Consider the following 144,179-nt stretch of genomic DNA (forward strand, 5'->3'; position numbering starts at 1 on the left):
TACTTGACTTGACTCAGTGTCATGTCGACTGATATTAGTCAGGTGTCCTTGACCTTTATGAATGAGCCTATGGACTCTTTTCCCAGTCAAATGACTGGGTTTTCCACACAAACTGTCATACATGCAGTATCAAGATACATATCGTATTGTGGCTTCCGTATTGAGAAAAGTAGCGTATCGTGTGACACTTGTATGGCGACATCCCTATTTTAATCTAATCGGCTTAAGACACCATTGCTAGGACCAACCATGTCAACATTTAGCTTCATGGTCCTGAGGTATCTGACAGAAAACATGAATGTCTGCATCCACTGCTGGGATTTGTTTTACAATGTTCCATCTTCCTGCAGTAACCCTTGGATTCCCCTAAGACGCAGACCAATCTCATTAGAATCCGATCTAAGTTCTTGCTGCCGCTAAACAAAGATCTGAGGACATCCCATTACGGTTCATGTCAGAACGACATTTCGCAAACTTTGACCGACCACTGAAATAGCTAACAAGAAGTCGACATCAACCAATTTGACCGACCACCGAAATGACTAACAAGAAGTCGACATCAACCAATTAGAAAGCAGCTTTCTCAACCTTGCGACTTCCATTTCAGACTACACTTGAAAAATATGTTGACACAGTTCTCGATTAAAATTTTGAAAACTGAACAAACAAACATTCCGGAATGTCTAATATATGGTTGAGATTGTACGGCAGTGCTTCCCATGTACTGTGCAACGCCTCCTCCGTTCAACCATCTATCGCACAGAAGTGAAAGTTAATTTTGACGGAATCAGTCGTACCGGCCGTAACTGTCGTTCAGAATACCCCATATTAACGTTTTCGTGGTTGCATAATCAGAAAACACATTCATGATCTGGTAAGCGACGCTTTGATTGGTCGGATGAAAGGTCGTTCTGACGTGACACGTAATGGGATGCCCTCAGATCTTTGTTTAGCGATAGCGAGAACTAAGATCTGATTTGAATGAGATACGATGCAGACTAACCTCGGATTTTAAAATTTTCAATGTTACAAATTTCAATCTTTACTCTTGTCACCCTTGGAACCCCTTCACAATTATAATGTAAGCTTTTATTAAAATATTTACAATTATTCATCTCCACCATATTCCCCCTCAGCCCCTCTTTGCAATCTTCAGGTAAGCTTTGATCTAAAAATGATTAATTTACAAATTTTTATCTTAGGCTAAAAAAAAGAAAAGAATTGGTTCTCAAACAATGGCTTTTGAAAATATAGTGCGGGCTGGTAGGGGGTGGGGGTGGGTAGTGTGGTGTATGTCAGCAAATAAACACTTGTGTAAACAGTGGTAAAATGTGTGTGTGTGTGTGTGTGTGCGCGCGTGCGCATTTGCAAATAGACAGTTGTCTAACCAAATAAACAGTTGTGTCCAATCAACCTGTGAAAGGGCCTCCCTACAAAAATGTATTCCTTGATGAATAACATACTGGAATACAGTATTTGACTACCGCTGGAGTTGGAATATTTAAGGATTTGTTTTTTGTTTAAAAATGAAAAATGTGCGATGTACATTATAATGATGCGGGCGGTGCCTGTGAACCAAGACAATTATACGATACAGGAACGTCACGATACGATACGTATAGTGATACACATTTTTTTGTCAAATCTTGTGGAAACTTTTTGACTATAAATATTTCAGAACAGGTTCAAAAGGAAAGGCTAGCTGTAGACACATGTTTGTAGGGCTATTATTAGAAGGGAACTTGAAACACTTAAACACATGAAAACACGATGTACCGGAGCACTGATGTATCTTTTCATCCCAGATATGGGTACAGTGATAAGCTGAGATATAGCTGGAGTATTGCTAACATGGCTAAAACCAGTGTAAAACCAAACACACTCACTCATGCTATAAATCAAAGAGCTAAGGGTTCCCCAGACTAATATACTAGATCAGCAAACCTTAACAACCCCAGGACCCTCATAACTTCAAACACTCCACGTCGTGGGCGCGTGAGACGGCTTTGACTCACTGTGAACAGTATTTTCAGTTACGTCACAGTGAGAGAGTGATGGAAAGTCCAAAGGGATAGTGGGTAGGTCTTGGATGTCGACCACCTTTGTTTCTCGGGCTTGGTATGGTGCTTACAAATCAAAGATCGGAATGAAGGTAGCCTAGATTCAAACCCCAATCAACAGATCCTTCTATGAGCAAGGGACGCAACTCTACACTGTTATTACAGTGTTAAAATTATTACTATTATAAACATATTATAAAACAACTCTTTATAACCAACTGTGCATAATTAAAACTAGTGAATTAGGAAGTTACAGAAACTAATACGGCTAAATAATTGACATCCTCTGTATCTTCCGAGCTTGCAGTTCGGTAAACCTACACAAACCCCTGGACTCATCCCTGTGGTTCTCAAATTACCTGCCCTTGATTGTCATAAACATTTTACCCACCAATCAAACGTCAAGATCAGGAAAAAGAAAATGGGTAAGGGAGGTAACTCATATTGCCTAGAAACCAAAGCCACTGCCAGTTTTGATTGACATGAAGACATCCTTTCCTTCAAAAATGTTTTTTAGGTCTATTTTTTGCGTACCAGTCAGTTTGTCAACGTTGAATTTCACAACCACTATCGTAATCAGTGATTGGCTGCTATGTTGTTGATATCGCCAACTCAACATTGAGGTTGGTTTGTAACTGATTTGGATTGGTACGTTAGACCTAGTGGTATAGCTATCATATTGGCTGAAGGAAATCAAGGGCGGGTAATTTGAGATCGCAAGAAACACAGGGATGGGTCTGTGGGTAGTGGGTTTACCGAAATATGAGCCCTGGATTGAGTGAGTATGGTTTTGCGCCGCTTTTAGCAACATTCCAGCAATATTACGGCGGGAGACACCAGAAATGAGCTTCACACATTGTACCCATGTGGGGAATCGAACCCAGGTCTTCGGCTTCGCTTGAACCACTAGGCTACCCCACCGCCCTGGAGATATAGAGGATGCATTATTTAAACAACAATAAAACATAGACATTATTATTGGATCATCTTGTACAAAAGGTGACAAAGTAGCACTTGATACACCGAAACATGAGTGTTCAACATAGATTGCCATTTTGTAGGTAGTCACTGCCCCAGTCTATATCTGTTTGTCCCGGGTGACACTGATACGACTCTTGAGGTATTTTTTACTGAGATGCATCTTCGCCAGTGCCACTTCCGCCTTCTTTGAGGGCATCGGCATTGAGTCAAGGGTGTAGCCAGCGTTGGCTGAGTCCGGAAAGCGGATGATATGTATTGAATCCGACATTGTTCTGTTATCATCACTGGTGCTTGTCCCCTCTCCCTCCTCGTACCCCCCCACTAAGTACAAGTTGCCCTCGTGTTGAAACACACTGAAGTGAGTGAGCTCAGGGAGGTTGATAGTCTGGATGAGGTTGACGTGTACCAGATTACACACGTCCATGCTGCTATTGTCCAGTTTGAACAGCTGTAGGCCCTCTGATTGGCTGGATATGACGTACACATCATCATCGATAGTCACAGCCTTTAAGTGTTCACTGAGAGGAGAGGGGAGGTAACCAACCTGACAAGCGGTTTTCTTGGACACATCGAAGTACTGAATCGCACTGCTGAAGTTGCCATCTTTGTCCAGCCCCCCGAAACAGAAGATCTTTTCGTGAAGGACGGCCATTCCTGCTTGGTGTACGGGGACTGCGAGAGTACCGGCCTGATGCCATCTCTCCCCCGAGATGTGGTATTCATCTATACAAGCCACAAGATCACTTTCTGAGTCAAGCGAGTCTTTCATTCCTCCGATATTGTACAAGCGGTCGCCCACGGCGACAGTGACATGATGCCACCGGCCGTGTGGCATGGCCTCTCCCTTTATCCAACGACTTTTCTCGTATCGGTACATCACTTTCACATTTTTGGATCCCCCAGTGAGAAAGAGGCTGGATCCGTGCACACACGCTGCGGAACCTTTCCCGATGTCACACGGCAGGTTAGTCAAACTGTACCACTCGTCACAAGTAAAACTATAACAGTAGACACTTGTCTGATTCTCGTTTGCACGATCTGTTGCACCACCTATGATAAACACAACCTCTTCCGTATCGGCAGACTTCCGCGGTGTCGTCCTGGGACTGCTAAAATCTTGTCGTCGTGCAGGCATCATCTGGAAATTCTTTGCTTCTTCGACAAGATCTTGAGCTTCCTTACTCTTCCGGACAAGATCATTCTGCTCCACTTTGTGTCGAAGGTACTCAGGGGTCGTCAAGGGCAAACGCACAACCTCCAACAAATACGAGAGCTGAGTTTTCCGCCATTTGTTGTTGCCGTGGTCCGCCTCGACCCAGCTCAACACAGCATCAGCCACAGCCTCTTCTCCACAAATGATGAGCTGGTCACTTTCAATGATGATCTTCAGTTCATCGGGCGTCAAGTCATTAAAGGACTCAGACGACACAAGCTCCTGGAATGATCGACAAATGGTTTCGAACGCTGTGGTGTTCATTTTCTGGAAGTTATGCATCTTTGACATCCTCCAGAGGGAGATGCAGTTGTTGACTCCGATCTTCTTAGACAGGAACTTCTCACAGTAGTCCTGGAGACACTTGATCTGGAGACGGGACGCCACCAGGAGGACGTCCTGGGCCGTGTCCATGTCCACGATGTCCTCACACTGGTACATGAACAGAAGGATCCTGTAGAACACATCGGCGTTCACATCCGGTAGATTCACACGATTCTCAATACTTTCTCGCATCCCTGATGTGAACATTGCCTCGAAGTAACATGAGAACAGAGACAAAATGAATTTGTGGCATTTGAACTCTCGGCCTGCAACTGTAACGATGACATCCGAAAATTTCTCGTTATTGAGTAGGCCGCTAAGTCCTCGCCTGATAGTCTTTGTGTGCTCGTCTTCAGGGAAGCCCATCTTGTCTCACAGTGGCAGTATGGCTGAAACAGTCATTGGGGTTGAGACATGATAAAATACATAAAAGCAAAAAACATTCTTATTTGAAATAAAGCTGTTTGGTCAGTTGGTTTAGCATCCTCAGTATCTCCAGAGCTAGCATTTCCATAAACCTCCACTAACCCCTGGATCCAATCCTGTGGTTCTTGTGATCGCAAATTACCCGCCCTTGATTTTCATTAACATTTTACCGACCAATCAAATGTTGACATAAGGGTAAGGGAGGTAACTCTTATTACCTGAAAACCAGAAACACCAGCAGTTTTAATGGACATGAAGATTTCCTTTCCATCCAAAACATTTTTGAGCCCATGGAGGGTTTTCTCTTGCATGCCAGTCAGTTTTTTGATGATGAATTTGCGAGAACCACGGAAATGGATTCAGGGTTAGTGTGGGTTTACCGAAATGCTAGCCCTGGACATAGAGGATGTTGGTTTAGTACAAAAAACTAAATGGTCATTGTTTTAATTACAAACTAAGAGGTAATTGTTTTAATAAAAACTAAAGGCTAATTGTCTTAAATACAAAGCACTTTTTAATTATTCTAATTATAAACTAAATGGTAATTATTCTAATTACAAACTAAATAGTAATTGTTTTAATTACAAACCAAATGGTCATGTCTTAACTACAAACTAAATGGTAATTGTTTTAAATTCAAACTAATTGGTAATTGTTTAATTAAAAACAAAATGGTTCTCATTAGGTGTTCACAGTGTTCTTACAAGGTGTTTACAGGGTGTCCTCTATAGGTGTTCACAGTGTTCTTGCAAGGTGTTTACAGGGTGTCCTCATAATAAGGTGTTCACAGTGTTCTTACAAGGTGTTTACAGGGTGTCCTCTATAGGTGTTCACAGTGTTCTTGCAAGGTGTTTACAGGGTGTCCTCATAATTAGGTGTTCACAGTGTTCTTGCAAGGTGTTTACAGGGTGTCCTCTATAGGTGTTCACAGTGTTCTTGCAAGGTGTTTACAGGGTGTCCTCTATAGGTGTTCACAGTGTTCTTGCAAGGTGTTTACAGGGTGTCCTCTATAGGTGTTCACAGTGTTCTTGCAAGGTGTTAACAGGGTGTCCTCTATAGGTGTTCACAGTGTTCTTGCAAGGTGTTTACAGGGTGTCCTCTATAGGTGTTCACAGTGTTCTTGCAAGGTGTTTACAGGGTGTCCTCATAATAAGGTGTTCACAGTGTTCTTACAAGGTGTTTACAGGGTGTCCTCTATAGGTGTTCACAGTGTTCTTGCAAGGTGTTTACAGGGTGTCCTCATAATTAGGTGTTCACAGTGTTCTTACAAGGTGTTTACAAGGTGTCCTCATAATTAGGTGTTCATGTGGTGTTCGCATAATAGGCATTGATGGGGATAACAGAAAAGCCGCCGTTAATTTGATCGATTATTTAAAAAGTAACTGTCATGTTTCATGTCTTTAGTTTTCATTTTCTTATCGAAGCCCCAAAACAAATAGAAACTATTTAAAAAAAATATTTTCTGATTGTTCCATTTGGCTTTGGTTGTTAAATAAGTAAACTGAAGTTAAGTGTCTCCAAACATTTCAGAAGCTTGAACTATGCTCAAATGCAAAATTAACTGTGACCAGGTTCGTATTTGTCATACTGTAATTTGTTCTGTTTGTTTGTTGTTTAACGCCGCACTCAGCAATATTCCAGCTATATGACAGAAGTCTGTAAATAATCGAGTCTCGACCAGACAATCCAGTGATTGACATCATGAGTATCGATCCACGCAATTGGGATATGATGACATGCATCAACCAGCTCAGTGAGTCTGACCACTCGATCCCGTTAGTCGCCTCTTATGACAAGCATAGTCGCCTGTTACGGCAAGCATGGGTTGTTGAAGACCTATTCTACCCCGGATCTTCATGGGTCTGTCCATATGTACTTCCAGTTGATATGTGTATGAATATCATTGCTTGACATGTACATATGTTCATAATAGTGCTGGCTATCGATATAGATGATAGAGATTGATAATCGCTAACTAAATATTGATCAATTATCGATAAATATTGGAGAAGAAACTTTTAGCAAATGTGCAAGAAAGTCCTGAAAGAAATCAACACATTGAGCAGTGACACATATATGCATGGAAATACCTTGTGGACATTTGAGATATAAGAAAAACAGTTGCTTTCCGTCTTAGACAATTAGTGACAATAACACGGCTGTTTTGGTCAATCTAAACTTTATTTCATCACAATAGGTTTTATCAAAGACGTATTGTATATACGTCTGTGGTTTTATCGATGACAACAATTCCATATTGATAATCGTTAATTTTTCTTCCCGTTGACGATAATACTCATTATCAATCTTTTTAGCTAGCCCCAGTTCTTCCGATGATAAGGTGTCTGTGCAAGGGAAAGCTTTGTCTCTTTCAAAGACATTACGTCCTGGCCATCTGAAATGGAAGATAGAGGCGCCATTAGCAAAACATAGGCATTAGGATATTATACAGCATCATTGTATTGTATCTTTACATGTCTTTTGTAGATGAGTCCAAGTTTCAGCCATAATCTGTAGTGCTGAGGTAAACATCAGTACTGAATGGGATTACAGGTGTACTGCAATACGCTTTTCAAACGATGATGTAAGCAATAAAACAAATGTTTGTTTGTTTGTTTGTTGTTTAACGCCACACTCAGCAATATTCCAGATATATGACAGCGGTCTGTAAATAATCGAGTCTTGACCAGACAATCCAGTGATTGACACCATGAGCATCAATCCACCATGTCAGCGAGCCTGACCACCCGATCCCGTTAGTCACCTCTTACGACAAGCATAGTCGCCTTTTACGGGAAGCATGGGTTTCTGAAGACCTATTCTATCCCGGATCTTCACGGGTCGGCATTATTATTAGTTTGGGAGGCTTCCTACATCTAGTTGTTTCTGAGCGCTGTCAAGGGAGTACCATTGAAGAAATATTTCTGTTCTGTGTGAGTTTTATTGGTACAAATTGAAATTTACAAATCAAGGTGGTGAAAAATTGAAGCTGAATCATTTTGGAAAGGATTTTAACCATGTTGTTAACAATGACATAATGAAGAGATTATCATTGATTATTGCTCTTGTGTGTTTCTGCAACGTGAATATCATATCAGGAATAAACAAGGGAAAAAGTGAGCAGGCCTCACTAATATTACCCCTGACCTCGACTCCAACATATTTTCAAGTACATGAGAAAAAGCAATATTTTCTCAGAAAATCCACTTCTTGAAATCAAACTTTGCACTGTACCTCTCCAATAGGAATAAAACTGTACCCACAATTGGAAAAGAATGAATGAATTGGTTTTAAGTTATAGGTCACACAAATTTTAAGTAAAAAATATACTTTTTCAAAACATGAAAAAAATCATATCTTTTCAGAAAATACACATATTGAAATTAAACTTTGCACTGCACATCTCCTATCATGCCTATAAGTATAGAAACTGTTTCCTAAATGTGAAAATTTTCAGTTATCATGGTTATAGGTCACACAAATGATTGAGTAAAAAAGTCCAAAAAATGAAAACTAGCTGTATTTTTTTCAGAAAATCCAAATATTAAAATCAAACTTCGCACTGAGTCTCTCCTACCAGTATAGAAAGTGTTCACCAAGTTTGAAAAGAATCTAGGAGGTAGTCTTCAAGTTACAGGTTTGCACAAAAAAATGTCCTCGGAAGAACAGACAGCCCTTTCAGGTGGGGAGTACAAAAATTATGTATCGTGCGCACCAAAAGTTGGCATATACAAGTTATATTCCTAATAATATTTTTACAATATGGAAAAACACTTGGCTAATTATCTATTTATGAACTAACGATCGAGATGTAAATATAATCTCCTATCGGTCTTCAATCTGATCTGACCATGGGGAAAACAACATCTCAGTTTTGACAGAATGTTCAAAGTAATTAACATGATTAAAGACAATTCTTACCTTTTCTGGCATCAACAGAGATGAATCTGATCTGCAGCCCTCTGGATGTGACACATAGCGTACATCCAACACAACTGCAATGAGGCAAGTGGCCACTCCCTCATATATACCATTGTATACACCAATATCAGAACAGTGATGTACTGGCACCAGGCCATGGAAAAATTACTGTGCGTCGATAGTTTGATATGATATCCAGAAACTTCCAGGGATTCATCTAGACCTGCTCAGTGACTGATATTTAGCCCTGAGTTTGAAGCAAATTTTAGGGAAAAATCCTCAAGCTGGAAATAAAAATTTGCCAAGAATTGTTACTATAAATGTTGAGATGGCTAGTATTTCCCTGACAACAGGCTCCATACACAAGAAGAAGAAACTTTAATGTGTAGTTTAACATTTTTGCATTGATTAATTATTAAAACACAACATTATTCAAGACATTTCTGACTTTGAACAACATTACATTTTCTCCCAGTTTGTCCTGGGCGTATACTGCATACACCACCGTTAAGATGAGTTTCTCTGTAAGATGTGTGTTTGACCTTGACTCTGTCAGACGAGACTTCCATAAAGCATGGCTGATAGGTTAACTCTCGGTTGGTTTACCATAGAAATATACCCTGGGTACAAAACAATATACAGAAACTGTGAGCTAAACTCAGATTTATGTTGTCATATTTTCTCGTACACCTGTCCAAACACGGTTCTTAGCATCATTTTCAGTAAATGTTAGTGTTATCAAGTGGTGTTTTATTTTATTAGCTCATGTTACTAGACCAATCAGGATTTTACTAGACTCAGGCTTCAGACCATACCTGGACCAGTTGCTTGAGCCGTGCACTGGTCTGGTAAGATTAATTGGGCAGTTTCATACACTGATCCCTAGTTCCAAAATGATTTATCTAAGTACACCAATATCCTGACATACCCTATTTTCGAACATTTTATTTAGCGACTAATCACTATCAAACACTTTTGTTCAAAAATAGGTGTCGTTCGAAAATAGGATATTTAACAATATATGCTCAAATTGAAAATGTATTTTGTCAAAAGCTATCAACATACAAACATGAAGTGGATCAATTTTCTCAGTGTTGCTGCATCCTTAAACAGAAACGGCAGCCGAAGCAAAAAACTTGACATGTTTAAAAAAAAAGAACTGGTTCACATTCGTAATTGAAATATTTGGTGTACTTAAATAGTTTGGGAGCATGGGGCATAAACATATCACTGAAAATCTGATGTGCACTCTGGTCCATGCAAAATAAGATTCAGATCTTCTTAGAATGTTACGAATGAGTGAAACCCAGTTAGGCCTATCCAGAATCCGGAAAGTAAAAACAGAGCAGTAGCCATAACAATGATTTATGTGTAACACCAACATTTATATAAATAGGGATAGGGATTAGATCTAATAAAAAGGAATCATCATTCCAAAACATATGGGACACATATTCCCCCAGGTGAATTGGGTAATATTCAAGAAAACATATAAGGGTAATTTTGTTTGGGGGCCATTTTTCATTCTCGAGGAGTACGTATGACAACAGATCGGTTTATGTCAATGACCCAATAACTCGGTAAAATTCGGTGAATAAATAACTCGCTGCTGGCCAATGTAGCAAGTCCAACAATCTTCCCTATTGTCCCGGTACAATAATCACGCACAACACATACTGTTATAATTAACCCGTTGTTACAGGCCTATCGCTCTTGACCCACACGGCATTCTGACAAATGTGACGTGACAAAGCGTGGACCTGGTGGATATGAATTTTACGGAAATATAACAGTTCCCATAACCCACATTCACACGTGTGTGATCTACTTACCATAAGCAGAACAAGTCAATGTATCTCCAATCTATACAATTCACAAAAACAAACGTAGTTTCTCACTGTTTGATCGATCCTGGTTATAACCGTGCAAGTTACTTCCGGGGTTGGGTAAGTAAAAACGTTACAATCAAAAGGAAACGGAAAAGGAATCCTTGATAATATGATGCCTTTCTCGAAGTGTCTGTCCACAATCTACTGGCATCTCAGGCGTATTTATATTATTGGACTAATGGAGGTTGCATTAACTGGTGATTGTTACAGCTTAATCGCTTTTTAAATCAATTTCACGGAGGAACTATTGTACTGTTTGGAACCGTTCGTATTTATATTTGTAGAGGAAGGAGGTGTTTATGGGTTGGGGGACCATCCTTCCTGCTGACCATTACTGGTCGATGTTTTGACTTTGTTAGTGACCCGCGTGAATTGAGACATCGTCCCTGTATTAAGAGCAATCATTAACGGCTTGATCGATCTATCTACCGCGACTGACAAACACTGCCGGTAACCTAGTCCCGTAAGCGTCAGGAAGAGGCATGTCATCTCCGGGAACTGGACAATCCGTCCCCACGGGCATCCGTATACCCAGACGTTCTTGGCGGACTCGTACATATATGTTGGATAACCTGTACCCACTCGTACCTCATAAACTGGATGACTCGTACCCACTCGTACCTCATAAACTGGATGACTCGTACCCACTCGTACCTCATAAACTGGTTAACCCGTACCAACTCGTACCTCTTAAACTGGATGACTCGTACCCAAATGTTGAATAACCCGTACCCCCATGTACCTCATAAACTGGATAACCCGTACCCACTCGTACCTCATAATCTGGATAATCCGTGCCCACTCGTACCTCATAAACTGGATAATCCGTACCCACTCGTACCTCATAAACTGGATAACCTGTACCCACTCGTACCTCATAAGCTGGATAATCCGTACCCACTCGTACCTCATTAACTGGATAATCCGTACCCACTCGTACCTCATAAACTGTATAACCTGTACCCACTCGTACCTCATAAACTGGATAATCCGTACCCACTCGTACCTCATAAACTGGATAACCCGTACCCACTCGTACCTCATAAACCGTATGACCCGTACCCACTCGTACCTCATAAACTGGATAACCCGTACCCACTCGTACCTCATAAACTGGATGACCCGTACCCACTCGTACCTCATAAACTGGATAACCCGTACCCACTCGTACCTCATAAACTGGATGACTCGTACCCAAATGTTGAATAACCCGTACCCACTCGTACCTCATAAACTGGATAACCCGTACCCATTCGTACCTCATAAACTGGATTACTCGTACCCAAGTATTGGCCTTGTTGTGGGAAACAATAATGAATGATGCGCACATAAAATATTCCCGGTCCTGTGCCGCCAATATCTCATCACACATTGACGATTTTCGTGCAAATGAGTTTCTATGACGCACATTTCCAAAGTTCATTGAGTCTTTTCTTACTGTAAGTGAGTGAGCGAATGAGTATGGTTTTACGCCGCTTTTAGCAATATTCCAGCAATATCACGGCGGGGGACACCAGAAATGGGCTTCACACATTTCTTACTGTAAGAAGAGTTGGTGTCCGGAACACAAGTGGAGACACAAGTTCAGTTAATGTATTGTGGAAACGACGCGATATAGTACCGTCTGAGGCGACATAAAGAGGCGCTTGGGTTGTCTAGTGGTTAAAGCGTTCGCTCGTCACGCCAAAGACTCAGTTCGATTCCCCACATGGTTGCACTGTGTGAATCTCAGTTCTGGTTTATCCGCCGTAATTTTGCAGGAATATCGCTAAAAGCGGCGTAAAACCATACTCACTCACCCAATGCTTTCAGTTCCTGTCGGGGTCCGTGCAGAGTTGGGAAAACTTGACAGCACTAGATTCGTCCAAACGGCACCAGAGCCTCGTCCTGAACACGAACATCAGTTGGAAGGAACAGGGACGACACAAGGCGCTCATCCCAACCCTTATACTACCTCCACGATGGTGCGTCATGTCCCTCGCAGTGATATTGCTGGAATATTGCTAAAAGCGGCGTAAAACCATACTCACTCGCTAAGACGTCATGACCAATGAATGTGTCATTTGTAATTATTTGCGACAGTGCGTTGACGCTTTGGGCTGCTCCCTAAACAATGAAAACAATGGCACAACTGAGGTGAGCTAGCTCCGCAACATGACGTGAGAAACATTAACCTCAGTGAGAAGTACCGACAATAATTGCACTGATATCCTTGCTCCTATGGAGACTACTGATTTTCCTTTACAAATAAAAGAGAGTGCGCTGAGAAAGGTGCATTTTCTTATTTATGCCAAATATTTTATGAGACGAGATGAAATTGTTATTTGCTGAGAAAAGCCAAACGATCTATTTAGAGCGTATTTTCTCACACCATGGTGTTAATCAGGCAGACAGAAAAAAATCCGACACGAACGAATTATCGATTTTATAGTGATAAATAGAGGTTATTACGTGAGTGAGTATTTGGGATGGTTAATAAATTGTATTAGGAATTAATATTGCATTTAGCATTTAACTCTGGGTAGGAGGATGCTCCGCTACCAGTGCCGAGTGATCCATTGTCTTCAGCAGCAAACACGATGCTCTACAGTCCGACTCCGTTTATTACACTCATAGTAGGTGAGGTGAGGTGAAATGGGGTTTAACGTCGCGTCCAAAATTATTGCACTTATATAGCGACGTGCATGTATGTGTGTGTGGCTGTTTGTACTAGTCCGGACTGATGCCGATTTATAGTGCTAGCCCACTGAGATACCATGCCGCAGTTTAACATGAATACCCACTCAGACACAGTATACTGACTCCGAGCCGACCAGTCCTTGTTCTAGCCCCTTAATGCCGAGCGCCAGACAGGGTAACAACGAGTACCATCTTTTAACGTCTTTTGGTATGACGCGGTCGGGGATCGAACCCCGGACCTTCCGCTCTCCGGGCGGACGCTCTACCACTAGACCACGGAGGCGGTCCCACACACTTATAGTGTGTGTGTGTGTGTGTGTGTGTGTGTGTGTGTGTGTGTGTGTGTGTGTGTGTGTGTGTGTGTGTGTGTGTGTGTGTGTGTGGTTGCATGTCCGTACAAATGACGGTATGTCTGCATTCCCATTGACATACCATCCGGCAGTTTTAACACCACTCAGACATGTTTTGACCCCGAGCCGGCAAGTCCTTGCTTCATCCCCATATCACCAGGCAGGGAAACATCAAGTGCCATCGTTTATCGACGTTTGGTTTGACGGTTCTCCGGGTAGACGAGTTAGCAGGGAACGATACCACCACGATTAAAAGCGTTGCAATGAGTTGAACAAATCACGTGAGAACTGTGCGTTAACATCCTTTAATGTGAATCAGTGAATTATGTTTAACGTCATTTTAAACAGTATTACAGTTATATGACGGCGTGTCAGCTTAATGCGGGAGGAACGCCCGAAGTGATGCTTTTCTTGGACGTTTACCGCGTTTCTTATACCCACTTGCACGAGTACGGTGCTGACAAACCTAGAAACATAATCGGGGCGGACCGGTTTAGAATCCATAATCAAAGGTTTCTGGCGTGCCCAAGGGACGCAAATCTGCACAGCGCTATGTAGCACATTAAATGACCGGGTCATCTTTTTCCCCACATCCTTAAAACAGTCTCCGTCTTTTTCAAATGATGCATACTCACATAGGACGAAACACAACGGAGAAAAAAATGTAGGTTAAACCCGTTTTCAACCCAGTCGCAGGAATTCCGTGGAAGTGGTCCTGTGATGTTTTCCATCTTGCAGATCCTGATTATGTCCGGCTTGGACACTGTCACAGCATGAAAACACATATCAATAGATGCATCACAGGTGTGGATGCAGCTGATGTCGTGCATGGAGATGCAGGTCCAGGTCTTTCTGTAGCGTCAACCGCATAGATCATCACAAAACATCCCATGATGTAGAAATATTTGTTTCCTTTTAGCCTTTCTGCGTTATAATAACGGCATGACCACGAGGTGCAAGTAAAGGTGTCATACAGTAGCATTCATGAGCCTGCTTTGTGCAGCTGTGGTCATTACCAAACAGACCAGGCCAGCACCCAGCAAGACCCATCTGGGATACATGTTGGCAGGAGACTGAGGCGACTCAGGAACACGAACAGAGTCAGCAACTCAGGAACACGAACTGTGTCAACAACTCAGGGACACGATCAGTGTCAGGAACACGAACTGTGTCAACAACTCAGGGACACGAACAGTGTCAGAAACTCAGGGACACGAACAGTATCAACAACTCAGGGACACGACCAGTGTCAGGAACACGAACTGTGTCAGAAACTCAGGGACACGAACTGTGTCAGAAACTCAGGGACACGAACAGCTTCAACAATTCAGGAACACGAACAGTGTCAGAAACTCAGGAACACGATCAGTGTCTGCAACTCAGGAACACGATCAGTGTCTGCAACTCAGGGACACGATCAGTGTCAGGAACACGAACTGTGTCAGAAACTCAGGGACACGAACTGTGTCAACAATTCAGGAACACGAACTGTGTCAGAAACTCAGGAACACGAACTGTGTCAGAAACTCCGGGACACGAACAGTGTCAACAATTCAGGAACACGAACAGTGTCAGAAACTCAAGGACACGAACAGTGTCAACAACTCAGGGACACGATCAGTGTCAGGAACACGAACTGTGTCAGAAACTCAGGAACACGAACAGTTTCAACAATTCAGGGACACGATCTGTGTCTGCAACTCAGGGACACGAACAGTGTCAGCAACTCAGGGACACGAACAGTGTCATTAACTGAGGGACACGAACAGTGTCAGAAACTCAGGGACACCAACAGTGTCAACAACTCAGGGACACGATCAGTGTCTGCAACTCAGGAACACGAACAGTGTCTGCAACTCAGGAACACGAACAGTGTCAACAACTCAGGGACACGACCAGTGTCAGAAACTCAGGAACACGAACTGTGTCAACAACTCAGGGACACGATCAGTGTCAACAACTCAGGAACACGATCAGTGTCTGCAACTCAGGAACACGAACAGTGTCAACAACTCAGGGACACGATCAGTGTCAGGAACACGAACTGTGTCAGAAACTCAGGGACACGAACTGTGTCAACAATTCAGGAACACGAACTGTGTCAGAAACTCAGGAACACGAACTGTGTCATTAACTCAGGAACACGAACAGTGTCTGCAACTCAGGGACACCAACAGTGTCAACAACTCAGGAACACGATCAGTGTCAACAACTCAGGAACACGATCAGTGTCTGCAACTCAGGAACACGATCAGTGTAAGCAACTCAGGGACACGAACAGTGTCACAAACTCAGGAACACCAACAGTGTCAGCATCTCAGGAACACGAACAGTGTCAGCAACTCCGGGACACGAACAGTGTCAACAACTCAGGAACACGATCAGTGTCAGCAACTCAGGAACACGATCAGTGTAAGCAACTCAGGGACACGAACAGTGTCACAAACTCAGGAACACCAACAGTGTCAGCATCTCAGGAACACGAACAGTGTCAGCAACTCCGGGACACGAACAGTGTCAACAACTCAGGAACACGATCAGTGTCAGCAACTCAGGAACACGATCAGTGTCAGCAACTCAAGGACACGAACAGTGTCAACAACTAAGGGACACAACAGACAGACAGACAGACAGCGGAAAGACACAGACACAGACACACACACACACACACACACCACTTGTCGACCACTCGGAGGCGACTAACGGGATCGGATGATAAGGCTCGCTGACTTGGTTGAAGCAAGCCATCGATCCCAATTACTTGGATCGATGTTCATGATCTCTATCACTAAACTGTCTGGCCATGACTCGATTATTTACAGTCCGCCGCCATATAGCTGGAATATTGCTGAGTGCGGCGTAAAACAACAAACATACCACGAGGCTACCCCTCCCCACTTAGTCATAGATAGAATGGCATTATTTTATTGGAATATAAAGGTACAGCTGCGAGAACAACGGGAGCGGCTAATCCCAGCTTTATTGTTCTCGTAACAGTTCCGTATAATCCTAACAAAATACTTTCACGAGTCCCCGGTCTGTCTTAGAGCAAAGCCCAACTATTCTAGTTCCACGAATAACAAGGCGTGTAGTGAACAACGTTACTTTGCTCGTGACAAAAATATTTCACCGATGCATCTTTGTTGGCGACAAATATATTTTACTTATGCATCTTTGCTCGTGTCAAAAATATTTGACCGATGCGTCATTGCTTGTGATAAAGATGTTTGAGCGATGTATCTTTTCTCGTGACAAAGATATTTGACCAATGTATGCTGACCGAAATATTGTTCTTTATTGTTCTCGTAACAGTTCCGTATAATCCTAACAAAATACTTTCACGAGTCCCCGGTCTGTGTTAGAGCAAAGCCCAACTATTCTAGTTCCACGAATAACAAGGCGTGTAGTGAACAACGTTACTTTGCTCGTGACAAAAATATTTCACCGATGCATCTTTGTTGGCGACAAATATATTTCACTTATGCATCTTTGCTCGTGTCAAAAATATTTGACCGATGCGTCATTGCTTGTGATAAAGATGTTTGAGCGATGTATCTTTTCTCGTGACAAAGATATTTGACCAATGTATGCTGACCGAAATAGAAACGAATAAATGTAACGAAAACAGCCCAGTAATGAAAGGGTTAACCTCAAATACACATTGTAGTGTAAATCAATTCCTATCATTGCATCCAAACTGCTTAAGGTGTTAAATGAAAGCTATATTCAAACATATTGTTTTGTTAATGGCGGTTCTGGGGCAATAAACGTTTTATGAAAGGATGTTTTTCGCCAGTCGTCCTTCCGCCCATCTTATTACCTCGCTTCATTTCATTGAAAGGCCAATAATAAAGCACCAAAATGCAGTAACTTCATACAAAGATACAATTTTGATTAACAATAGGGCAATGATTGCCACACAGATCTCGGCTTTGAAATATTCATTTCAAGGGATAGTCCTGCTGGGAGAGTCTTGAATCACGATGCCTCGAACGTCCCTTGTTGTCTTGTGTGGACTACTTGCCGTCACGGCGAGCCGAGGTACGTAGACTGCATGAGTTAATGAGAGGTTGTTTGTTTGTTTGTTGTTTAACGCCGCTCTCAGCAATATTCCAGCTTTAGGATGGCGGCCTGTAAATAATCGAGTCATGGCCTGACAATTTAGTGATGGAGATCATGAGCATCGATCTACGCAATTGGGATACGATGAGATTCGTCAAGCCTGACCACCCGATCCCCTTAGTCGCCTCTCAAGCTTAGTCGCCTGTGACGCTTTCTGAAGACCTATTCTAAGCGGGATCTTCACGGGTTAGTGAGTGCGTTTGGTTTAATACCGCTTTGAACAGTACTTCTGTTACATAGCAAGTCAGCTTGATGTTGAAGGAAAGCCAAGATAGATGCAGATCTCAGACTTTTACTACTTTGGGTAAAGTCACGGGTATGATGCGGACAGACCTCGAAACAAATTCGATCTGGGATTCCAAACCTCGAACATAATTCCTGTCACGTCGAAAGGATACATCTCTTCCTCAGATGATTTGATCTGCAGTGGTTCTGTGAAAAGAGTAATGCTACTTGCGTTTCAAATAAGTCTTCAAAAGCGGTAATTTTGTTTTGTTTGTTTGTCTGTTTGTTGTTTATCGCCGCACTCAGCAATATTCCAGCTATATGACGGCGGTTTGTAAATAATCGAGTCTGGACCAGACAATCCAGTGATTGACATCATGAGCATCGATCCACGCAATTGGGATACGATGACATGCATCAACCAAGTCAGCGAGCCTGACCACCCGATCTCGTTAGTCGCCCCTAACACAAGCATAGTCGCAATTTACGGCAAGCATGGGTTGCCGAAGACCTATTCTACCCCGGATCTTAACGGGTCGGTTATTTGGTAAAATATATATAGTATATATATGTTAAGGGACGCAAGGAAGACGAGGTATGATCTAAATTTTCTCATGTACATTGTGATAATTCAAGAGTCTCAACTGATAGCATGAGACAGCTTGGAGGATTGTAACCTGTGACATCACCCTGTGGAAGTGTGTTATCCAACATACCCCTCATGGCCTCTCGGACAGATCCAGTAAAAAAACCCTGTCTCTTCACAGATCATAACAGCGCTGACGGAGGGAGGGACAGGGGGTCGAGGTCCATGGTCATGTGTCCCCCGGACTGGGAGTCGGGCACGTTCATGTGTTACAAGGTCGTCCTGCTCAAGGTCAACTGGATCAACGCTCTGGTAGGTGTAAACGTTGTTTTGTGGACGTTAGTTTAACGCTGTAAAATTTTAGCGATATGACGATGACCTGTAAATAGTTGTGTCTGTACCTGACAAGCCAGTGATTGATATTACGAGCAACAATTCGCCCCTTTGGGATACGGGCCTAAACACCCGATCCATTAAGTCGCATCGTATGACAAGGGTCGGTTGCTAGGGACCATTTCTAACCCAGAATCCCCAAGAGGGGATGGGTGTAGGGGGGTTGGGGGTAGTGGTTTAATGTGTCTCAAGGTGCAATTGTTGGTGCATCTGTGGGTGTATATGCGGGTGTACAGTACGTAGGTGAACCCATGTATCTGTAGGAGTCCATACATCTATATCTGTAGGTGTACCTATGTATCTGTAGGAGTCCATACATCTATATATGTAGGTGTACCTATGTATCTGTAGGAGTCCATACATCTATATCTGTAGGTGTACCGTATTGATGACAATCACATTGTACATGCTTTATGTGCAGGTGTGCACGTGGAAAGGGTTGTGTTTGTCCAAAGTTTATATCTGGAACAGTCATATCTGTTTCAATTGTAAAGAACCTGGGACCACACCGAGGTGGACACACAACACAAGCACTGAGTACGATTGCGTGCAGGCCGCCGTCAAATGGCGGGAGTTCTGCTCTGCGTCGTAGGGCACCAAACACATACTTTAATGGCACTTCCGTGAGTGGCGGGTGCTACCAGCAGGCCAGGACAAGCTTTACCCTTATCGGGGGCACGGTTGGCCCAGTCGTCTAAGGCTCCGCGATTCGCTGTGCAGAGTTGCGTCCCTTGGGCACACCAGAAACCTATAATTGTGGGTTCGAATCCCGGTTCGCCCCGATTATGTTTCTAGGTTTGTCAGCACCATACCCGTGCTCGTGGGTTTCAACGAAGTGGTAAACGTCTGAGACCTGCATCACTTCGGGCTTTCCTCCCACATTAAGCCGGCACGCCGTGATATAACTGGAATACTGTTAAGAGCGGCGTTAAACCCAACTCACTCACTCACTCACTCACTTTACCCTATTCACGAACACCTGGTGTCATCACAGGTTCTCAGTGAACCAGTCCTATAACTATCACCACTATTGTGCAGCTTACGCCCGGAGGAATCTGACATCTTATTCTCTGGCGTTGACGTCCTAATAGCTTGATGCTTTACTTGATCTACACATTTGTTTGCACCGAACCTAGTGTGTACCAGTATGTCCGTGTAACGGTGCTTGTGGTGGCCGATAGTTGTAGCCGATATACTATCTAAATAATCACAAACAGCTGTGGGGGTGAGGCTGATGACGTGTATTTTTATATTGTAGGTAAGCGTGTATACGTAGGTCAGTCTTAAATAATGAGTGAGTGAGTGAGTATGGATTTACGCCGCTTTTAGCAATATTACCGTAATATCACGGCGGGGGACACCAGAAATGGGCTTCGCACATTGTACCCATGTGGGGAAACGAACCCGGGCCTTCGGCGAACGCTTTAACCACTAGGCTACCCCATCGCCCCCTGCAACAATGAAATAATATATATATATATATATATATAGCCTGCAACCTCGGGGTATCGCGGTATTTGTCATGAATGCGGAACGGAACAAAATGCACTCACTAACCTTTATGATTATTCGTGTTCTCTATATCAGATGTCATTTATTTGATCTAACAATGCATATTTTACTGATAAAAGTTCATTATTTACATTAGTAGCTCCGAGTAAAAGCCGGGCCTCGCGCTCAGTTTGACAAGAGAGAGAACTCCATCGTATCGCGGTACAGAGAAAAGTTGTGTATGGAGGTCCGAATTTGACAAAAAGAGGACATAATTCTACCAACCGCTTAGTATGATCATGCCAGATATCAGTGATTTGTCCAAAGACAGCACAAGTAAAATTCTAAATGTGTTATCTGTAATAGGTATTTAATGCATGTTTACAGAAAAGTAAGAGAAAAATATTTTAAAAATCAAAAACAAAATATCAGAAATGATATTCTAAGATCGTTTATAAAACAAAATTTAATTTATTTAAATAAATAGCACTTACTTTACATCATATAGTACTGCAGGTATCTGTACAATAAAACACACGTATCCGTACAATACATCAATATACACAGATACAAAATATATTAATGTATATTATGAAGTGGTAATGAACATACTTTATGTAACTTTAGGAAGTATTGCAAATCATAGAATATATCGAATAATGTGTCAGTTCAGAAATGCGAGCAAGAGGCATTCACATCATCGCATAGAATGTGTCATGCTCGCGTTAATTCAGCGATTTACGGTACACCTATCTCTTTATGCAGATGCACTGCGGCGCGATGAGGGCTCACCTTGTCGACATCAACTCTCGCGGGGAACAGATGGAGTTGGAGAGGTTGCTCCGCCCTAAACACACAGGTGAATATACTGACTGGCCCTGTATCTGAGCTGCTGGAATATCTCCCCATGGTACTTGTTGTTACCCTGTCTGGCGCTCGGCGTTAAGGGGCTAAACACACAGGTGAATATACTGACTAGCCTTGTACCCGAGCTGCTGGAATAATTCCCCATGGTACTTGTTGTTACCCTGTCTGGCGCTCGGCGTTAAGGGGCTAAACACACAGGTGAATATACTAACCAGCCCTGTATCTGAGCTGCTGGAATATCTCCCCATGGTACTTGTTGTTACCCTGTCTGGCGCTCGGCGTTAAGGGGTTAAACACACAGGTGAATATACTGACTGGCCTTGTACCAGAGCTGCTGGAATATCTCCCCATGGTACTTGTTGTTACCCTGTCTGGCACTCGGCGTTAAGGGGTTAAACACACAGGTGAATATACTGACTGGCCTTGAACCAGAGGTGCTGGAATATTTCCCCATGGTACTTGTTGTTACCCTGTCTGGCACTCGGCGTTAAGGGGTTAAACAAACAGGTGAATATACTGACTGGCCTTGTACCAGAGGTGCTGGAATATTTCCCCATGGTACTTGTTGTTACCCTGTCTGGCGCTCGGCGTTAAGGGGTTAAACACACAGGTGAATATACTGACTGGCCTTGTACCAGAGGTGCTGGAATATTTCCCCATGGTGCTTGTTGTTACCCTGTCTGGCACTCGGCGTTAAGGGGTTAAACACACAGGTGAATATACTGACTGGCCTTGTACCAGAGGTGCTGGAATATTTCCCCATGGTACTTGTTGTTACCCTGTCTGGCGCTCGGCGTTAAGGGGTTAAACACACAGGTGAATATACTGACTGGCCTTGTACCAGAGGTGCTGGAATATTTCCCCATGGTACTTGTTGTTACCCTGTCTGGCACTCGGCGTTAAGGGGTTAAACACACAGGTGAATATACTGACTGGCCTTGTACCAGAGGTGCTGGAATATTTCCCCATGGTACTTGTTGTTACCCTGTCTGGCGCTCGGCGTTAAGGGGTTAAACACACAGGTGAATATACTGACTGGCCTTGTACCAGAGGTGCTGGAATATTTCCCCATGGTACTTGTTGTTACCCTGTCTGGCACTCGGCGTTAAGGGGTTAAACACACAGGTGAATATACTGACTGGCCTTGTACCAGAGGTGCTGGAATATTTCCCCATGGTACTTGTTGTTACCCTGTCTGGCACTCGGCGTTAAGGGGTTAAACACACAGGTGAATATACTGACTGGCCTTGTACCAGAGGTGCTGGAATATTTCCCCATGGTACTTGTTGTTACCCTGTCTGGCACTCGGCGTTAAGGGGTTAAACACACAGGTGAATATACTGACTGGCCTTGTGCCAGAGGTGCTGGAATATTTCCCCATGGTACTTGTTGTTACCCTGTCTGGCACTCGGCGTTAAGGGGTTAAACACACAGGTGAACATACTGACTAGCCTTGTACCCGAGGTGCTGGAATATTTCCCCATGGTACTTGTTGTTACCCTGTATGGCGCTCGGCGTTAAGGGGTTAAACACACAGATGAGTATACTAACCAGCCCTGTATCTGAGCTGCTGGAATAATTCCCCATGGTACTTGTTGTTACCCTGTCTGGCGCTCGGCGTTAAGGGGCTAAACACACAGATGAGTATACTAACCAGCCCTGTATCTGAGTTGCCGGAATATTTCTCCACATAAAGGGAAAGTTAATAATCATCCCTCTTGTCATCCTGTCTGTGGATATTTTGTCACTCTAAATCTTTAAGCTCACATCTAAATATGAAACATATGAAGCTGTCTCATTGGTCTCTTTTATTTCGAGTGCAGGTGGGTAAGTCAGCGGAAGGGTATTGGCTGTTTGACTGTGGAACGATATATCACGATATATCACGATATGTCACGATATGTCACGATATATCACGATATATCATCGATATACCTAGAGTTTACGTCTTGGACAAATTCTCTTGTTTAGATTTTGGCAACCCGAGAAGAAATTCCTATTCCTATTCCTATTCGTAAAGAAAGATGTCAGAAACGATAGGAGCACAATTGGTGCCCATGGGGATCCCTTAATGTCATGGATGTTACCATTGCCCAGTATTTCACATATTGTATCATTTAACTTCAGATGACATTGCTTTCATTTTTGACAAATTGCCCTGAAATGTTGCAGATATAGATGCAACTATATCAATGGTCACCACGTTGAGTGACAGATGCCCCGCTGACCAAGTTTTTCGGTTGGGATCATGGTATACAAAGTTGAAAAGTCAAATGATTTGACATAATTAAGGGACATTTTTTTCTGAGATTGCAAAAAAACAAGCAAATCCGATGAGTTTTTGAGATTTCACGTGTTATCAATTCCACTTGTTTCAAACACTTTCTGCGAATTATAAAGAAAGTCCATGATATGATATGATATGATATGATATGATATGATATTTTATCATATAATAGGTAGGTTTCTCAGCAGGATAAAGCCAACGGATAAAAACGAAATCCGTTGGGGTCATATGCGGATAGAGATGCAAATATCAAAGGTCAAGTAGGGACTACTTTCACTGTTTATAAACAACATGGCGTCGCCCTTGTCATTCGGCGATCGAGTCAGAATTAGGCTAACCATCGGGAATCTGGATAAACTACAGAGATAATTGCTATCAATGACGTCGATATTGGCCTGAGACCGAAGACACCTTTAAAGGAATATATACGCATAGTAACAATCATATCTTCAATGGTGATGTACACGATCACGTTTCAACTCAATGATTTATGTGCAGAATTTCGACCATAAAAACATCCGGACTTGACGCCTCAACAGGCGTCCTTCAGTATCTGAAGCATTACTAAAATCACTCCACGACACCAGTTAAGGCTCTTTTACCTCTTCAGTTGATACATGCATTATATACAGGTCAATGCAAATTTCTTCTGGTATCCTCGATTATCCAGGGTAGTTTATCTCCATTTTTACGATAAATATCCTGGACCCTTTTACCCCCACAGCTTCGTTCTCTCATTCTCGGAAGAAACCATTTTTTTACCAAACGAGTGGACCTTCTATGGTATCTCAGTGAGCTAGCACTAAAAATCGGCATCAGTCCGGATTAGTACAAGCAGCCACACAAACACACACACGTACATGCACGTCGCTATATAAGTGCAATAATCTTGGACGCGACGTTAAACCCCATTTCACCTCACCTCATTGTAACATCTGTATGCGCATGTTGTATACCTACCAGGCTTGAAGACCGAGAGGCTGTGGATCGGGGGAAGTGACCTGTCCAGTAGGGGTCAGTGGCAGTGGATGACCGCTCGGCAGAACATGTCCTTCACCCACTGGTACCAACACACAGAGCCCCCTGTGAACAGGGGGCTGAACTGTGCCCTGCTCATGGGGGCCACGTATCTGTGGGGGGCCAGTGACTGTACGGCACTCCATCCCTTCATCTGCGAAGCAGGGTAAGCAAAGGAGACACACCCTTGATCTCCCCTAACGCAAAAACCATAGTACCAATTTGTATAAGGTTTAACAAACAATGTATGTTGTGGACCAATACCATCACATGCAGGGAATTGCTTCAGATCGCCACTAGTGATGATGTTACTCTTTAGAGTTATTGTTTTGTAGACATGACTACATTTCACTGACATGTTTCAATGTTTAGTTTTACATTTTTGCATTGAATGAAATGTCAACATACTCCTGAATTTAATTTAAATACGAACTTATGGTTTTTTTCCAATATGTCTGCCAACATCTTCCCGAGGCAAGACAGTTAACTGACTTTAAAAGTCCAGTTTCCACCCTTGCCGAACTAGGCTGGAATTCCTGGGCTCGATCGTAGCGCCACCAGTGGCTATTACGAGTTATGTCCCTTCTATGCCTCTCCTATTGACCAATCAGATTCCATCTCTCGTATCACTTGCATATGCTTCAAACAAAACGGTGGCGCGCAGTCAAGACGATCTGATCGATAATGAAGATCTATAGTGAGATAAAACGAGTATTACATCGCGAAGTGCATCAAATCACGTGAGCATCTTGATTAAAAATATGAAAAGATTTAGAAAATATCTGTTGACAACGAAATCTGCATGACAGTTTACGAACCGGATTTCGATTTCGGTGCGCGATTTTGATTGGACTACGCATAGACTCGTTAGTCCAGCCAAAATATAACTCCATAATACCAGCCAAGTTCGGCAAGGGTAGAAACTGTGCTTTATAGTCAGTTAACTCACTTGCCTGGGGAAGATGAGTTAAAATATGATGCTCTGCACTGTCATTAAGACACAACCTGCCTTAAAAACCTACATATGCATGATATAGACAATATTTCAGTCCAATACTTGTATTCTACAATCCGTATTATTTATTTTACATTCAAAGAGCACAATATTTTTAATTTGAAGGAGTTGGGCTTGATATGTAATATTATGGTTTCAGACCCTCGTTGGTGATGGACTCGATTGACTAGACGTTAGATGTACAAGGGTCCCTTTGGCAGGCGATAACGTATAATTTTAATCACATAAACTGAATAAAATGTATGATGCAATAATTTTTATTTAGTTGTTTTCCGTTAAATTTGAACCAGCCGATGGGTGGGATGAAGGGGCCATGCGCAGTTGAAGGAGTGTTTGTTTGTATGTTGTTCAACGCCGCACTTAACAATATTCCAGCTATATGACGGCGGTCTGGAAATTATCGAGTCTGGACCAGAAAATCAAGTGATTGAGATCGTGAGCATCGATCTTGGGATACGATGACATGCATAAAGCAAGTCGGTGTTCAAAGCAGCTCAGTCGCACACACATATGTTGACACGTCGTGGTACAACTGCAATGCAGCTGAAAGCGGTGTTAAATCCCTCACTCGCTACATAGCGGTCGACCCGTGAAGATTCCGGGGTAGAATAGGTCTTCAGCAACCCATACTTGCCGTAAAAGGTGACTATGCTTGTCGTAAAAGGCGACTAACGGGATCGGGTGGTCAGGCTCGCTGACTTGGTTGATGCGGTCACTCTTTCACTGTTTTGTTTGTTTGTTGTTTAGCACTCAGCAATATTCCAGCTATATGACGGCGGTCTGTAAATAATCGAGGCAGAACCAGACAAACCAGTGATGGACATCATGAGCATCGATCCACGTAATTGGGATACGATGACATGCATCAACCAAGTCAGCGAGCCTGACCACCCGATCCCGTTAGTCGCCTTTAACGACAAGCATAGTCGCCTTTTACAGCAAGCATGGGTTGCTGAAGATCTATTCCAACCCGGCCCATTCTTTCACTGTATCGATCTGGTTCGGGCTTACCACACTGCATATCAATGGTTCCTCTTCCAGGCAGTTTCGTATAGGCACAAACAATACAAACAACCCAGCCCTGTAATCGATGCGCTATTGTTCTGGAACGATTTGATTTGATTTGATTTGCGGAGTGCCCTGAAAAGGTAGGTGACAAAATAATGTGTCCGGCCCACTGATTCCTGTTTCTGACTGGAAGTTGTCACAGTTTGTCACGATGATTTTGGAACCCATCGGTCCGGCAGAACGAGGATGCGGGGAATATTGATTCCAGAGATGTCTGGCTTTGTAAAGCTATGGATGCTGGATTCAGATGATGCAAGTATAACCCACACTTGTGTGACCGAGGTGGGGTGCAGATAGACAGAGAGATATGCATCATAGAAGGGGAGACAGCTGTGCCTAAATTTGGGTGAGTGAATGTTGTTTTACGTCCCGACCCCCAATATGCCAGCGTTGATATAGTGCGTGAGTGGGTGAGTGAGTGAGTGGGTGATTGCGTGAGTGGGTAAGTGAGTGAGTGAGTGGGTGATTGGGTGATTGGGTGGTTGCGTGAGTGGGTAAGTGAGTGAGTGAGTGGGTGATTGGGTGGTTGCGTGAGTGGGTAAGTGAGTGAGTGAGTGAGTGGGTGGGTGATTGCGTGAGTGGGTAAGTGAGTGAGTGAGTGGGTGATTGGGTGGTTGCGTGAGTGGGTAAGTGAGTGAGTGAGTGAGTGGGTGGGTGATTGCGTGAGTGGGTAAGTGAGTGAGTGTGTAAGTGAGTGAGTGGGTGGTTGCGTGAGTGGGTAAGTGAGTGAGTGAGTGGGTGATTGGGTGGTTGCGTGAGTGGGTAAGTGAGTGAGTGAGTGAGTGGGTGGGTGATTGCGTGAGTGGGTAAGTGAGTGAGTGAGTGGGTGATTGGGTGGTTGCGTGAGTGGGTAAGTGAGTGAGTGAGTGGGTGAGTGGGTGGTTGCGTGAGTGAGTGGGTGATTGGGTGGTTGCGTGAGTTAGTGAGTGAGTGAGTGGGTGATTGGGTGGTTGCGTGAGTTAGTGAGTGAGTGAGTGGGTGGGTGATTGGGTGGTTGCGTGAGTTAGTGAGTGAGTGAGTGCGTGAGTGGGTGAGTGAGTGAGTGAGTGAGTGAGTGAGTGGGTGGTTGCGTGAGTTAGTGAGTGAGTGAGTGGGTGATTGGGTGGTTGCGTGAGTTAGTGAGTGAGTGGGTGGGTGATTGGGTGGTTGCGTGAGTTAGTGAGTGAGTGAGTGAGTGAGTGGGTGGTTGCGTGAGTGGGTGGGTGATTGGGTGGTTGCGTGAGTGGGTAAGTGAGTGAGTGAGTGAGTGAGTGGGTGGTTGCGTGAGTTAGTGAGTGAGTGAGTGGGTGATTGGGTGGTTGCGTGAGTTAGTGAGTGAGTGAGTGAGTGGGTGATTGCGTGGTTGGGTGAGTTAGTGTGTGAGTGGGTGGGTGATTGGGTGGTTGCGTGAGTGAGTGAGTGGGTGATTGGGTGGTTGCGTGAGTGAGTGGGTGATTGGGTGGTTGCGTGAGTGAGTGAGTGAGTGAGTGGGTGATTGGGTGGTTGCGTGAGTGGGTAAGTGAGTGAGTGAGTGGGTGATTGGGTGGTTGCGTGAGTGGGTAAGTGAGTGAGTGAGTGAGTGGGTGGGTGATTGCGTGAGTGGGTAAGTGAGTGAGTGAGTGGGTGATTGGGTGGTTGCGTGAATGGGTAAGTGAGTGAGTGAGTGGGTGAGTGGGTGGTTTCGTGAGTGAGTGGGTGATTGGGTGGTTGCGTGAGTTAGTGAGTGAGTGAGTGGGTGATTGGGTGGTTGCGTGAGTTAGTGAGTGAGTGAGTGGGTGGGTGATTGGGTGGTTGCGTGAGTTAGTGAGTGAGTGAGTGCGTGAGTGGGTGAGTGAGTGAGTGAGTGAGTGAGTGGGTGGTTGCGTGAGTTAGTGAGTGAGTGAGTGGGTGATTGGGTGGTTGCGTGAGTTAGTGAGTGAGTGGGTGGGTGATTGGGTGGTTGCGTGAGTTAGTGAGTGAGTGAGTGAGTGAGTGGGTGGTTGCGTGAGTGGGTGGGTGAGTGGGTGGTTGCGTGAGTGGGTAAGTGAGTGAGTGAGTGAGTGAGTGGGTGGTTGCGTGAGTTAGTGAGTGAGTGAGTGGGTGATTGGGTGGTTGCGTGAGTGGGTAAGTGAGTGAGTGAGTGGGTGATTGGGTGGTTGCGTGAGTTAGTGAGTGAGTGAGTGGGTGATTGGGTGGTTGCGTGAGTGGGTAAGTGAGTGAGTGAGTGGGTGATTGGGTGGTTGCGTGAGTGGGTAAGTGAGTGAGTGAGTGGGTGATTGGGTGGTTGCGTGAGTTAGTGAGTGAGTGAGTGAGTGGGTGATTGCGTGGTTGGGTGAGTTAGTGTGTGAGTGGGTGGGTGATTGGGTGGTTGCGTGAGTGGGTAAGTGAGTGAGTGAGTGGGTGATTGGGTGGTTGCGTGAGTTAGTGAGTGAGTGAGTGAGTGGGTGATTGGGTGGTTGCGTGAGTGGGTAAATGAGTGAGTGGGTGGGTGATTGGGTGGTTGCGTGAGTTAGTGAGTGAGTGAGTGGGTGATTGGGTGGTTGCGTGAGTGAGTTAGTGAGTGAGTGAGTGGGTGATTGGGTGGTTGCGTGAGTTAGTGTGTGAGTGAGTGGGTGATTGGGTGGTTGCGTGAGTTAGTGTGTGAGTGGGTGGGTGATTGGGTGGTTGCGTGAGTTAGTGTGTGAGTGAGTGGGTGATTGGGTGGTTGCGTGAGTTAGTGAGTGAGTGAGTGGGTGATTGGGTGGTTGCGTGAGTTAGTGAGTGAGTGAGTGGATGATTGGGTGGTTGCGTGAGTTAGTGAGTGAGTGAGTGGGTGATTGGGTGGTTGCGTAAGTTAGTGAGTGAGTGAGTGGGTGATTGGGTGGTTGCGTGAGTTAGTGAGTGAGTGAGTGGGTGATTGGGTGGTTGCGTGAGTTAGTGAGTGAGTGAGTGGGTGATTGGGTGGTTGCGTGAGTTAGTGAGTGAGTGAGAGTTTTTGTTTGTTGTTTAACGTCGCACTCAGCAATATTCCAGCTTTACAACGGCGGTCTGTAAATAATCGAGTCTGGACCAGACAATCCAGTGATTGACATCATGAGCATCGATCTACGCAATTAGGATACGGTGACATGCATCAACCAAGTCAGTGAACCTGACCATCCAATCCCCTTAGTCGCCTCTTACAACAAGCATAGTCGCCTTTTATGGCAAGCATGGGGTGCTGAAGACCTATTCCACCCCGGATCTTCACGAGTGAGTGAGTGAGTGAGTGAGTGAGTGAGTGAGTGAGTAAAACGCCACTGTCAGTAATATTCCAGTTATAACACGGGACCAGGCAAACGGATCATTCAAGTAATTAACCTCCTTTATTTCAGACAACTTCAGACGCGATTACTCACCGACTCACGACAGCGATAATGACAGCAGCCAAAATGAATCACTGGCTCCCCCTTGTTATTGACCAGCACGTTATAATGAATTCTGTTGCCGATATGATGTATCAAGCTTTTGTCTACCAAACCAAACTAGCTAGTCCGCTGTAGTTGACAGAAATAGTGTGTTAACTTTATAGCTTCTAACAATTGATTTCTCAGCGAACGCTTGCAAATGTGACAGATGTCAACTAATTGCGCATGCGCATAACCCGACTCGCCATCACGTTGATACAACAGCTGAGAAGGAAGGTAGGTGAGCTCTCTGTTTACATCGCGACTGAATATGCACGACAATGGTTAAATGATTTGAAAGAGCTTGAATATCGGCTGCAGACATGTGTGTAGAAGGCGGGTGTTAAGAAAAGTTGACACCGTGGGGCTTTTCTAATTTAAAGTGCGGCAGTGTACAGAAATACTTGTTTATAGTTCTAACATTATTGAACATGACGCTGGTTCACTCTCGACAATGACGATGTTGACAACATGAGAACAAAACAATTAGACATGTAAATAAACCTGTTTAGTCTAGAAACGCATTCTTCCTGACAATCTTGTTTGTCTAAATATTTTCTCCCGACATTACCCCAGACCCGTGATTACTAAATCTGGAAAATTGTCAATCCGTACGATTTCTGTGTATAATACAAATAACAACAACAACAACAACAACAACAACAACAACAACAACAACAACAAAAATAATAATTGTACGATTCCGACCATATAAGCATGTGTTTATCCTTATGAAATTGTGATACAGGTTTTCGCCAAAAGATGGGCGTATCATAAAGACAGTGAAATCTAGAATCCGACCATGTCTTCATTGATACGCCAGCTACATTCCATATACTTCGTGATAGCAAACTTCTGTTAAATGAAAAAAATGTTTTATATCAACGTTTTTTTTAAACAAGTCATATTATTTATTTATCGCCGCATTCGTGCTGTACAATAACCTTTGATCTTATACAAGTTCTATGACGCATATTAATATAATAATTGGATGTCATAAGTATCGATTATCTTAATGAGATGGCAAATGTGGAACATGTTTTATAACCCTGTAATTGCTATAGTGTTTCACTGGGTCAGGTCAACGAGGTTTGTGCTGACTCAGCTATATATATTCAGTACTTAGCACAACACAACAACACAACAACACGAGCGTGGCATAAATCAGACATATATTGTTTCAGGCCAGCATGTTCCCAATGCGTCATAGCCTACGGCAGTTTGGTTACGGGCCAGTAAAGGCGACGTATAACGTATACGTATAAACAGGTCAACTGTAGAAGTATGATGATTAATTGTCCTATCTTTCATAGTCAAGTATCATATCAACACCATACAAGGGTTTAGCAAGGTGTAATTATATCTTTGTTGTCGAAATAAAGACAGAGTTACATATCTTTCTATAATACCAAAGTTCTGTTGGTAGAGAGAATAAAACAGATGAAATGAAATTATTGTACAGCGTAGTGTTCCTTAATTAGTAGTCATACTGGAATAATTGTAGTAGTTGAAGAAGTAGTGGTAGTAGTAGCTGTAGTAGTAGTGGCAGCAGCTGTAGTAGTAATTGTATTAATAGTAGTAGTAGTATTAGTGGGACCCGCGAAGACCCGGTTGGAAGAGGTCTTCAGCAACCCATGTTTGTCATAATAGGTGACTTTGCTTGGCGTAAGAGGCGACTAACGGGATCGGTGGGTCAGACTCGCTGACTTGGTTGATGCATGTCATCGTATCCCAGTTTCGTGTATTGATGCTTATGGTATCAATCACTGAATTATCTGGTCCAGACTCTATTATTCACGTACGGCCGTCATATAGATGGAATATTGCGGCGTTAAACAACAAACCAAAACAAAACATTATTAGTTGTTGTTTTAGTAGGAGTAATAGCTGTAGTAGTAGTATTAGTGCTTGTAGTAGTGGTAGTAGCAGAAGTATGTGTAGTATATGTTGTAGTAGTAGCAGTATTTGTAGTTGATGTTGTAGTAGTAGTGGTAGTAGCAGTAGTATTAGTGGTGGTAGCAGTATTTGTAGGAGCTGTTGTGGTGGTAGTAGCAGTATTTGTCGTTGATGTTGTGGTATTAGCAGTCGAAGTAGTGGTAGTAGCAGTAGTTGTAGTTGATGTAATAGCAGTGACAGTAGGACTGAGGGCGTATTTGTACCTCATGATTTGTTGATTGGTAGGATAAAATATTTATGGCAATTTGATCCATGTAAAAGCTATCAGCGCCCCAAGAGTTACCTCCCTTCCCATATTGATTTTCCTAATTTTTAAAAATTTAAATTTCTAACGGGTGGAATTATTTAAGAAATCGTTATTCCACATTTGTGAAACGTTGGGGCCCGTAAGCCAAGCAGTACGAGAACGAGTTCAAACATAGCGTAATCGATAGGATTTAACATATGTATGAAGCATTAATCACACGTACTCAATAGGCTACAGCTCCTGTACACAGGCATGATCAATAAAACCAATACGATCTGAATGATACAGTATGTTTCTGGATGTGCAGATGCAGGCACGGCACACGGCATCATGCAGGACCGTCACAATACACCTTTAGGCCTGTGGTCGTTGAGTATTACATGTAACCTACCCGTGAAGATCCGGGGTAGAACAGGTCTTCAGCAGTCCATGCTTGCCGGAAAAGGCGACTATGGATCAAGTGGCGACTAACGGGATCGGGTCGTCAGGCTCGCCGACTTGGTTGATACATGTCATCGTGTCCCAATTGCGTGGATCGATGCTTTAGTGTCAATCACTGGATTGTCTGGTCCAGGCTTGATTAAATCCAATACATGACGTCATCAAGTTGCGAGAGCGTGTTCGAATCTCCAGAAATGCCGCCCTGACAGAACAATGTTTCATCGTGATATAAACCATGCTTCGTTCTTCGTTATTATTTGCGATTTATCTCGTAGCTATCTTATAACCATGGGTAAAGCATAATCGTATACGCAACGCTATAAAACTACCGCAGATGAAATGTGTGATTAGCGTCTAACGTGCATAGTAGAACTTGCATGGGAATACAAGAAACGGGTGATATTCAGATATCCATCCTTCTCTCGTGATGAGTGACTGAGTGAGTGAGTTGGGTTTAACGCCGCTTTTAACAGTATTCGTGTTATGTCACGGCGTGTCAGCTTAATGTGGGAGGAAAACCCGAAGTGATGCAGGTCTCAGACGTTTACCACTTCGGTGAAACCCACGAGCACGGGTATGGTGCTGACAAACCTAGAAACATAATCGGGGCGAACCCAGATTCGAACCCACAATCATAGGTTCCTGGCGTGGCCAAGGGACGCAACTCTGCACAGCGAATCGCGGCGCCTTAGACGACTGGGCCACCCGTGCCCCAGTCGTGATGAAAGATAACGACGAGCAAGCATGATAAATTTGGAACTGGATCCCGTCCGAAGTGGTCAGTGTCCAGCTCTTATCAGTGTTCATGTATACTGTGCGTGTAATGGACGACCGGACTGACGTGACCACAACTGATAACGGTCAAGAAATCGATGGTTTGTCCACTAATGTAATGTACACATGGCGGATATTCAAATCACTCATAACCCCGCGTGTGTGTGGTCACCTGGGCACCGGGCTGGACGAGCCGGACAACGGGGGTCACTCACACACAGGTAGGTCGTGTTGGTTAGTTGTGATTATTCCACCCGCTGGGATTCTACACGAAGACACGTGTACAGTTTGGCTGTGTACACTGCAGGGGACAGGATTCTCATATTTCTGTAGCCAGGTGAGTTGACGGTACTCCACTGTCAGTAATATTCCAGACGGTTTTGGAAAATTTCCAGCAGTATCAAATCGGGGAACAACAATGTGGGGAATCGAACCCGGGCCTTCGGTGTGACGAGCGAACGCTTTTATCACAAGACTACCCAAACTCCCCGTTGACGAGGATGACTAAGATGAGATTGATATTTCTTAATGTATGTCATCCATTTAAAGGAAAATCCTCCCCATGCCACCTGGCTTATTTCACGACATCTAACACCGACGCTGAGATACAGTTGCTCCCACCATCAACCACTGATTTTCCAGTGCAAGGCCCAGTAGCGCTGTGTCGTCCATAAGTGTCTTTAGGTACTTTTAAATACATTGTTTCTATCCAAACTGGATTCCACGGGAGATATCGCTCTATCGGTTGAGTCTTTGAGATATGGCTACAAATATATTGCACCAAAATGTTTTGCAGACCATTGTGACGTTATTTACCATGACGTCATGCACAATCAAATGGCATCACTAATCTGTCTGCTACTGAAGCTGGATAACGGTACTCTTTACACTCAAGACGCTGGTTACCTCTGTTTACAAACTAATAAAGTAGGAACAATGATGCTGGATGAAAAATATAACATCACATTGTGTCTTTTCATATGAAAAATATCAGCGCTCGTCGAAAAAATGTTAAACATCCTCGGTAAGCTTCGGAGTATTAAACCTTTATCGACGACAGTGATATATTTGATATTAAATCCTGATTATCCTAAAACAGAGAAGGAAATTTTGTTTTGAAGTCACACACACACGCACGTACGCACACACGGACGACCGCGGGCACCTGGGAATAGTCTGGGTTTTTTTTTATCTTAAGGTAGTATATATAATATATTAAACAGTGTATGTTAACTAGTATTCTAGTGTCCTAGTATCTGTAAGTGCGTGTTACAGACCGCTACTTGTACTTTGTTCATGTTGGACACTCACGCCCGACGAGACCCAGGTGTTCTATACCACGACAAACACCTGCATCATACAGCGTTATCTGTACTCATCACACTGAACACATTCTTCACCCAAGGTTTGTTCACCCCAAGGTACGTGGGGACAGGTCATGAGTCAGGGTCAGGGGTCAGGTTCGTGAGAGGGTGCTGGTAGGGGGTGAGGACATCGCGTGGGCGGTAAGGAGGTATATAATACCTACCCCGGACGTCCTCGCTATTGTTTCCTGTTCATCGATTGGAGTTTGACAGGGAGGAGCTCTCTGCGGTATGTTATTTATGCTATCAGGTGACGTTCTACTGTAAACGATATCATATTGGAATTGCAAGCTTAGGTCAATTTTATGTATCGCCCACATTCTTGTATATTATTTAGACAGTGTTTGCCTTGGTTTACGTACTTAAAATATCGCAAATGTGGAATATGATATAAAAATAACGGATTTATTTTCTTACAGTCGAGTCCAACTTTTTTTTGTAATTCAAAAACTGCAACGTATACAGATAAGGCGCGAAACAGTTGTCGACGAGGAACACCTCACCACACGTTCAGTGTTTTCCAGTATAACATAGTTGTCAGGACGTCAATGTAAATTATATAATCTGAATAAAATCAGATAATTTAATCTGACTCAATACCCCTCTGCGAGGAGACTTGCGAACCCTTCTTAGGAGGTCGCGTCAGTTGATACAAATGTCAGGCTGGTGGGGAAACCTAGTGGTTGAAGCGTTCGTACGAATTGTATTAAGCAGAGTGGTGGTGCAATTGGTATAAGCAGGAAGAAACGATTTGATTTCATTCCTGAAAAGAGTTCCGTGAAACAAGCAGTGAAAAGAGACTCTATAATGTATCTCATTGTTCTGTTACAGGTTTTAACTTTTGTCCGATCTCTGACTTTTAGAAATTTATTAAATCATTTATCCACATATTTACGACGAGTGAGTATGGCTTTACGCCGCTTTTAGCAATATTCCAGCAACATCACGGCGGGGGACACCAGAAATGGGCTTCAGACATTGTGCCATGTCGGGAATCGAACCCGGGTCTTCGGCGTGACGAGCGAACGCTTTAACCACTAGGCTACCCGACCGCCCCTTACGACGAAGCTTCAGGGACTATCAAATGACCGCCTGCCTTGCATCTGTCTCGTCCAAGACGCACACTTACGTAATGTTGAGCGCATATATAAGTCGTTTAAAAAGTCAATATCATAATATTTATATTAAAAGTTACTCAAGAATAACAGATATCTTAGGAACTATATATTTGACATATTTTAGAATATCATGAAACAAATTCCTGAAATATCATAGGTTTTACGTGTACATAGTATCAATTTAAAGTTTGTTTTTAGAACGAGCTTAATTCATGAACTTAATCCTCTTAACCATGTTGACAGGTGACCTTTGCTTTTGTAGACAATTTACGTTTGTGTACCTATTGCTGTTTATAAAACGCCGATGGAAAATTATTAAATTAGTCCCCATACAATCCCCCTAACAATATCACTAATGAAATAGTGTTACATATTAACATGAATACTGTAAATAATCATGTCACTGGATAAGTTTACCTGCGCGATTGTCTTCCTGTAACGCGAGATCACGTGACGCCACATTACGCTGGGGCGGCGGAGCGTGTATCACATATATTTCCAAAGGAGACTGGGTTGAGGGTTGTTGACTAGCTGTCTTTTCTATTGCTAGGTAAGTCACTAAGAACAGTTTGAACAAGTAATATATACATTAGCCATACCGTGTGTTAAAAACAAAAGCTATACTTATTTCCGGCTTGATATTGAGCTATTATTATATTCGTGTTATCTTGGACTCTATCTGGCCGTACTGTGTTCTGAACACTGACAGCGCTGATATATGCTGACTGAAAAAAATAAGGTAAGAATTAGCATTGAAGAAGAAAGTTCACCAAGTTCAAATATAAACGGGGGCGGTTGGGCAGCCTAGCTGATAAAGCCTTTGCTCGTCACGCCGAAGTCCCGGGTTCCCAATATGGGTGCGATGTGTAAAACCCAATTCTGGTGCCACCCGCCGTGATATTACTATATTGCTAAAACGGCGTAAAATCCTACTCACTCACTTCAAAATTAATCCTTCAAAATGGGAAGCCCAGTGGTTAAAGTGTCCGCTTGTGACGCCTAAGAACCAGGTTTGATTCCCAAAGTGTCCTGGGTGTGACCCACGGCGACTAACTCAAAACATGTAAGACAAAGACTTAATGGCGTATCACGATGTTTCAGGTGAGGTGAGGTGAAATGGGGTTTAACGTCGCGTCCAAGATTATTGCACTTATATAGCGACATGCATGTACGTGTGTGTGTGTGTGTGGCTACTTGTACTAGTCCGGACTGATGCCGATTTATAGTGCTGGCTCACTGAGATACCATGCCGCAATTTAACATGAATACCCCACTCAGACACAGTATACTGACTCCGAGCAGACCAGTCCTTGTTTTAGTCCCTTAATGCCGAGCGCCAGACAGGGTAGCAACAAGTATCATCTTTTAACGTCTTTTGGTATGACGCGGTCGGGGATCGAACCCCGGACCTTCCGCTCTCCGGGCGGACGCTCTACCACTAGACCACGGAGGCGGTCCACGATGTTTCAAATCCTCAATTATCCAGTGTATTACATCTCCATTCTGTTATGATGTATACATACACCTTGAACACATTCGCTTCCATAGTTTCATTTTAAGACGGATTCTGACGGCGCTACGCTAAATATAGACATCCAATCAGATCACTCTCATGAGCGAGAGAGGTTTGCGATACAGGAGAGGTTGAGGCGGTGACATCACTTCCGCACGAAATTATGTTGGCGAATGGCTCCAGGGTATTTATGAGGATTAATGATGAATGGAGGATGATTCGAGGAACATACAGACTATTATTCCAAGCTGATGCTTCTCTTTTCGGATGTCCCGGGCGGAGGGGTTCATTAGTGTTAAAGCGTTCGCTCGTCACGCCGAAGGCCCGGGTTCGATTCCCCAAATGGGTTCAATGTAGGAAGCCCATTTCCGGTGTCACCTGCCATGATATTGCTGAAATATCGCTAAAAGCGTCATAAAACCATACTCACTTACTTGTTTTCGGATGTCCCCTTATTTCATTCTGTCAGTATATGCCGGGGCGGTCGGGTAACCTAGTGGTTAAAGCGTTCGCTCGTCACGCCGAAGACCCGGGTTCGATTGCCGACATGGGTACAATGTGTGAAGCCCATTTCCTGGTGTCCCCCCGCCGTGATATTGCTGGAATATTGCTAAAAGCGGCGTAAAACCATACTCACTCACTCAGTATATGCCACACAGAAATGGCGTTCAAGTAAACAACTTTCAGAGGATGACAATTATAGCATTGCAAATAGACGAGCACAAATATAGTTTTATATTACAAAGAGTATTATTGATAATAATTGTGTTTGTTAAGGGAAACATCTGTCGGTTGATACAAGGCCAGGCTTTTAATAGTGATATTGATATTGGGTGACAGGTGCGACCAGGGACACCTCGCCAAACGTAGAAGGTGCTCCAGACAATCACAGTTGACACGACATAACTTTATATAATATATAGGGGAATGTTGGGTAGCCCAGTGGTAGGAACATTCTCCCGTTACGTCGAAAACCCGGGTTCGAATCCCATCGTTCATTTGTATGAAGTCCATTGCTGGTGACATGACTGTGCATCATGAATGTGGCGTCAAACCCCTCACTGTTCATGATGAATGTGGCGTCACAACCCTCACTGTTCATGATGAATGTGACGTCACACCCCTCACTTTTCATGATGAATGTGGCGTCACAACCCTCACTGTTCATGATAATTATGGCGTCAACCCCTCACTGTTCATGATGAATGTGGCGTCACACCTCACGGTTCATGATGAATGTGGCGTCTAACAATCCCCGTTCATGATGAATGTGGCGTCACAACCCTCACTGTTCATGATAATTATGGCGTCAACCCCTCACTGTTCATGATGAATGTGGCGTCACACCTCACGGTTCATGATGAATGTGGCGTCTAACAATCCCCGTTCATGATGAATGTGGCGTCACAACCCTCACTGTTCATGATAATTATGGCGCCAACCCCTCACTGTTCATGATGGATGTGGCGTCACACCTCACGGTTCATGATGAATGTGGCGTCTAACAATCCCCGTTCATAATGAATGTGGCGTCACAACCCTCACTGTTCATGATAATTATGGCGTCAACCCCTCACTGTTCATGATGAATGTGGCGTCACACCTCACGGTTCATGACGAATGTGGCGTCTAACAATCCCCGTTCATGATGAATGTGGCGTCACATCCTCACTATTCATGATGAATGTGGCGTCTAACAATCCCCGTTCATGATGAATGTGGAGTCACATACCCACTGTTCATGATGAATGAGGCGTCTAACAATCCATTTTCATGATGAATGTGGCGTCACATCCCTTAATTTTCATGATGAATATTGCATCACACCCCTCACTGTTCATGATAACTATGGCATCAACACCCCACTGTTCATGATACATGTGACGTCACACCCCTCACTGTTCATGATGAATGATGGGGGTCCGCGTAGCCTACTGGTTTAAAGCGTTCGCTCGTCACGCCGAAGACCCGGGTTCGATTCCCGACATGGGTACAATTTGTGAAGCCCATTTCTGGTGTCCTCCGCCGTGATATTGCTGAAATATTGCTAAAAGCGGCGTAAAACCATACTCACTCACTCATTCTGAATTTAGAGTAAAACCATGCGCTGTTCACGATATCCGGGAAAGATTAATCAGTCCATGTACTAACGTCAGAAGGTGTGGGATCCCAAGGAGTGTGTTCGCGTTGTCCCGCCTTATCAATGTCGATCAGGACACTTAAACGTTTCAATATACACGCTCACGCCTTTGAAACAATCGGTGGTTCGTTTGACTGAAAAAATATAAGTTCCAGGTCGATTACCGTGTTCGTTCATGTCAATGTGTTCATTGCCTGTACACAGAAATCTGTATCTGCGACAGAACTGACTGGAATACACACGTTGAGACATGAACATACATTTGCCATAAACAGTTTCCTTTCGCGTGTTGCTTTTGCGTTATGCAGTTGTGACAAGCGGTTTTCAAGATTTTGACCCGTACATACTTGACTAATATTATATAAGGAATTATATATCCTCGCTGGGGCATTTTGAAATACTGTCGCTGCTCTTATGGTACACAATGTGTTCATCGTCCTGATGGTGTAAAAATGTCTATGTAGAATATGATATATTTGTGTTTTATATTTTGTAAACCTACAGTGTTATTTATATAAGATACACACAAGCCGCCAGAGCAGTAGCTCTTGAGACCTCGAGACACGGTTGTGACAAAGTATTCCTTGACTTCATAACAGCAGATTTATGGTTTGTAGATTTATTTAACTAAAAAATAGACTAGAAATGCCTAGGTAACCCATCAATAACTTTGTGTAGACCAATATTTAAAAAAAAAGACTGAGTTGTTTGGATCGTGCGATTTATGTTGAAAATTAAATGCTAATTCTATTAAAAGCGCGGGTTGTTTACTATTTTATAATGCCGTCGTCAAGAGAAGTTTCTGCGAGACTAAATACATATAAAATCGATAAGAAACATTTTCATATTTCCATTTCCTCATCTTACCTTTATTGAGATGGCCCAAAATTGATTCGATAGGCAACCATCAATAACCACTGAAGGTATGGCGGTATGACGGTATGAAGGAAGATATGACGGTGTTAAGGAAGATATGACGGTGTTAAGGAAGATATGACGGTATTAAGGTAATTATGGCGGTATGAAGGAAGATATGGCGGTATGAAGGTAGATATGGCGGTATGAAAGGAAGATATGACGGTATGAAGGAAGATATGACGGTATTAAGGAAGATATGACGGTATGAAGGAAGATATGACTGTATGAAGGAAGATATGGCGGTATGAAGGAAGATATGACGGTATGAAGGAAGATATGGCGGTATGAAGGTAGATATGGCGGTATGAAGGAAGATATGACGGTATGAAGGAAGATATGACGGTATTAAGGAAGATATGACGGTATGAAGGAAGATATGGCGGTATGAAGGAAGATATGACGGTATGAAGGAAGATATGGCGGTATGAAGGTAGATATGGCGGTATGAAGGAAGATATGACAGTATGAAGGAAGATATGGCGGTATGAAGGAAGATATGACGGTATGAAGGTAGATATGACGGAATGAAGGTAGATATGACGGTATGAAGGAAGATATGACGGTATGAAGGAAGATATGACGGTATGAAGGTAGATATGACGGTATGAAGGTAGATATGACAGTATGAATGAAGATATGACAGTATGAAGGTAGATATGACGGTATGAAGGTAGATATGACAGTATGAAGGTAGACGTGACAGTATGAAGGTAGATATGACAGTATGAAGGTAGATATGACAGTATGAAGGTAGATATGACGTTATGAAGATATGACAGTATGAAGGTAGATATGACGGTATGAAGATATGACGGTATGAAGATATGACGGTATGAAGGTAGATATGACGGTATGAAGGTAGATATGACAGTATGAAGGTAGACGTGACAGTATGAAGGTAGATATGGCGGTATGAAGGAAGATATGACGGTATGAAGGAAGATATGACGGTATGAAGGAAGATATGGCGGTATGAAGGAAGATATGACGGTATGAAGGAAGATATGGCGGTATGAAGGTAGATATGGCGGTATGAAGGAAGATATGACAGTATGAAGGAAGATATGGCGGTATGAAGGAAGATATGACGGTATGAAGGAAGATATGACGGTATGAAGGTAGATATGACGGAATGAAGGTAGATATGACGGTATGAAGGAAGATATGACGGTATGAAGGAAGATATGACGGTATGAAGGTAGATATGACAGTATGAAGGTAGATATGGCGGTATGAAGGATGATATGACGGTATGAAGGATGATATGACAGTATGAAGGTAGATATGACAGTATGAAGGTAGATATGACAGTATGAAGGTAGATATGACAGTATGAAGGTAGATATGACGGTATGAAGATATGACGGTATGAAGGTAGATATGACAGTATGAAGGTAGATATGACAGTATGAAGGTAGATATGACGGTATGAAGATATGACGGTATGAAGGTAGATATGACAGTATGAAGGTAGATATGACAGTATGAAGGTAGATATGACGGTATGAAGATATGACGGTATGAAGGATGATATGACAGTATGAAGGTAGATATGACAGTATGAAGGTAGATATGACAGTATGAAGGTAGATATGACAGTATGAAGGTAGATATGACGGTATGAAGATATGACGGTATGAAGGTAGATATGACGGTATGAAGGTAGATATGACAGTATGAAGGTAGATATGGCGGTATGAAGGTAGATATGACGGTATGAAGATATGACGGTATGAAGGTAGATATGACGGTATGAAGGTAGATATGACAGTATGAAGGTAGATATGACGGTATGAAGGTAGATATGACGGTATGAAGATATGACGGTATGAAGATATGGCTTCATCTGTTCAAAACATCTGTACGCAGTTAAATTACAATACAGCACATGTGGAATTCTTTTATACATTCTGGTGACTGTCTGCGCATGCCCAAACTGACTCCACCAATCATGTTACATACGTCTTCGGAACTATTAAAGGCTGAATGTTGGTCAGTACAAACCCCACCATAAACTACTTTAAACATCATTGTTTCATACTGTCTTCTGTCACAGTTTTATGTGGATGTTGATATGAGTATTTATGAGTATTGTTATAAACCTGTTTGATTAACTCCTGGGCGAAGAACCCTAAGATATTTACAACGTATTGCAAATATCCTTCCGAATAATAATGTATGGCAGAGGTCACGCAAAATATTTGAGCGTTGTTTTTGTGACACTTCATGTAAAGGTCGACAATTTTCTTAAACTTGGAATTAAATATAACTACGCGAGGACATGCAGTTCTTCTTCTTCCGCCATGTTAGTTAACTTAAGAAAAAGACAAAAACAATGGTACGATGGTGCGAAGCACTTTGACTTTGACAGGTTTGTCAATGAGGTATTTTCTTTATTTCACAACCAATACGTCAAAGAGATTATTAATTTACGGACGCCTTTTAGGGCCATTTGTTTTTTCTTTTTTCTCTTGAAATATCAAGATACTAAGTTGAAAGTTTAAGATACTAAGTTGAAATTTCAAGGTAATAAGCTGAAATTTCAACTTATCTTAAAATTTCAACTTATTAGCTTGAAATTTCAACTTATTATCTTGAATTTTCAAGATTCTATGACCGAACTTTGACCGACTAATGAAATGACAAACAAGATGTCGACATCAGCCAATCAGAAAGCAGCTTTCTTGAACTTTACGGCTTGTTTCAATTCCAGGCTACAATTGAAAAATATTGATTCAAAATTTGAAAACTGAACAAAACAAATTATGGAATGTCTTATAGATGATCGAGATTGTATGGGAGTACGTCCCACTAAAAGTCTCTTCCGTTCCAAATCTATATCCCATTGATGTGAAAGTAAATACGTACAGACCTAACTGTCGTCAGGACTACCCCGTGTAAAGTTTTTCAAATTTGCACGATAAGAAAACACATTCCGACTGTCACTTTCCCGATCCGGTAAACGACGCTCTGATTGGTCGGATGAAAGGACGTCCTGAGGTGAGATCCGTAATACTATGTCCTCAGATCTTTGTTTAGCGGTAGGGAGAGCTTAGTCTGTCTCACATACCCTGATACAAATATATATCAAATACAGCCCATGCAAGTCTATAATGTTTGAAGCCCATTTCTGGTGTCCCCCGCCGTGATATTGCTGGAATATTGCTAAAAGCGGCGTAAAACCATATTCACTCACTCACTATAATGTTTGGCAAGTCCAGATTACTATCAGGAATAAAGAGAGTCACTGGGCTCCCTTTTATTATAGTTTTATTAAGATAACTGAACAACTGTTTTTTCTGTACGATATGTTCATTTCAGAGACTAGATGTTAGTCTAGTGAGAGCTAAGATCTGATTTTAATGAGATTGCATCACACCAAACCACAGCACAGAATGCCCTATTTCACCCACCCCACCTCCCCCAAAGACAGGTCATGACACGCTAAACGGAAATACATGTACACTCTTAAATATTTATGACCTATCGAGCGCCTGTTTATTAAGTTACTGTCAGTATAAACACATTGTATCTTGGTTTCTCAAGTTCTATTGTTAGCTTAGCGTTTAACACTGTAATTCCCTGCCCCCATTGCTCCTCCCTAGAACAAACAGTCACCGTGGACCCAGCTCACAACATCATGTTCAGTCGTACTTATACACCTTACCGCTCAGTGGCCTAGTGGATAGAGCGTTTGCTCAGAGAACGGAAGGTTGGTGGTTCGAACCTGTGGTTTCGTCAGACCAAAAGACGTTACAAGATGGTACTTGTTGTTCACCTGCCTCGGCACTAAGGGGCTAAAACAAGGACTGGTCGGCTCGGAGTTAGTATACTGTGTCTGAGTGGGGTATTCATGTTAAACTGTGGCATGGTATCTCAGTGGGCAAGCACTATATAGCCGCATTAGTCCAGACGAGAGCACGCAGCCACACACAAAGTGCAGTAAATCAATGACGTTAGACGCGACAATATACACACAGTGAGCCTTCACTATACCCACTGATATATTGTATTGCCCGTATCAAATGCATTGTTAACATGATTTCCAGCATAATCTTGATTCTTGAACTGAATCCTGTGAATAATGTTTCAAAACGATCCATTAAGTCGCGGACCCAATAACACGTGATCCAAATGGGGTGTGGGTTTAGTCGCGGGCGGGTGTGTGTGTGGGCCGGTCGGGGTAGAGGGGGGGGGGGGGGGGGGTGTGTGTGTGTGTGTGTGTGTGTGCAGGTAGTAGTAGTAGTAGTAGTAGTAGTATAACAGGTGGTGAGGTGAGATGGGGCTTAACGTCGCGTCCAAGATTATGGCACTAATATAGCGACGTGCACGTGTGTGTGTGTGTGTGTGTGTGTGTGTGTGTGTGTGTGTGTGTGTGTGTGTGTGTGTGTGTGTGTGTGTGTGTGTGTGTGTGTGTGTGTTGTGTGGGCGTGTGGGTTTAGTTGGTGGCGGGTGTGGTGGCGGGTGTGGTGGCGGGTGGGTTGTTGGATGCAACCAGTCCTTTACAATGGCCTGTCATTACTCTGTCCAGACAGTTACATCCATGTCATCAGTCATCAATCGTACATGTACATGTAACAACGTTTTAGATTATTCACTCAGTGGTGGGCGGGTCCAGATGGGGTTCTGGGTCTGGCCACTACCCCATTTTAACATCTGATGACATTTTATATGCGCATTTCCAACCATGCAAACATGTTGATTTGGTTAACATATAGTCTTTTTGAGTTTTGGGGTAGACACCCCAACCCCCATCTCGCATTCGAATGTAGTTTGATAAGGTGGCTTTTTTAGAGTCGTATCATTCGAAAGGACTTAAAACGAGACCCAGTTTATTTATCAAACAGATGGGAGTATAATAATCTGGATAATAGAGGATGGTTAAAATCGATTTTGAAAGAATCACATCGAAGTCTGAAAGGCCATACAGTTGAGTTCCCAGCGAGTCTGGCCAGTATCAAATTAGCCTGGTCTCGATCAAACGGTTTCATTGCAATAAAACGACCCAGCCGATTAGATTGTGTTACATCCAAATGAATATTTATTGTCCTACGCATATGATATGTTCATGTGTACAAGTAATTGGATTATTTGTGTATTTCGGACGATTCATAAAACACCAGTGGGAATTTTATAGCGCATTCCAAAGAAACTTATTAACACGGGGTATATACGACATGGGACAAGGTCAGTATCGAAGAGGTTAAGTGTGTTTGCTTAGTGTTTGTTATCGGTGAATGGCTATCACACGCACAGAGACTATTTTCAGTATCCGTTGACCCGTGGTAGTTGAAGCCATCCCAACACGAAATCTCAGTGTCGAATTCTTATTTGAGGCCCTAAACAATATGCCCGTCCCTTCCATAAACAGGTTACACAGTTAAATGAAAATTTGGGTTGAAGACCGTATTAATTTTAATCATTTTTACATCTGATGTGTGGGTACGGTTGGCCCAGTCGTCTAAGGCGACGCAATTGGCTGTACAGAGTTGCATCCCTTAGACGCGCCCAAAATCTGTGGTCGTGGGTTCGAATCCCATATTCGCCTTTATGTGTTTCTTGGTTCGTCAGCATATTGTTCTCGGTGGTTTCGCCAAAGTGGTAAACGTCCATGACTTGCATCAATTCGGGTTTTTCTCCCACATCAGGCTGTCATGTCGTGATAACACTCAAATACTGTTCATAGTAGCATTAACCCCAACTCACTCAATTATATTTGATGCTGTGATTGTTCCATGAAGTGGTAACTTTGAACTGTCTTTCATTTCGTCACACCTAGTTACATTGCATGGCATATGAAATTTATCTTGACGTGCACATTGCGATGCTATCATAACGGTCTTAATGCGGGCGTGCGGGCGTTCATGATTTCGCGTTTGCGCACACGCGTGTTTAGTACAAATATTGATGTTATATTTTAAGACACAAGTGCAACTATACTTTCCTTATATTAAAGAAGACAGCGGTTTACCTTATGTCTCGCTGCACAAAAAGGTTTTACCCTAACAAACGGAGTATGTGCCAATGTCGCTTCCCACAATAGAAAACACCAGGTTTCTCTTGATCATGTTTCTATTCAACAAAACGTATTTTCACAGAAAAACCTTTACTTTGCGTATACATGTTGATATCGATATAATAATATCGTAATATACCAATCTGAAGAAGTAAAAGACCACCCGACTATTTCATTGGTCAATAGTTAATCTGTAATGGTTTCTGGCGTATCCAAGGGACGCAACTCTGCACAGCGAATTGCTTCACCCTTTTGTTTAAAGAATCTGTTGTTATTCACAATAGCTTCGTATCCTTACCAACCTTTGAATAGTATTGTCAGAAAGAAAGGACTTGAGTTGTATTGTTCGGCTGAAATCAATATCGCTGGAACGGATATTGTTTTTCAAAGGCTGCTATTTGATAGGTGGCATGTTGCAGATTGTTATACAATCGTGTCAATTTTAAAACAGACTTGTCTGTCTAGTTCTAACTGTCAGTTCCCGAGGATACATAATGGGCGCGTCCATTATGAGAAGGGGAGATCGGAAGATACCATTATTGACGAACTGTATAGCAGAAAATGTACTCAATAGAAATTCTCGCTGTATCAAAGCTTAGAAATGATAGATTTGAGAGTATGATTATTTTGAAATATTGTTTTGTTGTGTTGTTTGTTTTGTGGATGTTTCACCCGATCCCCATTTGACTATGCTGTGTCGTCATGTAGCTTAACGGTGTCATAATATCAACCACTGGTTTACCTCACTCGATTATTTAAAGGCCGCCTGACCCATGAAGATCCGGGTAGAGAAAAGGTCTTCAGCAACCCATGCTTGCCGTAATAGGCAACTATCCTTGACGTAAGAGGCGACTAAGGGGATCGGGTGGTCAGACTCGCTGACTTGGTTGAAGCATGTCGTGTCCCAATCGCGTGGATCGATGCTCATGATGTCAATCACTGGACTGTCTGGTCCAGACTCGATTATTTACAGACCGCCGTCATTAAACTGGAATATTGCCGGGTACGGCGTAAAACAACAAACAAACAAACAAATAAAGGCCGCCTTCGTATAGATGGAATAGGACCCGTGGAGGTCCCGATCAGAATTTGCTTCATTCTAATACTTGTAGTAAGAAGTGACCAACAGGATCGGGTGGTCAGGCTCAATGACTTGGCTAATGCATATCATCGTGTCCCATTTGAAGATTGATGCTCACGATGTCAGCAATATTCCAACTGTTGTTTGTTGTTTAACGCCGCACTCAGCAATATTCCAGGTATATCACGGCGGTATGTCAAAATAGGAATCTGGACCAGACAATCCAATGATTGACATGCCTCCCGCGTGAACCCCCCACCCCCAAAATGTCTCTCCCACTCAGACCTTTGGGGGACCGTATCCATTTCTACTGCGACAAGTCTGACAATAAATTATTTCGGAGTTTGATAGACAGCGCATGCTTTACATCAATTAACCTACATGCATGTTATACGTTCTAGGTTCCATACAAAACAAGATACGTGGACAGTTTGAAGTGAGAATGAAGTATAAAGCGAAATATTTTTTTAATTTGAAGTTTACACGATATACGGCTTTTTCATTGGACGAGAGGTCGGTCACATGAAATTGACGTTCACAAGTGTATGAACGACACAATTTGTCGTTCATACGTTTTTCACGAGACCGTGTTCTTGAAATGACGTAATCACTGACGGACTACTTCCACATTCCTGGGGAAACCCCTGGGAATTCCCTAGCACGAAAACATGCATAAGCGTTCTTTCTGATCATTTAGAACCTTTATTCTTGGTCTCAGCGTTTCAGTATACTTTAAGAAATGTCAGAGAGCGTGACTGCATGATTGTTCACGAATATCCTCGCTACGGCCCATCCTATGAACAAACGAAGAAATGCACACCTAAACTAGGCCTATCGTAGTATCGACTCGATCCGTTCCTAGGCTGACATTGACCGTCTCCAGCAATCTATGAATTTACCTTTGTGTCTGTTTGACGCATCTTTAATCACCTTTCAATGATCGGCCAGTTGATCAATGATGACTAACACATGTAACCGCCACAGGTTCATTAACAACTTCGGAAATCTCTCCCGTCACGTTTAAAGGGGAAGTGTACACGCAAAAATCACTTTCTTTCTTTTTCTAAACAAAACGCAATTTTAGAATTAGTTAGTATCTGTGTTTGAAAATATACACTCATTTTTTTCACAGTGAAAGTAGGAAGCTCACAATAGTGTTAAAATGATATGCCGTTATGAGGCCTTCGTTTTACGAGCGAAATAGGCCTGAGTTATCCCCCTTAGATTATGACGTAATTGGTGCCAATTCAACTGGGTCCCTGTCTATTCTCAACGCAAAAGATATCAAGGACCAGTTTGCGGTAAAACAACATGGTCTACGACACACTCCGGCGCAATGGTGACTCAGCATAACACAATTCTGGCTGGCATCTGAGATGCTAGAATCACAAAACTGTACCTACACCACGTGAAGCGGCTCTAACAAAGCATGATGACGTCATAATGTTTATCAATTGGCACCAATGACGTCATATTGCAAGGGGCATAAGCCATGGTGTTTTTGTTATGGAAATAGAACACTTGGTAAATGTGAAAAATATAAATCGTTTTAATGCAAAAAATATGTTAATTAAATATGATGTTTTTATATTTTTGTCTATGACACTTCTATGTTAACACTTTTAATGTGGAAAAAGTACAAGAAAAATTGGTTCATTTCCGTGTGAACTTGCCCTTTAACGTGTCGGCCATTTTGACGTCTTGTACTTGATGTAAATGTATTACGACGCGCTGTCATTGTGACTGACTTACTGAGGTAGTTCTTTACAGACCTTTCTCATCTAATGGGGATATGATATAAACACATGTGCTGCGTAAGATGTTTCTGAAGAGCAAGTTGTGCATCCATACGCGCATGTCGCCTCTCTTTTTGAGGAACTATTTTACTCCGCGATACAGTTGTTGTATGGCTGTCAGTGTAAACATGAAGTCACACGTACTAAATAAAATTGTGTTTAGATCTTGGCCTTCATCCTTTGAGGTAAGAAATTGTGATACAAAATTTATAAGAAGCTCCGACGTTCATACAGTTTGGCCCTCACTCTATGAAGGTTCATACTCCAATGAACTCACACAAAGTGAAGGTCAATTCTTAAGTGAAGAACTGAGCGGGGAAAAAAGTGTTCACCCAGAGCGTGGAGGAGATATGCTTAAGGGAAGTAACTCGTCGTGTATTGTTGACTGAGCATTGTTGTTTAGTGGCAGGGTGCCCACAAAGGAAGCGCCACAGCTTGTCATCTATCTTCTGTCGCAATCCGCCATAGACCTGAAAGTAATGGACTTGACCATGGCTTGTCTGTTGTTCGGCCGTTTGTCTGTTTGAAATGTCACCTGTGACAATTGAAGTTTTTTGTCCAAAGAGTTCTCATGATTAGTTGGATGTTGATAGTTACCTGAACTTGGGCCATCAAGTAGTGGTAGTGGTAGTGGAAGTAGTAGTAGTAGTAGTAGTAGTAGTAGTAGTAGTAGTAGTAGTAGCAGTGGAAGTAGTAGTAATAGTTGTAGAAGTAGCAGTAGTAGTAGTAGTAGTAGTAGTAGTAGCAGTGGAAGTAGTAGTAATAGTTGTAGAAGTAGCAGCAGCAGCAGCAGCAGCAGTAGTAGCAGTAGTAGTAGTAGTAGTAGTAGTAGTAGTAGTAGTAGTAGTAGTTGTAGTAGTATTATAACAGGTACTAATATAGCGGAGGCGGTCAGTAGTACAAGAAGTAGTAATAATTGTAGTAGAAGTAGAAGAATAGTAGTAGTAATAGCAGTGGTTGGAGTAGTAGTAGTAGTAGTAGCAGTGGTTGTAGTAGTAGTAGTAGTAGTAGTAGTAGTAGTAGCAGTAGTAGAAGAAGAAGATCCGGTGTAGAATAGGTCTTCAGCAACCCAGGCTTGCCGTAAAAGGCCACAATGCTTGTCGTAAGAGGCGACTAACGGGATCGGGTGGTCAGGCTCGCTGACCTGGTTGATGCATGTCATCGATCTCAAGTGCGTGGATCTATGCTCCATTGCTGGTCCAGACTCGATTATTTACAGACCACCGTCATATAGCTTGAATATTGAGTGCGGCGTTAAACAACAAACCCACCACCTCCACTAATTCGGCAGGGATCCACGCTCGTGGATGTACCCTCAAAATCGTAGCTATATTCTGCCCCGACACACCCATTCGTCGGTTGTGTGTGTGCGTGCGTGCGTGCGTGCGTGCGTGCGTGCGTGCGTGCGTCTCTGTGTGTGTGCGTCTGTGTGTATTCGTGTGTGTGTGTGCGCGCGCGTCTCTGTGTGCGTGCGTGCGTCTCTCTATGTGTGGATGTGTTTGTGTGTGCGCGTCTGTGTATGTATTCGTGTGTGTGTGTGCGTGCAGGTGCGTATCTGTGTGTGTGGATGTGTTTGTGTGTGTGTGTTTATGTTTGTGTGTGGATGTGTGTGAGTGTGTGTGCGTGCGTGCGTGCGTGTGCGTATGCGATCCGTGTGGGCATCGCGTATAACGACAACTTGATGTCCGATAGTACTTCGACATCCACTGGTATGTGACATATGTAATGTTTTTGTGCGATAGTGCGTGCGTACGTGCGTCTGCGTGTGATGTCCGATAGTAAAGCCGAACAGTACCTAACGACATTGATATCGTCATGGTGTTGTCGGTATCAGTAAACTGACAGCATCTAGTCAGTAACAGCCCTAGCGAAGGCAGTATACATTGCTTAATGAAGTCAACCGACCTGCGTGCCGAACCGTCACCACGTAGGGAAAACAATCCCTGTCAAGCCAGTACACCTACCACTGAGCACACACCTGCCCTACAACCTCTACCAGTGTTGACAAGCGTCCTTATACGACCGGCCGCCTTGTACCCACGCACATCAAACCTGCTCACACGGCAATTTCGCCCCCTTATTTACATGACACACAAAAAATGCAACTACGTTTCTTCTCAGGCTAATAATTTTTTAAATCCTTGAAAGGAAATCTGTTGTTAATGGTGGTGCTTGCAGTACCCCTATTGACACTTTCTGTACAGGTGTTCGTAATTCATATTGATGTGCGTGATGTCGAAGTACCGTAGCTACTCTTTTAAGCTTCTTCGTCGAAATTTTATTATTATATTTTTTGAAATAAATTAAAAGACTAATTCGAATCACGATCAGTTTATCCACATGGTAAATAAAGATGGTCTATTTGTATATATGTTCACGATGTTAATCGTAGTATCTAAACAAGCAAATACCGCCGAACCCCGTTATCTTGAGCCTAGCGGAATATCGAGATATCTTCGAGATATCCGGACATTCGAGATAACAAGAAAAGGACATCCAGACAGATCAAGTAACAGGTATTACAGATCCATAGCAATACGATTGCATATGCGATATACTAATATATGTGAATGTGGCTTTTCAATAACCATCCTCGCTTATCTACTGAATAATATCTATTCTATAATGATATAGAATTGAAATAATATACACTGGAATAGCGAGGATGTGTAGTACCATATATTTTATCAAGGAAATATGTTCATATGTGTCTTATGGAAAATCGACTAATTAGAATATAATATCTTATATTCCTGTTTCTCATTAATCGTTGAGTAATTAGGATTATTTTAAGCCCTGCAATTTGTAATAGTGTTTATGAATTAAAAAGTATAGAAATCATGAATTACACATTCAATTTGGTTTAATAAAACTAATCTCATTGAATGTGTAATCAGGATTTCTGATGTTTATACCTATGACAGTCCCTGGAGCATGCTATTTTCCCTTCCGCGGAGCCCTTACTGCATGGTAGGCTATAGCCCCAAATGAAGCAAGACTAGATTTTCCAGTGAAACTCACATCTCACTGGAGCTCCTATTCAATTTATATGTAGTTGCTTGTTGTTTATCAAAATGTGATACTTCAGAGACTCAGCGTTAGTCTACAACAGGATGTTAAACAAAACAGGATCTCAATGGCATGTCAGGTGTTGACTGCATTTTTATTCATCGCAATCAACAAAATTCCATCTCATCCCAAAAAGAGCCAGATGTTGCTCCTATTCAATGATAATACTATAATATCACTAGTTTGAAACGTCTTTGGATTCCCACGGTGTATGTATATCATTGTGTTCTATCAGGGTGGCCACAGGTACACCCCGGGGTGCCGGAGAATGACCTAACAAGCGCGAAAGGAATTTCTTAATGACCTGTGACAAATCTACTATGACGATATGAGACTAAAGAGTAAATATCTACATCACTGAGAAGGTCAAATAATGTCTCGCAACAGGTCATCATCGCGGTGTTGTGCAACAGTTGAGTAAGGTCACCCCATAGTGGCCCATTAGTGTAGAATTAATTCCACAGTACAGAGCGTGAGTCCTGTCTTGCATTGTATACAGACAACCAGCGACTACAATAGCTGGTTCTTATACAATAATAACACCCCGTTGTCCAACTGTTATTAACCACAGACAATCATTGGCTAGCTAGCCAGCCAGTCTTATACAATGATCACACACCCGTTGTCCAACTGTAATTAGCCATAGACAATCATTGGCTAGCTATCTAGCCAGTCTTATACAATAATCACACACCCGTTGTAAAACTGTAATTAACAACAGACAATCATTTGATAGCTTTCCAGCCAGTCTTAAATTCGATCTTAGAAATACAACCATGACATACATAGGATGAAATACGGTAAGGGCGATTCGCAGCCTTACGCCGAAAAGCGTCCACAACAATACACGGCATTTCTGTTGATGGGGAAAACCAGCATGGTGTGATCTGCCAACTGCTGCATAAAAACGAATATCCTTCAGCCTCAATGTGTGGACCTCGATTTAACACGTTCAGCGAGGACAGTGAGCGTCATTTGTTGGTTGTCGTCTGCTCGAGTCGTGCAGGAAGACGCGAGCTGGGGCTGCTGATCGGCTAGCAGACGACACAGCAGCCATGGCGAACGTCGGTATACCCTTGCTGGCGCTGGAGCCAATGTCCTACTGTCGTGTGAAACAATATTACATATGGAAAAGGGAAAACGGAAAGGTATGTCCATTTTAATGTTTACATTCACAACGAGTCGCTTACCAGCTCAGTGACCTGCTTTCTTAATGCTTGGAGCTATCAATGTCAGTTGCCGATATTCAGTCACAGGTGGTGTGGTAATAACGCTCTAGTAGGACCCCTGGTGAATATCAATGCCTCCGCGCTTAAAATGGTGTACGTAATTAATGTCGTCTGTTAACTTTCTGAATGGACAACTTAAAACGTTAACAGCATAGTCCGTGTTATTGTCAGCATCTGATGGCACAATCAACAGCCTGGATTGGGTCACGGGGTACAATGTCACCGGCTCGAGGACCATATCCACGTTTTATATTTATGCGTATTAAAACCTGTTCTTCTTGTTTTGCGTTTATTTAAATCATTGCATAAGGGTGCAGTTTAGCTAGAGTGGAATGGATGCAGAATACAAAGTATCGTTCAGTTTCATGTCCATTCATTCCGTCTCCACTCCCACGTGTCATAATGGGAGTTATGTAAACATGGTTAAATGATGAAATCATTTACTTGTATATTTATGTATATATATATACTAGTGAAAATCACACTCGTGAAACCGGATGAGTAAATTATACAGCTCATTTTTGGACTTTTGTAATTTACACACACACACGCACGCACGCACGCACGCACGCACGCACTCCTCAACATGCTTAAATTCTATGAATGCCTTGATTATGGGGATGTGATGTTTACGTTGTGCTTAGGCTGTGAGAAGAGAGCTCATTTCCTATGTTTAGACAGAAAACACCAAATGCGTATTCCGTTTAAGATTTAAACCCATCCCTAAACATACAACATATCTTGTATGTGGTTACAATCTAAACACATTTTTACAATATATATATATATCCCAGTTTCAGTTCGTAAATAACATTTGTTTGCCGTAAAATCCCTGTGCATGTTTCAAATTTAGTCGAGTGTATTATGTTGTAATCATAGCAACGTCTCATAATAATTACATAATACGTTTCTCTTGTAGTTGCTCGTATTTAAATTCAACAGCTCATTTGAGTAAATGAGTATGACGATGTTTAATGGCAATAGATGACACCGTTCTTAAAAAAAAACCCCACCCCATTACGTGTATACTGTATATCAGTATTGCAGTACCCACGACATATTTGACATGGTTGTAACTAATCGTGCTACCGCCCAAGCTTGCAACATGGGAATACAGTAAACTACGGTTATAACGAACTCGAAGGGACCACTAACTTTAGTTTGTTATAACCGTAGTTCGTTATAAGCATATATACAACATAACTATAGCAAATAGTCGGGACAATAAAATCAGTTCGTTATAAGCGTGTTCGTTATAAACGTACTTTACTGTACATATAATTGGAAGGTCCAACCTCTGTGTATATAGAAACACACAAAGATTCCCACTCACAACACTGCCTGATGAAATGTACATAATAATTATAATGTCACCCCCAGTGCCTTCTTTCTCCTACCGTCATAAACCAAACTATATGTCGTCACCCGATACATTGTCTTGTCCACTGTAGGTCAATATACCACACCAACTAGTTGTCCCCAATTATGTGCGTATGTTTGGGCAAGTTAAGGTTGCAAAGTAAGGGATCCGCCCAAGTCGTATGTTGCAAGTACTTGTCAAACATGAACGGAGGTCAGGTGTGGTTACAATGTCTCGCTAGTTGTAGCCTGTCACAAATCTAACTGTGATTGTTAAGTTGTTATTGCGAGGGGTTATGCGTTGCTGAATTGACAATGCTTATTGAAAGAAGGTTAAGAGATCATGGCTTACATATAACTAGGTTAAGCCTTGTCAATATAGCCCGGAGTGATATGTGAACCCGATATATAACCGTTGTTTCGTATGAGACAAGTCGATTTAACAGTACAGGGGAATCGTTCACTGTACATTTACTCGATACAGTAAACTACGGTTATAACGAACACGCTTGTAACGGACTGACGGATATAACGAACTTTTTTTTATCCCGACTATTTGCTGTAGTAATGCTTATATGCTTATAACGAACTACGGTTATTACGAACTAAAATTAGTAGTCACTTTGAGTTCGTTATAACCGTAGTTTACTGTATATGGTTTAGGCTGATGGACATTTGAGGTACTGATACAAACAGATCAATTTTGCGCACTGTATCGAATTACGGCTGTCCGTTTTTCTGGAAATACTCGATATGTTTTCAAGTAGGGTAGCCGAGTGGTTAAATCGTTCTCTCATCACGCCGAAGACCGGGTTCGAATCAACTAACTATAAAAGTCCAGTTTCCACCCTTGCCGAACTAGGCTGGAATTATGGAGTTATATTTTGGCTGGACTAAAGAGCCTATGCATAGTCCAATCAAAATCACGTAACGAAATCGAAATCCGGTTCGTAAACTGCCGAGCAGATTTCGGTCGATTGCAGAATTTGCAAAGCATGTGCACCGCCAACAGATATTTTCCCAATCCTTTCATGTTTTTAATCAAGGTGCTTACGTGATTTGATGCAATTCGCGAAATAAGACCCGTTTTATCACAATATAGTTTTTGATCGTGGGTTCGAATCTCTGGTCGCCCCGATTATGTTTCTAGGTTTGTCAGCACCATACCCGTGCTCGTGGGTTTCATCAAACTGGTACACGTCTGAGACCAACATCATGATCAAAGCTTTCCTTCCTTGTTAAGCTGACTCGCCGTGATATAACTGGAATATTGTTCATAGCGGCGTTAACCCCAAGACACTCACTCATATTGAATCAATATCAAACACATTCAAACTGAATGCAATTAACCCGGTGCTGTGGAACGCTGCTGAAAAGGACATTCCAAGTGATGAATACATTGCGCTATCCGAACCGTCAATCACCACCAGATTGACGACGTGTCCCATACCGTAAGCAGTTATCAATAACGTGCGTGATATGTTAGTTTCCAGTCAACAGTAAACACAGAGAGATTTCCAATACCGTTAACGACGTGCCGGCCATCTGGCGTGCTGGTCGTATCTTTTGATCTTCCGCTTGATCAGTTTATATAACTTGTCACGTTAAGGATAGAATGCTTAGTTATGTTTCCAAGTCACTTAAAATTAATATGTAGTATTTAATCAGAAATATGTCCGAATAAACATGTCAATAAATATATAAGGACTACTTCGTGGTCTGTCCTCCATTTCTGTATAGAATTAACGCTGTGATTATATAGTACAACACCCTTGGAGATACCTGGTTAGAGTTGGTCCCAGCAACCAATGCTGGTCGTTAAAGGCGACAATGGATCGGGTGGTCTGACTCCCTGTCTTGGCTTATTGCGTCATTGTACCCCAAAGGTGTGGATCGTCTGGTCCAGGGTCCATTATTAAAAGATCGCCGTCATACATCTGGAATATTGCTGAGTGCGGCGTTTACCATATCTGAAACTAAGACATTGTCTCTGTGTAATTGGGCGGTGGGGTAGCCTAGTGGTTAAAGCGTTCGCTCGTAACACCGAAGACCCGGGTCCGAATCCCCACATGGGTGCAAAATGTGAAGCCCATTTCTGGTGTTCCCGCCGTGATATTGCTGGAATATTGCTTAAAGTGCGTAATATCATAATACTCACTGACTGACTGTGTAATTGTGTAACCATTAACTGCAAGACTTGCTTGACAGTGGTATAAGGTTCTGTACCGAAACGTCGCCTTTACAGTAAATAAAGAAGTTGTTTCTGTCTTTACTTTGTCATCCGTAAACTTATAAGTAATGCCTATCAAACAATTTAAGACTGTTAAAACACAGGCTCTCTTTAAACTGACATACAAAGCAGTGTTTTAATAATTTACACGAAACACGACTACGAATTGGTCAGCGCTTGTTTTCATTTTTTGCTATACAATGTTGTTATTATACCCCGCCCAACGAAGTTAGCGGGGGATAGAAACGGGCTCCGTCCGTCCGTCCCCCCGTCCGTCACGTTTCGTTTCCGGAGCATAACTCAGAAACCGTTCAATATTTTTTCATAAAAATTTGCAGGTCTGTCAAATACATGCTGAACTTGTGCCTTTTTCTGTTTAAAAATTTTAGAAATTTTAATTTTTACGTTTCCATGGCAGCAAGATAGACTTAGGTTCTGTGAGGGTAGGGTTCGTTTCCGGAGCATAACTCAGAAACCGTTCAATATTTTATCATGAAACTTTGCAGGTTTGTCAGGTACATGCTGAACTGGTGCCTTTTGCTATTTAGAAATTTTAGAAATTTATATTTTTTACGTTTCCATGGCAACAAGATGGACATAGGTTAAAAACTCTTCTTTTTTTTTACAATTTCCACCTCGGTTAAAAAAGGTTAGGGTTTGTTTAGATTTAATTATGTAATAAATTCTGCAACAGGGGCGGGGGATATAGCCACGCTAGTGGCAGATATTTTGTTTGTATTTATGTCACAATCAAAGGGGTTAATATCGTGTGAGTATTTCTGCTGCGTAAGCAAGTTTGTAAATTCACACGTCTGAACTTTCACCTTCGTTATAAGCTTATAAATGCAAGGTCACATGAGTCTGCCATTCAAGTTTTTAAACCATAGATTCAACGTTTGTCGATATATAACCAAGCACTAGCTCTATAAATCAGTGAAGGGGATGCTGTCATGAAGATATTCTTCTGTTTACAAACGTAACCTGAATGAGGCTTTCACTGACGGCTGATATCTGCCCCGAGATATACAGACTTGCAGGTCATGCTCCACTGAGAAAAGTAAATTATGTCCGCTAAAAGCCGCTCATTGGCTGCCACCCCTGGCTGATTGCTGTCATTGATGACTCATAGTTGTCGCGCAGAGCTGACTGACGTTTTATCTGTTTCATGTGAGTGACTGGAAAGTATTACCGTATGTAACCCGATAAACGTGTTTATGATTACTAAGATCGTGTTTCACTAGTCTTGTTTGTGGCATGAGTGTAATATTATTCGAAATGGGTGTGAGTTAAATGTGGTCTTGTGAATAACTGAACACACACACACACACAAACTCACTCACTCACTCACGCACGCACACGCACGCACGCACGCACGCACGCACGCACGCACGCACGCATGCATGCATGCATACGATTCCGGGGTAGAATAGGTCTTCAGCAACCCATGCTTGCCGTAAAAGGTGACTATGCTTGTCGTAAAAGGCGACTAACGAGATCGGGTGGTCAGGCTCGCTGACTTGGTTGATGCATGTCATCGATCCCAATTGCGTGGATCGATGCTCATGATATTAAACACTGGATTGTCTGGTCCAGACTCGATCATTTACAGACCGCCGTCATATAGCTGGAATATTGCTGAGTGCGGCGTTAAACAACAAACCAACCAACCAACCAACATTCGCAGAAAATGATTCTTTGCACAATAATTCATATTTTTATTTAAGGTAGCATGTGTTGTTACAAGTTTTTCATCAGACAAAATCAATAAGTGACAGCTTCAATCAATGTACATTTGCTCTTAAACTACACAGCATGACTATTTTACTTTAAACGAGATGACGTGCCAAGAAATATAGAGCCGCTCTTCCATGCGTGGTGTGGAGCTTCAGCTTGGATATGTCAGATTATATTTAGGCAATGATTTTGTGCATTTCTCTCTCTGAAATCACCATTGGGTTGTCAACATTCTCACAGTTAAGGGGGCACGGGTGGCCCAGTCGTCTAAGGCGCCGCGATTCGCTGTGCAGAGTTGCGTCCCTTGGGCACGCCAGAAACCTTTGATTGTGGGTTCGAATCCCGGTTCGCCCCGATTATGTTTCTAGGTTTGTCAGCACCATACCCGTGCTCGTGGGTTTCACCGAAGTGGTAAACGTCTGAGACCTGCATCACTTCGGGCTTTCCTCCCACATTAAGCTGACACGCCGTGATATAACTGGAATACTGTTAAAAGCGGTGTTAAACCCAACTTACTCACTCACTCATAGTTAAGTTTAAAGAGAGGCGGGGGGTTATGTCTCAAAACGTAAAGAATTCAATGTTTTATCGGTCATCCAGCTTTTGAACTTCTCCCTCCACAATTTGACAACCATGAATCCAATGTGCTCTTTCCATGTTTCGAAGCAGAGACTGGTGGACAGTAATATACTAGTATACCAATACCGACGCACATGGGAACTATGCGCTGTTATTTAGCCCATTCTAAGATGATATATAATTCCGCATTTAAGCACTGTTCTTATAGCATATTTTATTGTCTTACTGGTTGTAGATGCTTCTACTGCTTATGTCTTTATATCTTATGTATTCACTGGGTATCCAGGGTAGGGGGATGCAGTGTGTGGCACCCGCTTATTTTTCCGACACCTTACACTTATTGAGTGATTGAGTCAGCGAGTAAGGATTGACGCCGCATGTAGCAATATTCCAGCAATATCACGGCAGGGGACACCACAAATTGGGTTCACACATTGTACCCATGTGGGGAATCGAACCCGGGTCCTCGCGGTGACGAGCGATCGCTTTAACCACTAATCTACCCCACCGCCCCAATAACACGGACAATGTCTCAGTTTCATATATCATTCAGCACATCGTGACTTGGGTCTAATGTGCATCCCTGTTTAAAAATGTTGGAACTGTCTCAGTGTGTTTACGAGTGAGCCGTAGATGGAATGTTCTGTATACATACATTGGAGGCCATGGGCCTATTAGTGAACCCAACGCGCTCCGCCCGTCCTAACTGAGGCTGTAATGACATTAATCATACTTATGATACTTAAACACCATTATTATTTGTTATCGACGGTAGCTGGGGCATGACGATGTATCGTGCACTTAAACAGAGATAACTGCAGAAAATGTTTGCATGATATACAGTGTATAAATTAATGGTAGATACAGTAAACTACGGTTATAACGAACTCAAAGGGACCACTAATTTTAGTTCGTTATAACCGTAGTTCGTTATAATATATATATGTACAGCATATAAACAACAAATGGACGGGACCAAAAAGAGTTCATTATATCCACCAGTTCGTTATAAGCGAGTTCGTTATAAACGTAGTTTACGGTATATAGGTCAAGGAAAGGTTTTGGAAGATCAAACAGCATGAACATACGAGGTGTTAAACAAGTCTTGCAACATTAATAGTGATATTACACCAAGTGTGGGGAGTTTCTGGCATATAGTAGTCAGTCAAATGCTGATTAGTTGCTGCCACATTTAAAGTTGTTCCCTGTCGCGAACACCCGATATCACCACTGATTCTGGGTGATCCATTTATATAATGTTCATCACTAGTTTGCCTTTTACGCGCTATGGAATCTGTTTGACAGATCAACGAGACTTATTATTCTCTGGCGTTAGCGTTTTATATTTCAAATAATACAGGAGAAAATGTTCCCCGTAAGAAGGGTGCCTCCATAATGAATTTCAGCAACTTGGAGGAAAGTTAGAGCAAGGAGAAGTCGTGAAGTCTTTGACCAACAGTGTGAATTATATCATTTAAATCATAGATATCGAGATAGCCAAACTTCGATCATGTATTCACCCTTCCTATCTCGATATCTCGCTGTGTATGATTTAAATAATAATTTAAATAACACCATTTTTAGTGAAAACGAAACCCGGATATTCTCACTCACAACTTATGCCAAATTTGAATTCATCATTGTGATTTAAGTATGCATGGACGATGAATCACGGCATGATTAACCATCACAAGTTGACGAACGAACTCCACTTGACTGTTTCCCGTCCCCGCGTGTCACTGCAACCTTTGACCTCAGTTCAGCTGCTAAAACGGAACTAAACGGTGTTGTTACTTGAAACTACGTTATTCATCCAACCCTCGTTATATAGAGACCAGCTACCAACATCATGTCGCGATCTACGTTCAAAATACACATTTCTCCCAAATTTCAGGTCAGTACAATTTAGTTCATATTAGGACGTGTCTAATGATTAACGTATTGCTAACGAATGAGGAAGTAGAATTTATTTCCGTGTTTGGACATGCAGTCCATGTGTGTTGTGTTTTATAATTAATCAAACATTTGGTAATAGGCCCTTCTCAACCTATGCTGGTCGTACGAGGCGACTCAATGGATGGTTTGATTGTGTGTCATCGTACCCCGACTGCGTGGGACGCTGCTCATAGTATCAATCACTGGATTGTCTGGTCCAGACTTGATTATTTACAGGCCTTCTTCATATAGCTGGAGTATTGCTGAGTGCGGCGACAGACAAAGAAACAAGCGTAATCGAAGTTTGTGTTTTAACGCCGCACTCAGCAATAATCCAGCTTTATGACGGCGGTCTGTAAATATTCGAGTCTGGACCAGATCTGCATTGATCTACGCAGTTGGGATACGATGGCATGCATCAACCAAGTCAGCGAGCCTGACCACCCGATCCCATTAGTCGCCTCTTACGACAAGCATAGTCGCCTGTTACGACAAGGATGGGTTGCTGAAGATAAATTCTAACCTGGGTCTTTGCGGGGGTCGCCTGAATGGAAACGTTTACAACGTGGGACAGTTTTTAGCTTTATCCTCTAACATTAATATGATGTACCGTCATATAAATGAAATAGAGTGAAACCTCGTTAATACGAACGCTGATCATCGGAAAACCTCGCCGGCGGAACGGTTACTACCTGGAACAGTTAAATGTATGAAAAGGGTCATAGTGACCCGACGATATGGGCTGCACAGTGACAATTGTTCCGTAAACATGTTTCGTTAATCCGAAACTTTTTTAAAGCGGACCCTTTCGGTGGGACAATAGCGTCTGGAATAACAGGGTTGCACTGGGTTGTTTTCGAAGCGGCGTCAAACTCATGTCACATGTCTCTTATTGGTAATCATTTTACCATTTAGCACATTTTATTGTGCTGATAACAAAAACCCGAACAAGATATTTCAATGTCTGTTGTATGTTTCAACAAAGATAACACTATCAACAAGGAAATCGGAAACTGACAAGGCCGCCGTTCTCCAAATTCGGTGTATATTTCACTGATTACTGCGTTAACATCCCGACCTAGCTACGACGATGGATATTTCACCACCAACGAATGCGGATCCCCGACCCGAAAGAACGCAGTATTTTAACAGAGCATCCGGAGCATTCCGGTGTGCGTGCGTGCGTGTGTGGTATATGAAGAGTTTGTTCAGAAACAAGCCCAAGCGATTAGTATGTTGTCAGTGGGGAAGAAGATAAAGAGTTTGTCTTGTGGAAAATACCAAACGTCAACATGTTTGTGTTAATAGTTGGAATGAATAGATTGTTTGATGGAGCTCGGTGTATATAGTTTGTTTGATAATGGACATAGCTGGGGAAAAATAGATTGTTCTAAAATACACCCCATCCCCCGCCCCCATCGAATCAATGGATGCTCCTAAAGGCCACTTTTACCCACTGGTACTGGTGCTGCATACCTTTAGAACCAGGGAAACCTTTACAAATCATCATTGAATTAAGATAACACATGGTTTCATTTGAATGAGAAAAAAACTTGGTTCTTTTCAACACCTGCTTGTTCTTGACTTACTTTGTACAGCGACGATCGGCGTAGAGGTTAGACTATGGTGTGTCAAAAGGCTGATTTAAACGTTTTCCTGATTAGTAAACAAGAGCCGAGCTGATACTCCAAGATGTAGGCCAAGGCAGTCTAAAGTTCGAAGTTGTGGTGACGGAATTATTGTTCACAGATAGTTTTTCTCGAAGTTCGAAAGATCGTCCTGTTCACCGTACTTATGTACTCAATCATGGCATAAGGCCAACGCACCGAAGACCCGGGTTCGATTCCCGGCAAGGGTATAATGTGTGAATCCCATTTCTGCTGTCCCCCGCCATGATATTGCTGGAATATTGATAAAAAGCGGCGTAAAACCAAACACACTCGCTCACTCCAAAGGTCCACGCCCTGCAAGATACACAAGGAAACGAAGGCTTGACGTCAGTCATGTGACTCCGATAACTATCACAACAATGGAGTTTACGTTTCGTCACTATAATTGCAAATGTCAGAGGGCCGCACTGGGTCCTCGATAATCAAGATCTATATTGTGATAAAACGGGTCTTATATCACGACATGCATCAAATCACGTGAGCAACTTAACTAAAAACATGAAAAGATTTGAAAAATATCTGCTGACAACGAGTTGGCGCTGCACATGTTTTGCAAATCCTGCAATCGACCAAAATCGGCACGACAGTTTACGAACCGGATTTCGATTTCGGTGCGCGATTTTGATTGGACTAGGCATAGACTCGTTAGTCCAGCCAAAATGTAACTCCATAATCCCCGCCTAGTTCGGCAAGGGTGGAAACTGGACTTTTACAGTCAGTTAACTCTCTTGCCTCGGGAAGATGTGTCCCCCTTACCCTTGCACAAATGTGAATAAATCACAGTCAAGACGGTCTGTCTTATTCTCGTAGATATTGTTATTGAATTTGTATAACTGACAATATATTGGCCATGATCAGTGTGGGACGAGTACCAACTGAACCAGTTCTAAAGCACACCTCTTTACTTCACCGAACAGAAAACATTTTAAGATGTCAGTTTATTTTTAAACATAGTGTTATTAAGACACAAACAACCCGTCAAGCATGTGATTATTAAAAGGAAATATATCCTTATGCACATTTCTTGTTAAAGTGAGAGGCTGTCTGATCACAAAAAGCTTATTGGTAAAGACGTTGTCCGTCTCGTGACACCTGCTGTTGAGTTCATATTAGTGCGTGCAGCATGCATGTCTCGTGCAGGGTGATGTCTGGTCTATACATAAGTGTACATATTGACATTTGGTGTTTATTGACATATATACATGTATGTGTATGATTAGACCTACATTTAGTCCCAGAGTAAAGTACTTAAAAAATCTTCAAAATAAAAAATATAAACCACATGGAGCCCAGAACGATGATTAATTTCAGGCAGTCTTACCTTGCCAAATGATTCTACACTTGAGGTGCGGTCGGGTAGCCTAGTGGTTAAAGCGTTCGCTCGTCGCGCCGAAGACCCGGGTTCCATTCCCGACATGGGTATAATGTGTGAAGCCCATTTTTGGTGTCCCCCTCCGTGATATTGCTGGAATATTGCTAAAAGCAGCGTAAAAACCATACTCACTCACTCACGCATTACAGACTTGAGTTGTATTCCTTTTATACCGTATTCTCTAGGGTATGGGAGACAGGCTAGTGTATGATATATAATAAACATCAAAAGTCTCTACAGTGAAATCCTCCACATACTTGTAACGATTGCCCTCGTGGGAATTCCGGGTAAAAATGGCCCCCAGCAACCTATGCTAGTCGTAAGAGGCGACTAAATGGTCGGATGGTCAGGCTTGGTGACTTGGTTGATCGCCTTTCATCGTACCCCGACGGAGTGGATCGCTGCTAACAATACCAATCACTGGATTGTCTGGTCCAGACTCGATTATTTGTAGGCCGTCGTCATATAGCTGGAATATGGCTGAGTGCGGCGTTAAACAACAAACCAACAAACGTAAAGGACGTAGGCTAATGCTTATGTTGTGTGTGTGTGTGTGTGTGTGTGTGGGGGGGGGGGGGGGGGGGGGGGGGGGGGGGGGTCGAGTCCACGGGCCGTGCCAGGATTCGCTGGTCGTTGGTTCTCTTCCCCTTGTGTGTCATCCTTGATCTGTCACACTTTTAAAGGTACTCAACATAGCAGTATGTTGCAGGCAGTAAAGTTATCTGAGAGAGGATTTGATATTTTGAACCCTTCCTTTGCAAAAGTCCTGGATCCGCCCTTGGTGTAGACGTTATTTCAGGCATGACGGGACTTTAAACTATGACATACTATTGATAATGTGATTTAGTAAATATTATTTAATAAACCTTGATACCTATCATTGTTGAGATTCATACAGCCTAGACTACATCCAACACAACCAAAGTGTATTCAACGTCAACTTGCCAATTTGTGAGGTCTTGGCCAAGCTACTGATCTTAAGTCAAGGCGTGTTAGTTTTATTGTGTACATTATATGAGGCTATGAAACATGGTTCATATCTCAGCGCCTGCCCATCGCCGTTGATATGTTGTGCATGCTCTGTTAAGAACTTGTGCACAAACAAAGATCATTGTGCAAGGAAGGTTTTTTGTTAATGACGTCACATTCACGATAACTCGGATTTTACTAACGCTTCGATTTCATTGTTACAACCTTTCGCCATGTGAAGACGCCACTGTCAATCAGTATAGTTTCCATAACGCTGTCCTGCTACCAGGATCATTGACCAGGCACGATCAAGTCACAGCAAACATTGGAGTTATGATTGTGATAATTAGAATAAATATGAAGAAATATACACACTAATTAGATCAATAATTTTGAGCAAGACGTTGTAAAAGTATAACCTAACAGGCGCAATCCGAGTCGTGCCAGGATCCGATGACAGTGAATTGGAATTCCAAATTGGTAGTGTTAACAGGTGAAGATGTAATATAGCTGAAATATTGCTAAGTGTAATTTTAAGCCACAAACAAACAAACAAACAAACAAACACACAAAAGCAAATCAAAACCTACTTTTAAAAACGTATTCGCAGACTTGACCAGAACAGTGGTCAGTAACGAGAGCACTTCACAACACTACCGAGCATCCTTTCACGGGTATCAGATATTGGAATCATCGTTTTCATGTTTGATTGGAAGGACAAACGACAGATAATATTAATTGCGTTTATTATGTTTCAGGGACAAAACATGTCCGACCGGAAGTTCATAGACGAGGTGGTCAAGGCTCACAACGAGTACCGGTCTCGCCACCAGGCGCCGTCACTCTCCCACAGCAAAGACCTGTCATCGACGGCGCAGAAATGGGCGGACCACCTGGCTCTCACAAACACATTCCAGCACAGCAACGCCTCTTTGAAGGGGGAACCACTAGGCGAGAATATTGCCATGAAGTGGTCATCTCGACCGGATGCGTACACAGGTAAACTTATGTCTCATTCTGTAATCCACGTCTCATCGTTGAATGACGCTTATGTGGTAGCCAGTTGTCGGTGCGCTGCGCTAGTTTAACGCCGCTCAGAATCTGGACCAGACAAACCAGTGATAGACAGACAAACGTCCCAACGTGTGTGTGTGTGTGTGTGTGTGTGTGTGTGTGTGTCTGTGTGTGTGTGTGTGTGTGTGTGTGTGTGTGTGTGTGTGTGTGTGTGTGTGTGTCTGTGTGTGTGTGTGTGTGTGTGAGAGGGTCTTAGAGTGTTTGAGTAATGACAGCCGTAGCGCTAAGATCGCTTTGTGAAACGGGGCCAAGGTGCTTTTACCCCATCTCCTGTCATGCTCTCGCGCTCAGCTGTACCAGGATTGCACATATTGCACAACCAGTTTTCATTCGATTTTGATAAATCAACTCTGTTCAAATTCAGATGTACAATAAAACAATAACACGCCACTTAAACACCAAAACATCATGAAATGCAATTGAAGAGAACAATGTCTCTTATAATTATGGAAGCCTCTCTGTGTGTTTGTTTGTTTGTTTAACGCCGCACCCCAACTTCAGCTGTATGACGGCGGTCTGTAAATAGTCGAGTCTGGACCAGACAATACAGTGATTGACATCATGAGCATCGATCCACGCTGTTGGGTTGCGATGACATTCATCACCCAAGGCAGCGAGCCTGACCACCCGATTCCGTTAGACATAATCGCCACTTATGACAAGCATGGGTTGCTGAAGACCTATTCTAACCAGTCTAGTTTATGCATGTAATACCGTCACATGCCACATGTTTGGAAAGAGTGAGTATGGTTTTACGCAGGGAATCGATCCCGGGTCTTCGGCGTGACGAGCGAACGCTTTAACCACTAGGCTACCCGGCCGCCCCCAACATGTTTGGAAACATCCGTTAGGGCTGGATCACTCGAAATTGATTTCTTAATGTAAGGCCATGGGCTCAAAACGGAAGGGCTCACATATGCGGTGAAGGCCCCGGTATGTATTGTGGGACCTGGCTGACTGCACTTTCAATACGGTTTGTCTAGTCCACAGTTCAGTACATAGGGACCGTGGTGAAAAACCACGTAGTAAAACAGCATTCACTCACTCACAACGATTATAGGCTAAGTCAAATGATATATTGCATTATTGAACCACATCATCTCAATGGACGTATTGGGTATTCAGCAATCCATGATTGTTGTAAGAGGCGACTAACTGGGTAGGGTGGTCAGACTCGCTGACTTGGTTGATGCATGTCATCTTATCCCATTTCCGTCGATCGATGCTCATGATATCAATCACTGGATTGTCTGGTCCAGACTCGATTATTTACAGAAATATTGCTTGGAGTGCGGCATTAAACAACAAACAAACAATTGACGTGTAATTGTGATATTCGTGTTGTGGGAACGATATTGTTTCTGATATGCCATGACAATACTCTTAACGATAGACGCGTTAAAGTCGAGAAGAATACCTTGAATGCAGTGGAGCTTTTACTCTAATACATTGTAACACCTTTGCAGAAATTCTGTGATAGAATAAACGGTCAAACAAATTAAACGTTTGTTCTCATGTGATGTGAGACTTTTTGGGGACAGTTCCTCGGTTAGTCGATGTCAGAATATAATTAATAAAAACTTATTTTAAAACCTTGTCTATCAAGTAATATCAAAGAAAGGATAAAATGATTTGCTTTTTTGTTTGTTTTAATAATGTGATTAATATTTATGGCACGTCGTGTTTACAGGTCAGGAGGTCACTGACCAGTGGTATAGCGAGGTGAAGATGCATGCATTCGGCGGAGAACCGCGAAGCTTGAGCTCAGGTAAACATCGCATATAACACACATTGCGTGCGTGCGTGCGTGCGTGCGTGCGTGCGTGCGTGTCACACATCACGTCAACGCATCTAAAGTAAGGAAATGCCGTACAATTTCAGAACACGGCCAAAAAAACTTTACCATAGTAATTTAAAAAAACATACACTTTAAGATAGATGCATGAAGAAAAATGTATTGAAAAGATAAAAATCTCAACGAAATCTGCATTTAAATTGGCAGTCATACAGCAGGTGAGGTGAGGTAGCAAAAACAAACTTTCAACGTAATGGACAAAGGGTATACACATCTAAAATCGCTCAAGTTCAGTGACACGTCACATTAACGAGACACGGAAAAACTCTCCGGCGTCACGTGGGATACGTCGCCATTCTTCTTGGAGAGCCTGGATCAGTTCTTGTCGATTGGCTAAAGGCTTTGGTCACTGACGAACACGACGATCCATGTCATCCGAGACGTCTTCTATCAGTTCTCAACAGACAGAACCGGCAGTAAAGACGACCCTCTGTACAGCCCGGGCCAGTCTCAATCTCTGACGGCGATGTTGCGCTGTCAATAACAGTCCCGTGTAAGGCCTGTAAGCCATAATTCCTTGAACACTGAGTCGCCTGGCCACAGAGTGTCGACTAACTATAAGCCCTTAGGCATTCGTCGCTGATCACGTCACTGTCAGGAATCGATTCTGGAGACCCAAGTACCGGGCTTCATTGGGCGTAGTTACCCTGGGTCTGCCTGATTTGGCCTGTCTGATGATCAATTTAGTTAAAGCAACATTGGAGCAAGGAAATGTTCAAGCAATGCCGGCATGGGTAGCCCCCATCTGTATTATACCAAGGGCCCGCTCGCGTTGTTCGGGTGTCAGTCGTAGTATCTTTGGGGTGGGATTTTATCAGTGTGAGTGTCTGACTTGCCGTCCGTATCATATATATATATACCCTTATTGTAGGTGTAGTTCGGCTGCCAAAGCGGCACGAGTTTTTCGCCTTTTCGTATTTCTACAAAAACAGATGCCGTGGACGTGTATCACTTTCTGCATAGAGCATTTTTGTGTTTGAACGATGTGTTTTGCATTGATTTAGTTTGAACTTGTGTTTTTAAAGTTTGCAGTTTCATTTATGAAGTGGTATAGTTTCATTTGACCGTCAGTATATATTAGGTAACTGTCTTGACGGCAAACTAACTTCTATTGTGATGAATACACTGGGCCCAACAATCCCCACACCCTCATTTCATAGGTGACATCACTCTCTCCATCTCTTTCATCGGTACGTGAGTTCAGTCAGTCGAAGTATGACGTCAATGATACGACGCTAAAATAGCCGTCCAATCAAATAACCCTCATGAGCGAGATATATTCTGTGCTATGTTACCGATATGAGAGAGGGAGGTACTGACGTCACTTGAGTTCGCTGTGATGACGAATGAGTCCAGGGTAATTATTGTAATAACACTGAAATAATACACTTGAGAATCGAGGATGGTCGCTGACGGCCTTGACGTGTGTATAATCTCCTGCAGGTCACTTCACCCAGGTGGTGTGGAAGGGCAGCAAGGAGGTAGGGGTGGGGAAGGCCCAGACTCGGGACGGGAAGATCATTGTAGTGGCTAACTACCGCCCAGCCGGCAACATGATGGGGGACTATGCCAGGAACGTCCTCCCCCCAAAAGACGGCAAAATTGTAATCAAAGAGAAAGCACGTGAGTACTTAGTTAATGTTCTGCATATCATCAATGTATAAATCAGATGGATAAAAGTTGTTATCTATAAAAAGTTTCATGTCTTCGCGATTTCGTTGCAGCATTTGTTTTTGATTGATTTCGTATAAGAACTGTAACAATGGTGGCAAAGGGTCCGCATCGGGTCTTGGCGGTCTTAGCAAGTTTGGTTCAAGTCGATTTATCCCTCTCACCCATATTTCATGATTTGTACAATTCAGCAGTTAACGGTTAAGGTAATTACGCAGATTCAACGTCCCTGTTTCACTCTTGGCATACAACGTCTAGACCTAGACAAGAATAGACCGTGGAGTATAGTCCCCTTTAAGTGATGAGCGCATGAAGAAATGTACACTTTGGGACTTTTGATATGATAAATAATATTGAGGGGCAACGTGTTTTTTAGTAGAAACCAGTGTGTTCTAGTAAAATAATTAGTCCACAGGTTTTACCAAAACAAATGCATAAGAAATGGTAGGTCCCTTACTATGAAACAACGGCCTCGTTCCTCAAAGCGATTTTACCGTTACTACTACGGAAAGTACATGTTGAAGTATTGGAGTTACGTTAGTCGTAGAACTAAAATGTCCCGTTGAACCGCCAGAAACCTATGATCGGGGATTCGAATCCCGGTTCGTCCTGATTATGTTTTCTAGGTTTGTTAGCACCATACCCATGGTCGTGGGTTTCACCAAAAATGGTAACGTCTGAGACATGCATCGCTTCTGGCTTTCCTCCCACATTAAACTGACACGCCACGATCTAACTTGAATACTGTAAGAAGCGGCGTTAAACCCAACCAGTTACTCATTAGAACTAAAATTGTTGTGTGGAACGAAGCTCTGGGTATCTGATGAATAACAATGTATTGCTTCTCTGTATTCCAGCCGACGCAAAGCCGGCTAGTGGGTTCAGCGATGGAGGAAGGCATGTACACACGCACGACAGCGGAGGTCCTTTCAAAACTCGATTTGAAGACATGCGCAGAGACTTCTTCAAAGACAGCTCTTTTTCTAGTCAACCCACGCAGAGCAGTGGGGGGTTTCGCAAGTCGGAGTCGCGGAGCGTCAGGACGTTCACAGTCACGGAAGGGGCCGGGCCCAACAAGGTCACCAAGAAAGTCACAGAGGAGACGATCATCAAGCCAGATGGAGAGAAGATAGTCAACCGGAAGGAGGAAGTGACGTCAGGCGGAAGTAGCAGTAGTTATGGCGGAAGTGGTGCTATGGCCGGAGACCCGTTCAGGGATTTTGATGTGAGCGGATTGAAACATCTCATAAATTATCCCTGCCAGTTGTTTTGCTCAATCAAAGGATTTTGATTGTTATTATAGACATGTAATGGGCAATAGATGCCATGTCGACAACCATGTTTTGTATGATCAATGTTTATTTCGGCGGTAGGGTAGCCCATTAGCTAAACCGTTTTCAGACCAGGGATTGAATCTCCATGTGAAGTTGCTTTGAGGTTGCGCAAAGTTTACTCCAAGTTTGCTCTGGGGTCGCTCTGAGGCAGCTCAATGTCGCATTAAGGTTGTTGTTAGGTTGCTGTACGTTTGCTCTTAGGTAATTCTAATCTTGCTTTCATGGGATGATCACAACAGCAACATTTTTTTCTTCCTAATCCCATCTTGCTGCATCTGAATCCGAGATTAGGTATAAACCAGACCAATTTAACTACTAGTTTTACTGATGTATACGTCACAACTGTCATCTTCAGTACAAACTGGAAATATCCAAGCAGTCTCACAATGTACAGTTACATGCCATGTTGACTGCATCTGTTTGTTTGTTTGTTTTTAACGCCGCCCTCAGCAATATTCCAGCTATACGGCGGTCTATAAATAATCGAGTCTGGATCAGACAATCAAGTGCTTGACATCATCTACGCAACTGGGATACGATGACATGCATCAACGAAGTCAGCAAGTCTGACCACCCGATCCCGTTAGTCGCATCTTACGACATCTGTTCTCCGTCTAGAAAAAGACTTAACCGGAAGTGAAAGGGTAGTATTTTCTCCAAATCAGTGAACCGACACACAAGTAAATACGTTAATGGGCACAATGCAATAATCAGTAGGCACTGAATATTTAATAAAAATATATTTGTAATACTATATATTTTCCTTCCTCCTTTTGGGGACAAATATTTGTGTAACGTGTCTTTTCTTCTGTGTACAAAACAACCACATCGATCTGTTGGGGTTCGAAAAGAATATGATATTAGTAGTTGCGCTCTACCCGATACCGATGCCAATAGGACAGGACATGCTTACCCTTTTCGAGGACACCTGGTGTCATCAAACATTTTCAGTGATCCATTTATATAATTTTCACCGCTATTTTGCCTTTGGTGCCAAATGAGGTCTGTTTCCGTGGATAATAGATTCTGGTTATTCTAACGTTTTATGTTCACACACCTTATTTCTGTATTTCGTGTAATGTCATAACTTTATAAGCACCCCACCTTCACACTGACTTTTTCAGAGCAAGCTGCGCATCGGGAGGTCTCCATTTAAAGGTTCTAGTCCGCAGGGGAAGAAGAAGAGTCGATCAAAGGTAGGTGGAACCTTGAACTATGTATACGTCCCCACCCAGAGAATCTTTGGGGCCGCATTAGCATTCCAGCTATATGGCGGCGGCCTGTGAATGGTCGAATCTGGACCAGGCGAACCAGTGGTTGATTGCCTGGGCCAGCGCCACCAGTATATTGACTGTCTTCCAGGTAGCACATTGTCACCCTCCGCATTTACATCAGTATTGGGCCCGTGAAGATCCGGGGTAGAATAGGTCTTCAGCAACCCATGCTTGCCGTAAAAGGCGACTATGCATGTCGTAAGAGGCGACTAACGGGATCGGATGGTCAGGCTCGCTGATTTGGTTTATGCATGTCATCGATCCCAATTGCGTTGATCGATGCTCATGATGTCAATCACTGGATTGTCTTGTCCAGACTCGATTATTTACAGACCGCCGTCATATAGCTTAAACAACAAACAAACAAACAAACAAACAAACAAACAACATCAGTATTGGGCATTGGGAGCTTATGTTTCCCGGGATCCAAAAAAGATCAGAAAGCACCAGATTTCGACTTATCCCCAGATGAAATAAGATGAATTAGCAGAGTATTGCCGATATGACACAGTTTTGACGTTTCCCCATCACATACGCGCCGGAATAGTTTACAAGTGCTCCTAAGCTGCAGTAATTTAGGGTTCCTAGGGTCGTTATCTTTAACCGACGGCCCCCGCGATACCAGAAAATCAATACCACTGGCTTATATTCCGATGTGTCTGGGCTGCGGGCTTAGAGAGAGACAGTGTCCATATATCCGTAACCACTAAGGATAAAACATGGATTTTCGAAAAAAGGTAAGAATAATACAGGGTGTATTCTAACTTGGAGGATTATAGCGTATTGATAATAATCGATGTTAAGCTACGCTTCGTGTAATCTCGTCCTCTTTCAAGGCCGGCTGCAGCCGGTCTGTGGCTGATCGTCACGGCGTTACTTTCAGACGCGTCGCTCCCGCCACATCCAGTCTTTGACTTACATTCAATCCTTGTCATAAATCCCACGTTTGCCCAACACCCAACATTCCGTCCTTGTTCTACACCCAGAACCAGACCCCGTGCTTTCCCAAAGCCCATTCCATGCCCTACACCTCATCTTGATATGGGGTAGAATAGGTCTTCAGCAACCCATGCTTGCTGTAAGAGGAAACTAACGGGATCGGGTGGTCAGGCTCGCTGACTTGGTTGATGCATGTCATCTTATCCCAATTTCGTGGATCGATGCTCATACTGTCAATCGCTGGATTGTTTGGTCCAGGCTCTATTATTTCCAGACCACCGTCATAGAGCTGGAATATTGCTGAGTGGGGGCGTTAAACAACAAACAAACAATGTGTGAAGTCCTTGTCTGATGTCCCCCTGCTGTGATATTTCCGGAATATTGCTCATAGATGCGCAAATCGATACTCACTCACTCACTCTTTTACAGACAGGTACTTCTACACTCATGTTTTGTGATACGATGAACCCCGTTAATCTACACGGAAGCGTTGTCCGGATTAGCGAATCATTAGTACGGATAAGGTCACTTTGTATTCATATAACAGTTACCAGCGGGAATCGTCCACTAACGCGGGTTCCCGTGTTATCGAGGTCCGGACTATCGAGTTTTTTTACTGCATATGCATGAATGTAAGCCTCTGTCATAGTGAATGTTTTTTTTTGCTTAGCACATATTCTAATTACTATGTCATCTAACATAACAGCCTGTATTGCACTGCCCTAACTGACCGAAGTCAATAAATCGATGCCAGACAGGTCATTTACTGGTCAGTAGGTCGGAGTGACCGCTGGTAAATATGCTGACTCGGCACTCTCTGGAGTGGTCAATTACCAAACATACTGTCGATGCCCTAGAAGCATTGCGTGGAGTCTTAGATACTCCTATCTTGTATGTGTTTGTTTGTTTGTTTTGTTGTTTAACGCCGCACTACAGTTGTGTTGCGGCTGCCCGTGGTCCCATGTCAAAACATCAATGACAAGTCAAAATGTCCATAATTAACATGGATGTTAGACTGCTGGAAATAACGATGAAATATACTGTTCATCATAAACCTGCTAATCATGTACTTTTCCATTCATCTTAATCAAAAATATTTCCTTGAAAGGACACTTGAGTATCCATTCAGACATTCAGAATGAGTAAGTTAGTGTGTGAGAAGATGTTTGCGACGCTTTTTGTATTATTTAAGCCATACACGAGGGGTAAACACCAGAAATTGTTGGGATTCGAACCCGAGTCATTGTGGGTGAGAGCTAACGCTTTAACCCCCAGGATGTTAACCACACATTACAATATATCGATTTGTCAGACGGAGATCTCAAAACGTATTTACATGATGTTTCACATGGACTGTCCGTACTGTCAGTGTTTTCAGAACTCCAGATATGCTACGTATTTGCGTAAAATACGCAATATAAATCACCAATACCCTATTAATGAGATGTTTGCGTAGAAATACGCACTGGCGGATCCATGGGGGAGGTGTGAGTGCGTGAAGTTTTTTTGTACAGGAAATGCACCCCCCCCCCCCCTTTTTTCAGTTCAACGTTTACCCCAAATTGGGTGTTATGTGCACCCACCCTCCTTTTTTTCAAATTGGATTATACTGCTGTGAAAGATGCACAAATTGTCACCTTAAATTGGTTATGATAGTATAAATATACACAATAGACTGGACCCAAGAGAGTAAAAATGTACTGAATAACCCCCACCCCAACCACCCCTCAAAATATAAACACCCAGTGTGAACGAAATGATGTCAATAAATATTCAAAGGCTTATAGATTCGTCTGGATCCTTGTCTAACACCATGCGATCTGTGTCTACAGAGTAGCAGCTCAAGCGATTCATCACAAGAACGGAAACCCAAGAAGCCCGAAAAAATGAGCGACTTCATCGACGGCGTGGTGAAAGCCCACAACAAGGTGCGAGACAAACATGGCGCCTCCAAACTCAAGCACAGCAAGGAACTGAGTGGGCATGCGCAGAAGTGGGCGGAGCACCTGGCATCTACCGGCTCCTTTCAACACAGTCAGTGTATGCTGAACGGGGAGCGGATCGGGGAGAACATCGCCTGTAAATGGTCAACCGGCGGTGGGGATTATTCTAGTAAGTTGCAGTTATTGTGTAAGTGAGTGATGGAGTGGGGTATTACGCCGCTTTTAGCAATATTTTCAGCAATATCACGGCGTGGGACACCAAAAAATGGGCTTCACACATTGTACCCATGTGGATCAAACCCGGGTCTTCGGTGACGAGCGAACGCTTTAACAACAAGGCTACCCGACCTCCGTTACGAGTGAGTGAGTTGTGTTTTACGCCGCTTTAACTCGATTAATGTTGTATCATGACGTCAGCTTGATAAAAGTTGAACGTCCCAAATAACGGGGATAGACATTGACCGATTTGGTGACTTCAATGAGGCCCGGGCTTTATTGTCACTTCCGTTTTCCCAAAATATATTAAAAAACCCTCAAAATTCCGGCTATTGGAGGCTCGGTGCCACATCGCTCGATAGGCTAGGGCTAACTGTTCGTTCACGGCAGGAGTATCCTGGCCAAGCATAATCCATAAGCTGTCATTGTGACAATCCAATTCTCTTTTTACGCGCCATTCCAAGCAACTATAGCGAGGAATGGTTTTCGGTGGAATTCCGATGGTCTGATCCCAAGACGATACCTTCATAACACAGGATGATGTGGTACCCGTGAAGATCCGGGTCAAAATTTGTCTTCAGCAACCTATGTCGTACAAGGCGACTATGCTTGTTGTAAGAGGCGACTAACGGGATCGGGTGGTCAGGCTTGCTGACTTGGTTGATGCAAGTCACCGTATCCCAATTGCGTAGATCAAAGCTCATAATGTCAATCACTGGATTGTCTGGTCCAGCCTCGATTATTTACAGACCGCCGTTACAAAGCTGGAATACTGCTGAGTGCGGCGTTAAACAAACAAACAAACAAACAAACAAACAAACAAGGATGACGTGGGTGCTCTATTATCACGTGTGTATTGCAGGTCAAGAGGTGTGTGACCAGTGGTACAGTGAAATCACCAAGCATGACTTCAGATCGGACCGCTCTATGGGATCAGGTACGTCCACCTCTTTTCTTCAGCACATTCTCACTCCTTACACCGCTAAGATATTAAACTGTGAAATTACAGATGATTCAAATACAAAAAATGGCCATTGAAGAAGCCATCTTTGTTTCATGATGTAACCCTCTGTCCTGCTACACTTATTAAAGTGAGTTCGTGAGTGATTTTACGCCGCTTTCATGGCCAACGATAATAAAAAGTACAAACAGATTGTCTATACATTGTAATTATCCTATATGACAGCGTTGACCTTGTATCGTTGTCAAATGTAAAAATGTTTCAAATACGTTTCGACCCGTGAAGATCCGGGTTAGAATAGGTCTTCAGCAACCCATGCTTGTCGTAAGAGGCGACTAACGGGATCGGGCAGTCAGGCTCGCTGACTTGGTTGATGCATGTCATCGTATCCCAACTGCGTAGATCGATGCTCATGAAAAATGACTTGATTGTCTGTCACAGAATCGATTATTTACAGACCGCCGTGATATAGCTGGAATATTGCTGAGTGCGGCGTTAGCAAAAAAACCCAAAGCAAATCAAATACGTTTCAAATAGAACCACGACTTTGTTACAGGACATTTTACCCAGATGGTTTGGAAAGGAAGCAAAGAACTCGGTGTTGGTAAGGCCAAAGGTCAGGGTGGAAAGGTCATCGTTGTGGCCAACTACAGGCCGCCCGGAAACGTCATCGGACAGTACAGGGACAATGTCCTTCCAAAGAAATAAGTTCCACACAGACAACCAAGGACCTCATGAAATACATTCCAGACGCTCAATGTCCCTTTGTGACGTAGTACGTCCATCTTCCAGATGACTTCCTCGCTGTCCTCATTACATTCCTATCTTGTGTGTACGTGTCTACCGGTTGACAAAGAGTCATTGAAACATTTTGATTATCGTGACTCGTAAAGTATTATCGTAAAGAAAAGTTATTGTGAATGATTTTTTTTTAAAGAAAAGTTATTGTGAATGATTTAAAAAAATAATTCTATTCTGAACTTTTAAAAAAATCATCATGTTTCAATTGATTAATATTATTCTGTATAAACTGCCGGGTAAAAGAAAGTATACACTCGAAAATCGGTTTTAAGCAAAAACTTTAACGTTATCAAAACGTTACTAGGCTTAATACAGCTGCCGAAACGCTGCAAATTTGAGGTCAAAACACACTTATGATACTAGTATCGAATACATCATCATCGAACCATTTCTTGTTTGTTTGTTTTTATATATTTTTGCCACCATCAAACATGGGTGTATACTTTATTTGTCTGGCTGTTTACCTTGGCTACTTATAAACAATGACAGCCACTGACACACATGCAATGTGAGACAAACATTCTTGTCGTAAATATGTCATACTGCCATGAGCTATGTTACTGTGGAAAGCAATACTCCTGTTCTAGAGGCCTGTACGATGTGTCCTTTTATTATTGTACCTTCAGACGGGACTGGGAGCATTTATAGGTGGCGCCAAGTAGGTTAAGCTACGGATGTGAACATATCTTTCCAGTGGGTCGGGCTGGTTACTTGTTGAATGAATATGGGAATAATTTACAAACCACGGAAATACTCTTTCTTTTGAATAAATACAAGTATACAAGAAAATTGTACACGAAATAACTGCTTTCGTGTTTTCCCCTTCTTTGACATCATGTGCTTCATGAATAGAGAGAGTGAGTGAGTATGGTTTTACGCCGCTTTTAGCAATATTCCAGCAATATCACGGCGGGGGACACCAGAAATGGGCTTCACACATTGTACCCATGTCGGGATTAGAACCCGGGTCTTTGGCGTGACGAGCGAACGCTTTAACCACTAGGCTACCCGACCACCCCCATCATGAATAGAACGTTTCACCGAAGCGGTAAACTTCTGAGACCTGCATTACTTCGGACATTCCTCCTACATTAAGCGGGCGCACCGTGATATAACTGGAATAGTGTTAAAACGGCGTTAAACCCAACCACTCACTCACGAATATAACATTTAAAATCTTATACTCATTAAAGCTTCGTAAATCGCCTATGTTTCAGCTCTGGTGGTCCACAGATAATGTTATCAATAACAGCTGGACGGCAATAATGATTAAGATATGATATACAGCAAATGTTTAATGAAAAAAATATATTATATTAATAATGTGATATTGTTTTATTTATCCATGAAAAGCACAAATCGTGTTTAACCACTGTTAACACCTGTTGAGCAGACTTTTATATACATGGCTTCGAGAATTACTTAATGATCACGTGACCTTCTTTGGTGCATTTACCTCAATACCGAGTGGTTCCATATCACGTGCAATACTCACTGCGGTCACGTGACGTGGAAATACTAGCACACGACGTGCGAAGTATTTAGATGTTATATGATCATAAAAACTGATTTTAAGAAATGTATTTGGGTTCATAGTGAAATATTAAATTAAAACCGGTAAAACAAAAATGAGGTCAACGTTACATATCTCCAGATCACTTCAGTAAATAATTTTGTTTTCTCTAACTACGGTTAAGTCGATATATTTCCGATCCCATGGCTTTAAATGAGTCTTCGCTGTGCAGTTATATTCAGGGAGACAGTTTCCTGTGAAGTCCTTAAACATTCGGGCTGTCAGTTCTGGACGATCACAGAACGATCTTTGCTCTTCGACAGTCGTGTCTCCTATATTTAACATATACTTATGACCGTGTGTGAATGGGCCATTACTTTCTGTGTAGATGTATGTTTTCATAGTATATGCCAGTCTGTATAAGATGATTCTTCCTAATGATATACACTTGTTGCCGTATGACCAATTCATGTCTTTTCATGACCAATTTATATTGTGTTGTTATTTTATTGATTAATGAAATTAAACATCTTTCTCAATCAATGCTTCGTTTTTTCCCATGTGTGTATATGGCTGTGGGGTGGCCAAGTGGTGAAAGCGTTGGCTCGGCACACGGGTTTGATTCCCTGTATGGGTACAATGTGTGAATCCATTTCTGGACTTCCCAGCCCTGATAGGGGGGCACGGGTGGCCCAGTCGTCTAAGGCGCCGCGATTCGCTGTGCAGAGTAGCGTCCCTTGGGCACGCCAGAAACCTATGATTGTGGGTTCGAATCCCGGTTCGCTCCGATTATGTTTCTAGATTTGTCAGCACCATACCCGTGCTCGTGGGTTTCACCGAAGTGGTAAACGTCAGAGACCTGCATCACTTCGGGCTTTCCTCCCACATTTAGCTGACACGCCGCGATATAACTGGAATATTGTTAAAAGCGGCGTTAAACCCAACTCACTCACCCAGCCCTGATAGTGATCAAGGCCGTAGTTAATTTTTTTTGACAGGGAGGGCAAATATTTGTACAAGTATCACTTGTCCCCAACTTGATTCAAATAAAACTGCCCCCCCCCCCCCCCCCCCCCCCCCCCGGCTGGCTACGGCCCTGGTGATGGAATGTTGCTAAAATTTGTTGTACAAGTGCGATTATTTACATTATTTTCTGTTTTGTTGTTAACGCCGTACTCAGCAATATTCCAGCTATATGACTGCGGTCTGTAGACTGTGGACCAGACTATCCAGTGACGGACATCATGAGCATCGATTACGCAGTTACATACGGTGACATGTTCCAACCAAGTCAGCGCGAAAATATTGCGATGGTATGAATGGTGCTTTAATTCTACCCCCTACAACGCAGACTTCCAGGCATGTCGACCACGTCCGAGATAGTTGGGTGTGTAAGGTGGTTCTGTAGACGGGTTAAATGCATGATGCCCATTCTGGAAGTGTCCTGTCACAAGTCACTGTACAAATACTATAATTCTGACTACTATACACCATGGATGGAGGATGATCTGGCACTACTCTCAGGAAAAACGAAATGATTCGACTTAAAGGACGGTAAAAGTCATATTTGTTGTTTAACGCCGTACTCGGCAATATTCCAGCTATATGATGGCATCCTGTAAATCGGGTCTGGACCGGACAATCCAGTGATTGATAATATTAGTAACGATAGACGCCGTCGGGGAACAGCGACAGGCACGTCCAAGTCGCCGATTCTGACTCCCATTTGACGATGAACCCATCACTCCCCCACTGCATTCGCGACATAGCAGGGGAGTTAACTCTAGCGGGACCACTACATGATGTTCGCGGGTCGGAATATAATAGTTTAACAATTTAATAGTTATGTGGCTCATTGTATCGACGGTTCGAATCCTTAGTTAATACAAGGTATGCGACCATTTCGATATTACGATTGTACTGAAGGTGCAAAATCTTGTTTGCACATTTGTGAGATAAATATTGCTCCTCTTTTCACATTAGCGATAAGAGTATTCGAAGCGCCAGTAATATCACCAACACACCATTTATTTATTTAACGCCTCAACTATTCCAGCTGTTTACAGGAGCATATAGATAATCTGAACCAGACAAACCTATCACATTTATATTCATATTTATATTACAGTAAACTCCGGTTATAACGAACTCGAAGGGACCACTAATTTTAGTTCGTAATAACCGTAGTTCGTTATAAGCATATATACAACATAAATGCAGCAAATGGCCTGGACTAAAAAATAAGTTCGTTATATCCGTCAGTTCGTTATAACCGTAGTTTACTGTATATTGATACTGATATCGTGCAATCAGGTCAGCGAGCCTACCCCCGATCCACAAAGTCACCTCTTACGACAAGCACGGGTTTCTGGGGAATCCCCACGCGGGTAGTTGTGACAACAAAGACGAATGTGATATGCTACTTTATTGTTGACTGTGGACATGAACTGTCGGTCAAATAAAAAAAGTATACACTTGAATATTGGATTGACTAAAAACTTACAAACGTTATCAAAACGTTACAAGGCTAAAACAATCGCCGAAACACTGCAAACTTAAGATCCACAACACGACTTTGATACCCATAGACATGGCCATCGAATAACCATTTCTTGTTTTATTTTTAGCCACCATTACACTTGGATGTATTCTTTCCTTTGCCCGGCAATTTAGTAATGTTATGTTATACAGGTAAACCTACAACAACGCATGGCGTAGATATATTGTAGCCACGTAATTGACGAGCGTAGGTTCTTATTGTTTTGTTTGTTTGTTTGTTGTTTAAAGCCGCACTCAGCAATGTTCCAGCTGCATGACGGCGATCTCTAACTAATCGAGTCTGGACCGGACAATCCAGTGGTTGACATCATGAGCATCCATCTACACAATTGGAATACGGTGACATGCATCAACCAAGTCAAAGAGCCTGACCACCCCATCCCGTCAGTCGCCTCTTACGACAAGCATGGGTTGCTGAAGATCGATTCTAACCTGAATTTTCAGGGGTCTGGTTTTTTGTACCGCAAAATACGCACAGCATTGAATGCAAAATTTAAAGATTATTTATAATAATGGAAAATATTGAATAGTAAATCTAGTGAAATGTGAAAATAAGTGAAATAAATGAAGAAGGTAAATTGGAAACTTTTCAAAATATGTTTTACGTTAAAGGCGTATTACTCCCAAAACGAACCCAACTTTTCTATTTAATGTTTTGAATTCGCCATACGCGAAAGAACAAAAAAGACTATCTAATTACTTTCATTGCTAGATTGGATACGTTCGTCAGAAGATAGATCAGCTCTGAAATCTGACTGCGGATAACGTTTTCGGAACCAAAACCTAACACCCCAACACCCCGAGACATTGCACGTGGATGATGCCATTCCTCTGTGCACGTGGGTAGGGGGTCATTCTTGATCTTGACACTTCGGCGCAAGGTCGACAAATCGCCTTTGGCAATTAGCATTGTTAATTTTCATTATCCCCAGTAACACGTAAACTCTCTACTCTTTCTCCAATGCAGTATTTGTGATCAGCTTGGGATGAACGCCTGAGGCTATTTGCATACATCAAACTGGGAGAACGCAGCGTGATGTTGCCATTATGTTCAGCGTGTCCCAGTCTGCAAACTGTTAATGATTAGTCCTGCACATGGCGCCATAGGTCAACATCACAAGTCCGGGGTGGATTAATCAGAAACCAGGCTTTACGAAATCGGGCCCAAACAACCACTCAAACCGTTGCTTGACTTACGCCAGGCCATGGGAGTTCCTGACTGCCCAGACGTTAACAAGTCGACACATTCTACCCAGACGCCAATGGCGTTCAGGGTAGAGAAAGCGGGGGGATCGCTGATCGTCTCGTGTATTGTTTTCAAACGAGTCAAGATTTCAGGACAGGCAGGAGCGTATGTGGAGGCGTCCGAACGAACGTCATGCGGACGTCTACGTAAGGCAACGTATAGAATTTGGGGTCGGTCTGTCATGATATGGGTCGCGAACGTCAACGTAAGGCAACGTGATAGAATTTGGGGTCGGTCTGTCATGATATAGGTCGCGAACGTCAACGTAAGGCAACGTATAGAATTTGGTGTCGGTCTGTCATGATATGGGTCGCGAACGTCAACGTAAGGCAACGTGATAGAATTTGGGGTCGGTCTGTCATGATATGGGTCGCGAACGTCAACGTAAGGCAACATGATAGAATTTTGTGTCGGTCTGTCATGATATGGGTCGCGAACGTCAACGTAAGGCAACATGATAGAAGTTGGGGTCGGTCTGTCATGATATGGGTCGCGAACGTCAACGTAAGGCAACATGATAGAATTTAGGGTCGGTCTGTCATGATATGGGTCGCGAACGTCAACGTAAGGCAACATGATAGAATTTGGGGTCGGTCTGTCATGATATAGGTCGCGAACGTCAACGTAAGGCAACATGATAGAATTTGGGGTCGGTCTGTCATGATATGGGTCGCGAACGTCAACGTAAGGCAACATGAAAGAATTTGGGGTCGGTCTGTCATGATATAGGTCGCGAACGTCAACGTAAGGCAACATAAAAGAATTTGGGGTCGGTCTGTCATGATATAGGTCGCGAACGTCAACGTAAGGCAACATGATAGAATTTTGTGTCGGTCTGTCATGATATGGGTCGCGAACGTCAACGTAAGGCAACGTGATAGAATTTGGGATCGGTCTGTCATGATATAGGTCGCGAACGTCAACGTAAGGCAACATGATAGAATTTGGGGTCGGTCTGTCATGATATAGGTCGCGAACGTCAACGTAAGGCAACATGATAGAATTTTGTGTCGGTCTGTCATGATATAGGTCGCGAACGTCAACGTAAGGCAACATGATAGAATTTGGGATCGGTCTGTCATAATATGGGTCGCCATCACTATGACTGCCAGAGCGCCCTTGCATATTGTCCATGAAGGTCACTGGACAGTACTACAGAGACAACAAACTGGCGCCAATAGTTGTACGATGTGTCTTTCAAGATGGTGCACGTGTCGTACCTGGGACGTGTTTGGGAGACGTGTACAACGACGTCAAAGGTCACCCGCTACAACAGCAGAACTGGGCCAGGCGCTGCAAGGGGGGAGTGCACAAGACTCTCTCAAATTGTCATGGGGTGTTTGATTCAGACCATGCCTAGCTGTTTTAAACGAATGTTTGACCAATTGTAGGGGCGTGACCAATTATTGATCAAGTCATCTCAAAACTTTGATTATTTTACCACACCCCTATCGTCTTTCTTGGTGGTTTGCACCCTAACAATTTTCCACCAGTATGTACTGTTGGTTGTCATGTTCCACCTAGTCCTTCCTTTTTCTTATCGGTTCGCCCCAATTATGTTTCTAGGTTTGTCAACACCATACCCGTGCTCGTGGGTTTCACCGAAGTGGTAAATGTCTGAGACCTGCATCACTTCGGGCTTTCCTCCCACATTAAGCTGACACGCCGCGATATGACTGGAATACTGTTAAAAGCGGCGTTAAACCCAACTCACTCACTCACTCACTTTTTCTTATCCATCCACTTCCATTACTCTTTGTATTTCTGTGACCATTTGTTATTTGGGATATCCCCTACTTTTTGGGAGAGTATATTAAACAGTCAGGGCCTACTCACGCTCGATTATCCGGTGCCTTATGTATCCTTTCCACCATGAAGAATACCTTTTGTTCCGGAAGTGACGACGCCATCTCTATGTTATTGTTTGCACAGTCGTGAGTGAGTGAATATGGTTATATTCCGCTTTGAGCAATCTTCCAGTATTATCATACCGTCGGAGACCAGAAAGAGGCTTCTCAATGTTACGCATGTAGGGAATCGAACCCGGGCCTTCGGCGTGACGAACGCTGTAACCACTAGGCTAGGCACTCCAATATCTCAACATATACGGTACGTGGTCGTAGCACTAAGGATTATTAGGGCTACGATCGGTTTGTGGAACTGGGTCCTCTATTCCTGTAAGAGCCGACTTAAATGGGAATCAGTGGTCACAATGTGATATCGTACGCGATGGTTGGGCATCTTCCCGAGGCAAGAGAGTTAACTGACTATGAAAGTCCAGTTTCCACCCTTGCCGAACTAGGCTGGTATTATGGAGTTACATTTTGGCTGGACTAACAAGTCTATGCATAGTCCAATCAAAATCGCGCACCGAAATCGAAATCCGGTTCGTAAACTGTCGAGCAGATTTCGGTCGATTGCAGGATTTGCACAGCATGTGCACCGCCAACTCGCTGTCAACAGATATTTTCCAAATCTTTTCAAGTTTTTAATCAAGGTGCTCACGTGATTTGATGCACTTCGCGATGTAAGACCCGTTTTCTCACAATATAGATCTTGATTATCGATCAGATCGTCTTGACTGGGCGCCGCCATTTTGTTTGAATCAAATGCAAGTGATACGAGAGGTGGAATCCGATTGGTCCATAGGAGAGGTATAGAAAGGATTTAACTTGTAACAGCCACTGGTGACGATACGATCGTCCAGGAATTCCAGTCTAGTTCGGCAAGGGTGGAAACTGGACTTTTAAAATCAGTTAACACCCTTGCCTCGGGAAGCTGTGGTGTTACCTTACTCACTGCTGTTTTCGAGGTTTCGTGATAACATGATATTTGCCAACCTCGATTATCCTTTGGATTATATTTCCATTCTTTTATAATAAGTTGTCCTGGACACATTCGTTGGCAAAGTAACGGATCTCCATCTCTCCAGTCACTAGGGCAGTGAATGGGATCATGGTATTCCTCTTAACAGAATATGGATATACTACCTTGCATTATCGAGGATGGTACATGATTAGAGTGGGTGAGTGAGTGAGTATGGTTTTACGCCGCTTTTAGCACTATTCCAGCAATATCACGGCGGGGAACACCAGAAATGGGCTTCACACATTGTACCCATGTCGGGAATCGAACCCGGGTCTTCGGCGTGACGAGCGAACGCTTTAACCACTAGGCTACCCGACCGCCCCGTACATGATTAGAATACCTATAAAGGGTTGAATAGCTGGTATACTGAAAAGAAGAAGAAGAAGAAGAAGAAGAAGAAGAAGAAATAATTTTATTATTGTGTCACCCACTACAATTAAGATTTCACATGACACATTGAAATACACGTATACCAAAGGTAGTGTCCAGCCATACAGGCTAATAGGACACGTAAAACAGATTTAGCATCAGTATACAGTACGATACAATAAAAAGCACCCACAACAGTGATGGCTTTAGGCAGTCATAACATTCTCAGCCTTACCAAGAGCACTCTCCGAATTAAGTACTAAAAAAGAAAAAAAGGAAATAAAAAGGAAAAAGCTTGAGCTTGAGAGGTAATAAATAATACAAGTAGCACCACGTAAGGGTTATTCTTTAAACTGGCTGAAGTATATCACATTAAAATTATGTTAAAAAACCCAACAAGGATACATGGCTATCTATCTATCTATCTTCTTTGATAGGCATTTAGAAGTTGGAGTACTAAGTAAGGATAATAATTTATGGATGAACAACTTCTTTATTACAATTAAGAGCGACGTTTCGGTGTAGGTTCTAACACTTGCTTGATAACGGTGTTAGAACCTACACCGAAACGTCGCTCTTAATTGTTATAAAGAAGTTGTTCATCCATATATCTTATCCTTACTTATCTATCTATCTGTCTAACTATCCATCATCTATCTATCTATCGATCTAACTATCTCTCTCTCTATCTATCCAACCATCCATCCTACTTTACTTACTTACTTTGGAGATTTAACGTGCGCTTTCCGACTGATGCGTATTTCACACACGGGCCCGGCCAGGCCATTTAATGTGTTTCCGAAAGGGGCGAAAGTGGTCTGTGCAACCCAAGAGGGGGGTTTAGGGGTTGCTTATATAGAATTTGGGAATTTTGAGATTTGGAATAGATGCCGATGGGGTTGGGGAGGAGAACTAAGGGAGCTGGGTATGGTGACCATCCATCCATCCATCTATTCATCTATCTATCCAACTATCTATCTATCCACACTAGTATACTGTGGTAGGGTGGAGTGTTTACCTGTTGATGCTCTTCGTGTTAACCCCCCCCGCCCCCCCTCCTCCGCCACCCCTTCTCTCCCTGTCCCCTTCTCCCCTCCCTTCAAGCCATTTATTTTTTCAAACAAATATAAAATTGCACCCCTCTCCACCTGCCCCCACCATCCTACTCTCCATCCTGGATTCAGTCTCCGGTGTACCTCTTAAAGGACATTTCTTTGCGACTCTCAGTCGTGGAATCTGCTCGGTATGCGCCTTGATAATTAAAATTCCAGAAAGGAATACGGGGGAACGGATGAATCTTTTGTGATTGAGTTTACATCCAGGGCTCCAGGTACATACATATATATAATGGTATATAATGTCTGCCACTGGTATGAGTAACTGTTAAGTTATCTAGGTCACCTCTGCTAACCGTATCAAACATGCTGTAAGCGACCAAATCTGATACCTGCACCTTTGTCATCAGTGTAACGAAGCAAACACGATGAAATATATCGTGTTTTAAGTAACTGAAATACGCCTGCTCGTTCAAAAATAGGACCAGTCGTCATTTTTATTTCATCACAATGAGTACATTGATATTGTATTTCTTCCATAACGCATAGCCGTGTTGGCTTTTATCCATATATTGTACGTGATACGATAAACACAGGGTCAAAATACTGCCCAAGATAAAAGACTCTCCCGACTTCATAGATCGCATGAAGTTCCGCTACAATGATTTCTCCCTATGTTTTCACCAAAAGCGCAGTGAACCCTGGGATAGCTTTGTTATCAGCAACCTAAATCACTCACGCATTGAAATGCAAATCCGAATGGCATCCCGTTAAGCAAAGGGAGGTAACTGCATCAGGCATGAAACACACTTCGCTCGCCAGGTGCGATTGGTGTGTGGAGTTGAGTAAGCAGGCGACAGACAAGACTGGATGTCGTTTCCTGAATATAACCCTCCATACATACAGTGACATATGACTCACTGTTACACCGGGTCATGAATGCTTAATGGAGTAAACTGCACAGACACAGACCTCACACCTGAGAGTTTCACCTGTTGAGAGTAAACTGCTCCGGACATTGTTTACCCGAACATCAACAAAGACCAACTATTCACGACAGGTAATCGATTGAAAACTTCTTATTCTGTTGTTTCAGTAACGGATGTGTTTAGTGACGACTATTGTGTGATTGCGTATAAACTCATATCAGCGTCAACGGTCATGTTAATACGGCGCGTCTTGTCAAACTGTTATAATAATTTTAGTTCTTACTCAAGCTGTTGCTATCAAACACACGTAATAATTTCATTTAGTTCCGCCACGATCACAACGCTACCATATACCTGTTCACCGTGCGTGATTCCGAGAAACGTTGTTTAATGCATAGACTTGATATGTGATATTTACTTGCGCATTTTCATTAACACGTGTGAATATGTAGTTTTCAGCTTTGTTAATGTCGATATGATAAAAAAATGCGACCGTCATGCGTGACGCCAAAATCCTGCACCTGCCTTGACGACGTTTGTGTGTTTGAATTTTAGGGTATATATGAGGTGATTGAATTGATTTTACATGACACTCATCTTGTTTCCCATAAGACCTGTACACATATCGTTATTAATAATGCACGTGGAAGTAGGGACATTATTTTCATTGTTTCAAACCAAAGAGATCTATCGTTCGTTTCCGTTTTGATTTCCTGTGTACGTTCACTGATAATACGGACGTTGTCACATTCCCGAAGCACGCATTCACCAACACCAGGATGTATACAGGAAGAATAATGTATTTAACAACATCCCGCCTCTAACGTTGCGGTCTCGACCATGTTTATATATCTATAAGAAAATAGAGGAAGAAAATTATTGTATTTAAGGGTCACATATTGCTATGCAACAGTTTGAGTCCATAAAATAATGTAATATCCGACCCTCAGGCGTATGACACACTGCATTTATTACACACTGTATTAAAATATAAATTACATGTTATACAGTAGGGTACCAATAATACTATCACATATACCTTTCTGCGCACACTGTAAATTGTACATTGTATAACATAATGAACAGTTATACATGACGTAACTTCACACAGCCCAGTTATACACGATGTATTATACATCCGTTATACAGACATGCATGATGCAATTCTGCTTGCACAGCCGACTATACCTGATATAGCATACTGCGGACACTAGCACCACGTGGACCATATTTAACATTCGAATTACCTGGAGCCAAGACCTGTGGCCGTTATTTGTAAAACCCGTTTTTGGAGAATGCCAATTCGAATTAATATTATCCAGGAATCCTTATTTACATGGGTGAAGTCCTTGTTTACATTTAGTAAACATTACCTGACAAAAAATGTAATTTAGGTAGGATATTTTTTTCCTACGCATTAATAAATGTATTGTGAGGCAATGAGGTGATTATTCTAAGATTTCGTATCTGTCACAGCTGCCGCTGGGATATTGCGGAGTGCCGCGTTAAACAACAAACCAACAAACAGTCAGTAACATTTGTGATGAGTAAACACGTAACGCAAATGTTGTTATGTCAGGTCGCATGTCTGAATACATTGTAAATTGCCCATGCCAATATGAATATGGAGGATAAGCTGTTGATTGATGGCTAGACACGTACGTCGTACATTATGGATGTGATAGATACATGTAATACTGTATACAGCCTTCAACTCTGGTGGATCACACACATGATCCAATATCGACACTTGGTTACCATGGATACGGCGTGCTATTTATTTTGAGGCAATGTGGACTGACATGTGTATGCCTTATAGTACATTTCACTTTTGATGTAGAAGTGTCACTGTCATGCACTGTCTGTATGGGGTTAGGACCGCCTTATGTCGAACTCTCTCTTACTCGAACTCAACCCTACCGAGTTTCCTAAAGGGATGAACGAAACACCTTAGAAAGACAATAGAAACTACCGGTATATCAACTTATCCATAGTTCGAGTAATGGGGAGTGATTTGAGATCACAGTGCAGATAAGAATTCAGACAAGACCACAAAGAGTTACGGATGGGGTGGCCTAGTTGTTAAGGCGTTCGCTGGTTAACGCCGAAGACCGGATTCGATTCCCGACATGGGTACAATGTTGTGAAGCCCTTGCTGGTGTCCCCCGCCGTGATATAGCATGAATGTTGCTAAAAGCGGCGTAAAACTTCACTCAATTGGAGTTACGCATTATACGTAACGTGAATTCATGAACTGAATTACTTTCAAATATTCATGTCGAAAACATTGTCACTACGCGTTTGAGTGAGTGTGGTTTTACGCCACTTTTAGCAATATTCCACTAATATCACGGCGGGGGACACCAGAAATGGGTTTCACACATTGTACCCATGTCGGGAATCGAACCCGGGTCTTCGGCGTGACGAGCGAACGCTTTAACTACTAGGCTACCCGACCGCCCTAGTCACTACGACCCGCTGGTCAAGTACTACGTGTATTTGATTTTTGCATATAATGCTGCCACATATGTTTATCACATCCGTGCGTGTCGTGTTCGACAGATTAATGTAGGCATTGATTCATGTGTTCAAACTGCTGTACACGTATTGACTGAACGTTATCTATGTGTGGGGTCACGCTGACATTGTGGAGATATATACGGTGATCTAATAACTAGGGTATCTCTGTTAGTGTTAAGACCAAATACTGGTGTTGTCTAGTGTCGGGGTTTAGTAGTATTCTTCCCTTATTACAAAATACCTGGCGGCTGTGAAATATAATGACCGCCAATTGGCGATGGTTGGTTCCTGAGTGGCAACCATGCCTCTGGGATTAAAACAATAATTATGCTTTAGACTGGAAATAAAATGCAATTACCTGCCACAAAATTAAATTGTTGCAAGGTGTTTTCTTTAAAAAAATTCAGGCTCAAGTTTTAAATAACAAAAATATTTGGTTTTGTAGCAGTAGCTGAAAAATATCTAGTCGCGATACAAAACCCCAGCTCGGCATTCCCAAATTGTGTTGGATCGGTAGTCAGTGATCTCATACTAACGTTGTAGCTCGGGTTTATTTGATACGAGTAGAAAGTTTGGAAAGACCATTGGTTGGTTGATGCATGTCATCATATCCCAATTGCGTGAATTCCCTTCCTGTCTTAGCCTATTTTGATTCGACGGGAATTAAGGCAAAAAAACCCATTTAATTTCATTCCATATTATTTTGTTTCCTCTTTACAAAAGACGCGACCTTCACTTACCGTTATTTGACACCATGCACATTAATGGTGTCCCCCGCAGTGATATTGTAAGAATAGTGTTAAAAGCGGCGTAAAACCATACTCACTCACTGACATCCGTGACAACAAGACAAAAACGGCCGTTAATTCTGTCCCATTCAATAACACGATGGTACAATTCACATCCACACAACCGTTTATCCACAAACGTTCACCGTTCAACATTTCATTACCATTCTCCTCCCTTTTGTATAGTATTGCTCCGATCGGCAATCTCCTCTTTATCACACACGAACAGTGAAAGATTAGATTGAAGAGTGACAGCGGCAAATATTGATCGACCGGTAGACGCTTCGTGTCCTTGTAATTCTTTGGTATCCCAACTTTATTATTTGCTCAATGTTTGTGGTTGACATTGTTCGCCTTTATCAGCAGAATAGTACATGCCATGTATTTCCAGCGTGTCTCGCAGGATGTCGGGTGAAATGATTCATGTACGGCTGGTTCGACAGGCCATAACACGCCGTATAACATGGTCATGTCAAGAGCCGTTTCGTGGATGACGGCTGTGTTAAGAGCATGTGCGTTATGCTTTATAGGACACGATGACCGGTCTGATATTTACTGCCTGAGTGTGGCTGAAGTTTTGTGTTTGTTGTTTAACGTCGCACTCAGCAATATTCCAGTTATATAACGGCGGTCTGTAAATAATCGAGTCTAGACCAGACAATTCAGTGATTGACATCACGAACATCGATTCACGCAATTGGGATATGATGACCATCATCAACCAAGTCAGCGAGCCTGACTACCCGATCCCCGTTAGGCGCCTCTTACGACAAACATGGATTGCTGAAGACCTAATTTAGCCGGGATCTTCACGGTCCCTGTCAACGATCAACACCTTGAGAGTACGGCGATACGCTATTACCCAGGTCATCTAGCCTGACCATCAGATCCATCTGGTCGCCTCTTACAACCAGCGTAGGTTGCTGGGGACGTATGATTACTCAGAATCCCCACAGTGACGTTGTGAGTGAGTATGGTTTTTCGTCGCTTTTAGCAATATTCTTGCAATATCACGACGGGGGACACCAGAAATGGGCATTACACGTTGTATACATGTGGGGAATCGAACTCTGGTCTTCGGCGTGACGAGCGAACACTTTAACCACTTGGCTACCCTACCGTCCAAGAGCAAAGGTTCAACGTCTTGGGAAATTGTGACGTACATTATAGGCCCCCGTGATACAGCTGTAACATACAAACAACGTTGTTTCACTCATTCGCCCATCGTCTAAATGAGTGACAAAATACAACGCCAATACCCCGTGAACCACCAACACCCCGACGGCGATTTTCTTTGCTCTTTGCTATCAATCACTGGTTCGTCTAGCCCCTGGGGTGGTGGGGTAGCCTTGTGGTTCAAGCGTTCGCTCGTCACTCCGAATACCCGGGTTCGATTCCCGACATGCGTAAATTGTGTGAAGCCCATTTCTCGTCTCCCCCGCCCTGATATTGCTGGAATATTGTTAAAAACGGCTTAAAACCATAATTGCTCACTCAGGCGTATTGCCAAGATTTTTACAACACTCCTTGAAACAGATGGAACATCGATGACCGCAGCGTTAAACAACATTTTCATGATCTCACTTCCATAATCCATCATGTTTTAGGTGACGTGTTTGTATTTTTTAACGTTACACTACAATGGCAATCGTTCATCATTGTAATTCTGTCGCAATAGGAGTTACAATCGGAACATATTTAGATACTAGTCCTTGGTCTGTTGGTTCATGGAGGACATAGCTAGACCATATTTCAGTAGGAACATACTTGACCATGGTCTGTTTGTTCTTGAAGGAAACAGCTAGACAATGTTTCAGTAGGAACATACTGAGATACTAGGCCATGGTCTGGTTGTTCATGGAGGAAATAGCTAGACAATGTTTCAGTAGGAACATACTGAGGTACTAGGCCATAGTCTTGTTGTTCATGGAGGAAATAGCTAGGCGATGTTTCAGTAGGAACATACTGAGATACTAGGCCATGGTCTGGTTGTTCATGGAGGAAATAGCTGGACAATGTTTCAGTAAGAACATACTGAGATACTAGTCCATGGTCTGGTTGTTCATGGAGGAAATAGCTAGACTATGTTTCAGTAGGAACATACTGAGATACTAGGCCATGGTCTGGTTGTTCATGGAGGAAACAGCTAGACAATGTTTCAGTAGGAACATACTGAGATACTAGTCCATGGTCTGGTTGTTCATGGAGGAAATAGCTAGACTATGTTTCAGTAGGAACATACTGAGATACTAGTCCATGGTCTGGTTGTTCATGGAGGAAATAGCTAGACTATGTTTCAGTAGGAACATACTGATATACTAGGCCATGGTCTGGTTGTTCATGGAGGAAATAGCTAGACTATGTTTCAGTAGGAACATACTGAGATACTAGGCCATGGTCTGGTTGTTCATGGAGGAAATAGCTAGACTATGTTTCAGTAGGAACATACTGAGATACTAGGCCATGGTCTGGTTGTTCATGGAGGAAATAGCTAGACTATGTTTCAGTAGGAACATACTGAGATACTAGTCCATGGTCTGGTTGTTCATGGAGGAAATAGCTAGACTATGTTTCAGTAGGAACATACTGAGATACTAGGCCATGGTCTGGTTGTTCATGGAGGAAATAGCTAGACTATGTTTCAGTAGGAACATACTGAGATACTAGGCCATGGTCTGGTTGTTCATGGAGGAAACAGCTAGACAATGTTTCAGTAAGAACATACTGAGATACTAGTCCATGGTCTGGTTGTTCATGGAGGAAATAGCTAGACTATGTTTCAGTAGGAACATACTGATATACTAGGCCATGGTCTGGTTGTTCATGGAGGAAATAGCTAGACTATGTTTCAGTAGGAACATACTGAGATACTAGGCCATGGTCTGGTTGTTCATGGAGGAAATAGCTAGACTATGTTTCAGTAGGAACATACTGAGATACTAGGCCATGGTCTGGTTGTTCATGGAGGAAATAGCTAGACTATGTTTCAGTAGGAACATACTGAGATACTAGTCCATGGTCTGGTTGTTCATGGAGGAAATAGCTAGACTATGTTTCAGTAGGAACATACTGAGATACTAGGCCATGGTCTGGTTGTTCATGGAGGAAATAGCTAGACTATGTTTCAGTAGGAACATACTGAGATACTAGGCCATGGTCTGGTTGTTCATGGAGGAAATAGCTAGACTATGTTTCAGTGAGAGTGTGACACAGCCCTGAAACATGGTAACACTATCGCTTGGTGGAGCTTGCGTTCACAGCTCTGTATGCTCAATAAGATGTTGTGTTTACCTGAGCGGAGGGTATTTGCTCTGCGAGACAAACAACACATTTTCTGCGGAAATCGATGTGGCTTTTTTGGAAATGTTAAAAAATACCCCCGGCCGCTCCGATTCAAACAAAATGCTGAAAATAGACGAGTTTGTGTTTGGGAGAAGAATGATGTTATAAGGATGAGCATACTTCCCGTAAGTGTGACGATACTCGAAACCGGTTTAATTTTTGTGAGAGGCTAAAACAAGGTATGAACTAGTTAACATGCAAATGGACTCTTAAATATTAACATAGATTTAGAATTAGAAATATCGACATTATTGTGTGAGTTCCCAGTGTTGATATCAGACGGTGCATATATAGTGGAATAGAACAGGTCTTCAGCAACCCATGCTTGCCGTAAAAGGCGACTATGCTTGTCGTAAGAGGCGACTAACGGGATCGGGTGGTCAGGCTTGCTGACTTGGTTGATGCATATCATTGTATCCCAATTGCGTGGATCGATTGTCATTATATCAATCACTGCGTTGTCTGCTCCAGACCGCCGTCACATAGCTGGCATACTGCTGAGTGCGGCGTCAAACAAACAAACAATGAGTTAGTGAGTGAGTGAGTATGGTTTTACGCCGCTTTTAGCAATATTCCAGCAATATCACGGCGGGGGACACAAGAAATGGGCTTCACACATTGTACCCATGTCGGGAATCGAAGCCGGATCTACAGTGTGACGAGCGAACGCTTTAACCACTAGGCTACCCGACAGCCCCACAAAGGAACAATCCACGGTCAGAACCACAATTTGAATTGTCTCCCTTGTAATCCAATTCCAGTAAGGAACTTAAAATTGACTTCTATACAGCTCAAATATTGATAAGAATTGCTATTACGGTTATTATTTATCTTAAAATAAAATAGGTGAGTTAGTCTGTATTCTATGACTTCGCGCGGACAACCAGGGCTCTTCTCTTTCACATAAAATATAAAGAGGGTCTCTTCAATTTATTTGGCATCGATTTGAGTTCTAAAATTTGTAATGTAAAGATTGTAACTTCAAATTTGAAGCATAATACATTCTAATTTCAGAGAATAGTAGGGCTGTTAAAAAAACCCAATCGCTAATGGGGTTCGCCATGTTTTATACTCTTCAAAGTTTGCTAAGGACCACACTTTTGACTTCAGCAAATGTTTTGTATATGTTTAAACTACCATTGATTTTGCAGGAGACAAATAACATTAACCCAATGTTTTAAGGACATCCTTCTGTATGTTTACCAATTTACTAAAAAGAACATTTTGTAGACATTTTGGATAAGAATCATTGTCAAAGAATATACTTTTGTTTGTTTGTTAACGCCTCAGTCGGTAATATACCACCTATATGACGGTCGTCTGTAACCCGTCGAGTCTGGACCATACAATCCAGTGATTGACATCATGAAGATCGATCTGCGCACTTGGGATATACGATGACATGCCTCAACCAAGTCAGCGAGCCCGACCACCTGATTCCGTTAGTCGCCTCTTATAACAAAATGGGTTGCTGAAGATCAATTCTATCCGATCTTCACGGGGCCAAAGAATTAAAACCGTGAATATGAACCGAACTGAAACTTTACATATTTTGTATGTCACTGTTATTTGCCTGAACGCCTATCACCGCATTGAATCCTAGGGTGCTTGTTTTACTGGTTCTTTCCACGCGCAGCGAAAACGCTGTTTTAGTATTGATACAATACTTACCACAAAGGCCAACATGGCAGCAGGGCCAACCAACACTTGACATGTCGGAATGGGTGCCGGGGGGTACTGCTTCAGCTAACACTTCGGATGACGGTATAGCCCGGGGCTAGTGCTTCGCAAGGCTTACGTATACATTTGATCTGAAAGATCATTACAGGGAAAACAACTTGAGCCGCGGGTCATGCACGCTTCAGTGAAGGTCAGATCCTCACTGTCAACATGTACATCTACACAACGCGGAAACAATTTCCGTGTGAAAGAAAGTAGAGACTTGATGACTTCACGCCTCTGTAACAATGTGACGCAATCGCGTAATCGATATTTAATGTGGCTGAAATGACGCAACGCCAACGTCCATCCGCGTGGAGCCGCCATTGTTTCTTCACGTGACGTAATGGGATTTGTGCAAGTCGTGGTTAAAAACCTGTGGTCGGATTTCGCCGCCGGTTTGTCTTCTTGATCTGTATTGTGCTCAAAGACAACCTGACCGGAAATGTCAAGAGGCATTCCCTGGTTGGTAAGGACATTGTCGGAGCATTCACTTGGTACAGGACTGGCGCATGCTCGTGAAATTTGTGATTTCTGTTGTTTAGCATTGGACGTTTGTTTGTTGTTTAATCGAATTGGACCAAACAATACAGTGAATGATATCATGAGCATCGATCAAATGGGATACGATAACATGCATCAACCAAGTCAGCGAGCCTGATCCCCGGATCACGTTAGTTGCCTCCTACGACAAGCATAGTCGTCTTTCGAGGCGAGAATGGGTTGCTGAAGACCTTTTTTTACGTCGGATCTTCATAGTATCTACATGAGTTTTCCGCCGCTTTTAGCAACATCACGACGGGGTTGTCGAGAACTAGATTCACACATTGTACCCATACAGGGAATCAAACCCGTGTGCCGAGCCAACGCTTTCACCCCTTGGCCACCCTACAGCCATATATACACACGGCAAGCGTGGGTTGTTGAAGACCAATTCTAATCCGGATGTTCATGGGTTTTGCATTGAACGACCTGCATGTTAACTGAAATACTGTACCGAGTGGCTTCTTATTCATTTCACTAACGATTTTTGTAACTATCAACTCGTACATATAGTTAATTGCACCAGGAATAGCAGACACGCATGACTTGGCGAAGAACGCACCTCGCTGACCTAAATATTGTCGATGCTTTTTATCAATTTGTTTGAAAGTAATAACAGGAAGTGGCTAGTGCTCTGTCATACAAACGGGGGCCCAGGTGGCCCAGGCGTCTAAGGCGCCGCGATTCACTGTGCAGAGTTGCGTCCCTTGGGCACGCCAGAATCCTAGGATTGTAGGTTCGAATCCCGGTTCGCCCCGATTATGTTTCAAGGTTTATGCCATACCCGTGCTCGTGGGTTTGACCGAAGTGGTAAACATCTGAGACCTGCATCACTTCGGGCTTTCCTCCCACATTAAGCTGACACGCCGTAATATAACTGGAATACTGTTAAAAGCGGCGTTAAATCCCACTCACTCACTCACTTAAATAATAATAAACAAAAGTAAACATGGGAGCGTGCGTGTAGGCCAATGTTTACATTTCCACAATATCGCAGTCGGTATTGCATAGTTGAAACAGTGGGTGTTTGTGTAGAGACGCTGAATGGGAAGAAGGTAATCTTCGTTGCACAGCGACGTCACCTCCCTCCCAAAACTACGACAAAACGAGTCCTAAGTTCACTCGACCCGTGAAGATTCCGGGGTAGAATAGGTCTTCAGCAACCCATGCTTGCCGTAAAGGGTGACTATGCTTGTCGTTAAAGGCGACTAACGGGATCGGGTGGTCAGGCTCGCTGACTTGGTTGATGCATGTCATCGATCCCAATTGCGTGGATCGATGCTCATGATATTAATCACTGGATTGTCTGGTCCAGACTCGATTATTTACAGACCGCCGTCATATAGCTGGAATATTGCTGAGTGCGGCGTTAAACAACAAACCAACCAACCAACCAACTAAGTTCACTCAGATGGATGAGTCTGGACAATACTACTCAACGCCTGATAAGGATACTGTGCTAGCTCACACTCTCACGAAAGTCCGGAGAAAATGTTTATTTTTTCATTATAGCTTGAAATGAAGCTTAACATGCGACAAGTCCATCCCAAGTCGCATCCTACTCGTACAACCTGCCCAGACATCCAGTGAGATTTATCCCCAACCTTGACACTCAGAATGTCCTTATCAAATGTTGAGTAGTATAGTGGATGTTGTCCAGAATGTTTCATTAGATTGGCGTAGATTTCCTTACACAAAAATATAATGTTAATAATGCAAATTGCACATATTGACGTCACACGTTTCCTCCCAGCTGTCACTGGGTGCGGCCCGTATCAGTCATACAGGTGTACACGGATTTCATGCACCACCTGTGCAGCATATTGGGTTCGTATCAAACATATTGACAGACATATATGACGTTACTATGACAATGTTTTGTATTCGTTTGTAGGCTTTTCCCGCCCTTTCATGTTGGGCGAAGATCATATTTATGTACATATACACCTTGCATCGACAGCCAAGGCCAGAGAGTACTTAATGGCTTTCAAGTGGCAAAGTAGAGATGTTTTGACATTAACATATATTTTATTGCCATGTCTAGACTATTTATTACGTTGCCTCTTTTTCCAGATTATTGACCTATTGTGATCGTAGGTTTGTTTGTTGTCTAACGCTGCAATAGTTGTCCTATGTGACGGCCTGATCATAGGTCGGTTTACAAGATTTGGGTGGTTGGTTTGTTGTTTAACGCCGCAATATTCCAGCTATATGACGGCGGTCTGTAAATAATCGAGTCTGGACCAGACAATCCAGTGATTAATATCATGAGCATCGATCCACGCAATTGTGATCCGGGGTAGAATAGATCTTCAGCAACAAATGCTTACCGTAAAAGGCGACTATGCTTGTCGTAAGAGGCGACTAACGGGATCGGGTGGTCAGGCTCGCTGACTTGGTTGATGATGGTCATCGATCCCAATTGCGTGGAACGATGCTCATAATATTAATCACTGGATTGTCTGGTCCAGACAAAACAACCAATCATTGATAAATACATGGTTAATTAAGATGGCTAACCATTCTATGCAGATGTTTGCTATTTGTGTTCTTAAAGTGTGAATGTTACAAGAACGGGAATGTCCACTGAATGTTAGCAGCCTACCGTTTAAGCGGTTTGTCTTTGTTATTAGTCATTCGTGACCAACTCGTGTTATTCCGGGACAAGCCGAACAGCGACTCGTGCCCCTCTCGTGGCCATTTTTGCAAACGGGCATAGTTAAAAGAATTCTCACCTTGTGCTGGACGCGAGAGGCAGCTTATGGATTGGGTGGTCAGCCAGCTTGGCCAGGTAGACACAATTTATGGATAACAACTTCTTTAATACTATAAAGGCGACGTTTCGGTATAGATCCTTATACCGTTGTCAAGCAATGTCGGTCATCCGTCAACTTCTAAGTAATGCCTAGCAAACCACGCAGCACGACTAGGATGGTAACGAATAATATCAACCACTCTTGCCTGGGCCAGACTCGATCATTTCAGGCCGCCGTGATTAAGTCGATAACAAGTGATTTAAGTGTAACATTACAGAGTGAGTGAGAGTGGTTTTACGCCGCTTTTAGCAATATTCCAGCAATATCACGGCGGGGGACACCAGAAATGGGCTTTACACATTGTACCCATGTCGGGAATCGAACCTGGGTCTTCGGCGTGACGAGCGAACGCTTTAACCACTAGGCTACCCGACCGCCCCGTAAAATTACAGAAAAAAACTAGCTCGGAATTTGAAAACGAATACGCTATAACCGACCATGACACCATTCCTTCCTGAAGGCTTACATTCACCTCGGCTGACCTTGATAGTTGGCCCAGCTCCTAACCTCAGGCATTATTGATAGCAAAGTCAGGCAGTACTTGACCGATGCCCACAGAATCAATATTGATAGCAAGTATCATTATGGCAGGGCCATGACCCAGGGCAGGTAGTCATTAGATGAAGATGTACAGGAGTGATGTGACTTGCCCGGGTCAGACATCTATCAGCCCACAGTGCAATTATACAAACATCTATACTCACCGCCATAATAAACACGAACCATAGAAACATATAACGTATGTACGTTAGCAAGAGCTGTTCCCAATGTGTACCAATTTATGATCACAAAACTAACAATCAGTCAAGAGTTACCACTGAGTGTCTTTATTCTAATCACGATATGCTGCACGTGATTATACGCGCCAATCTTGCACGAGACAAATGGTGCATTTAGAGTCATGGATCACGTGATACGTTCATGAGCGTCGGTTCATACAACATACCAGTATGTTCGTTTGTGCATCGAACCAATCTAATACCACTTGAATATGGGGCGGTCAGGTAGCCTAGTGGTTAAAGTGTTCGCTCGTCACGCCGAAGACCCGGGTACGATTCACGACATGAGTACAATGTGTGAAGCCCATTTCTGGTGTCCCCCGCCGTGATATTGGTGGAATATTGCTAAAAGCAGCTTAAAACCATACTTACCCACTCACTCACTCCCTTGAATATTAAGAATTATTCATATATTAACCGACTCGTTAGTAGTCGTGTTTCTTTTGGCGGTGAGTATATATGGTGGCAAAGTAGACACAATTTAAGGATGACTTCTTCAATACAATATTATGGAGACGTTTCGATACAGATTCGAGTACCGTTGTCAAACAAGACTTTGTATAATGATCTATACCGAAACGTCGCTATGACAGAAAAGAAGTTAATTTCCATAATTGTGTCTCCTGTGTCATCCGTCAACTTCTAAGAGATGCCTATCAAACAGTTCATCTTATGTAGTGGTTGGTTTGTAGTTCAGGGTCTGTATATTATCCAAATCAGGTGCGAAAGTTGATTAGTCATCATGGCGGATTCGTGAGGTTGTCGGCGCTGATACTTTGCAATAGGTTTAAACGTAAGTCATCATATGCTGTTTGGTGTTTACACAAACATCTACGACCTGGCCGTGGGTTCGAATCCAAGATTCGCCGCCATTGTGATAATTGGTGTTGGTACCATTTCCGTGCTTGAGGGTTTCACCTTGTCTGAAAAACGTCTAAGACTTGCGCCACTCTGGCATCTATGCTTTATGAAGCCGATCTCATTAATACAATTAGATCTCAGAGCTCGCTTCCGCTACATAAAGATCTGAGGACATTCAATTACAGGTCACGTCAGATCGACCTTTCGCGAACTTTGACTGACCTTGAAATGTAACTAACAGGAAGTCGACATTAGCCAATCAGAAAGTAGCTTTCTCGAGGTTTATGATACTATTTTCAAACAGGCGACTTCCATTCCAGACCACGCTTTGAAAAATATTGTGACAGACAAAATTTGAAATTTGAACGAAGGAAAATGGCCGAGATGGCCGACATTATATGACAGTACTTCACACGGGCTATTGAAAGTGAAGCGAGAGATTGACGATAGTTTTGACGGAACTATCATTCGGAATGCCTCGTGTTAACCGCTTGGTGGTTGCATGATTAGAAAACACATTCGGGCTTACACTTTCCCGATCTTGTGGCGAGGCGTGTCCTGAAATGGGATCTGTCTATGTGTAGCGGGGGCGGTCGGGTAGCCTAGTGGTTAAAGCGTTCGCTCGTCACGCCGAAGACCCGGGTTCGATTCCCGACATGGGTACAATGTGTGAAGCCCATTTCTGGTGTCCCCCGCCGTGATATTGGTGGACTGACATCAAGCTTGAGCGCTGGAATGCTGTTCAAAGCGACTCTGGAACAAAACTCACGCACTCATCAAGGTTCCTCGTAATTGGAATTTTATGGGAAAACGTGAGAACAAACTTTTTAACAAAAATCCCAATATATGGTTCTGCGGCACCAAGAGTGGATGAGTGTGGTTTTACGCCACTTTTAGCAAAATTCCAGCAATATCTCGGACGGGGACACCAGACATGGGCTTCACACTTTGTACCTTTGTGAGGAATCGAACCCGGGTAACCACTAGGCTGCCCCAAAGCCCCCAGAACCAAGAGGGTTAATGATATCCAGATATACGTTGGGATGATATGACACAGAAACATATTTTCACGTATGGTATTATGTGCAGCGTAATGGTCGTGGTCGCAGTGATGGTCGTCGTCGTGGTCGCAGTCGTGGTCGTGGTCGCAGTGGTTGTTGTCGTCGTAGTCGTATTCCTTGTCGTGGTTGTGGTCGCAGTGGTGGTAGTGGCGGATGTTGCCCACGCAAACCCTTACAACGTTCAAGGTCACGTCCCTGTATGCTGTATAATGCAATGTGCAAATATTCCTTATCAAAATATAACTATGAACAATAAATAATACGATAATCCTACTTCTATTCTCGAAGCAAAACATCTTACAACATTATTTCTTTGGAGAGGTACCTAAGGCTGCATTATCTACAAAATATTGGATGTTATTTTTACGCATTAATCGTCGAGTACCTTCAACACATACTGCAATGTATTATTTACAATAATATTACACCTAGGTATACCGTAAGAGGCGACTAACGGGATCGGGTGGTCAGGCTCGCTGACTGGTCCATGCATGTCATCGTATCTCAACTGCGTGGATCGATGCTCATGGTGTCAGTCACTGGATTGTCTGGTCCAGACTCGATTATTTACAGACCGCCGTCATACAGCTGGAATATTGCTGAGTGCGGCGTTAAACAACAAACAAACACACAAACCAAGATTTACATGACGAATTACTTTAATTTGAGCAAAATTAGAATGTAAAAATTTCGGTTCGTCATTTCAACTCTCTGACTAAATGATAGAGACCTCAATAGCAAACTAATTTTTTTGGCTCGGGTGCAAAAACCTTAGTGACAAGATGATCCCTCGCTATTCATGTGTCAATATTAATCATATAGTTTAATCACATAGTAACTTTCGCGACGCACATGGGAACGAGAACTGAAAAGAGACGAAGGTTATGACTCAAGAAGGCGTGTCTCTGATTGAAAAGAGGTTTTCATGCCTTCAAGTTATCAGTAAGGGAGTTGCCTCCCTTAGGTAAACTCATAGTTCCCGTACAGACAGACACACAGACAGACAGAAGATTTTATTTACGTCTAACTCGTGGGGATACATGCATATAACATTAAGAATTAAGCCATGTATTGTACACGACCAATCGCTTAGCGATTTATGAGAGACACTTTAAAACTTAAGTAAAATATATACAACAATGCAATACATTAAAACACATATGTGCACACATAAAACACTATTGATGTAAAAGCTGGCGTCTCTTTGTTAAAAATATCATGGCAGGCTTTGGAAGAATAAAAGCTAAGGTCCGGGCTGGATAAAATACATAAAAACTGCTCACTGGGTTGTTTACTTGTACGTACAGTGAAACCTCGTTAATTCGGACTCTTCCGTCCCATGCCAGACCGTTCGGATTAACTAGTCACGGGTACGTAGTAACATCCATTTGAATTTATATTGTCGTTCCGGAGCGGTAGGGTAGGTGGTGGTTTAAGCGTTCACTCGTCACGCGAGGGCCTGGGTTCGATTCCTTACATGGTTGAAATTGCTGGAATATTATATTACCGGGATAAACGGGGTTTCGGGTCTGACGGGATCCGGATTAATGGGGTTTCAAGACTAACGGGACCCGGATTAACGGGGTTTCGAGACTAACGGGCATTCGAGACTAACGGGATCCGGATTAACGGGGGTTCGAGACTAACGGGATCCAGAATAAGGGGGTTTCGAGACTAACGGGGTTATGTCTTTACGGGGTCCGGACTGGGGGTTGCACTGTGGTTGTTCACAAGAGCTAAAGGATGCTTTCTGTTACCGCAAGGTATTATGGTATATTCACAGAAATACGACCAGGATGCCGTTCTGAAAACGGTTTAGGCTTGACATCCTTCCGTGTAATCTCGCTAAAAAATGCTGTTGAATTATGCATTACTAATCCATATTGTTTTTACTGACGCCGATGTAACAATGGTTTTCCATAATAAGGTAGAGGATATCTGACGAAGGTTTCATATGGGACAGTGGAGATTGCAACGATCGACTGGTGCGATGAAAGGTTATTTTTTGTTTCCATGGTGATGGCGTTTTATAGTGTGCACACCTGATTAATGATTGATCCGTCAATTAAGATTGTGAATAAATATATTGAAGTTATTCTAAGGATCCGCGCTCAGGTGTGATATTCTAACATTCGCTTTGTGAATATTTAATTTAAAGCCATGAAATCGCTCAACGTGTGGGCTTTTGTGTGATTTTGTTGTAAAAAATGTTAATGCTTTATATGCTGATAACAAAGAGGCAGGCTACTGTGCTGGGAATACGATGTAGTCCCGCGTGCCTCATCCCGACGTCATCTTGGTCAAGAAGTATTTAATTCTATACGTTAGTATCTTTCATACTACACGTTTAAATACTTTATTAACTTTTCTTCTGTAATAACTTTGATACGACAAAAAACGGTTATACTGCAATAAATTTATTACTATAATAACGTTAATAGTATGATACAATCATAATTTAGTTTCAGTTATTCATCCTTGATGATTATTGCAACGTAAACCTTGTTCAAACACTCGTAGTAATTTTTTAAATTTTTGTCAAACGATTAAGTACTTTAATACTAACAGAAAAACTAACTGACTGACTGACTGACTGGCTGGCTGGCTGGCTGACTGACTGACTGACTGAATAAATGAAATAAATAAATAAATAAATATATATATATATATATATATATATATATATATATATATATATATATATTATATATATATATATAAATAAATAAATAGTTTTTGATAAAAAAAATTGTACTTAATAAATATTAAATAGATAAATAAAATAACTAAATAACTAGATGAATGAAGGAATGAATAAATAAACAGCTTTCCAAGCGCAGTCCTGCGTACTGCATATCCCTTCAGGTATTGTTGTTGTATCAGCTGTTCGTATTGCAAACAATAGTCATTGTTTGTTATTGTCTAACAATGGAGTCCAGGTAACATGAGTATCAACACCAACATTGTCGCAGCACCGCACGAAACCGCAGCCTCGGAGACTAAACATATCAATCTAGCACAACAGACCCTTGTGAATCCGGACGCAGCCACCTCACCGTCGGATGAATATTGGATGATGTTTACAGTATTGATTCGGTTTATAGGCAGTGACCCGTCACGGCGCACCGTGGGAAGCTATGTACGGTATTGTCTACCAACATCTCAGTCAGTTCAAGTAGTATTGATGGGCGGAGGGGACGGGCGGGATTGGCTGTAAATAGAAGGAAATAGGTGCGATTATGCGAGGACGTTACGATGTGGATTCATTGATTGCTGGTAAGTACCTGGGTCCTTGTGGTGCAAGACTGTTACGAGATAAGCGCATCTTCATGACACACAAGGAATTATCGTTGCCTTAGGAACCCCTGTGACAGGTGAGCTTTGGGATTCTGAGGGTTGAGATGGTAGTGTGTATGGTCTTTATTTGCATTTTACAAAATTTATTATTTGATGCTCGTGATTATTAATTTATCATGCTGAAACCAGAGTTGAAACGCTAATATCGTTCAATGTTTAAAGCCTATTCGTGATTTTGACGGAATATGGTTAAAGTAAAACAATTGTAAAGTCTTTTAACTTCTGACAGATCGAAGCCAACATTCGTCTAAAGGAGTAAATATGAACGCGTTCCAGGGTCCCACAACCGCCTCGCTGGTAATATAATTTGGTTAAGTGTAATGGTGTATAGTATAAAATGACATTTTCATCAATCAGAATTTACTCAGCTGATGTGCATTGATATTTTAGTTGTTGTAAAACCAGTATGTTGAAATTCTTAGCTACTCTGCAGTATGTGACTTACGTCAGTTACGTGTCCTGGTACACCAGACGCTGTCCTTGACAGTGTTAACATGCGGTCGTGATGACACCGCCATGGAGTGGATATTTGCAGAACACATATTACCGTCCGATTTGTCGGATACTTGCTTCAATGCTTCACATTTCTGACACAGCGAACACTCGTTTATCGGGACCCCTCTTGACGGGAAATGCTATTGTTTATAACATACATGATAGGTGAGGTGAGGTGAGGTGAGGTGAGGTGAGGTGAGGTGAGGTGAGGTGAGGTGAGGTGAGGTGGGGTGGGGTGGGGTGGGGTGGGGTGGGGTGGGGTGGGGTGGGGTGAGGTGAGGTGAAATGGGGTTTAACGTCGCTTTCAAGATTATACTATACTATACAAGATTCTGCTTGAACTAGTCCGGACGAATGCCGATTTTATAGTGCTAGCCCACTGAGATGCCATGCCGCAGTATACCGACTCCGAGCCGACGGGTCCTTATTTTATCCCCTTAATGCCGAGCGCCAGACAGGGAAACAACAAGTACCATTTTTAACTTCTTTTGGTATGACGCGGCCGGGGATCGAACCCCGGACCACCCACTCTCCGGGCGGACGCTCTACCGCTAGACACTCCACGGAGGCGGTCCCAGTGTACCGTGTCCGACTCGATCCGATTACTTGGACCGTCGACGTCGAGTTTCACCAAAATGACGAACGTCTATACGTCCAGCGTCACGTTGGTCATTCTCCGACGTATTCTAGTATATACTATAACAGATACTACAGACCAGCGATTTGTTTATCAGGACGATTTATCCAGGAACCGCCAAGTCCGGTTTAACGAGGTCACTCTGTATACCTTGAGGTGTTATGTACATTTTTGTAAGTATTATTAATGATGGCATTTTTTCGTGCAAAAAGCCATTAATAAATGAAACAAGGACAACGCCCAATAGCAAAATGTGTATTTTTGTTTTATGTCGTAAATGATTGACTTTTTAATAATAAGGTCACGTATGTTATCTGTTAGATCTGTAGGATACAGCCCCGGGCTGTGTCGGTCCACGCATTCAGAATTGACAACGCATGTCGGTGTCGCATGTCAACACGCTATCACATTACCAGCGAGGCAGTTGTGGGACCCTGGAACGCGTTCATATTTACTCCTTTAGACGAATGTTGGCTTCGATCTGTCAAAAGTTAAAAGCATATTTTTTGCCCCCTCGTTCTAGATTAAAGCCGACGCATGCTTTGGTAGTTAGATTACATCATCAGATCCGCGTGCGATTATACTGTCCGCGTTGTTATTTGAAATGACAACCCGGTTAATCTTCTCACACACTTGAAACCCCGTTATACCGAATGGTGTTGTTCCTAGTCAGTCCTCCGGATTAACGAATAATTGTTACAGAGTAGTGACTAAATTAACGAATCATTGTTACAGAGTAGTGTCTGAATTAACGAATCATTGTTACACAATATTGTCTGAATTAACGAATCATTGTTACAGAGTAGTGTCTGAATTAACGTATCATTGTTACAGAGTAGTGTCTGAATTAACGTATCATTGTTACAGAGTAGTGTCTGAATTAACGTATCATTGTTACAGAGTAGTGTCTGAATTAACGTATCATTGTTACAGAGTAGTGTCTGAATTAACGTATCATTGTTACAGAGTAGTGTCTGAATTAACGATTAATTGTTACGAAGTATTGACTGAATTAACGTATCATTGTTACAGAGTAGTGTCTGAATTAACGAATAATTGTTACACAATATTGTCTGAATTAACGAATCATTGTTACACATTATTGTCTGAATTAACGAATCATTGTTACACAATATTGTCTGAATTAACAAATCATTGTTACACAATAGTTTCTGAATTAATTAATCATGTTACGAAGTATTGTCTGAATTAACGAATCATTGTTACAGAGTAGTGTCTGAATTAACGATTAATTGTTACAGAGTAGTGTCTGAATTAACGAATCATTGTTACAGAGTAGTGTCCTCTATACAGCGAACATTCAGCGTTTGGAAGTTCCATTATTAATGGGTCATTTATACGTTTCTAATATTTGTTAATCAGGACGATTTTACTGGGAGCGATACTGTCCGAAATATCGAGGTTTCACAACTGTTTGTTGTTTAACGTCGACCTCAGCAATATTCCTGCTAGATGACGGCGGCCTGCAAATAATCGAGTCTGGATCAGACAATCCTGTGATTGACATCGTGATAAACGATCCATGCTATCGGGGTACGATGACACGTCATCAACAAGTCACCGAACCTGACCACCCAATCAACTACATTAGGTTGCTGGGGATCAATTCAACCCGGCTTCCCCATGGGTTCGTTTGTAATCCCACCAAACATAATTACAAACAATTCACGTGGCACGGGTAGCCGGGTTTAACCATTGCCTCCATTGCCTGGTATCTGTTGGTGATTTGTCTCATTGTACTGTGTGCAATTCGCGGTATCATTAACTGATAGATCGATACTTATAATACTGTTTGATTGACCTGAATCACAATCGCCAGGACGCCAATTGGTCCGTTTCAAACATGTTATAGCTACACTTATCCGTTTTCCTCGAGCCCAAATCTATGTATGATACAGTACAAGACCAAGGTTTAGGAACCTGTAGATCACTAACAGTACGCCTCTCGTGAACCACACGGTTTGTTGGTTGGTTTGTTGTTTAGCGACGCACTCAGCAATATTCCAGCTATATGACGGCGGTTGTAAATAATCGAGTCTGGACAGACAATCAAGTGATTGATATCATGAGCATCGATCCACGCAATTGGGATCGATGACATGCATCAACCAAGTCAGCGAGCCTGACGACCCGATCCCGTTAGTCGCCTTTTACGACAAGCATAGTCACCTTTTACGGCAAGCATGGGTTGCTGAAGACCTATTCTACCCCGGAATCTTCTCGGGTCGTGAACCACACAGGTATTGTTAACGTGTTTGCGTGTGAATGAGACTAAAGGTAGGCATCAAGCGTTCACTATAAGCGATGCTTTATCTCAAAACGAGGCTTCTGACTGGTAGACATTTGGAGGGCATTCCAGATTTGACGCATCAGTGACCAACACGATGTCCGATGCCATTGCCTTTTTTGACTTCTACCATATGTTGCCGTGTTTGTTCAGTCGAACATTCGCCTTGCCTTTGCATGTGTTGGGGCAGGATACGCCCACGTTTTCGCGATCACCTGGTATCGTCACTATTTTATAGTGATTCCTAAGCACTTGCTCATGATATCGGCGGACGCACACACTGGATCTTGCTCTTAGTAATTTGTTTGATTGCATGAAAATGGCAATCTTTGTCCCTTTTGTTTCATGATCGTGTCAGTGTTAGCCTTCTCTACACGTACGTCCTAACTTGTAGTTTTTATAACACGCACCGTGCCCTTACCAATGTGACGTATTTAGGTCATTTGATACTTGAGGCCTTCCAGCCTTTTGACTTGCTCGATTCACCAGAGAAATGTCGCTGTATGCTAACCAAAATACATGTACATGTATACATGAGACATGCAGCCTCGTAAGGACCTCCTCCCTACCCCCCCCCCCCCCCCCCCCACACACACACAAAATAAAATAAAAAATAAATAAAAAATAATAAAATAAAATAAATAGATAAATAAATAAATAAAATTAAAATAAAGAAAAAAATATATAAAAAGAGAAAAATAAAAAAAAGAAGAACGGAATCAAGTTTCTGGTCTTTTAGTTTTTTCTAAAATGATGATACGACACAATTCACATACACTGACCAGGGTGCCGTTGTACAAAACAACCTGAGCGCTACAACTGTCGTTAACATTTGTCTATGTTAAGGTATGGAGTTACGATCGCCTCAGCGCTAAGATGGCACCCTGTACAACGAGTTGGCTAAGAGTGTAGAATGCTCTTTTCGCAGCGAGTTCAGTAGGGTGATGTCTAACCTGCACTTGACAATCCAAAAAGCCAACCTGGACAGACACGACATACGTATTCACAGTTTGTACCTTCATTTTCGAGAAAACAGGTTAGAGTCACCTCCCCTTGGATAAAAATCTGGAAAATAATAAAAACTCAAAAAAAAAAGACGAGGCGGGGACCCGAAATATAATGTGTTTCTGGCCTAACGCCACAGGCCACCCATGATGATTTACCCAGCTTTATTCATGTTATTGTGCAGGGATAATTTACAATACAACCCTGTGTATTAAAGGTCTGTAGATCGGACAATATACCATTGTGTCACCGCTACTGAGCAAGGACCTCAGGTGGCCCGTAGACGTGTGTTAAGTGGTGTAATTGTGTATACAGTTTATGTCTGGCGATAAGTAGACTTTATCCTTATGCTAATACAGAGGGCATGTAGGTCAATGGCCTTGATACTGTGTCACCGTAGTAATGTGTTTAGCTGTAAAAGCCTCCTATCTCGGCGATGACTAGGGTATGTTTGCCTGACTAATGCGGGGGGCACGGGTGGCCCAGTCGTCTAAGGCGCCGCAATTCGCTGTGCGGAGTTGCATCCCTTGGGCATGCCATAGAGCTATGGTTGTAGGTTCGAATTATGTTCCTAGATTTGTCAGCACATACCCATGCTTGAGTGTTTCAGCAAAGTGGTAAACATCTGAGACCTGCATCACTTCGGGCTTCCTCCCACATTAAGCTGACACGCCGCGATACAACTGGAATACTGTTCAAGGCGGCGTTATAACCGTATTCTCTCACTCATACCAAAAGACGTAAAACAAGGACTGGTCGGCTCAGAGTCAGTAATTTGTGTCTGAGTGGAGTATTCATGTTCACTCAGTAAGTCAGTACATTGTGATGTGAGGTGAAATGGGGTTTAACGTCGCGTCCACGATTATTGCACTTATATAGCGACAGCATGTGTGCGTGTGCGTGTGCGTGTGCGTGTGCGTGTGCGTGTGTGTCTGACTGATGCCGATTGATAGTGCTAGCTCACCGAGATACCCCTCCGTAGTTTAACATGAATACCCCACTCAGATACAGTATACTGACTCCGAGCCGTCCAGTCCTTGTTTAATCTTTTAAGGTCTTTTGGTATGACTCGGCTGGGGATCGAGTCTCAGTATACTGTCTCAGTATACTGTGTCTGACTCAATCCGATTACCTGGTCTGCCGACGTCGAATTTCATCAAAATGACGAAAGCCAAAGTCCAGCGTCACACTGGTCATTCTCCGACGTCAAGCTAATTTAACATGCTTCCAATGGCGTGAAACCAAACTCAATGACCCGCGTTTTGTAAAAATGAGTTAGGTTCCGTTTATATCGGACTCGAATTAGATAATGGAGAGGACATGCATGTACAATCTGATAGATGTTTGTGGTGTGAGCAGTATTTATTGTTTAACAACCCATGCTTGCTGTAAAAGGCGACTATGCTTGTCACAAGAGGCGACTAACGGGGTCGGGTGGTCAGGCCCGCTGACTTGGTTGATGCATGTCATCATATCCCATTTGCGTAGCTCAATGCTCATGATGTCAATCACTGGCTTGTCTGGTCCAGACTCGATTATTTACAGACCGCCGTCATATAGCTGGAATATTGCTGACTGCGGCGTTAAACAACAAACAAACAAACAAACAAGCACCACTGTTGCGGACCACCCGATCCATTAGGTCGCCTCTTACAATATAGCTAAGTATTAAACAGCAAGCGGTAGCCTGTGCTATGATGTACATGTTACAATGAGCTTGCCATGTTCATAGATGGTTCTTGTTGTCTTCCAGACGCCCTGTCATGATGTAGAGGCCTCACAGCGCCACCCCCACCATGCTCCACTCCGTGTATATTCATCACTGGTTCTTGTTGTCTTCCAGACGCCCCGTCATGATGTAGAGGCCTCACAGCGCCACCCCCACCATGCGCCACTCCGTGTATATTCATCACTGGTTCTTCTTGTCTTCCAGACGCCCTGTCATGATGTAGAGGCCTCACAGCGCCACCCCCACCATGCGCTACTCCGTGTATATTCATCACTGGTTCTTCTTGTCTTCCAGACGCCCTGTCATGATGTAGAGGCCTCACAGCGCCACCCCCACCATGCGCTACTCCGTGTATATTCATCACTGGTTCTTCTTGTCTTCCAGACGCCCTGTCATGATGTAGAGGCCTCACAGCGCCACCCCCACCATGCGCCACTCCGTGTATGTTCGTGTATGTTTATAACTAGTTCTTCTTGTCTTCCAGACGCCCCGTCATGATGTAGAGGCCTCACAGCGCCACCCCCACCATGCGCCACTCCGTGTATCTCCACGTACTCTCGTCCTTCAACATCATCCTCATTGGACTAGCGAGTAAGTACACTATTAACTGGTCAAACACTGTATGGATGTTCGTTATTTGTGAACGAGTGGGAGAGTATGGTGTTACGCCGCTTTGAGCAATATTCTAGCAGTATCACGGCGGGGGACACCAGAAATGGGCTTCACACATTGTAGACATGTTGGGAATCGAACCCGGGTCTTCGACCTTTTAACCACTTGGCTACCCCACCGCCCCTGTTCGTTATTAAGTCGTATGTGAACATATATTCTATGTTCAGGGTTTCAAATGACGCAGTAGCGTGTCACCCCTATTGTAAACCTCTCGGTGTTAACATGTGAGGACACCTCTGTTGGAGCTCAGGATATTTCTTAACTCTCAAAGGGGAAGTAACACATGGTAGTGTATTCGTTCTGTAGATTGACAGAAATCAAAATAATTTCATGACTCTGAAAACAAGAGCATGACAACGCGCACTTCCATGTATTTGTGATCGTGGAGACAATAATTACCTACAACACATCCATCAGCTTACACGACGTTCTTTGATTTGTGTCGATTCTTTTAAATCTGATAATATCATTTTTCATTGATGAATAAGAACTCATAGGAGGGGCTTTATCGAACCACTTGCAGGTATTCGATATATGCAGTGTTGACTGGAACATTAATACAGAGCTGTTAAAAAGTTCGAAGTCGGATGTAACACTCTATTTCCCTAATTTTTGAGCCATATATGCCCTTAAATAACGAAAGTGCTGACATGTTCAAAGAGATTGTTGGAAAGAAAAATACAGATATCATTGCAGAATTGCGTTAATATTATCGTTTCCGACACACCAAAGAATGGTTTTGAAATTGGACGACTTTTTTTGTATTTCATTACGGTTTACCTACGACAGTGATGCTGTTAAGTACAAATATAGCTGAGTCAGAGCTATTAATTATTGGCTTGTATCATGGAAAGTTATTTATGCTGGATGGAAGACTTGCGGAACGGTTAGGAACACATCAACCCAAAACATCAACAAAACAACAACAACAAAGCAGCAATATGTTTTCGATATAAAACGTTTGAACTCCCTTATGTGAAATGAGTGAGTGAGTGAGTGAGTTGGGTTTAACGCCGCTTTTAACATTATTCCAGTTATATCGCGGCGTGTCAGCTTAATGTGGGAGGATAGCCCGAAGTGATGCAGGTCTCAAACGTTAACCACTTCGGTGAAACCCACGAGCACGGGTATGGTGCTGACAAACCTAGAAACATAATCGGGGCGAACCGGGATACGAACCCACAGGTTTCTGGCGTGCCCAAGTGACGCCACTCTGCACAGCGAATCGCGGCGCCTTAGACGACTGGGCTACCCGTGCCCCCTTATGTGAAATGATAATTTTGAATGTCATTTTCATGTTGTTGTTTTCTTTTTCTTGCAGCCAATGGAAGCACGTACTGCGAACACGTGCGCTGTGAGAATAACAACCCCTGCAGAACTATCTTCTCCCACGGCAAGGGGGACAGCCATGTTTCCGCCGAATGTGTGTGTCACGGGAAGTGGGCGGGGACACTGTGCGAGTCCCAGATCCACGTGACTCCCGGCGTCATCACGTCCTCCAGTGCCGAGGTCGTCATCAGTATCAAAAGTCCAAACACAAACACTCTGCAGCCCAGCCAACATAGTTTCTCATACACCCTCATGTATTGGAACAACAGCACAGACCACGCCTGCGCACTGCTACAGGAACTGACGTCACAATCCTACGATGTTGTTGGTTTAGAACCAAGTACAGATTATACAATATGTGTTGAAAGTGGGATGGTGGAAACGTGTTTCTTGACGTATCACAACGATACGACGTTATCCACAAACTGCCTCGTTATAACAACGGAAGGGTTTACAAGTCGTTCACATTCCAATAATGCAGCGGCCATTGCTGCCAGCATACTCATCGTCATTGTCGTTCTAGGAATACTTTTCGCTGCAATTATTTTGAGAAGAAGACATTTTTTATTAGTCGACAACTTATTTGGGATGTGTCGATGTGCTTGTTGTCGAAAGAGGCGCCCTCGGGCGTCTATGGCAGCTACTGACTTAATTGTCTTCCCTGATTCACCGTTAATGGAGACTTCGACAAAATTAGACTTTGCTCCATCGAGTCCCGGGAAGCCGAAACATCGGTTATTAAAACAGCGGTCCAGAGGATATGCTGCGTATTCAACGAAAAATGAAAAGAAAATAGTTCTGACAACCGTATTAGAATATAATCAAGATGGAGAGCTGTTAGAAACTGATCCATTGTCACATATAACTTGAGTGCAATGTTTGTGTAGTGACGATGTTCTTGATCAACACTGGTGCTTAAACAATGTTTGGAAACGGTTGGCCCCGTCGTTTAAGGCGCCGCCATTGGCCGTGCAGAGTTGCGTCCCTTGGGCACGCCAGTAACTTATGATCGCGGGTTCGAATCCCGGTTCGTCCAGATTATGTTTCTGGGTTTGTCAGCACCATGCCATGGTTTTGGGTTTCACTAAAGTGGTAAACGTCTCAGACCTGAATCACATCGGGCCTAACACACAAGTTGACATGCTGTGATATAACTGGAATACTGTTTAAAGCGGCGTTAAAAACCCAACTCACTCACTCACTTACTCTAAACAACGTGCTTGCTGCATCTGTCTCACTGTCCGAATCGGTAATTATCATGTAAAGTATTTGAACTACATGTATTATATCAAAAAATAAAATATTTGCTCTATTTTATATATATGGTATTATTCAAAAGGTTGTATATTCCAGTTTAGAATTGGTGACATGTAGCCATCATTTGTTTGTTTGTTGTTTAACGCCGGTAACAACAAGTTGTTGTTGTTTGTTGTTTAACGCCACACTCAGCAATATGCCAACTATATGACGGCGATCTGTAAATAATCAAGTCTGGACCAGACAATCCAGTGATTGAGATCATGAGCATAGATCCACGCACATGGGATACGATGACATGCATCAACCAAGTCAGCAAGCCTGACCACCCGATCCCGTTAGTCGCCCTTTACGACAAGCATAGTCGCCTCTTATGAAGAACACAGTCGTCTCTTATTACAAGCATGGGTTGCGGAAGACATATTCCAACCCGGATATGTAACCATTAGCACGGTTAGAGGTACACAATGGATCGTGTGGTCAGGCACATTTCATCGTACCACGATGGTATGGATTATTGCTCATAATATCAATCACTGGGATGTCTGGTCGCTGGTATAGCAGGAACATGGCTGACTGTGGCGTTGAACAACATAAACGCTTCAACTTAGGAAAGCGACTCCCAAAAGCAAAGACGAGCACTATTACAACTGTACTGCGGACACATAAACCAGCTGTTAGACAAAGATAACTATCACGCCGTCTGTATACGATGCCACGCACTCAGGAAGCCCTGTCCCTGGACACGACCTGCACCATTAAGTCAAGAACAGGACGGTCCATCTCGGGGTTTGATGAGATTTGAAGTCCGGGGCCGGTTTCACAAAGCGATCCAATCGTGACGACAGCTGTACGTCCTTTACCGTGACATGAACTTATAGTGCAGCCGTTTCGTGATACATTGTGCGCTGTGAAAAAGCATGAAACTTGGTGATGACATTCCAAATATTTTCAGATATGGGGCCAACACCCAAAATCTAACATGGCCGCCAAATCCAATATGGCCACCATGGAGGAATGTAATTCTTGTAAAGCTCATGTGAACATGACCCACAACCTAGATATTTAATGTAAAATGAACGTTTTGGAATGTATTTACCCAACACCATATCTGTAAAGTAAATAACTGTATCATAATAGACTTTATGTTGATTTAGGTAATTTAAAGTGTGAAAAAAAAGTGAAAGAAGTATGATTTCCTTTCTTTTTCGGTATATCTTTAAGAAAAACTTCATTAAAGCCGATTAACTATACCAATACTGTATACTCATATGGTGAAGACAATGACAACAACAGAATATTTTAGGAACAACATTTGTATTTATAAAATATGCTGTAATGGCTAATGGTTTTGGTTGGTTAGTGACAATCAAATGCGATCACCGTTGCCACCACATTTGCAAAGTGGTGTGCCAATTAAATGTGCCACATTACAGTCACACCTTGCTCTGCAACCCCTCTCAGACTTCCAACTACATCTCAGAATCTCTTGGCATGTCTTAGAAGCTTGTGGTCGTGTAGTCCACAAAGGCTCATAGCTCCACTATTACGACAGTCGTGGCGCTCCGGTAAGGGGAAATTAATCCACGTGCAGATCAGGGCATAAACAGCATGATAGTCCCCAGACCCGTGAACATCCGGGTAGGATAGGTCTTCAGCAACCCATGCTTGCCGCAAAAGGCGACTATGCTTGTCGTAAGAGGCGACTAACGGGCTCAGGTGGTCAGGCCCGCTGACATGGTAGATGCATGTCATCGTATCAAAATTGATCGATGCTCATGATGACAATCACTGGATTGTCTGGTTCAGACTCGATTATTAACAGACCGCCGTCACATAGCTGGGATACTGCTGAGTGCGGCGTTAAACAACAAACCAAATCAAAACTTAAGTCCTACCACCTCATCAAAGGGGGGTAATTCCAAACACCTTCGTGTCGAAATTGTCATGTCATCGAACACTGGATCCATGATTTTATGTGCGCATCTCCTGGTATATTTGTCGGTTGTTCATCGCTTTTACGGCGTCATGTTATTTAAGAAATAAACGACGAGTTGTTTATCGTACAATTAAAGAGTGAGTGAGTATGGTTTTACGCCGCTTTTAGCAATATTCCAGCAATATCACGGCGGGGGGCACCAGAAATGGGCTTCACACATTGTGCCCATGTCGGGAATCGAACCCGGGTCTTCGGCGTGACGAGCGAACGCTTTAACCACTAGGCTACCCGACCGCCCCCGTACAATAAATCACTGCAGGGAGAATAAATCACTCAGGTCTGGTATATTCTCCATGCAGTGTTTTAATGTGTTTTACAGTGTTTTAAACAAGACCACGAGTCATTTATTTCTTATAACAGATATCAGCATTATGTACAGCCTCTTTAAGATGATAAATGATGATAAAATGAACAAGCTTTAAATATATTTACCCGTAAGTCCATTTTATGCACAGGTGGATATTTCCCGCATATTCTCACAATCCTCACGTCGATTACCTGTACCTTTTCTCCCAGTACCGATTGTCATCTCTCTCCCGCTTGCGGATGCAATCGTTCGGCCATCACTTTTATCTGCGTTGCCCAGCTACAACAACAGGATGACGTCACTGGAGGTTTATAACTATGAGGAACAACTCACTAGACACTCCCCTCTCAAAAATAACGTCGTCCAATATATGACGTCAAGTTGCGAGCGCAAGTTCGAATATCCTGAAATGACTTCATGATAGAACAATGTTTTATCGTGAATTTTACCACACATTTGTTCTTCATTGTTCTTTGCGATTTATCGCGTAGCTTTGTTATATTCTGGGATACGTAACTGAACAGCATTGTTCCAATGTGTATTTAGAGTTAGCGGCCAGCCACAAGCTCCTCACAGCGCTATTCCGTTAGCGGAACTCTCTGTACTATCGCTGCCACCAGTGGAAAATTCCACACCGTGATGGGTGGCTAAAACCATGCATGGAGTTGAGCAGCTGACTGACCGTTATGTATACAAAAAAGTGATGACTGCTGTGACGCCTAATATTCTCACCCCTGCTAAATTGATTTCTTTGTCAATTTCTTTTGTCAATTTGAATTTCTGTTTCATTACAGCTATCATGTAATTGGCATAGTAACAATGTAATTTGATCAAACAAAAAGGTAACTTCATCTGAGAAATATGGTCAGTTGTAAACCTTTTCAAAATCCACTATGACGGCATTCTCAAACACAGAAATAAAAGTATAAACATTACAACATTTGAGGTTAGAGGGCAAATTTCAAGATTCTAATCATGGCCGCGACCACACTGGTGGAGGCTATGTTGTCACGTGACGAAGTTGTCACGTGCTGGAAAGGAGCTTGCTCAAACCAATGATAATGCGGTTTCGCCAAGAAAACAGTTAAGCAAGGGTATATTCATTTAACGTGGGACCGCCTCCGTGGTCTAGAGGTAGAGCGTCCGCCCGGAGAGCGGAAGGTCCGGGGTTCGATCCCCGACCGCGTCATACCAAAAGACGTTAAAGGATGGTACTTGTTGTTACCCTGTCTGGCGCTCGGCATTAAGGGGCTAAAACAAGGACTGGTCGGCTCGGAGTCAGTATACTGTGTCTGAGTGGGGTATTCATGTTAAACTGCGGCATGGTATCTCAGTGGGCTAGCACTATAAATCGGCATCAGTCCGGACTAGTACAAGCAGCCACACAAACACACACACGTACATGCACGTCGCTATATAAGTGCAATAATCTTGGACGCGACGTTAAACCCCATTCCACCATCACCACATTTAACGTTGGTACGGTTGAAAGCATATATTTTACCCAACACCTTCCCCGTTCAACACCAGGTCTTACACTTACTCACTGTACTCCTTATTCCAAATCTGCCGGCGTCTTGACGTTAAAAGATGGTACTTGTTGTTACCACCCATGAACATCCGGGGCAGAATCGGTCTTCAGCAACCCATGCTTGCCGTAAAAGGCGACTATGCTTGTCGTAAGAGGCGACTAACGGGATCGGGTCGTCAGGCTCGCTGACTTGGTTGATGCCATCTTCCCGAGGCAAGAGAGTTAACTGACTATAAAAGTTTCCAAGTGATACGAGAGGGGGAATCTGATTGGTCCATAGGAGAGGTATGGAAGGGACATAACTCGTTATAGCCACAGGTGGCGCTACGATCGAGCCCAGGAATTCCATCCCAGTTCGATAAGGGTGGAAACTGGACTTTTTAAGTCAGTTAACTCTCTCGCCTTGGGAAGATGGGTTGATGCATGGCATCGTGTCCCAACTGCGTGGATCGATGCTCATGATGTCAATCACTGCCTTGTCTTGTCCAGACTTGATTATTTACAGACCGCCGTCATATAAGTTGGAATATTGCTGAGTGTGGCGTTAAACAACAAACAACAACAACTTGTTGTTACCCTACCCCTCTCTAAATTAAAACAAAGACTGGGCTGCTTGGAGTCAATTTACTGCGGCGTATTACAAGCAGACAGAAACTTTGTAAGAACGATTCCAGGTATAATAACAGCACTAATAGGATTTGATCCGGCGGCCATGTTGAAAATGTCATTGTAGGCAAAAATTCAGCCATTTCTTAATGACATCTGATACGTTTGTTTCGCTCGTCACGCCGAAGACCCGGGTTCGATTACCGAAATGGGTACAATGTGTGAAGCCCATTCTTGGTGTCCCCCGTCGTGATATTGCTGGAATATTGCTAAAAGCGGCGTAAAACCATACTCACTCACTGATACGTTTGTTGTCATATTGTGATCCAGCTTCCGTCATTGACGTTCACATATGCCCGTTTTTTCTTGTGTCTGTGTTTTTTGACAGGCTCTCTGAAACTACAAAACTTATGAAGCTGAACTTTTGCATGAATGATCAGATGGAGTCTCTTAAACGTGCTAGCAGAATTCAACTCCGATTCCATCACGGTACCCATATTAGATGAAACCTCAACGCCAGAGAATATCAGTCTCGATTATCTGCCGATATAGATTCTATTTGGCGTAAAAATAGCGGTGAAAATGATATGAATGGATCACAGAAAGTGGGCGTTTCCATAAAACTAGTCTGTGATTGTTTGATACCATTACAAGGCGGTGGGGTAGCCTAGTGGTTAAAGCGTCCACTCGTCACGCCGAAGGCCCGGGTCGATTCCCCACACTGGTACAATGTGTGAAGCCAATTTCTGGTGTCCTCCTGGTGTCCTCCGGTGTCCTCCTCCGTTATATTGCTGGAAAAGCGACGTAAAACCACGCTCAATCACTCAATCATTCAATCACACAATCATACCATTACACGGCCTTTGTTGACTGCCTGATCCAGAACCGATTATGTACAGCCGGTGTCACGAAATATATTCGCCCCCAGAATAAAATCTTCCCCCGGCGAATTTATACCGGTACAGTTCCGCCCCTCTCGAAATAAACTCTCCCCCACCCTACGAAATAAAATCTCCCCCCAGAATATTTTCTCCCCCGGTCGTTTTATAAATACTCGTGTTTGGCTTGTGTTGGGTCCGACTTGGCCCGGACTGTCAAAATCCACTTTAAACACACAGATGTATCATCAAATGTGTTTTCATCTATATATAGACAAGCAAAACATTTCTGATAGAGACGATGTTGAGAATGTGGAGTGAAAAGGGCTTCACTTTGAGCACTGTGATATAGCTGGAGTGTTGCTGACACGATCAAATATTATTCGACGTTGTACCGTAGAAATGCGAATTATAGTGGCAGAATAGCGCCCCCTGTTGTGGTAATGTCGGTCTATTTCAACTGTAGCGACAGCAGGGCATTCTTTAGCAATAATACGGCAAAGGCACACCACACATTCCAAGGTCTGTATTAAGGGGCAAATGAGAGTATAAGATGGACATTGTTTCTTTGTGAGTGAGTTGTATTGTACCATAATTTCAGTTGAGGAAAAATGTTGTGTCACACGTCTTCACAGTCACACGAGGAAATGTCAACATGGTTTGTGCAGGCTACACCTTGTTCTATAGCTCACTAGCATGCTTTCCTCCCTGATGGCTATACAGCGTTGCTCATGTGTGTTGACAAAAAACTCAATTGATTACAGGCCGATGTGAGTGAGTGAGTTGGCTTTAACGCCGTTTTTATTTGTATTACAGTTATATCAAACAAATGCAAATAATATGAGAGGTGGAATCTGATTGGTCAATAGGAGGGACATAGAAGGGACATAACTCGTAATAGCCACTGGTGGCATGACGATCGAGTGAGTGAGTGAGTTATATAACGGCGTGTCAGCTTAATGTGGGAGGAAAGCCCGAAGTGATGCAGGTCTCCGGATACCACGAACACGGGTATGGCGCCGACAAACCCACGAAACATAATCAGGGGGAACCGGGCTTCGAACCAACGCTCATAGATTTACCAAGGGACGTAACTCTGCACAGGCAATGCGGCGCCTTAGACGACTGAGCCACCCATGCCCTGCAGACCGCCGTGAGGTATTAGTACCTGAAATATTGCTGACTGAGGCGTTAAACAACCTCTGTCATACTCAGTTGATATTGGCAGACAGCTTGAGTGACCAGATTAGAACATGTAGGATATCAGATAGATCATACGCTCAGGGAACTTGAATATATGCTCAGTATCACGTGAAATATAACCTATATTCATGTAATATTCGAAAATTAAAACGCATATTAACCCCATTATAAATTATACACGCGGCAATTTTCGCCACCTAGCCCCCCAAACCCCTCTCTCTCTCCCCCCCCCCCCCCCCCCCCCCTCCCCCCCGAACCAATACCCCCACCCCCACCCCCCAGCTGTCCTCGATCAACCGGCTCGGAACGCTCATGAAAGTATACGCTCCAGTCGTCGAAAAACAACTCTTAGATAATGTGTTTCCAGGGAGTCTATATTAGACTTCTATTTTAAACACACAACACAGCAGGGACAACTCCCATGACCAATGAGATGTGAAAGGTTGGCCTTGGACAGGGAGACTGGGGCGTCAAGCATGGTAACAGTTGTCATCAAACAGCTCAGTTCCTTCGTTTTATTTGATTGTACTGCCGTCTATAGTAGGCTTTTAACAACTCCCTAGGGTAGGGCAATTGTTTGTGTTTAGGCTCTACGTCAATTCCGTGTGTTGGAATACCGTCACTGTCAACAGAATCGGAATCTGTGACAATGCCAAGGTGAGACCCCCTACAGTAAATCTCAGTTTGGCATCGGTTTTATGATCGATGTGTTTTTATTATTTATCGAGTTGTTCAATACATGTACATTCGGGTATAAAAATGTTATACATTTATTAAATCCCTGAGAAATATCTTGCTATGTTATTTCAGTGAAGTATAAATAGTTTTCATGAGTTTTTTATTACACCAGAATTGATAAGTGGTGTAAAGATTGTGTGGTCACTCCGGAAAATGCATATCATTTGCAGTGTTATCTGTTAATGCAAATTTCATGTAAAGACTTGTTGTGCTTACAAATAATCACCATCAAATAAAAGCGACAAATCCCTTTCCCTACTACTACAACAACTACTACTACTACTACTACTACTACTACTACTACTACTACTACTACTACAACTACTACTGCTGCTGCTGCTAGTTCTACTACTACTGCTACTACCGCTACTACCACCACCACCGTTTCATTTTTTGAAGATTGTATATCGTAAACCTGTGTTAAGGAATACATATTCAATATGGATGATACCAGGTGTTTTCTAAAAGGGTGAGTTTTCCCGCCCCACTGGTGACGCCCGTCACAAACACATGCAAAGTCAAGTCAATTGTTCACCTAAAAAGCACGGAAATATATGGCACAAGTTAAAATAGGGAATTGCATCTGACATAATTTTTGTCACTGATGCGTCAAACTTAGAAATGTTCTCCATATGTCTACAATAAAGCGTTTCAGCTACACTAATTAATGGCTTGAATGTTTTAAAAAGTTGTGACCTGTAGACACCAAGGGCTGGAGTTGCTGGGGTATTGCTCGACATATGCACAGATCTAAATATAACACAGATGAAGTGGTCTCATTGGTCTCTTTAATTTCTATTTCAGGTGGGTAAATCAGTAGAAGGGAATTGGCTGTTTGACCAATATTGAACCATATATCGATATACCTGGGGCTTAATTTAAACCTTTTGGCCAAATACGCGTGCTTTGATTTTACCAACCCAAGCACGTTCCTATTCTTAAACTTGGAGAAACAGATCAACAAGAATGGCACAACTGGTGCCCGTCGGGAAGACGTCTTTTTGCCCAAATGGCATACCCCCAAATTCACATCGATGATATTTGTGAGGAAGTCCAACATTTCGCATATTGTTTTCACAGGAACTTGAAATGGCATTTGCTTGTATTTTGGACAAATTGACCACGTTTCGTGAGAATGACATATGGATCAAGGAATGAATTTTGTCCTTAAGTTTGTCATGTGGGATAGTGGTGTACAAAGTTGAAAAATCAATGTTTTGACATAATTGAACATTGGTTGTTTTCTGAGATTGCATTAATTCAAACAAATCCTCTTTAAGAATCCACATGGTACTAATTCCCTTTATGAATATAAAGAGAATCCTTTCTTGGTCGCATTAAGGATTTTGTTTAATCTTCGAGACAGCGATTTGGTGGTCCATTGGCTGGACCCAGTAATATATATCTATTTGTACGGACATTTCAGGAGCTTTTGGATCCAGTGCAAAAGAAGAAGTCCTCAGGTCAAAAATTGAAAGTACTGATGCGTTGTTTTGCCAGAAATATAGTGTAGAAATGTCAGTTTCCAACTATAATTTGGTGAATGAGTCGTATTAAACAGGTGCAAATAAGCCCCTCTCCTCTAAATGTGCACAGCTATCAACACTATCAACATCCACCCTACAGCGCCATGAAGTACACCCAATGGGATTCTCAAAACACAGTGTTTGCTGCATACACATGCTGTTGATTATTGTGAAATGTTTAATTATTTGTTGTGAATAAAAAATCGCCTATGCTTAACGTGTTGTTATAACTATACAAGTGGTGAAACTTTGATACACGTAGTTGACACGAAAAGACAAATATTTCTCTGTTTCTGGTTGTTTATTTGTTTGTTGTTTCTGCGACACCCATGAAACTATCAACTCTTTCACTTTATGAAATAAACACATTATTTGACATGAAAGTCTCATCCTCTTTGTGTGTTATATATTATAGCTGTTAATTGTCATGCGAAATGGGGGCATGGGTGGCCCAGTCGTCTAAGGCGCCGTGATTCGCTGTGCAGAGTTGCGTCTGAGACCTGCATCACTTCGGGCTTTCCTCCCACATCAAGCGATATAACTGGAATAATGTTTAAAGCGGCGTTAAACCAAACTCACTCACTCACTCATGCGGAATCATATGAATAGGTTCAATCTTATAGATGACGCAAAATATGTTTAAAATTTATGCAGGAGCCGAAACAGATCAGATCTGGAAATTTGTTACAACCAATACAAAATCCACACACATTTAGCCTAATAATCAATAGAAACAAACTGTTTCGTGGTGTATCGCTTTGTACCACCCACTCGCATTGTACTGGTATTCGCTTCTTTGGGTGTATACAATCTCACACTGTGACATATTTAATATCATTGTTTACAATTTGGCAACAGCTGACAAGAATTTATTACGCCAGGATTCTTTCGAGGACAATATGGCGCGGTGGGGTGGTCTAGTGCTTAAAGCGGTAGCTCGTCATGCCGCAAAACGAGGGTTCGATTCCCAAAATGGGTACTGTAGGTGAAACCTATTCTTGACGCCATGGAGTTCGATTCCCCACATTGATATTGTTGGAATACTGCTAAAAGCGGCCTAAAACCATACTCACTCACTCACTTGACGCCATGGTTGTAATAGAGCTAAACGTTGCGTAAACCATACTCACTCTTTGAATATATATATATATATATATATATATATATATATATATATATATACTAGTATGTGTCCTATGCCAAAAACGTAGGAAATATTTTGTTTTGAGGTGAAACTACTGGAAAATACACCAATGTCTGGCAATGAAAGTGATTTATGTAGCGAGAACATTTCCGAAGAAATCAATTTCCCAACAACAACATATAGTTACAGTCATGAAGCACGTGACATCGACAGCAAGTGCAAGGGGTGGTATGCCAGATTTACCATTTCACTCAGATTCGGTTGTGAGCAAATGCATATAGTTTTCTTGGAACCAAACACTCAAAGACACTTTATTTACCACATTTAAGCACGTCGGTCCTGACCTTTCCCCCTTTGAACACGTCTGGGACGTCACTGGCAGACGTGTACGTCAACGTCAAAATCCACCACCACTCTCAATGCTGCTCTCACTGACGAGTAAGTCAAGCTGACAGTGGTCGACTCATCAGAAGCATGCCGTACATGTCTGGCCAACAGAGGTGGATTTACCCGAAGTTGGTGACGTTGGCTGCAAAATGCACATTTCAAATTTGACCATATTCTTATTTCTTTTATGTTTTACCTATTATGCATCCGATGTTTGTCGTAAGAGGCGACGAAGCCCATTTCTGGTGTCCCCCGCCGTGATATTGCTGGAATATTGCTAAAGGCGGCGTAAAACCATACTCACTCACTCACGTAAGAGGCGACTAACGGGATCAGGTTGTAAGGCTCACTGACTGGGTTGATGCATGTCATTGTATCCCAATTGCGTGAATCGATGCTCATGATGTCAATCACTGGGTGTCTGGTTCAGGCTCAATTATTTACAGACTGCCGTCATATAGTTGGAATATTGCTAAGTGCAAACAATCACAGCTACTCAGCATACAGGGAAGGGTTGAAACCGAAGTGACATCGGTGGAATATTGCTAAGTGCAAACAAACACAGCTACTCAGCATACAGGGAAGGGTAGAAACTGAAGTGACATCGGTGGAATATTGCTAAGTGCAAACAAACACAGCTACTCAGCATACAGGGAAGGGTAGAAACCGAAGTGACATCGGTGGAATATTGCTAAGTGCAAACAAACACAGCTACTCAGCATACAGGGAAGGGTAGAAACTGAAGTGACATCGGTGGAATATTGCTAAGTGCAAACAAACACAGCTACTCAGCATACTGGGAAGGGTAGAAACCGAAGTAACATCGGTGGAATATTGCTAAGTGCAAACAAACACAGCTACTCAGCATACAGGGAAGGGTAGAAACCGAAGTGACATCGGTGGAATATTGCTAAGTGCAAACAAACACAGCTACTCAGCATACAGGGAAGGGTAGAAACCGAAGTCACATCGGTGGAATATTGCTAAGTGCAAACAAACACAGCTACTCAGCATACAGGGAAGGGTAGAAACCGAAGTGACATCGGTGGAATATTGCTAAGTGCAAACAAACACAGCTACTCAGCATACAGGGAAGGGTAGAAACCGAAGTGACATCGGTGGAATATTGCTAAGTGCAAACAAACACAGCTACTCAGCATACTGGGAAGGGTTGAAACCGAAGTGACATCGGTGGAATATTGCTAAGTGCAAACAAACACAGCTACTCAGCATACTGGGAAGGGTTGAAACCGAAGTGACATCGGTGGAATATTGCTGAATGTGGAGTTTAACAATTAAAAACGAAGCTGTGCTTGAGCAGGAACGTTCAATACAAGGACATCAATACATGGCTCGTGAACGCATGTTTCAGTCTCATTCCCACCCAAGTAGGAACTGCATAGCTTCAGACGCTCGGCCATTATTCCAACACAGGATAATCATTGACAACACACTGGTAAGTGTCTGTATAAATATCATTTCCATAATCATAGGATACATCTACTAAAAGTCCATTTACGATTCCTAATATTCCATGGCCATGTGTTTACAAATCATTATCTAATTGTGATGGGGGGCACGGGTGCCCCAGTCGTCTAAGGCGCCGCGATTCGCTGTGCAGAGTTGCGTCCCTTGGGCACGCCAGAAACCTATGATTGTGGGTTCGAATCCCGGTTCGCCCCGATTATGTTTCTAGGTTTGTCAGCACCATACCCGTGCCCGTGGGTTTCACCGAAGTGGTAAACGTCTGAGACCTGCACCACTTCAGGCTTTCCTCCCACATTAAGCTGACACGCCGTGATATAACTGGAATACTGTTAAAAGCGGCGTTAAACCCAACTCACTCACTCACTCACTCTAATTGTGATGAAACAAGGTTATTGCGAAAAGGTGAGCGTATCCTAGGCCTGTTACACCGATGGCACCGTCACAAACACATGCAAAGGCAAGTCAATTGTGTGAAATACCATCTCTCGTTTGAATAGTCGCTGACAAAAACAAAACATCTGCTTTTTAAGGTAAATAGCATCTCGTCACTTCCATCTGATGACCCGCAGGGGACACTTGTAGCCTTGGTTGCATCTGCCGATGAAGCTGAACATATTCTTATTTCTTTAATCTTTTTACCTATATTGAAAATTCTTTGTAATTTGTTTGTCCATAAGTATTTTATTCAAATATGGACACACCCCCCCCCACCCCCCACCCCCCCTGGTTTTTAACAAATCAAATATATTAAATGGTAAAATTGGGTAACTAAGTGTCCTTAACTTCTAAATGCCCCGTTGCCGACAGCATTGCTTAACAGACAGCAGCAGACTTAGATAGTTAGGATAAATAATTTAATGTTGTATTTCTCCGTGAGTTGTAGAAATGAGAAAGAGAGATAGAGTGTCCCTTTTTGTCAATAAAATCATTAATATATCTAATACCTTTTGTAGACCACGACAACCGTTTCCTTCCCTGCGCGTATGTTATCATTTAACCAACGTCAGGAATATTATTATTTTCTAGACGCGGGATAAAACCGACGGGCGTCGGGACCGAGGGTTCATCCCAAGGATAAGAGTTTTAAATATAATAAAACCCGGAAGTGTTTTATCTAACTTATGAACCGAAAACATTTATCAACATTTTTATTTTCAAACAGACTTTCCATTAACCTTAGAAAACGGGCGTAAAATATCTGTTGCAGGCGTACGGTTCTTGAAAAAGACATTCCAAAAAAAGAATTTGTGAAAAAAATGTCATTTGATTTTACATTTCATTACATGTTACAATATGAACGGAAGTTGTGTTAATAAAATCCCCGGGTATTACATCATCCCTGTTTACGAGATTTAACCCGACCGGAGAACAATAGGATGACGTCACTGGAGGTTTATAACTATGAGGAACAACTCACTAGACACTCCCCTCTAAAAAATATACGACGTCACCAATTTGCAAGCGCATGTTCGAATCTCCAGGAATGACGTCATGATAGAACGATGTTTTATCGTGAAATAAACCAGGCTTTGTTCTTCATTGTTCTTTGCGGTTTATCGCGTAGCTATCTTATATATCTCCATTCTAGGATGATAATACCTAGATCCATTCTCCAACAGAGTTTACGTTTCGCATGTGACGTCGACATTCCCTCTCACTCATCACTAAATTGGGGGCACGGGTGGCCCAGTCGTCTAAGGCGCCGCGATTCGCTGTGCAGAGTTGCGTCCCTTGGGCACGCCAGAAACCTATGAATGTGGGTTCGTATCCCGGTTCGCCCCGATTATGTTTCTAGGTTTGTCAGAACCATACCCGTGCTCGTGGGTTTCACCGAAGTGGTAAACGTCTGAGACCTGCATCGCTTCAGGCTTTCCTCCCACATTAAGCTGACACGCCGCGATATAACTGGAATACCGTTAAAAGCGGCGTTAAACATAACTCACTCACTCACTCACTCATCACAAAATTATCACATGAAATGTCTATTTGAATGTCAATTGAAAGAATTGACGGCATTTTGTTTTACACTGTAGTCAGCAATTTTCCAGCAATACCATCATGACGGATTTTTACAGAGTTATTTCCCTTTACGTATTTCCTCCCGAGACAGCTCAACGCGGATTTGTTTTCGCGAACACCTGGTGTCATCACTGATTTTCAGTGATCCATTCACATAATGTTCACCACTATTTTGCTTTATTGGCTCAACGGAATCTGTTTCGGTGGATTATCGAGACAAAGTAAACTCTGACGTTTTATTTTATGATGATTATGATTGTTATGTGCTTGTATTCAAATCGAATTGCTGGATATAAACATGTTTCATAAATACAGTAAACTACGGTTATAACGAACTCAAAGGGACTACTAATTTTAGTTCGTTATAACCGTAGTTCGTTATAAGCATATATACAGCATAACTACAGCAAATAGTCGGGACTAAAAAATAAGTTCGTTATATCCATCAGTTCGTTATAAGCGTGTTCGTTTTAACCGTATTTTACTGTATATTATTATTAATATTCGTGGCAGACTTTCATCCAGTATCAATAACTGCAAAACGTTTTGGGAAATGTTAAGAAAATACACTGGTGTTGAAGAAAGGGAATCGTCTATCCCCATTAGTGACTGGTTTTCGCATTTTAAAAACCTATTTCAAGATATGCATACCGTTTTCTCTCATGATACTATAGAAGATGGTGTAGATTATCCTTTTGATGATGACACATGGTCTATCCTTGACAGCCTTATAACTGAAGACGAAGTGTTGCAAGCTGTCAATCAATTAAAAAACTGTAAGTTGCCAGGATATGATTCTCTTATTTCTGAATTTTTCAAAGCATCAAGTGATTTAATAGTACCATACCTAACAACCTTGTTTAACATTTTATTTGAAAATGGATCTTTTCCCGAGTCGTGGTGTACTGGTGTTATCATACCTCTGCATAAGAAGGGCGATTTCTCAAACGCCAGTAAGTACCGTGGTATCTCCTTGCTCAGCACTTTTTGTAAACTTTATGTATCTGTACTTAATTCAAGACTTACGTTCTGGTCTGATGCGTATAATAAAATTTGTGACTCCCAAGCTGGTTTTAGGAAAGGTTATAGTACTATTGATAATATATTTATTCTGCAGTCTGTAATCCAGCATTATCTGTCTAAGAAGCGTGGTAAATTATATGTTCTTTTTGTTGACTTTAGAAATGCTTTCGACTTTGTAAATAGATCTAAACTATGGCTAGTTCTTAAATCCAGAGGTGTGTCCCCCAAAATGTTAAATGCATTAGAATCCATCTATTCCTGTGTTAAAAGCTCTGTTAAGATCAGAAATTGTTTCACAGAATGTTTTGATTGCCCTCTAGGACTTCGGCAAGGCTGCGTAATGAGTCCATTTTTATTTTCTATTTTTATAAACGACTTAGCTTTGTATATAGAATCAACATGCACTCCAGGTGTACAGCTACACCCTGACACTGTACAGATTTTTCTATTGTTGTTTGCTGATGATGTCGCATTTATTGCTGATACTGTGTATGGCCTTCAAAAACGCATAAAAGCTCTGGAAAGTTTTTGTAGTAACTATCATCTAACAGTCAACTTGGATAAAACTAAGGTAGTGGTATTTAAAAATGGGGGTATTTTATCAAAGTATGAAAAGTGGTATTACGAGGGTCAAAAACTTCAGTGTGTAAGTTCTTATAAATATCTCGGTACCATTCTTTCAATAAAACTCTCCTGGTCTTTGCATGTTAACAGTGCTGCTTTACAAGCTTAAAAGGTCCTATTTGGTGTCATTAAATCTCTAAAAATGCTTCAACCTCTTCCTTATGACTTGTTTTTCAAAAGTTTTGATTCTAAAATATCTCCAATTCTTTTATACGGTGCCGAGATTTGGGGTGTAGATACTTACAAGGAATTAGAGCAAATCCAGGTACTAGCATCTAAACGCTTTCTTGGGGTTAAACAGTCTTCATCAAATCATGTGGTTAGGGGGGAATGCGGAAGGTATCCTATGTACCTATGTGCTTATAAGCGTGTAGTTACTTATTGGTACAGAATTTTACATTTGCCTGAAAATAGATTAGTTAAGAAATGTTATAGATTATTAGTACTTGATGTTAATAATGGTAAGATCAACTGGGTCTCTAAAATCAAACACATTCTCTATTCGTTTGGTTTTGGCTACATATGGGAGATGCAATTTAGTAATAATAGTAGAAGTTTTATTTCGGAATTTGTAAACCGTTTAAAAGCCTCGTCTGAGCAAGATTGGCATGCAGCGGTTTCATTTAGCACTAAATCCCAAAGTTACTCTCTTCACAAAATTTCATTTGGCTTAGAAAGCTATATCAATGAAGTAAATGTTTCAAAATTCAGAGCTGCACTTGCTCAGTTGAGATGCTCCTCCCATCGACTGCGAATTGAGACCGGTCGATATATTAAGGAAATAAGAGAACAGAGACAGTGTTTGATTTGTAACCAGAATTTTATTGAGGACGAATATCATTTTGTGCTTATATGCAATGCTTATAGTGATTTAAGAGCTGAATATATTCCTCCTAAATATTTTACAACCCCTTCTAAATATAAATTTAATGCTCTTGTGTCATCCACTAACTTTAAAATCATACGAAATCTAGCAGTCTACGTTTACAACTTTTCTTTTTTTTTTCTTTTGTGTTGTTTAACGCCGCACTCAGCAATATTCCAGCTATATGACGGCGGTCTGTAAATAATCGAGTCTGGACCAGACAATCCAGTGATTGATATCATGAACATCGATCCACGCAATTGGGATCGATGACCGTGCATCAACCAAGTGAGCCTGACCACCCGATCCCGTTAGTCGCCTTTTACGACAAGCATAGTCGCCTTTTACGGCAAGCATGGGTTGCTGAAGACCTATTCTACCCCGGATCTTCACGGGTCTCTACGTTTACAAAGCTTTAAGACTTCGTTCATTGCATACAGTCTAAATATTTATTTGTATATATGCATGTGTATGTGTATGAATGCGTATGGATATGGATATACATGTAAAATAGTGGTAATTCTTTTTTCTCCCTCTCTCTGTAAATAGTTCTGTGTAATAGGCCTACGGCCTAACACTTTTTGTGAATAAACAATATATACTGTATATATATTTCAGGTTGAACATGCGTGTGTGTCTTACCCTTCTGTGTTTGACATACCTGGGTATCTTGCCTGGAACACAGACAAACACGATACCAGTGGACGCTGGGCAAGATTGCGTCATCTCGAAACTCGTCATTGAGGAGGACGGTAAAGATGTCTCCTTCAACAACTTTGAAAGAACATTTTATTAATTGTTTAAGGAGATAACCATTATTTGTTTACAGAGGAAAGTAGGATAAAGACCATTCGTAAAGACCATTGTGTATGGAGTAAGAACTGATATTTAGCAATCCAAGCATGTCGGGTGGTCACACTCACTGACTGGGTTGATGCATGTCATCGTATCCCAGTTGGGATGACCGATGCTCATGATGTCAATCACTGGATCACTGCTCAACCAAACTCACTCACTCACTCACTATACCCTTCCCATCATGCTGCGTAGCTTTGTTTGATTGTTTCTTTGCACCACAGCGGTCTGTATAATCGAATCTGGACCAGACAATTCAGTGACTGATATCATGAGCATCAGTCCACGCAATTGGGATACGATGACATGCTTCAACCAAGTCAGCGAGCCTGGCCCCGTTTGTCGCCTCTTACGACAAGCACGGTCGCCTCTTACAGCTAGCAGGGGTTGTTGAAAACACGTATTTGCATGGAGCTGAGTAGCTGAGTAGCTGAGAAGCTCTATGTTGGGACTCGAACCCGTTCCTTTGGGGCGAAAAGCGAACGTCTACACGCGAATTTAAGGGGACAGTGATATTCATTTACCCATAGGCTAATGATTCCTTTTAGGAAAGATAACATACCAAATAAGATATGTCTTTAACTACGTATTTCTAATTACAGAACAAAAGTGTGAAATCATCAATCGGACGTTTAATGATGGGTCAAGCTTGTCCGCCCCAAACTGTTCCGTGGAGCTGGACTTGCGCTGCTACACGGGGCATCTGTATGTATGTACCAGGTGAGTTGTACCACACACGAACGCACGCACGCACGCGCTATATAAGTGCAATAATCTTGGACGCGACGTCACTTCAACTTAATGCCGAGCGCCAGGCAGGTTAACAACAAGTACCACCTCCTTCTAACATGAATCTAGACAGACGCTCTACCACTAGACCACGGAGTCGGTCTAAAGGAATGATGAAGACGAACGAGAAGGAGCATGCGCTGGAAAGTTCCGAGCCACGGAGGATGTTTTAACACCCATAACTCTTGACATGTATCACATAGAGTACTGCCCAGGCTTACAGGCTGCATTTGAACCAAATACACAACCAGACAGAAATGTTCTGCAGGAATGAAAGTGACTAGGTTTTCTCTGTTGGCTACCACGCTGTCATCAATTATCTCCACATCAAAGCACCCCTACTGGTGGACTATCTCCCGAAGGTCAAGACCATTAATAGCCAATATTACGCTAATCTGAGAATATCCAGGCTAAACGTCCTTGAACACTGCCGGAAGGTGCCTGTATCTTTGTTGTCGTCGTCACTGCAACCCATGACTGTGGCTTTGAACTTGTTGAACATCCTCCCTATTCACCAGATTTGGCACCGTCAGATTTTCCCCAACTGGAAGAAAGAATTCTTTGGCAACATTATGCAAATGATGATGACGTCATTCTGCCGTGGAGGACTTTTTGCACCACCAGAAAGCCTTCTCCAGTGGGATACAGCCACACAAGCATCTTGGGCGTAACTTTGACGACCTCAACCATTTTCATGAACAGTCCATCATATTTAGGCTCAGAACGTTTCGGCCAGCCCTCGTCGGTATGCTGCAAAAGGGCGCGATGTCCGCGTAGGAATACTGGCCACAGTCGCAATGGATCAGGAATCTGTGCACTGGGCTGGACACTACAAGCTAGGAATAACTCTTTAGATGTCTATGATGCACAGATGTACTGAAAATGTTTGTGATTTGTTGTTTAACTCCGCTCTCAGCAATATTCCAGCTATATGACGGCGTACTGAAAATAATGACCATCCCTTAATGCTTGTCATATTTTTGGATGACCCTCCCACGTCCATGTATATTTTTACCCTCCCTGAGAATAAAAAATACAAAAGTACTTTATACTTTTATTATAAAATATCCATTTTTTCATGACCCTCCCCAATATGAGTTTTATTTTTTATGATTCTTCCCTAGAGACAAACGTGTTTTGGTGACCCTTCCCTGATCCCACCCCCTATAATAAACGGCCGGCCCCTGTTGATTAACACAGAGTGACATCACAGTCCCGTGGGTGACAGGGAGGCGTTCACCCTGGTTGTCCTGCCATTGGTGTAACCATCACCCACATATCAGGATGTTGTGTTGTGAAAATTTTATGTGCGTTTCATCTACTTCACTTTTCGCTGTCACATTATCATGGACAGGCGAACAGTTTCGGAACGCTTGATGTATCGGTCGACGCACCACAGTGTGTGTGTGTGCGTGTGCGTGTGCGTGTGCGTGTGCGTGTGCGTGTGTGTGTGCGTGTGCGCGTGTGCGTGTGCGTGCGTGCGTGTGTGCGTGTGCGTGCGTGTGTGTGCGTGTGTGTGTGTGTGTGTGTGTGTGTGTGTGTGTGTTTCAAATTCCATTGTACGATTGTGTTTATGAATCACAAAAAATAGTGATGATACCAGATGTTCGCGAAAAGGTGAGCGTATCCTGCCTCACCGGCTGTCACAGACACATGCAAAGGCAAGTGTCACATATGAATGAATAGGATAAGGAAAAACTGAAGCCACATAGGACAGAACTACGGAGACTGTATAAATTGAAGCGTAAACAAATCACTGAATCACATTAAGCCTTTTTGAAACTACGTCTCCTGTTGTAATAAAGAAGTTGTTCATCCATAAATTCTTATCCTTACTTAGTACTCCAACTTCTAAATGCCTATCAAAGAAATTATACGTCTCCTGTTTCTCATGACCTTACTACAAATATTGCCCCATTTTTTACACACACAGACACACACAGATACACACACACAGACACACACAGACACACACACAAAGAAGAAGAAAGAAAGTAAAGAAATTCATATAAATTCATCTTCTTTTGTAGGACCGACCCTCCCTCGTGCAACACGTTTCCCGACTCTTGCAATAAGCTCGTCTACACACGCTCCAATGCTTTCCAAAGAGTCGAGTGTGACCAATCTGAATATGTGGGATGGTGAAACAGTTTTGAAATAAAACCTATAATGTTATACATGTACAACGGGCTTGTTGTTTTGTTTTAATACATATTCCTAAATTTGAAGACTCTACTCCGATAACATCCCCGACATACCCTCCCTGACATCAGTGCGTGAGTGCGTGAGTGCGTGCGTGCGTCCTAGCGTGCGTGCGTACGTACGTGAGTGAGTGAGTGCGTGAATGCGTGCGTGCGTGCGTGCGTGAGTGACTGAGTGAGTGAGTGCGTGAGTGAGTGAGTGAATGCGTGCTGGAGTGCTGGAGTGCTGGAGTGCTGGAGTGAGTGAGTGAGTGAGTGAGTGAGTGAGTGCGTTCGTTCGTTCGTTCGTTCGTTCGTTCATTCATTCATTCATGAGTGAGTGAGTGAGTGCGTGCGTGCGTGCGTGCTTGAGTGCGTGAGTGAGTGAGTGAGTGCGTGAGTGCGTGAGTGAGTGAGTGAGTGATCGAGTGAGATTGGCTTTACGCATTTACTTCTGAGGGCTCTGGAAAGGGGATTCACACATGGTACCCATGAGAGGCTTCGAACTCGTGACGAACGCACGCCTTAACATTTACTCTACCCGCCGCCTCATTAAAATGAACACACAGAGAATATAAAACAAAAGCAGAACACTATGTCAGACAGCAGAGTAATGTGTCATTAAAAGCAGAACAATGTGCCAGACAGCATAACAATGTGTCAATTAAAGCGGAACAATGTGTCAGACAGCAGAGTAATGTGTCAGACAGTAGAACAATGTATCAGACAGCAGAGTAATGTGTCAATAAAAGCAGAACAATGTGTCAGACAGCAGAGTCATGTGTCAATAAAAGCAGAACAATGTGTCAGACAGCAGAACAATGTGTCAGACAGTAGAACAATGTGTCAGACAGCAGAGTCATGTGTCAATAAAAGCAGAACAATGTGTCAGACAGCAGAGTCATGTGTCAATAAAAGCAGAACAATGTGCCAGACAGTATAATAATGTGTCAATTAAAGCGGAACAATGTGTCAGACAGCAGAACAATGTGTCAGACAGTAGAACAATGTGTCAGACAGCAGAGTAATGTGTCAATAAAAGCAGAACAATGTGTCAGACAGCAGAGTCATGTGTCAATAAAAGCAGAACAATGTGTCAGACAACAGAACAATGTGTCAGACAGTAGAACAATGTGTAAGACGGCAGAGTCATGTGTCAATAAAAGCAGAACAATGTGTCAGACAGCAGAACAATGTGTCAGACAGTAGAACAATGTGTAAGACAGCAGAGTAATGTGTCAATAAAAGCAGAACAATGTGCCAGACAGTATAACAATGTGTCAATTAAAGCGGAACAATGTGTCAGACAGCAGAACAATGTGTCAGACAGTAGAACAATGTGTCAGACAGCAGAGTAATGTGTCAATAAAAGCAGAACAATGTGTCAGACAGCAGAGTCATGTGTCAATAAAAGCAGAACAATGTGCCAGACAGTAGAACAATGTGTCAGACAGCAGAGTAATGTGTCAATAAAAGCAGATCAATGTGTCAGACAGCAGAGTAATGTGTCAATAAAAGCAGAACAATGTGTCAACTGAACAACGTGTGATCTCGGCTTCGAGTGTCAGATTCGCCCTGACTAGATTTCTAGGTTTCTAGGTTTCTGGGTTTATGAGCAACAAACCAAAGTGGTAAACATCTGAGACCTGAGTCCCACATCAAGCTGACACGCCGTGATATAAATGGAATACTGTTAAAGCGGCGTTAAACCCAACTCTATGGGGGTATGTTTGAGGTACTTATTTAATCCACTGATAGTTTTATGCATAACTTGACAGGGTATTGATTCAACACTGTAACACTTAACCATTCGTAGGGGACAAACTTAATGCATTTACCGGGGGAGGGGCCTTGGATATAGAATGTCTGTCTCCGGTTCAGATGTTGCTGACAGCATGGTACATTGCGGTATCACATCACGTGAACAGACAAGCTGGTGTTACGCGACCTTCATTACCGCCCACTTATACGTTCTCGTCCAATCAACGATCGTCATTTAATCACGTGGTGTACACTGCTCTCCTGACAATTTATACCCTGCTTCGTTCCCGACCAGCAATGTTCTAGAATTGCGTAGGATTCAGTGTCACATCTGGCTAGGTTACGCCTCCTTTGAATTTTCGGCGAAGTGCCTGAAAATGTTTAACGCTTTTAACAGTATTCAATTTATATCGCGGCGTGTCAGCTTAATGTGGGAGGAAAGCCCGAGGTGATGTAGGTCTTAGACGTTTACCACTTTGGTGGAACCTACGAGCACGGGTATAGTGCTGGCAAACCTGGAAACATAATCGCGGCGAACCGGGATTCGAACCCACAATCATAGGTTCCTGGCTGGTCCAAGGGACGCCACTCTGTACAGCGAATTGTGACGCTACCCCCCTCTGTGCAACTGTGGTACTCATTATCAGCATTCGCTCGTCACGCCAAAGACCCGGGCTCGATTCCGACATGGGTATAATGTGTGAAGCCAATTTCTTGTGTCCCCTGCTGTGATATTACTGGAATATTGCTAAAAGCGGCTTAAAACCATATTTACTCACTCATTATCAGCTATTTAGTTTTGAGTCTTAGCCGGAAAGGACTAGCCTAGTTGTTCAAGGCTCGCGCGTCACACGAGAACCCGATTCCCAACGTTGGTATACCTTGTAAACACAATTCATGGTGAGGAACGGTGGGATGGTCGTACGTTTTAAACACCGGCTCGTCACGCAAAAGACCAAAGTTTAGTTCTCTACATGTACACAATGTGTCTTGTCCATTTCTGGTGCCTCATCACCCCCAACCCGGCCACCCCCATCCCATGACACATCCACCAATCACCCCGCCCGCGGTGGCATATCCTTTGAATTTATTATGTTTAAAAAAAAAAAAATTTGTTAATGTTTCTATAAGATTTACACGGCTTTGCATAACAATACATTCAAAGAAATAAAGCATGACAGCTTGACCAAAGTTTACTAAAGTATTCTCTATTACAATCAATGATGGAAGGATGCTTTGTGATCTTATAAAATTCAGTGAGCTCCTTCTGTATAAACTGGAATGTTGGTAGATGGTTATTATTTCTAAGGTTGAAAATGATTCGTTTTGACAAAATAATGATTTAAAGATTGTTATTTGTCGATAAATAACCAGAAAAGAACATTTTATATGGCCATTGTTACCGGACTTTACATTTTGTGCGATATCCAAATTGGAATATTGTATAACTCTAATAACGCACTGTCTCACTTGTTCATAGAGTCCTCCATTGAAGAATTACTGAAATATTGCTACAGGCGTAAATCCCGCTCACTCACTAACTCACTTGTTCATAGATAACTCCATCGAAGAATTACTGAAATATTGCTACAGGCGTAAACCCCACTCACTCACTCACTTCTTCATAGAGAACTCCATCGAAGTATTGATGTAATATTGCTACAAGCGTAAACCTCGCTAACTCACTCACTCACTTTGGCATTGCTGAAATATTGCTACAGGCGTAAATCCCGCTCACTCACTCACTTTGGCATTGCTGAAATATTGCTACAGGCGTAAACCACACTCACTCACTCACTCACTTGTTCATAGATAACTCCATCGAAGAATTACTGAAATATTGCTACAGGCGTAAACCCCATTCACACACTCACTCAAGTTGGCATTGCTGAAATATTGCTACAGGCGTAAACCACTCTCACTCACTCACTTGTTCATAGATAACTCCATCGAAGAATTACTGAAATATTGCTACAGGCGTAAACCCCACTTACTCACTTCTTCATAGAGAACTCCATCGAAGTATTGATGAAATATTGCTACAAGAGTAAACCTCGCTAACTCACTCACTCACTTTGGCATTGCTGAAATACTGCTACAGGCGTAAATCCCGCTCACTCACTCACTTTGGCATTGATGAAATATTGCTACAGGCGTAAACCCCGCTCACTCACTCACTCACTTTGGCATTGCTGAAATATTGCTACAGGTGTAAACCCCACTCACTCACTCAGCGTCTTGATACAGCGCGTCAGTATTGAACGTTATATATATATATATCTGTGCACGTTAAACTCTGGAATACTAAATGCGGTAACAGCAGCATCCAACTTTACATATAAATATCCCGCGTCTTGCTTTGAGTCAATTCTGTGTCGTGCACTGCAGGACAGCGTGTTCAGAGAACATCAATACAGCCAGATGTGATCTAAATAATTACCCAATCAATCGCTCAGATCAAGGCCGCACGCACGTAAAACCTTCAACACTGTACATATTAGTTAATATGGGATCGGAAGTTTTGTATGGTGACTGATGCGTGTTTTTATTGGGTTTTGATTAAAATAACATATGTCGTCCACGGCTATTTTTTACACATACAGTTCACTTTATCAATCTATGAATGCACACACCTACACGTACCTATAAAAACCAGGACGAAATATTTCCAGAAGAGTGATGGAGTTTGGTTTAACAGTATTCAAGTAATATCGCGGCCGGTCAGCTTAATGTGGGAGGAAAGCCCGAAGTGATGCAGGTCTTGGACGTTTACCACTTCGGTGAAACCCACGAGCACGGGTATGGTGCTGACAAACCTAGTAACATAATTGGGGCGAACCGGGATTCGAACCCACAATCATAGGTTTCTGGATTTCAAGAAGATCTTAGCTGTTGTATTATGAATCTTTCCTATAGGCAGGGTTTGCTTGTGTTAATATCTACTTGCGTGTATGTATCTCTTTCTATGTTAAAATACATGAAGTTTAAAGTGAATGAGTGAGTGAGTGTTTTTCGTAGCTTTTAGCAATATTCCAGCAATATCACGGAATGATTAAAAATACACATGCTTCACAGAGTGATTTGCAGGACTTAAGATGACATTCGTCACAAATTAGGCAGCATCTTACATAGTAAATATAAAATAAAGATTGAAAAAAACATTTATAGATTCGAGAAAACAAAAGTCTGTGTAAGAAAGGTGATGGTATGTAAAATCCGACTAAAGCGATATGCCAGCTGTGGGAAACTATAAGGATAAAATCGACACGAACCTGAACATTCTACAGTACTTGAGGCAGTATGTCACACACTTTGACGACAGACTAAACGATACCTGTCAGCACACACCTCAAACGGGAACAGATGTTTGTTTGTTTGTTTGTTTGTTGTTTCATGTAGCACTCAACCCTATTGGGATACGGTGACATGCATCAACCAAGTCAGCGAGCCTGACCACCCGATCCCGTTAGTCGCCTCTTACGACAAGCATAGTCGCCTCTTACGACAAGCATGTAGCCCGTGAAGATCCGGGGTAGAATAGGTCTTCAGCAACCCATGCTTGCCGTAAAAGGTGACTATGCTTGTCGTAAAAGGCGACTAACAGGATCGAGTGGTCAGGCTCGCTGACTTGGTTGATGCATGTCATCAATCCCAATTGCGTGGATCGATGCTCATATCAATCAGTGGATTGTCTGGTCCAGACTCGATTATTTACAGACCGCCGTCATATAGCTGGAATATTGCTGAGTGCGGCGTTAAACAACAAACCAACAATCTTACGACAAGCATAGTCGCCTCTTACAAGCATAGTCGCCTCTTACGACAAGCATGTGCAGCTGAAGACCTATTCTCCACCCGGACCTTCACGGGCCCGGAACAGAGGTACGAAAGGGGTATCTCTTGAAATTCAGGATGTCAAACCGAAGGCTCTCAGTTGAAACGGGAAGATTGGATACGACCTACAGGAAATGCACAACCTGTAGTGTGACTGATAGTCGTACTGAACAACGCCTTCACTTTATCTGTCGATTTTTCAAACCCTCCAAATGCTTTTACCTCAATCCAAATAGTGTAGAAATATTAATCGGAAATAGTCAAAGCTGTGCCAGCTCATCATGACTGTTGTACCGCTGTTTGGAGCTTTTTGCATAAAAGCTGTAGAAAATCGATGTTTTTGTATGTTTCTAAATCAATGATAACGGATGGTCATACACAACATAAATTCCTTTCATGACTAAACATCACTATCAATAGGAGTATCTGGTTGTTCAATAACACAATTACTCCTAAACATCACATTGAAACAGCTATAGCGAGAACACCGTGAGAACGAATGACATTTTATTCCATCAATCAAGACAAAGCCGTCATCAAGCCATGTTATAAGTATTATATCATCGCCTTAATGCCCTTGTCACTTCAACACCAACAAATTGCATAATCTATTTTCTTATTTGCATGAATTATTTTCAGTAATAAAATACGTTATTGACATACGATCTTACACGCTTAAATGAACACTTTACTATATTTGTCTTCAAATAACATATTTGCATTCTCGTCAATGTCATTTAATCATCATACATCGAATGGCGACCCGTGAAGATTCGGGGTAGAATAGGTCTTCAGCAACCAATGCTTGCCGTAAAAGGCGACTATGCTTGCCATAAGAGGCGACTAACGGGACTTGGTTGATGCATGTCATCGATCCCAATAGCATGCATCGATGCTCATATCAATCACTGGATCGTCTGTCCCAGACTCGATTATTTACAGACCGCCGTCATATAGCTAGATTATTGCTGTGTGCGGCGTTAAACAACAAACAAACAAACAAACAAACAAAAACATCGAATGATCGTCCTCCCTGGTGATAATGCCACCTTTCCTCCAGGGTAGTGGGAGTTTGTTTGGAGACAAGATATGTTTTCAGCTGCAGAAGCAAAACCAGATATTTTTTTAACAAATAATTCAAACAATTTCTTTTTTTCCAACAGGTTTAAGCAAAAGTATATTTTTCAAGCTTTTCTGAAACGTTTTTTTCCAGAATATCAAATGGCCGGTCCCTAAGAACCATGAAGAAGAATTTTGTTTCGGGAGGTTCTTATGTGACTGTTATGTTTTTGGCTCTGGCACTGGTAAACCAAATGCCTGGCTGATTTTGTCCTTCCTGCTGATGCTTTCACCGACAGTTACTGGAAGATCTACCATAGTAGTGAAGCGGTCAGCTACTCTTTGATGAGGAAACTTAAGATGTGATGGTATAAACTGGATGATTTCTCTTTATTTCGCAATGCCTTAGCAAACCGCGTCGATTTGGTAGCCATAGTATCAATTTAAATTAACGTTTGATGTACTGATATTTTAACTTAAGATACAGCAGTATTGATAATATTATATATTTACTGTTACAAGCTTATAATATTTAAATTTTAGTGTCAATGAAGCAACAAAAACCCTTTCCATATTCATTCATATTAGTCCGTTGTACCATGCCGACAATATCATGATCATATCAAATAGTGATGATACCATTTGTTTGCGATAAGGTGACTGTATCCTGCACAACCGGTGTCACCCGTCACAAACACATGCATAAGCAAGTCAATTGTCCATCTGAAAAAAATACGGACAAATATGGTACAAGTCAAAATAGGACATAATGTTTTGTCAGTAATGCGTCAAATTTGGAAATTCTTCCCCGTGTCTACCATAAAACTGTTTTAAAGCTTTTTTTGAGGCTTTGTGTGTTGTAAGTTTGATCAAACAACTTTTGACCAAACTTCGTATGAGACTCTTTGAAATCTACGTACAAAAAGCATGCTCGATCGAAGAGGTGTGAAATGGAGACACCAAAGGCAGTAACTGCTGGAATATTGCTCGACATGAAGGGAAAGTTGACTATTGGAAAGATGCAGTCATCCCTCTTGTCATACAGTCTTGTGAAGAGTGTTTTGTCACTCTGAATCTCTATGCATAGATCCAAATATGATTGTTTGTTTGTTTGTTGTTTAACGCCGCTGAGCGGGATTTTATGCGAGCCCGCTTTATGCTTGAAATATGTTTGTGGAAGGTTGAAACATTCTTTCTATAAGTAGCGAGGCCAGAGAAGGCTGTGCGACGGGTATGTTGGTTGGTTGGTTTGTTGTTTAACGCCGCACTCAGCAATATTCCAGTTATATGACGGCGGTCTGTAAAATAATCGAGTCTGGACCAGACAATCCAGTGATAGACATCATGAGCATCGATCCACGCAATTGGGATCGATGACATGCATCAACCAAGTCAGCGAGCCTGACCACCCGATCCTAAAAAAATGATGAAACAGATGAGCGGCCTCACTGGTTTCCTTTACCTCCAGTTCAGGTGGGTAAATCAGTGGAAGGGAATTGGCTAATTGATGGGTATTAGACGATATCAGAGTATCGTGATACCTGAAGCTTAAGTTCAACTTCTTGGCCAAATTTATTTGTTTCGACGTTTCCAATCCAAACAGAAAATCCGATTCATTATTCATAAAGAAACATACTTGGTTCCCTTGGGGATGCATGCTTCTTGTCTAAATATCTTCCCCCCAAATACATAGATGTTATCAAAGTGAAGCCCAGTATTCACATATTGTTT

At 42.6% G+C, this 144,179-nt stretch overlaps 4 protein-coding genes across 9 annotated transcripts; 3 read left to right on the forward strand and 1 right to left on the reverse strand.

Annotated features, from left to right (window-relative positions):
- Positions 1-1,253: 1,253 nt before the first annotated feature.
- Positions 1,254-10,876, reverse strand: LOC124145547 (kelch-like protein 24). Its single transcript, XM_046515363.2, has 2 exons — positions 10,758-10,876; positions 1,254-4,967 (listed from the first exon to the last, which is right to left on the reverse strand). Exon 2 carries the CDS (start codon positions 4,942-4,944, stop codon positions 3,139-3,141), a length of 1,806 nt encoding a protein of 601 aa, XP_046371319.1. The 5' UTR covers positions 4,945-4,967; positions 10,758-10,876; the 3' UTR covers positions 1,254-3,138.
- Positions 10,877-17,783: 6,907 nt separating this feature from the next.
- Positions 17,784-26,100, forward strand: LOC124145495 (snaclec 7-like). Its single transcript, XM_046515274.2, has 5 exons — positions 17,784-17,884; positions 18,958-19,088; positions 21,426-21,519; positions 24,778-24,997; positions 25,986-26,100. Exons 1-5 carry the CDS (start codon positions 17,827-17,829, stop codon positions 26,014-26,016), a joined length of 534 nt encoding a protein of 177 aa, XP_046371230.1. The 5' UTR covers positions 17,784-17,826; the 3' UTR covers positions 26,017-26,100.
- A 10,559-nt stretch (positions 26,101-36,659) lies between these two features.
- On the forward strand, positions 36,660-78,363 carry LOC124145546 (cell wall protein PRY3-like). 3 transcript variants are annotated; one of them, XM_046515361.2, is made up of 9 exons: positions 36,660-36,747; positions 66,566-66,806; positions 68,572-68,649; positions 70,180-70,359; positions 71,265-71,632; positions 72,866-72,937; positions 75,787-76,066; positions 76,976-77,050; positions 77,631-78,363. In XM_046515361.2, the coding sequence occupies exons 2-9, from the start codon at positions 66,575-66,577 to the stop codon at positions 77,780-77,782; spliced, it is 1,437 nt and encodes a 478-aa protein (XP_046371317.1). In that variant the 5' UTR covers positions 36,660-36,747; positions 66,566-66,574; the 3' UTR covers positions 77,783-78,363. The 3 variants fall into 3 exon arrangements, with proteins under 3 accessions (XP_046371317.1, XP_046371314.2, XP_046371316.1); XM_046515358.2 differs by lacking the exon at positions 36,660-36,747 and adding an exon at positions 53,549-53,878; XM_046515360.2 differs by lacking the exon at positions 36,660-36,747 and adding an exon at positions 61,603-61,755.
- A 9,919-nt stretch (positions 78,364-88,282) lies between these two features.
- On the forward strand, positions 88,283-115,692 carry LOC124145545. 4 transcript variants are annotated; one of them, XM_048389227.1, is made up of 4 exons: positions 88,283-88,545; positions 105,948-106,119; positions 112,859-112,965; positions 114,368-115,692. In XM_048389227.1, the coding sequence occupies exons 3-4, from the start codon at positions 112,902-112,904 to the stop codon at positions 115,243-115,245; spliced, it is 942 nt and encodes a 313-aa protein (XP_048245184.1). In that variant the 5' UTR covers positions 88,283-88,545; positions 105,948-106,119; positions 112,859-112,901; the 3' UTR covers positions 115,246-115,692. The 4 variants fall into 4 exon arrangements, with proteins under 4 accessions (XP_048245184.1, XP_046371309.2, XP_046371311.2 ...); XM_046515353.2 differs by lacking the exon at positions 105,948-106,119; XM_046515355.2 differs by lacking the exon at positions 105,948-106,119 and having other exon boundaries at positions 88,283-88,535; positions 112,856-112,965.
- The last annotated feature ends 28,487 nt before the right edge of the window (positions 115,693-144,179 follow it).

The sequence above is a fragment of the Haliotis rufescens genome, unplaced genomic scaffold, assembly GCF_023055435.1.
Source record: "Haliotis rufescens isolate VD_foot unplaced genomic scaffold, xgHalRufe1.0.p SCAF_8, whole genome shotgun sequence".
Taxonomy (NCBI): Eukaryota; Metazoa; Mollusca; class Gastropoda; order Lepetellida; family Haliotidae; genus Haliotis; species Haliotis rufescens.

Bases quoted from the DNA above. Each gene is read 5' to 3' on its own strand.
- LOC124145547 (XM_046515363.2), bottom strand. From the start codon at position 4,944: ATGGGCTTCCCTGAAGACGAGCACACAAAGACTATCAGGCGAGGACTT.
- LOC124145495 (XM_046515274.2), top strand. From the start codon at position 17,827: ATGCCTCGAACGTCCCTTGTTGTCTTGTGTGGACTACTTGCCGTCACG. The intron at 17,885-18,957 runs GTACGTAGACTG...GTCTCTTCACAG, and splicing joins TGCCGTCACGGCGAGCCGAG to ATCATAACAGCGCTGACGGA. The intron at 19,089-21,425 runs GTAGGTGTAAAC...CTCTTTATGCAG, and splicing joins TCAACTGGATCAACGCTCTG to ATGCACTGCGGCGCGATGAG.
- LOC124145546 (XM_046515358.2), top strand. From the start codon at position 53,786: ATGGCGAACGTCGGTATACCCTTGCTGGCGCTGGAGCCAATGTCCTAC. The intron at 76,067-76,975 runs GTAAGTTGCAGT...TGTGTATTGCAG, and splicing joins CGGCGGTGGGGATTATTCTA to GTCAAGAGGTGTGTGACCAG. The intron at 77,051-77,630 runs GTACGTCCACCT...ACTTTGTTACAG, and splicing joins GGACCGCTCTATGGGATCAG to GACATTTTACCCAGATGGTT.
- LOC124145545 (XM_048389227.1), top strand. From the start codon at position 112,902: ATGCGCCACTCCGTGTATCTCCACGTACTCTCGTCCTTCAACATCATC. The intron at 112,966-114,367 runs GTAAGTACACTA...TTTTTCTTGCAG, and splicing joins CATCCTCATTGGACTAGCGA to CCAATGGAAGCACGTACTGC.